The following is a 144,179-nucleotide window of genomic DNA, read 5'->3' on the forward strand; positions in this document are numbered from 1 at the left end:
GTTAAAGCCTCTGCCTTCAACTTGGGTCATTATCCCAGGGTCCTGGGATTGAGCCCCGTATCGGGCTCTCTGCTCATCAGGGAGCCTGCTTCTCCCCCTCTCTCTCTGCCTGTCTCTCAGCCTACTTGTGATCTCTGTCTGTCAAATAAATAATCTTAAAAAAAATACCTATTTTTGAGAATGTACATTGTGCCAGTGACAGATCTAAGTGCTATGTATACATTATCTTCATGCTCTTGACAACCCATTTTGATCCTATTTTAAAGATGAGAAAATGGGTACATAGAGGTGAAAAACGTTGCCCAAGGTCACAGTTGGCAGGAACAAATCCAAGAACTAAGGCAGTTTGCTGAACCAGTACTACCTTGCATGGATGTTGATTTCCAAGAATGGTTTAAAATAAAATCTGCTCCTGTAAATGGATCTATGGTAATATGTAATTATGCCCATGTCAAAGTAATACTTGATGTAGCTACAACCAATATTAAAATACAACATAATCTTTTTTTTTATTTCTTTTCAGTGTAACAATATTCACTGTTTTTGCACCACACCCAGTGCTCCATGCAATACATGCCCTCCCCGATACCCACTACCTGGTTCCCCCAACCTCCCACCCCCTGCCCCTTCAAAACCCTCAGGTTGTTTTTCAGGGTCCATAGTCTCTCATGGTTCACCTCCCCTTCCAATTTCCCTCCGCTCTCTTCTTCTCTCCATCTCCCCATGTCCTCCATGTTGTTATGCTCCACAAATAAGTCAAACCATATGATAATTGACCCTCTCTGCTTGACTTATTTCACTCAGCATAATCTCTTCCAGTCCTGTCCATGTTGCCACAAAAGTTGGGTATTCGTCCTTTCTGATGGAGGCATAATACTCCATAGTGTATATGGACCACATCTTCCTTATCCATTCGTCTGTTGAAGGGCATCTTGGTTCTTTTCACAGTTTGGTGACTGGGGCCATTGCTGCTATAAACATTGGGGTACAGATGGCCCTTCTTTTCACTACATCTGTATCTTTGGGGTAAATACCCAGTAGTGCAATGGCAGGGTCATAGGGAAGCTCTATTTTTAATTTCTTAAGGAATCTCCACACTGTTCTCCAAAGAGGTTGCACCAACTTGCATTCCCACCAACAGTGTAAGAGGGTTCCCCTTTCTCCACATCCTCTCCAACACATGTTGTTTCCTGTCTTGCTAATTTTGGCCATTCTAACTGGTATAAGGTGGTATCCCAATGTGGTTTTAATTTAAATCTCCTTGATGACTCGTGATGATGAACATCTTTTCATGTGTCTGATAGCCATTTGTATGTCTTCATTGGAGAAGTGTCTGTTCATATCTTCTGCCCATTTTTTGATATGATTATCTGTTTTATGCGTGTTGAGTTTGAGGAGTTCTTTATAGATCCTGGATATCAACCTTTTGTCTGTACTGTCATTTACGAATATCTTCTCCCATTCCGTGGGTTGCCTCTTTGTTTTCTTGATTGTTTCCTTTGCTGTGCAGAAGCTTTTGATCTTGATGAAGTCAATAATCATTTTTAAGAATCTGATACTATGCCAGTTACTAATACCTCTCTACTCCAGATTCACTCTTTTTGTTTGCTCTGCTAAAATAGACCTGGATCCTCTACATATTTTTTCTCTTTGCCAGCTGACACTGAAGCTCTCTCAGTAGAGGACAGTGGAGACAGAGCAGAAAGGAAAAAGTTGCGTTTCCTGGTTTACGCATTCTTACTAGGCAGGCTCCCACAGCACAGGCAGCTCCTCTGGTGCCGACAGTGCCCAGTGGCCAGCAGCTCCCAGCAGCCAGCAACTTTCCTGGGCACACGTCGTCTCATGTGCCACTTCAGAGCACTTCTGATGAGAAATCTCCCTGTGGACAGCTTCCCCGGCACACCACCGGGTACATTTCTAGCACGTGGCATAAATGTGGCACTCATGGTGACTTGTTTTTATGATGTTCAGTTAGCCACTGTATAATATATCATTAATTTTTGAGGTAGTGTTCAATGATCCATTAGTTATGTATAATACCCAGTGCTCATCACAACATGGGCCCTCCTCAATACCCATCACTCTGTTCACCATCCAGTAAGCCATGTCAATGCTCTCTGCAAGACCTGGATCTCAGCCTTAAGAGAATGGAGACTCTTCACTGAGTGTCTCACACTTATGAGTAGTGACTACTTCTTATATCTGTTATTCATGTATTCATTAGAGTTCTTGTCACTTCTTACTGGCCAATCCCTGATATAGTTCATATGTTACATTAAACTTTCTCTATTCAAATTACTGTGTTCTCTCCTAACTGAGCTCTGATGGCAAGAGTTGCTTATCTCAAATAAGAAATTTTATTGAAAGTACTCTTGTGAGGAGTAATTACCTATATGCATTTTATTAAACTAAAAAAACTAGGGGCACCTGGGTGGCTCAGTGGGTTAAAGCCTCTGCCTTCAGCTCAGGTCATGATCCCAGGGTCCTGGGATCGAGCCCCACATCAGGCTCTCTGCTCAGCTGGGAGCCTGCTCCCCCATCTCTCTCTCTGCCTGCCTCTCTGCCTATTTGTGATCTCTGTCTGTCAAATAAATAAATAAAATCTTAAAAAAAAAACTTACTAGGAAATACACGTAATAAAATGTTGTTTAGAAAGGTGCATTTTATTTATGATTATTAATTTAAATGCAATCATCAATCAAAAGTTAAATGCAATTATCAATCAATTCAAGTTAAAATCTGTAATATCTTTTTCTTGTGAAAAGGAAATATTTTTGTCTATTGTTTTGTTTCCTATTTGTTACAATATTTAATGGTGAGTAAATAAGGAAAGCACATAGCTACTGATCATGACTAAATATTAAAAAGCTTTTAAGTTAATAATTATTTAAACTTATTCAAAAAAAACCTAAATTCACCAAATTTTGTAGATGTATGCTGTAATCATCATCAGATTCTGCAAGTTAATATATATTTAAATTTGGGTGGGTTTTTTTTTTTTTACCATTAAACATAGCTTGAGCCCATATTTCACAAAGCCTTGGGAATGATTCAAGCCAAAAAGAAATATATATATATTAGTTGAATTTAATTCATTTTAGCCAGTTATGCCTAGGGAAATACATATTGGAATGTAGACAGTTCTCATGTGTTTGAAGTGAAAAATTAATGAGAAAGTAGCAAGTTTGTGGAACTTGGTAATAAAGCTATTGGTAACTTCTTAAATCCATAAAAGTTAAATCTAAGAAAAAGTTGGCAGAGAGCAACTGATTTTCAAACACTATGAATTCATCACAGGTCGAACCTCCTCAGTTACCATGACTGAAAGGCAAATGACCAGGAGTGCTTACTGAGGAGTTCACTGCCCATTGAAAACACATGACTCTTAAAACTTTTGTTTATGCATAGAAGTGTGACTTTAAGGACTGGAGAAATCTATTTTAACAAAAGCTAAACTCTTCTGAAACTTAAGACCACCCTGTGCTGTGACTTTCTCAGTTCTGATAATAAACGAGGCCTTATTTTGTCATTACTTAAAAGAAAGACCACCAAAGAAAATTCAAGGTGCAACTCCATGCAGTGATTCAATAAATAGTCCTTTTTGTGGAGTCAGCGTTTAATATTGCCTTCAAACTAGTGTTCAAAGCTGTTGTAACCACAAACACCATCTACATGGATTGCTCTGGCTCCCTGATGTTGAATTCAGATATTCACCCTTTGGACATTGTGGAGAAGTCAAGGATTAAAAGTGGAAATGCTGCAAGACTGATTCAACTCAAAGGTGCTGGAAAAGTAGCAGGTTTTGGTATACAATAGCATATGCAGTCAGATCAGAAATATATTCAGATCATTTCTGAAGGGCCTCTTGACTCCCACCCTTGGTACTTCTAGTCTTAGACAATTCACTTAACATTTATGATCCTTGGTTTCCTCATCTGTAAAGCAGAAATAATAATCCCAACTTCATGGAGTTCCTGTACGGAGTAAGTAATCTATGTAAAGTTTCCTACACGCAGGAAATGTTAGCTTCCTTTCATCCCTATTTCTGGGAACCTGTTTTTGCCAAACACCAGTCCAAATAGTCTGGCAAGAGTTAGGTAACAACAAAAAGGAGGAGGAAATGAAGATATGGAAGTCATGAAAATTAAGACTAAAAAATAGAGGAGGCAAGGTAAGAAAGTAGAGGGCAGTATAGTCAGTAAAATGCACTTGTTGCTATTCTGCTCAGATTTTTTTTTCCTTTTTATACTCTAAGCTTTCTGTCATTGCATTACTTGATATCCAATAATTTCCAAGGAAAAACAAACAGAATACATTTCACCAAAGCACAGTTTACCCAAGAAACCACAGGCTCCAGGTGTTTTGTTTTTATATATACAATATGTGCACCTTCAGGTTAATAGGCAAAGAAATTCCCAAGTGATGTGGAAGATTCCAATTACTAGAATGCTTTTATTCTGTTTTAAATTATATGGCATAAAACCAGTCACACTAACTTTCTGGCACACAGATGCACACGCACACACACACCCACACACACACACACTTTTCAACCTTAGTACTATCATTTGTATTATTTCATTTATTCCTTTTTTCACAAAGCATTTAAGCTTGAAAAGACACCACTAGTCCATCATCAATAGATCGTTTTAAGATAATACCAAAAAAAACCAAAACTTTTATTTTAAAGTCAAGTCTTATGATAATTATACTCAGAGAACAATGTGCTGTATACAGAAAAAAAGAAAGAAGAAAGAAAGAAGAAAGAAAAGAAAGAAAGAAAAGGAAAGGAAGGAAGAAAGGAGCCACTTGAATATGGAATTCTGAAAAGGGGTCACTTACTTGGTTTGGGTTACTTTGGACACCAGAATTTTGTCTATAAAGCTGCCTGGTGCAAGTGTCTATGTATAATATTTACATGGGTTTTTAAGTAGAAACTTTATGAGAATGACTAAAGAATTTATTTATTCATGACTAAATCCATATTCTATGATAAGAGTTATGTTTCTATTTGGCACTTCTATATAAACTAATGATATAATAGTCATCATTCTGATATTTATCTTTAGTTTCTCCACATTAAGGAATTGGTGGTAACCATATCCAAAGATGGGAGATAGTCTTTGTCCCCTCCAGATCATCTTTGTATGCCTTGTGTTCCCTCCAGATCATCTTTGTATGCCTTGTGTTCTTATCCAACAGAGTCTGGCCTTTTCTGATACCTCTCCTTTTTAGTTCTGGGCTCCTAGTGTGTTCATAGTCAGACCTGTTAACCTAGTCCAGTTTTCCTTTGTCTCTCAGACAACTGCTCTGAGATTTTACTCTCTCTGAGAGACCAGAATTCTACAGCTCTGCTTCTTATGACCTCTTGGGGATCTATTCTTTGCTGCTTTTTTTAAGATGCAAGACTCTGGCTGGAGAATTTCAAGCCCCTTTAGCTAGGTAAAATAAAATTATGACCTTCCCAGAGTCATAATTGAAAATGGGTCCTTCCATTACTCAACCCCCTGACATTTCATTTGCAATCCATTCTACACAACATTCTTTGACAGCAGTGTCAGTCCCTAACGGCCCAATGCTGTAATGGATGACATATGTAAGATCTTAAGCCCAATATTTTGGTAAATGCCTGTAAATTTTATTTTAGGCAGATTTTAATATGACACATTTTTACCATATTTATCAAAAATATATTTTACTTATGACTTCTTTTGATATATATTTTTAATGGCTATTAACATTCTATAAGAAGCATTAAACATGGGCTATATATACTTAAGCCATTTGAGAAATAAGAAAAAAAATTATGGGAAGTGAAAATTATTAAAATATCATGTAGGTCAGCTTTGCCCTCAAATTTCACTAACATGGCTGAAATCACATCTCAGACCAAATCCATGTGATTTACGTTCTATCAACAACAACTTACTCTATCTCTTGAAAGATCTGACTGATGAAAACATGTTTAGAGCCAATTAAGAGACTCCTTTAGAAACATTTGTTCTATGGGTATACAAAATTAAATCAACAAATATTTGAAAAATGCAACCATAAGAATTAAAAGATGACAAGCACTGAAAAGTAAGAATACATGAATGCTTTTCAAGTATTCACAAAATCATAGAGGAGTTAAAGGTTAAGAAACATGGGAGAATAACATGGTGACATAATAATTCATGGATATATTTTATTTTTATTAGAAAATGTGATATAAAGGAATAATTAGAATGTTATATGTGACTTTTCCTTTGGCTTATTATTTTGAAATAATTTCAAACCTACAAAAATGTTTAAAGTTAATTAAAGAACACATCCTTTACCAATGCTTTAGTGTTTTACAAAATTTGTTTCATCATTTTCTCTCTGAGAATGAATTTCCTAATAACAAGAATATTGGCTTATATAACCACAGAAAAGTAATCAAATTCAGTAAGTTTGACCTTGATAAAAATATTTTTAACTAATTCGATTTAAGCTATAGCCCATATGCCCATTTTTCCAACAAACTTGTAATATTTTTTTTCCCTTCAGTCCATTATCCAGTCTAGGATCAAGTATTGCACTTAGAAGTCATATTCCCTTAGTCTTTTTTAATCTGGAAAAGTAGCTCTGTCTTTATTTGTCGTTCACGACACTGACATTTTTGGAAAAGATATATATTAGAAACCACAATGGTGGTATCATTCTGATATTTCCAAATGCAGCAGCCTCACAAGCATCTTCCTTGACATCCCTGTTCTATTTTTGTGTCTCCCTTTTTCCACAGTGAAAACAGTGTCTCCCGCCATAAACACACTTACCCATTTGACTGATCCTATAAGAACAACAGCTTTCAAATTCCTACATTCATACAACAAGAAAAAAGAAAGCTAAAAGAGTTTACGATATAGAGTCAATGTACCATATTCAAACGATTTGCATTCGTTCTTTTTATTCCTTCAACGTGGTCATGTCATTGATTTGAAATACAACTGCAGTTGACTCATGAACAACACAGGGGTTCTACGATGCAGTCAAAAATCTTCAAGAAATTAAAAATAGAGCTTCCCTACAACCCTGCAATTGCACTCCTGGGTATTTACCCCAAAGATACAGATGTCGTGAAAAGAAGGGCCATCTGTACCCCAATGTTTATAGCAGCAATGGCCACAGTCGCCAAACTATGGAAAGAACCAAGATGCCCTTCAACGGATGAATGGATAAGGAAGATGTGGTCCATATACACTATGGAGTATTATGCCTCCATCAGAAAGGACGAATATCCAACTTTTGTACCAACATGGACGGGACTGGAAGAGATTATGCTGAGTGAAATCAGTCAAGCAGAGAGAGTCAATTATCATATGGTTTCACTCATTTGTGGAGCATAACCAATAGCATGGAGGACAAGGGGCGTTAGAGAGTAGTAGGGAATATGGGTAAATTGGAAGGGGAGGTGAACCATGAGAGACTATGGACTCTGAAAAACAGTCTGAGGGGTTTGAAGTGGCGGGGGGGTGGGAGGTTGGGGTACCAGGTGGTGGGTATTATAGAGGGCACAGCTTGCATGGAGCACTGGGTGTGGTGAAAAAATAATGAATAATGTTTTTCTGAAAATAAATAAATTGGGGAAAAAAAAAATTTAAAAAAAAAAAATCTGCATGTAGTTTTTGAGTCCCCCAAAGCTTAGCTACTAATTTCTTACTATTGACCAGAAGCTTTATGATAACATAGTCTATTAACACATATTTCATATGTGATATGTATGATATACTGTAATCTTACAATGAAGTTAGCTGGAGAAAATGTTATCAAGAAAATCATAGAAAAAATACATTCACAGTACTGTGCTGTATTTATCCAAAAAAGTCCACATATAAGTGGACCAATGCAGTTCACACATAAGTGGACCACTGCAGTTCACACCCACGCTGTGAAGAGGCAACTGTACTGGAAATATTGTTTGTAATCAGTTTGGTGGGATTGTTATTCTCTAACTTTGTTGATTTAATTTCATTTTTAAATATGTAGGATATTAATATGCTTTCAAATGCCGACACTGTACATAAAAGTACACCCAGACACCTGTCTTCGCGCCTCCATCTCTTTCATCCCATTCCTTCCTTACAGGTAACCACTTTCAGTGTTTCCTTATTTATCCTTTTATGTTTCTTTTTGAAAAGGTAAGTGGATATGTGTTTGTTTCCTTATACCCTGTGTTTCTTATATAATAGTTAACTTAATATATAATACATATATTTTAATAGTTATAATATGATATAATAGTTATAATAGTTAACGTATAGATTTTTTCTTATTTTGCTTTTTTCACTTAATAATGTATCCTAGAAATCACTTCTTATCAGTTTGTAGAGCTCTTCCTCTTCTTCTTCTTCTTTTTTTTTTTTTTAATAGCTGGGTAGTATTCCATTGTGTGCATGAAATTTTTTCAACAAATCTCCTGTATTTAAGCATTTATAATAATTTGCAATGACAAGTAATGCAATAAGAATAACAGTGTACATATGTACTTGTGTACAGTTGGAAGTGTACCTTTAGAGTAAATTCCTAGAAGCAGAATTTCTGGGCCAAAGATTAGAACATGTATAGTTTTGACCAAGTCCACTTTATCTGACATCAAGATCTAACCTTCTGATTTCTTAAGCTGTTTTTATGTGACTGCTATATCTCTTCCCATATGTTTACCTATAGCCTCTTTGAATCTTGTGTATTGGGCATGTCTCCTATAAATGTATAGACTTGCATTTTGCTTCATCAACCAATTCGAAAATCTTTTTCTTTTAATAGAGGATTTAGACCCATTTACAGCTCACAATGATGAATGTGTTTTGTACCAATTCTATTATGTGATGCTGTAATTACTTGGTTTACTATGGTGTACTTGCCATTTTACTTTCTCATTGTGTTATGAATCTCTGCTAGTTTTAAAATTTATGTTTAGTTTAGGAAGATTTATCTTTGTCCTATACCCAATTTTGGATTTCAACACCCAATTTTCATCAAAAGTTAATGGCTATAAATAATAAATAATTTGATTTAAGTAAAAATGTTTCTAAACACTAACAAATACTTTTATACGTTACAAACTCAGTTTTAACAGGGCATTAGACTGTACACCACTGTGGCAGAATATCTCAGCTGAGAAAGAATGAGGGTCAAGTCTTGCCCAGAAGATTTAAACCATGACACACATAGACCAAATTCTTCTTGATTCTATTGAGCTCAGTTTGCAAATAAATGATCTCGAAGGATAAGGGTTCGGGACACTTCACATAACCTGTTTGTATAGGTAGGGTTATGATGGCTACACCTCCTTATCCAAGCCTCTTCTTTGCTCCCACACTGTTATTTTGATACAGCTAAAAGTTCAACTCCCCAGCTCAGCTCCAGTCCCTCCTAATGAGGGAAGCGTAACACTATCCAGGCATCTCCCAGCACGGTGATCCAAATGTCGTTGCTCTGCACAGTCTGATTTATATCAGCTTGGTTAAAAATCACCCACATGTTGGAAACCCCCTGTGGAGAGGTGTGTACTGGCCCCAGGCCACAGCTCGCTTCTTCTTATTTTCTTCTCTCTGCCCCGAAATCTGTGGTTGGAGGGACCTGCTGTGTATTTGTGAAATTATCCTCATAGGGACTCAGAGAAGAACTCTGGCCTCCTTGAAATAATTTACACCTAATTTAGTAAAAGTAGCATAAATGATGGGCCTGCTTTCTACCATCAATAAGAAGCATCACTTGCAAGATTTTTCATGCAAGTTTTGAGCACATGCTGCAACGCTTTCTATCTTCTGGGGCTAGAAAAAAATCTCTTAGAGTAAGAGATTATTTTTGACAATATGGTTCTAAATCCTTGGGAGGGAAAAAAAAAAAAAAAGTCAGGGCAGATGGCCTGGGGCCAGTCAGGAAACCCTTAATCACCCAGAAAAACAAGGAACGGGAGAGGTCATTATTCTTAGTGGGCCAGACTGTAAAACAATGTTTTTAAGTCTTCAGATTTATAGCAAAGCACCTTGAAATATCTCAGGCAATTATGAAGAACAAAACTGCTCCAAAAGGCATTATGCAAAATTTTCCTGCTCTTTTTCCTTAAACAAACAAAACTGCCTAACAGTCTTCTAACCTCCAGAGCCTTCCCTATTATATCTATCACTGAATACTTTCACCATGCTAGATTTAGCACAATGACTAAATAAACCCTAAATACAATCACAATTTAATGGAAGGAGAAATTAACTGCGGACAAGATGTGCACACTTATTCCTTTTCAAGCATATAATGTATGTAATGGATGTAATATCTTCCACCTGCAAAAAGACAACAAGAGATTGACTAGACAGCCGTCAGGTGGGTGGGCTATACTAAGACCAGCAGTCATAAATCCTGAAATGAAAGGCAGTAGTAGAGATTTAACAGATAATGAAATTAATATTTTTGAGCTCTGCTATGTGCCAAGCTTTCTTCTAAATCCTTTCATTATAATCATTATATAATATACACATTAAATAATTTAATATTTATAACAAACTGTGAAACAAAAGCTTATTATCAATGTTTTTATAAATAAATTGCGACATTCATTGATTAAGAGACTTGCCCAACCTCACGCAGCTGGCATGTGGCAAAGTTAGAACTGATTTCTGAAGTCCATGTTCATTCTAGAGCTCCAAACTAGCAATGGGCAGGTCCATGTAGAAACAGGGCCTAAAACATGATACAACAAAATAACACAATAACCATTTCCCATACCAAAAATTAGTAATAGTGACTATCCCCATGTCACTCTTATTTATAGTACATATTCACCAACACACTCATAATACTGTTTTATCTCTATATGTAATGGAGAGAGAGTGAAAAGAAGAAAATCTATAATCTTGAATAGTCATCCTATGCTATCATAAACCTATCTCCAACTATAAAGAAATTATGATCAGACATGAAAGGAAGAAGAATAGTTACCTTCTAGAAATAGGATGAAGCCAAGAAAAATTGTTGAAATTTCTAGACATAGTTGGCTATTATTGCAATGAAAATAAAATTTGATCCTATTTGACGTGATATTAACATGCAGTTTAGAACAATTCTGGAACACAAGAGGTAGAAACTCTGTACCTTGTTTTTTTTTTTTCTTTTATTTATTTATTTTATAAACATATAATATATTTTTATCCCCAGGGGTACAGGTCTGTGAATCGCCAGGTTGCACCTTGTTTTTATTACCACCTAGAAGATAAAAAGGGAAAGATAGATTTGTAAAATCCATCTGTTTGCTTTTGATAGCAAACCACACACAATAAAGAATTGATACCTAAAATAAAAAGAAATGAATATAGAGCTTTTGCATCTAGCATAAAAATAGAGAATACAAATTCATAAGATCTTAAAATGCTTTACATGACAGGAAAAGTAACTATTAGCTGTTAAATTAGCTATTAGCTGTTAAACACAAAAGAGTCTTACAGTGAGCACAACCAGGCACAGATGTTAGAAAGCTCTGACACTGATTGGGAATGTGGTAAGATACAGGTCATAGATCAACAGTTTATCTTTCACATTCTTAGTGGTCCAAATAGTATTTCTGATTTTGGAATTTCTTTTGGGTCTTTTCATATGAAAGGCAACATACTTTCTTGAAGAAATAATACACACTGAGAAGTCGAGCAAACTGTGTCTTAGTCCAATTGAGTCACCTACTTAGGTGAACTACCTGGGCCACAGTTTCCTCATCTATAAAATATAAAGAAATACTAACTAGATTATTATTTATATTAGATTATTATATTATTAAATAAAACTAGATTCAAGATCATCTTCAAGTGTAAAGTTCTGATTTTGAGCTATATTTTGGTAATAAAGAATTTTTTGTTTGAAAGGGTGGCTTATAGTCCCGAGTTCCTTAAACTCTTCTCCCTGAAAAGAAATCAGTATAAGGGTTTATGGGAACAGGGATGGAAAATCACATTCAGAGACAACTCCAACAAATTATAGACATACGTTCCTTTGACTTTAATATTTACTAAGTTATGCCCTACTGATATGACTTTTAAAAGAATGATATATAATGTTTCTAGAACATAATTTTTTTTCACAACTAACATACAAAGGTGAATTATTGATGCTAAGATCAAGTTTCCTGGCTTTCAGCAAGAATCATTCCATTTGTGCTAATTAACCATTGGAAACCTGGTAAATGTTTGTCCAAATGAGTAAGTAGCTGCTGTTAAAAAGAAATAAAAGTTTAAATGCATTAGATAAAGCTACACATAAAAGTTGTAAGCTATAAATTATAGAACTGTAAAGTGATATGGTAATTAAGATTACATTAGTAATTTAAATATAAAGCTTATACATTTTTAGAAGAAATGCACACCAATCAATATGAGAAAGTATGCCTACAGATAAAATAGTGAAGATCTTTTTGTGGAAACAATAAAGATAGAAACTAGAAACTAAATTATCTTGGAAGAATTAAGACCAGATGTCTATGAATCAAGAAATCAATAAGTCAGTAGGGACTAAATTCATATTTTAGAGGAAAACTTCTCATTTTGGACCACACAGTAAATCCCTACTAAGAATTATTTACAATAAATACATATTTTAAAAGTTGATTCAGAAAGGTTAATAAAAATAGTCATATATACAATGTAATAAATGCACACAAATGGAATGGTATGGTAACCAGAATTCCAATATATCTCCCAAGACTTCCTTCCCCCTGATGTGCATGCCCTTGGACGGGAAATATGATCAATTTTACTCTCATGAATAAATTATGTTATATGACACAATCAGTCCTAAGGAGAGAAGTTATCTAGGTGGGCCTAAAATAACCACATGAGCCCTTTCAAAGCAGTTTTTTCCAACAGGTAGGAGAAGAGAAAGTCAGAGATCTGAAGCACTGAAAAGATTTAATCTAGCGTTCTGGCTTGAAAATGAAGGCGGCCATTTGGCAGCCTCTAGGATCTGTGAGCAGTTCCCAGCTGACACCTCAAAAGGAGAAAAGGACCTCCATCTTAGGAACACAAAGAAAAGAATCATGCCAACAAGAATACACTTGGAAGCAGCTTCTTCTCCAGAGCCTCCAGACAAGATCTAAGTCTTGTATCTTGATTTCATCCTTGAGAAGCCAGCAATAGTGTTCATATTACTGACATACAGAATGGTGAGTTAATAAATGGGTGGTGTTTTAAGCCACAGAGCTCATGTTAATCATTATGCAGCAACTGAAAACGTATACATAGAGAAAGGTATTTTAAGATCTATTTGAGATTGATGAGTGTCTGGGTGACTCAGTCAGTTAAGCATCTGCCTTCAGATCAGGTCATGATCCCAGGGTCCTGCCCCATATCAGGCTCCCTGCTTGGTGGGGAGCCTGTTTCTCCCTCTCCCTCTGCCTCTCCCCCTGCTTGTGTTCCTACTCTCTCACTCTCTCTCTCTGTCAAATAATTAAATAAAATCTTTTTAAAATGATCATTTAAGATTGAATTGAAGCCATAAGATATTAAATAAGACAAAAAAGGCAGCTTATTACAGAAATGATGCAATTCACAATGAATATATAAATCAAGTATGAACAAATAACCACAAAATAACCTGGCTCAGCACTCACAGTGAGAAAACTATAGTAAATAAAAGGATAAATATTTACAAACATACTAGCAGAAGTAAACTTTATTTCACTTATTTCAATCCATATTGGATAAAGTGAGCAAAAATTAAGTAAAGATAATAGGAAACCTGATAACATAATTAGTGGAATAGTTTTAATTTGAATTTGGGACTCCTGGGTGGTTCAATCAGTTAAACATCTGACTCTTGGTTTTGGATCAGATTGTGATCTCAGGGTCGTGAGCTCGAGCCCAGACTCAGGCTCTGCACTCAGCACAGAGTCTGCTTGTGATTCTCTCTCCCTTTCACTCTGACCTTCCCACTCATACTCTCTCTTGTGACCATGCTCTTTCTCTCTCAAATCAAAAACAAAAAAAACAAAAACAAAAAACAAACAAAAAAAATTTTTAAAGAAATATTTAAACTCGACTTCTCCAAAAAAGTCAATACAATTTGCTTTTTTTTTTTTTTAAAGATTTTATTTATTTATTTGACAGAGAGAAATCACAAGTAGGCAGAGAGGTAGGCAGAGAGAGAGAGAGGGAAGCAGGCTCCCTGCTGAGCAGAGAGCCCGATGCAGGACTCAATCCCAGGACTCTGAGATCATGACCTGAGCCGAAGGCAGCGGCTTAACCCACTGAGCCACCCAGGCGCCCCACAATTTGCTTTTAAGTGATAGTGAAGGTGGCTTCATTTTAACTTCTAGTTTTAATGATTTGTTACCAGAAAATTTTATCTGAGGTTGAATAATACATGACCAATTTTCTATCAGAGTTCAAGAATATTATTCCCATTGTAAGTGCACAAATGTTAATTGAAGTCAACAGTAGAGATAATCTACAAAGAATAGAAAATGAGAAAAGAATCTAGAGAGGCCCCTGAGGAGTCTCAGGATTTGAACAGAGGAAGAAATGAGTGATTGAGAAGGACTTTCCATAGAGGTAGAAGGAAAATTAGAACCTAAACTTTTTACACATAGGAAGGTTTTCATGAAGATCATATGGACACTACCAAGTGCTGCTGAAAGTTCAAAAAGCATAAAGAATAAAACAAGTTCTATTGGATGTGCTGACAACATTACTAATGATCTTAGCAGGGGACATTTCAATCGAGAATGTGAGGAAATGGATAAAGCAATTTTTTCCCATAAATTCGATAATAAAGAAAAGTAGCAGGAGGGGAAAGTGGTATTGCAGAGTTATTTTTAAATAGATGGAGAAGATCTAGGAATATTCAATTCTTCATGAGAAGGATCTGGCAACCACAGAGAGAAAAAGATACACGGAGAGGGAGAGGGAGATTCATGAGAGGGAAGGGGTAAATGAAGTGTTTCTTGTGTTGGAACACCATCTTCACTCAAAGGTCCCTCAGAGTCTAGATGTGAAAGAAATCAACAAGGCTTAAGATTGTAACTAGTACTTATGGCCAAAATTTTTTAAAAAATTTTTGAAAGTGGTAGATTCAGTTTCTTCTAAAGGTCATTCTGGAACATATAAGCAGGAGAGTTTTTTTGTGGCATATTCTTTAGTGGTATCCCTATCTCAACCATGGTATAATTAGAAAACTGAATTTTAGAAGTAGACAGACACATGTTTTTATTCTCCTACACCTTGTGCTAGATATTTGATGTTGGACAAACCTTTCTGAACCTCAAGTTTTTCATTTTTATAATGTGGATGGTAGGGGCCCCTGGCTGGCTCAGTTGATAGAGCTTATGACTCTTTATCTCAAGGTTGTGAGTTTGAGCTTCACACTGGGTGTAGAGATTACTTAAACATAAAGTCTTCAAAACTAAATAAGTAAAAATAAAATGTGGATGGTAATTTCTATCTCACAGTATTTTCAGATAGTTAAGGTGATCAACATAAGTTATATAAGACAGTGGCTGACATATGAAAGATGTGGAACAAATATTAAATAGAAACCACCAATCCCCCCAACTGTGCATACACATAAACTCATTAGCTATGTTCATACACACTAGTTTTGATAACTATGATTCAGCCAAATTGTATTTCTAAGTATAAATCTAACATGGAACTGATATAACAATGAGAGCCATGACATACATATATACTGAAGAGACAGAGATTAGCAAATAAAAAGCTACATACCTAGCTAGGAAGATAGATAGATTAGTAGCTACAGGTAATATTACTACAAATTCTCCTTATCTAGGCAATATTTTTAGAAGGTCTTCAAAAATAGTATTTCAGAGTTTTCTATAATATTTTGCCATTGTTTCATGTCTTAAGTTTCTATAAATTTTTTAAGATGTTTTGGTTTCGTAGACATAAAAGCAAATGAGGACTGAGTAATCAGATAGAATTAAGATTATTTAACAGTGAAAATTAGAAAAATATCTTCCAGGAAGCCAAAATTAGGGAGAAATTATGGAAAATGTTTTCAATTATAAGGATTTATGCATAAAATTAGATTTTAGTGATAAATTGGCCAATAATAATATCAGAGTGGGAAATACTATCATTATGCAATGATAAGTATGGTGAAGTGAGTCTATCTTCATAAGATTAATTACATGTTGAGGATAAGATTTATCACCTTCTTTCATTTTTTGTTTTGATTTTTTTCATCATTCTCTTTGATTAAGTATTTCCATAGCAGAAGCCAAAACTTTGTAACTCATATAAACAAGGCCATATAACAGATATTTAATAACTGTATGCTGACATATACAGGTATACGTGTGTATATGAAGGTAAATGTGAACAAATAGTAAAAAATTGAATTACAAATTCAGTAAGCAGAAAAAGAAGTGTTTATATGAAATGAGATTCAATGTAATACTCAAAAAGTCAATAGATGTAGGTCTGAACCTTGGCTTCCACACTTACTAACTGTATTAGTTAGGGTTTTCTAGAGAAACAGAACCAATAGGATGTGTGTATATACATAGAAAGAGACTTAAGGAGTTGGCTCATGTGATTGTGGAGGCCTGGTGAATCCAAAATCTGAATCTACAGGCCAGAGATTCAGGAAAGAGTTGCACTTAGAGTACAAAGGCAATCTGTTCTTCAACCATGAAGAGCCAGTGTCGCATATGGAGTCCAAAGGCAGACTTACCAGCAAAAATCCCTCTTGCTTGGAGGTTCTTTTTTTTTGTCAGTATTTTATTCTATTCAGTTCTTCAACTGATTGGATGAGGCACCCATATTACAGAGGACAATCTGCTTTACTCAGAATTCCCCAATTTAAATGGTAATCCCATCCAGAAACAACTTCATAGAAACATTTAGAATAATGTTTGAGCAAATATATGGACACCTTGGCTCAGCCAAGTTGATGTATTAAATTAACCATCATTTAGCTGTAGAAGCTTAAGCAAATAAATAGACCTCTCTGAACTACTGTCTGGGTAAAATTAGGTTAATGATATTTACCTCCTTCAGTTATAAGATTATGTACATATACTTAGCATATAGTAGACAATTAACAATAATTAGTGTACATCTACATGTTATATATATTCAACATCCCTCAATTGTAATGAAATAAATGAATAAAACTAAAAATGGAAACCAAAAAATAATGTTTTGAATATGTAAACTCACAAAGCTGATGAAGCACAACACAATAGAGAATATTTTATTCCTGTTTACTCTTTATGATTACAGGGGTTTTATGGTGTTCCTACAACTTGATTTAAGGTGTTCCTACAACTTGATTTAAGGCTCCATTGGTGAGATGCCCCAAACCACAGGTAGGTATGTGTTAATGATCACTGAATATGCCCTTTGCCATTCTGAAGCAATCATCTGCTGTCAAATTCTTGTGACATGTAAACCAGCAGAGTTTCACTATTTTTTAAAAAAAGTTTTAGTATATTGCCCAGCCAAAAACAAAGAAATATTAACGACCTTTCATTGGGAAGATTAAAATAGAATTTTTTAAGGATGGCTAAATGCAGCCAGTTAAAATAGAAGCTGTTCATAATCCATGACCTTTGCTCCAAATTTTACCAAAGCCTCTTTCTGAGGTTTGAGGAAGTTCAGCATTTCCCCCCAATTATTCTTCATTTTCGCCTCTCTCTGCAGTTTTGTGTTCCAGCTGGAATCTAACATACCCAAACGTCCCAGATGAAGCTGTTCTTATAAGATGTCCAGGCCAGTTTTCAAGACTTAAGACGTTCGGATAGTTCAGATAAGGTTTGGGATCAGTAGCCAAGCACTTGGATACTTCCCTAAACTGAACCTTCTAAGTTTTGCCGGATATTAGCTCCTATAATTGGAAATAAATATTACCTCTAATAAGCTCTCCATGTCTTAGATATATTGGCTCTCACACAACGTTAAGATGTCACACACTTGACAGTTTGCATGTTTTTGTGGAGATTTTTATGTAATATTTTAGTAAATTACAGTCAGCAGAGGAAATAAAGAAGTATTTGCTGAGCCATTTATATTTTTGCCAATTACAAATATTATTTTATACTTAAAGATGTACAAGTTTTAGGCTTAGAAATGGGGATCACCTAATTCTATGGCAGATGAGGCATATGGTACACAACTAGGATTCACTATTTTTCCCCCAACATAACCAGCATGAATAATAGGTAAATATTTCAGAATCTAGACAGAAAACCAAGTGCAGAAAATTCATTTTTATTTAAAAGAAAGAAAAACAGGGATAATGGCTCAAAATAGCTACTTTGCTGAATACAACTCTCCCCTCCTACTGGAGATCCCAATAAAATGATAGTAAAAAAATAAACCTTTGACAGTGAAGACAAAAGGAAAGGGATAAGAGCAGGTAGGAGACTGTAAGAAATCTATACAAATCAGAGATAAGATGTAAGGGTGTTGCTATGGTTAAAGATGAGCAAGAAAGGGCAGTCCAGAATGTACAAGAGGGAATTACAGGAGGAAGAAAGCTGACCTTCCACCCAAATACAAAATGGTTGGAGGTATAGGATCAGTTCAGCCAGTGGTAAGAGTGAGGAGGAAGGCCAAAAATAGGGGCCCTGTGAGTGTTGTGATCTGTAGCAATCATCAATTACATTATCAATGACGTCATTTCCTTTCAATGCATACCACACCCTGGATCATTCCTGTGGGTGTCGTTTCTCCAACTAGAACGCCTTATTCAACAGTCAGCATCTAGGTATCATTCTCCACCTCTGAGGAAAATCTCTGTCCCTAGCATAGGAGGAAGAAAAAGAAATGCAGTAGACCCAAATCAAGGCAGGAATTACAGAAAGTAAATCATCTAGAGGAACATTTCATAGCTCAACAGTTGAGTAGCATTATCAGATGATTTCTTTTCTAAAGAAAAGAAATAGTCCTGCTTCTGGTAACGTCACTCTAACATTTTTTGTAACTCATAAGAGTTCGCTGAGAAACCTACTGGGTCTTGTTTTGAATGACCTAGAGCGGTGTAACACGGTGAGAGACACACGAGATAGGTTCTTGTGCTGAAGAAGTCAATCAGTGAATTATACTCATCCAGACATCTTTGGGCCTGAGTGTCCTCATCTTTAAAATGGGGAAGGGGGGATTGGTAAGTGAATTATGTCTCTAAGCATTTTATGCTTTAACAATCAATTGTGCTGAGAATGATGAAAAACTAACATGTTTTTAAAATAAAGAGAAAAAAATTGTTAGAAACAAGGCTATTGAGCTATTAAAGGTTACTGAGCATGACTGTAAGACTCATTCAGAAATCTGACAAGACTTAAAGAGGGCTTAGAGGGGGAAAAAATTCCACAGAGGCATAAATAACCAAAGAACTTTTATTTTTATTTTTATTTATTTATTTGAGAGAGACAGGGAGAGGGAGAGCACAGAGGGAGAAAGAGACTCCCTGCTGAGCAGAGAGCAAGATGTGGGACTTGATCCCAGGACCCTGAGATCATGACCTGAGCTTAAGGCAGATGCTTAGCCAACTGAGCCACCCAGGCACCCCAATAACCAAAGAACTTAAATAGTTATTAAGTTCCCAGCATGGGCATGTATTTTGTTAAGGGTGGTAATATAGCAAAAACAAGGTATATTCCCTACATTCCTGGTGCATATGAATAAATGTAAAAGGAAGAAGAAGAAGGAGGAGGAGGAGAGGAAAATAAAAAGAATAGATACAAATGATCTGTGATCAGGGCTGTGATAGGTTAGTGTGGGATGCTATGGAAGCATACAGGAAGGGTATCTAATCCAGGCATAAAGTGTCAGGAGAGTTCTTCCAGAGAAAATTTTGTAGAAAGTGAGCCAGTAAGAGTTACTTCATCAAACAGTAGAAAACACTATCAGAAAAAAAGTTAAAATGGATTAAGCAATTTCTTGCATATTATCTTTGTATGACAGCCATAAAATGAATAGTTAAACATTTTAATGGCCAATTCCATGAATTTAAGTTAAGAAAAACTTAATAAAACCTTTACTTCACATTTACTACAAAGAAGTGTTATCTTGTAGCAATTCAAAATTTCCTACTGTGTGATATAGACAAAGTTTGTTTCCCCACAAAATTCATATGTTGAAACTTATTCCACAATGTGAACTTATTTGGAAGGGAGTCTTTGGGAGCTATTAGGTCATGAGGTGGAAGACCTCATGAATGGGATCAATGCATTTATAAAAGAGACCCCAGAGGGGCACCTGGGTGGCTCAGTTGGTGAAGCATCTGCCTTTGGCTCAGGTCTTGATCCCAGGGTCCGGGGACGAAGACCCCCCCCCCCAGGATCCCAGCAGGGAGTCTCTATTCCCTCCACCTCTCCCTCCACCACTCATGTTATCTCTCTTGCATGCTTTGCTTTCTGTCTCTCTCTCTTTCAAATAAGTAAATAAATAAATGATCTTAAAAAAAAAAAAAAAAGAAGAGACTCCAGAGAGCCCTTTCCCCTTCCACCACATGCGGATACAGTGAGAAGAGGTTTCACCAGACATGGATCTGCTAGCCTTGATCTTCCCAGCCTTTAGAACTATAAGAAATAAATTACTATTTCTTATAAGCCACTCAGTCTATAATGCTTTGTTATAGCAGCTTACACTGCCTAAGGCACATTGCAATATTCTGGAGAGTAAATTTTTCAAAGGAGGAAGATAACTATAGGGTGGAGAGGTGAAGAGGCAGAGAGAAAAATGTCAGAAATCAAATTCTTCTTGCTCTGTTAAAAATCAGATAAAAGAGTTTTTCGATAAGACAAAACATTTCATTATAAGAAATAGCAATAGCTAAAAAGAGCTGTTGAAGAAAAGACAAACTAAATTTAAAAAGGCCCAAATCTGAAAGCCAGGACTGTATTATGTCAAGATATATACAAATAAACCCTGACATTTATAAAGCAAAATTGGTGGAATTAAAGGAAGACCAACATAAAAATGTGTAAGTCTTGCAAAAAAAAAACTTTTCAAGGGGCACCTGAGTGGCTCAGTGGGTTAAGCCTCTGCCTTCACCTCAGGTCATGATCTCAGGGTCCTGGAATCAAACCCCACATCAGGCTGTCTGCTTGGTGGGGAGCCTGCTTCCCCCTCTCTCTGTGCCGTCTGCTCTGCCTACCTGAGCTCTCTGTCTCTGTCAAGTAAATAAATAAATACATAAAATCTTTTCAAAGAGGTCAGAGACCATACCTGTTCTTTGCCACAGCAAGAGGCTTTAAAGGTAGAAGAACATCTGTCAAAAAAGAGCACAAAAGCTGCAAACAGGTCTGCACAGGGGTTTATTAAACAGAAGAGAGAAATAGATGAAACAAGAAACACTGGCTAGGGCTTAAAGAGATCTTTAACAGCCATGGAGAATTCCCATAGACCTATCAAAAAGCATTGACAAAAAAAAGATCAAAGGTAAAGTAAAACATACTAGACAAAAAAAAAAGATCAAAGGTAAAGTAAAACATACTAGAAAACTCAAGAGTTAATTCAATGCATGGTAGAATAATTAATACTGAGTTTAGAAGAAATGCATATGCAATATTTCTGGAAATCTTTTCACTTTGATGGTAAGAGAGGAATTGTCAATAAACGAACATAGGCAATATGTGAAAAAACCACATTTTATAAATAAAATATTTTAGAAGATAAATTGAGTAATAAATGTGAAAACATTTGGCAATGTATTAAGTACAACACAGATGTAGAACATTGTCATTAGAACACAGGCTGTTTGAATCTTAGGTATTTATAATCTATAAGTAAAAACTTATCATGTGCTGTGTGACAGTGGATGGTGGATAGAAAAGAAAAAAAGACTGTAGCTTGTAAACCTCAGCGCAATGACCAATTATCAAATTACAGTCAAACAACACAGCACATCTGCCATCACTCAGAAAGCCAAGCTTCATCAGATTGATAACTATAAGATACTGCTGCTGGTGGTAAGACACTTACTTGTTTATTAAAATAAGCCTTTCTTTCGGGGCACCTGGGTGGTTCAGTGGGTTGAGCCTCTGCCTTCGGTTCGGGTCATTATCTTGGGATCCTGGGATTGAGCCCTGTGTCGGGCTCCCTGCTCCGTGGGGAACGTGCTTCCCCCTCTCTCTCTGCCTGCCTCTCTGCCTACTTGTGATCTTTATCTATCTATCTATCTATCTGCCAAATAAATAAATAAAACCTTATAAAATAAACATTTCTTTCAAGATTTTTTTTTGATAGTGTAAAATCATCTTTAAGTTAAAGTCCAATCAATAGAAACTTTCTTAGGTAAAGCATTGTCATGATATCTTTGTCTTTCTTCCTCATTCCACTTTTCTTAGCCTCTCCATATCAGACTATTTCCCTCATATCCAAGAATAAAGACAGAAAGAGGGGGATGTGGAGTCATGCCATTTGATTCACCCAGCTCTATTTATTAAGTTGTTAATTATGCCAAGCACTAGTCTTGCTGCAAGAGAAAGCAGTGAACAAGAAAGTCACGTCCCCTTTGTTATATACTGCACACCTTTGTAGGAGAAATAATAAAGAAAGACGGAAAGGTAGGTAGGTAAGTAGATAGAAATGAGAAGGATTTTAGAGGTAAATGCTATTCAAAGAAAATAACCGGTGACTATTTCAAACCAGGTAGGGAAAGTCTGTGAAGAAGAGACAAATCTAACATGTAAGAAGGAGCCAGCCATGTAAAAATTAGGAAGAAATCAGTTCAGATAGAAAGAAAGGAGTTAGTGCAAAGGCCCTGAGGTGGGAGCAAATGTAGCACTTTTGAGAAGTGCACAGTGGGACTGGAGTGTTCCTGGGATAATAGTGGATAAGCAGGAAGATGGGATGCTTATAAGCATGTGGTTGCAGAAAGATCTTGTAGGATTTTGTAAGCCAGAAAAAGGCATTTGGATTTTACTCTAAGAGTGATGGAAAGTCTTGCTGGGTATTTATCAAGCAGGTGGTAGGATTAGATTTAAGTTTGAAAAAAAATGACGCAGCTTCTCTGTGGGACAGAAGAGGAGGCCAGAAGACAAAGAAAGAACTGCTATCAGCAATCAGGTGAGAGATGGTAAGAGATAGGCTACTGGTAGAGCAGACAGAGAAAGGGAACAGATTGAGTTCTTTAAAAAGTACTTATTGTGAAATATATCATTTAGTGTAAAATGTTAAATTGAGATACCCCAGAAAGGAAATAGTCTAGAATATGTTCCCACATCATTCACCCTAAGATTTTTTGGACACAGAGCATCTTGCAGCACTAAGGCTTAAACAGAGAACTAATAAAAACCAAAGAAACTATTCCTTACCATCTAACTGACATATGGAACAATAGACCACATTTCCAATGTTCTCACAGTGGCAGGAATTATCTGATTCTGAAGATGTAATGTTTTAGATTGTCCTCCTGCATCCAGTTTGGTTGCCTCAGAATCAGACAGGTTGAATCATCAAAATCAGTAAGTGTAACAAAAGGGAGGCTAATGTACATTCATGAGTACCTGCTTTTGCCAGAACCTGTACTCTGTATTTTTCCATGTATGCCTAACAACAGCTTTGGGAGGTATTATTACCCCCACCTACTAAGTGAAACATAGGGAAGTTAAATAACCTACCCAGATTCATCACTATTAACAGAGCCAGGATTTTAAGCTCTGTTTAAATCCAGAGGCCAAGTCCTTTCCAACACTATTACCCTTTGTCTTCTTTTAGCAGAAAGTCTGCTATTTGTTTTTTTAGAGCTTTTATTTATTTATTTAAGAAAGAGAGAGAACGAGTGGTTGGGAGGGGCAGAGGGAAAGAGAGAGAAGCAGACTCCTTGCTGAGAAGGAAACCTGTGTGGAGCTCTATCCTAAGACCCAGAGACCATGACCTGAGCTGAAGGCAGATGCTTTAATTAACTAAAGCACCCAGATGCCCCAAAAGTCTGCAATTTCTATTAAACATACCTAATAGTTTATGTCCATGATTCCAAAGTACTCAGTCAAAAAAAAAAAAAAGGAATAATCTAAATACTGTATTTAAATGTCAATTTCTTTTTTTTTTAAAGATTCTATTTATTTATTTGACAGACAGAGATCACAATTAGGCAGAGAAGTGGGCAGAGGGAGAGAAAGAAGAGGAAACAGGCTCCCTGCAGAACAGAGAGCCCAATGTGGGCCTTGATCCCAGGATCCTGGGATCATGACCCGAGCTGAAGGCAGAGGCTTTAACCCACTGAGCCACCCAGGTGCCCCTATGTCAATTTCTTTTTTTTTTTCTTTTTTTTAAAATTTTTTATTTTTTCAGCATAACAGTATTCATTATTTTTGCACCACACCCAGTGTTCCATGTAATCAGTGCCCTCACCAATACCCACCACCTGGATTCCCCAACCTCCCACCCCCAACCCCTTCAATACCCTCAGATTGTTTTTCAGAGTCAATTTCTTAATGATAAACCACATCAACCTAGTGAATATTTTATCAAACTATATTTTAATTACTATTTTTTTTTAATTTTTCTTAGGTTTCAGTATGACTAGATAGCCAGTGTCTTAATAGGGTGCCTGGGTGGTTCAGTTGGTTAGGCAACTGCCTTTAACTTGGGTCATGATCCTGGAGTCCCAGGATTGAGTCCCATATCAGGCTCCCTGCTCAGTGGGGACTCTGCTTCTCCCTCTGACCCTCTCCCCTCTCACACTCTCTCTCTCTCATTCTCTCAAATAAATAAACAAAATCTCTTTAAAAAAAAAAAAAAGTTCTCACAATAAATGTTAGCACATTTATAAAAGGTTGGAACAACATTTTTCCATCCTTTCCAGCCATAAAATCAATTAACTCATAAAATCTTCACCTTTTCTCCCAAATCCTCATCACTCTCCTTCCTTCATGAGCTCCCAAGCCGCGAAGCTAAAGGAAGCAGGATTTAAAGTCACTTTCAGGGACGCCTGGGTGGCTCAGTTGGTTGGACGACTGCCTTCGGCTCAGGGCGTGATCCTGGAGTCCCGGGATCGAGTCCCACATCAGGCTCCCAGCTCCATGGGGAGTCTGCTTCGCTCTCTGACCTTCTCCTCGCTCATGCTCTCTCTCACTGTCTCTCTCTCTCAAATAAATAAATAAAAAATCTTTAAAAAAAAAAAAAAAGAAAAGGAAAAAAAAAAAAAAGATTACAAAAAAAAAAAAATAAAGTCACTTTCAGAGATAAGCCTATAGTAGTGGCCTTCTATGGGACATCCAGATGGACAACAAACACGTGAAAAGATGCTTAGCATCTCTCATCATCAGGGAAATACAAATCAAAACTACAATGAGATACTACCTCACACCTATCAGAATGACTAAAATCAACAATAACAGAAACAATAGGTATTGGCAAGGATGTGGAGAAAGGGAAACGCACTTACACAGTTGGTGGGAATGCAAACTGGTGCAGTCACTCTGAAAAACAGTATGGAATTTCTTCAAAAAGTTAAAAATAGAACTACACTAGGATCCAACAACTTTACTACTAGATATTTACCCCAAAGATACAATACTAATTCAAAGGGTTAAGTGTACCCTGATGTTTATAGTAGCATTATCAACAATAGCCAAATTATGGGAAGAGCCCAAATGTCCATCAAGTGATGAATGGAAAAAGAAGAAGTGGTATATATACAATAGAATATTACTCAGTCATAAAAAAATGAAATCTTGCCATTTGCAATGACGTGGATAGAGCTAAAGAGTATTATACTAAGCAAAATAGTCAGAGAAAGACAAATACCTTATGATCTCACTCAGATGTGGAATTTAAGAAATGAAACAAATGAACAATGGGGTTAAAAAAAAAAAAGGGGGAGGCAAACCAAGAAACAGGCTTAACTTCAGAGAATGAACTGATGGTTACCAGACGGGAGGTGGATGGGAGGATGGGTCAAATAGATGATAGGGATTAAAGAACACACTAGTTGTGATGAGCACCTGGTGATGTGTGGAATTGTTGAGTCACTAAACTGTATACCTGAAACTAATATTACACTCTATGTTAACTGAAATTTAAATAAAAACTTAAAAAAAAGAAAAGTGGCCCCAATGAACCTAAAATATTTGCTCTTCAAAACTGTTTCTTTGATAAACTATCACAACTGAGCCAGGAAGAAATTGAAAACCTAAACAGACCCATAACCAGTAAGGACATTTAAACAGTCATCAAAAATCTCAAAAAAAAAAAAAAAAAACAAGAGCCCAGGGCCAGACAGCTCCCGAGGGGAGTTCTACCAAACATTTAAAGAAGAATTCATTCCTATCCTCCTGAAAATGTTCCAGAAAATAGAAATGGAAGGAAAACATCCAAACTCATTTTATGAGGCCAGCATCACCTTGATCCCAAAACCAGACAAGGATCCCAATTATTCACCACGACCATGTAGGATTTATTCTAGGGCTGCAAGGTTAGTTCAACATCCACAAATCAATCAATGTAATACAATACCTCAAAAAGAAAGAACAAGAACCATATGATCCTCTCGATAAATGCTGAAAAAGGATTTGACAAAGTACAGCATCACTTTCCTGATCAAAACTCTTCAGAGGGATAGAGGGCACATATCTCAATATCATCAAAGCCATCTATGAAAAACTCACTGCAAATATCATTCTCAATGGAGAAAAACTGAGAGCTTATCCACTCTCACAGGAGTGTGTCAGGAACACAGCAGGGATGTCCATTATCACCACTGCTCTTCAACATAGTAGTAGAAGTCCTAGCCTCAGCAGTCAGACAAAAAAGGAAATTAAGGGCATCCAAATAGGCAAAGAAGAAGTCAAACTATCACTCTTTGCAGATGATATGATACTATATGTGGAAAACCCAAAAGACTCCACTCCAAAACTGCTAGAACTCATACAGAAATTCAGTCAAGTGTCAAAATATAAAATCAATGCACAGAAATCAGTTGCATTTCCTTACACCAACAATAAGACAGAAAAAAGAGAAATTAAGGAGTCAATCCCATTTACAATTGCACCCAAAACCATAAGATACCTAGGAATAAATCTAACCAAACAGCCCAAGGATCTACACTCAGAAAACTATAAAGTACTCATGAAAGAAATTGAAGAAGACACAAAGAAATGAAAAAATGTTCCATGCTCATGAATTGGAAGAACAAACATTGTGAAAATGCCTATGCTACCTAAAGCAATCTCCACATTTAGTGCAATCCCTATAAAAATCCCATCCATTTTTTCCAAAGAAATGGAACAAATAATCCTAAAATTAATATGGAACCAGAAAAGACCTCAAATAGCCAGAGGAATGTTGAAAAAGAAAACCAAAGTTGGCAGCATCCTAATTCCAGACTTCAAACTATTACAAAGCTGTCATCATCAAGACAGTATGGTACTGGCACAAAAACAGACACATAGATCAATGGAACAGAATAGAGAGTCAAGAAATAGACCCTCAACTCTATGGTCAACTAATCTTTGACAAAGCCGGAAAGAATGTCCAATGGAAAAAGACAACCTCTTCAACAAATGGTGTTGGGAAAATTGGACAGCCACATGCAGAAAAATGAAGCTGAACCATTTCCTTATACCGCACATGACTCAAAATGAATGAAGGACCTCAATGTGAGAAAGGAATCCATCAAAATCCTTGAGGAGAACACAGGCAGCAACCTCTTCCAACTTGGCCACAGCAACTTCTTCCTAGGAACATCTCCAAAGGCAAGGGAAGCAAGGGCAAAAATGAACTATTGGGACTTCATCAAGATCAGAAGCTTTTGCACAGCAAAGGAAACAGGTAACAAAAACAAAAGACAACTGACAGAATGGGAGAAGATATTTACAAATGACATATCAGAAAAAGGGCTAGTATCCAAAATCTATAAAGAGCTTATCAAACTCAACATCCAAAGAACAAATAGTCCAATCAAGAAATGGGCAGAGGATATGAACAGACATTTCTGCAAAGAAGACATCCAGATGGCCAACAGACACATGAAAAAGTGCTCCACATCCCTCGGCATCAGGGAAATACAAATCAAAACCACAATGAGATACCTCCTCACACCAGTCAGAGTGGCTAAAATTAACAAGTCAAGAAATGACAGATGCTGTTGATGCAGAGAAAGGGAACCCTCCTCCACTGTTGGTGGGAATGCAAGCTGGTGCAACCACTCTGGAAAACAGCATGGAGGTTCCTCAAAAAGTTGAAAATAGAACTACCCTATGACCCAGCAATCGCACTACTGGGTATTTACCTAAAGATACAAATGTAGTGATCCAAAGGGGCACGTGCACCTGAATGTTTATAGCAGCAATGTCCACAATGGCGAAACTATGGAAAGAACCTAAATGTCCATCAACAGATGAATGGATAAAGAAGATGTGAGATATATATATAGATATAGATATCATATATATATATAGATATCTATATCTATATATATATATGAATACTATGCAGCCATCAAAAGACATGAAATCTTGCCATTTGCAATGATGTGGATGGAACTAGAGGGTATTACCTTAGCAAAATAAGCCAATCAGAGAAAGGCAACTATCATATGATCTCCCTGATATGAGGAAGTGGAGATGCAACGTGGGGTCTTGAGGGTAGGTAAAGGATAAATGAAACAAGATGGGATCAGGAGGGAGACAAACCATAAGAGACTCTTAATCTCACAAAACAAACTGAGGGTTGCCGGGGGAGGAGGGGAGGGAAAGGGTGGTTGGGTTATGGACATTGGGGAGTGTATGTGCTATAGTGAGTACTGTGAAGTGTATAAACCTGGCTATTCACAGATCTATACACCTGGGGCTAATAATACATTATATGTTTATAAAAAATTAGAAAAAATATTCAAAAAAATTGTTGCTCTGTCCCCCTTTAATATGATGTCATGTCAACTTCAGCTCAGACTTCCAAACTTTGACAAATTATGTACAGAGTGAAGATTCTCACTTAGGGTAAACATTGCTGTGGCTCTTGTCTGCATAAAGAACATAAAGTAATAAACAGAAGATAGTGAAAGGTAACTGCCTCTTTTTTTTTTCTTTTCATATTTGAAAGAGCCAACAGAGCTCCTGTGTGCAGAGACACTAGGCAAATATTTACTTTTAAGAAAAAGCTGATGGAATCTTGTTAAAAATGTTTGTTCAGATTCAAATGTCTTGTTATGCTCCATTTTCTTAATCTGTAAATATTTGAACCACATTTGTCTTCACTACCTGAATCATTTCCAAAACTTTTGCCTCTAAATTTCTTCTTTACAAAACTTCTACCCAGTCAAACTGGGAGGCCAAAAGTTGAAGCTATTTTTCAAAGAAAATGTTTAAAAAATAAACTCTTGATTTTATGCCCTCCCCTTCTCCAAACAAAAAGAAACAAAGAAAAATGACCTTTCCTCCTAGATTTAAAAAAAGAAAATAAAACTGTAAAAGATACTTGATAAGATTTGAATATAGGCAAGTACTGCTAATTTTATCAGGTGTGATAATGGTATTAGGATTAGAAAAGAAAATGTCTTCATTGTTTAGAAGTATGATAAAATATTGTTAGATAAGGGTTTAGCATGCCCCTAAATAACTTTTAAATAATTCAGAAAAAAAGTCTTAATAAAGTTAAAGAAAACATGGCAAAAGTTTTTACTGTTGGAGCTAGAGATCTAGTACACCGTCTTAATTGGAAGTAGTTGCTGGCTACAGCAAGAGTCAATCATGAGGTGACCACATAGAATAGTCTGTGACTCCCTAAAATCAGGAGCAATAACAGTAAAATCAGCACAGTATTGTACAATTGTTTAAATGTTTCTGTATCTTTTAAATTTTCATATTAAGCATTCGAATAAATAAACTGAAATGCATAATTTTAAATAGTCACCTTTGGGGAAAATGTCTAGAGTGAATGCTTCATAATGAAAGTGGAGAAGGCAACATCTCCTAATCTTAGTTGTTTGCCAACCCAGTCAATGTCTTGTCTAGATGATGGGGAGCTAAAAAGAAAATGAAAAATGATTTAGTCCAAAAACAACAAAGAGTTAGAAAACTTTTGTTTCTTGTAGCCAAGTGGCAAATCCGGTCAGTAATACTCCATACACGGGAAACCTGCCTCATCAAATCATGGTAAGGTCAATTCAGAAGTTAATTTGCACATCCATCTTGAAATGTGAACATATTCATGTTAAAAAAAATACTGTCTTCTCAGTGCTTCTCAGTGTACTTATGAATCAGCATGGGATCTTGTGAAAACACAGATTATGGTCAGTGGTTCCATCAGGATCTGATAGTCTTCATTTCTAAAAACCTCCACTGATGCCATTGCTGCTGGTCCATAGATCCACTTTGAGTCACAAGGGTCTACCATCCAGACCAAATATAGGCCCGGTGAATGTCAAAATACAAAGATCTATTCTTCCACCATGTTTTATATGTATTATACAGTCTTTCCCATGCAGAGACTTACAGATTCTCTGTACATCTATATATTTAGAATCTTGGAACCGATACGCACAGATTGCTGAGATTTTCCTTTTTATGCAAATGTCCATCAAAATAGAGTTGTATTCCATCTGGTCCTCTCCTTTGATTAACTATATGCTATGAAAATATAAGTATAAAGCAAAAATTCATCTTTAATATAACTATATATAATGTTTTAAATAGAAGATAAAAGAATTTGTATTATTCTGATTATTTGGTGAAATTCTTCTAAAAGATTCAATACTTTTTTTAACGGTTTTATTTATTTATTTGGCAGACAGAGATCACAAGTAGGCAGAGAGGCAAGCAGGGGGTGGGGGGAAGCAGGCTCCCTATTGAGCAGAGAGCCCAATGCAGGGCTCGACCCCAGGACCCTGAGATCATGACCTCAGCCAAAGGCAAAGGCTTAACCCGCTGAGCCACCCAGACATCCCAAGATTCAACACTTTTAAGGGAAGTCTTTAACATTCACTCTTACAGTTTGGAATTGTATTAAATTTTATCATTGACTATAATAGTAAATGATATGTATATTTTTATTATTACCTTCAGTTATTTGTCAATATTATATTTATGATTTAATTTTTTCAGTAGAATTAGAATTTCAGATGTCACCTTTAAAATTAAGTATAAGTAATTAAATATATGTATATATTATATATATCATATACAATATTGTGAGTAAATTGGTAGCATACGATATACGGCTTTTCATTCTTGACATGACTTAAAGTCTTGGTGGCTATGGTAGATTGTATTTTCCAAAAATTGAAACACCTATACAAACATCTATATGTTCTATTTATAATGTGGCTGGCACTCTTCCCAGTAAAAGGTGGTAACTACATTCCCTCCCCTTAGATCTGCATGGGTGCTTGTGACTGACAAGACCAATGTAACACAGCAGAAGTGATGCTACCTGACTTTTAAGGCTAGGCCTCTAGAATCCAGCCACCATTTTGTGGTAAAGTAAAGGCCATGTGGAGACTTAAAAAAAAAAAAAAAAAAGTGGCTGTGAAAACCAACAGCCCCAGCTAGAGTTCCAGTCAACATACATATCAACCACTAGACATGTAAATGAACAAGTTTTCAGTGCTTCTAGCTTCCAAACTCTGCATCTTCTAGCTGAGACCCCAAACATCATGGCGCAGACACAAACATCTGTGCCCTGTCTGAATTCCTAATCTAAGGAATCTCTGTGAAATAATACATGTTTATTTTCCTTTAACTCACTAAGTTCTTGGGTAATGTACTTATACAACAGTAGGTGATTAACATACATTTTGGTATCTGGAACTGAGTACTGCCATAACAAAAAGCTAAAAATGCAGGAGTGGCTTAGGGATTGAATGAAGAGCAAACACTGGATGAATTTTGAGAAGCCCATCTGTGAAAACTCTAAAGGGTCTTGAACAGATTGAACTGAAGTATTAAAAGAACCTTGTAGTCTTCTACAAGTGATGTGGGAAACAAAGGCAGAAGGAAATGTAGATAAATTAAATATCTTTATAACCTTCTGCCCACCGACAAATACTTGAGATGGGCAGTTTTTAACCTTCCTCCTGGATCCAGAGTCTTCTTTGGCATATGAAAGTCCTTCTGGAAGTTCCCTTATACTTACTTCTCCCAACCCCAAGGTATATAATCATTTACTCCTCAAATCCCCAAGGCAGCAGCCAGCAGCCAACAGCAGCTCTTTTTGTCCATGGGTCCTGTGGACAGAAACTACCTTTTTTGGCACCAAAGACAATAAACTACCTTTTTGACACCAAAGACATCTAAAGAATTCTTTCTTGGCTGTGGGCTCTGAATCCCACCCACCTCACCAACATTCAAAAAACTACATCACAAAGCTGTTGGTAAGGGCAAAAAAGAAATGAAAGAAATACTATTGGAAAAAGAAAAAAGGATCTTGGTTATGATGCAGCAGTTTACCAACATTTTTGATTGTGATAAGGTGAGAACATAAAAACTGTACTTCATGAACTGGGTGAGAGAGTCAAGAGATTTCTAGGCACTATTAAAAGCGCCATATGGATGCTTCTTCAGCTTATAGTAAAATGCAACAGAAGAGAGAAGCAAAGGAAGGACTGTTGAAAAGCCAGGAATCCTGGCCTCTCCAGACTATACACAATGCTAAAATCAAGAAGTTGCCTCCAAGTAGACCCAATCCAAGGCCCAATTAGGAAACATGGTATAAAGATAAAACTAAAGGTGTGACTGGAAAATTCTTTGTTGAGACCTCAGGAAGAAAAAAGGCAGTGCCTCCAAGAACTTTTGTCAGTAAAAATGCCCTCAAGGGGTTTGAGTGGTATCCTCTCATATAAATAACTGGGCTCCTCTTGGGATGTCCTGGGTGGCTCAGTCCATTGAGCATCCCATTCTTGTTTTCAGCTCAGGTCACGATCCTGGGGTCATAGGATTAAGCCCTGCTGCATGCTCAGCTTGTTTGAGAAGCTTTCCCTGTCCCTCTCCCTCCCCATCTGCTCCTCTCACTCCCTCAGACCTCTCCCTTGCGTGTGCATACTGCCTCTTTCTAAAATAAATAAATAAAACCTTGAAAAAAAATGGGGCTCCTGAGGTACTGTCCCTCAGGAATTTCAGCAGAAGCCCACAGTAGATCAGGACTTATCCTAAAGGGTTTGTCTCTAGAGTGAACCCAAAAAATATTCACGAAAGGCCCACAAAGCTTTAAGAGATAATTGTGTTAGTATAAATGTCACCATTTATACTAACAGGAACAGTACCAAATGAAAAAGCCATTAGAACCAAAAATATAAAGTAGGCCAAGAAAACTACTCACTTGGAAACACAAACTAATTTTTATGGCAGATGGGAGAGGATGATTTAGAGATTGGAATGAACAGACACAAAGGCCATCAAGAATCAATCCCAGGAAGCAGCAGGAATGAAAGTGGCAGCATATGCCTCAATGGATTTCAGAATTGTTATGAACTAGTGATTGCCATGTGCCTCCCATTTCCTCCTTTTCTGAATGGAAAGCGGTTATCCTACTCCTGTCTCACTATACCTGTTAGGTGGACATCGGGGACAGATAGTTTTTTCTCCAGGTGTTCAGGCTGGTAGGAATTAGAGGTGCTTTACTTCGGGAAGGCTATATAAAAAGCTTCATCTCTACCTGAGCCTGATTTACATTATGAGATCCTGGTTCTCAAGCTGATGTTATAATGAGAAGAAACATTAGGGTTCTTGGGAGACAGTAAGTATATATATATTTTTTTAATTTGGGAGCAATATCAATCAATAGGCATCAGAGAGCAGACTATGAACCCTATTGATCCTCACCTCCCTGTGTTCAGATCCCTGTGTAGTGCCCTCCCACAGTGAATCAAAGCTAACTTATGTGACTAAAAGAATACAGCAAAAGTAGCTGCATGTATATGGACCACATCTTCCTTATCCATTCATCCGTTGAAGGGCATCTTGGTTCTTTCCACCGTTTGGCGACCGTGGCCATTGCTGCTATAAACATTGGGGTACAGATGGCCCTTCTTTTCATTACATCAGAAAGGACAAATACCCAACTTTTGTAGCAACATGGATGGGACTGGAAGAGATTATGCTGAGTGAAATAAGTCAAGCAGAGAGAGTCAATTATATGCTTTCACTTATTTGTGGAGCATAACAAAAAGCATGGAGGACCTGGGGAGTTGGAGAGAAGGGGGTTGGGGTAAATTGGAAGGGGAGATGAATCATGAGAGACTATGGACTCTGAAAAACAATCTGAGGGGTTTCAAGTGATGGGGGGTGGGAGGTCGGAGTACCAGGTGGTGGGTATTATAGAGGGCACAGATTGCATGGAGCTCTGGGTGTGGTGAAGAAATAATGATACTGTTATGCTGAAAATAAATAAATTTTTTTTAAAAAAGTAGCTGCGTGTGATTTCCAAGGCTAAGTTATAAAACACACTGCAGCTTCAGCCTTAGCCTCTTGGATTGATCCCAGGGAATACAGCCATCATATGTTAAAGACAATCAAGCAGCCCTGTGGAAACACCCATATGAAGGGAAACTGACTCTATCTTGTCAAATGCTTTTTCTGCATCAATTGAGAGGACTATGTGGTTCTTCTCTCTTATTGATTTGTTCTATCACATTGATTGATTTGCAAATGTTGAACCACACTTGCATCCCAGGAATAAATCCCACCTGGTCATGGTGAATACTTTTTAATGTACTGTTGGATCCTATTAGCTAGGATCTTGCTGAGAATCTTAGCATCCGGAGAAAGGGGAACCTTCCTCCACTGTTGGTGGGATTGCAAGCTGGTGCAACCACTCCGGAAAACAGCATGGAGGTTCCTCAAAAAGTTGAAAATAGAGCTACCCTATGACCCAGCAATTGCAGTACTGGGTATTTACCCTAAAGATACAAATGTAGTGATCCAAAGGGGCACGTGCACCTGAATGTTTATAGCAGCAATGTCCACAATAGCCAAACTATGGAAAGAACCTAGATGTTCATCAACAGATGAATGGATAAAGAAGAGGTGGTATATATATATACAATTGAATACTATGCAGTCATCAAAAGAAATGAAATCTTGCCATTTGCAATGATGTGGATGGAACTAGAGGGTATTAGGCTTAGCGAAATAAGTCAATCAGTGAAAGACAACTATCATATGATCTCCCTGATATGAGGAAGTGGAGATGCAATGTGGGGGACTTGGGGGTAGGAAAAGAATAAGTGAAACAAGATGGGAATGAGAGGGAGATAAATCGTAAAAGACTCTTAATCTCACAAAACAAACAGGGTTGCTGGGGGTAGGTGAGAGGGAGAGGGTGGTAGGGTTATGGACATTGGGGAAGGTATGTGCTATGGTGAGTGCTGTGAAGTGTGTAAACCTGGCAATTGATAGACACAGATCTGTACCCTTGGGGCTAATAATACATTATATGTTAATTAAAAATTTAAAATAAAAAAAAGAGAGAATCTTAGCATCCATATTCATCAGGGATATGGGCCTGAAATTCTCCGTTTTGGTGGGGTCTTGGCCTGGTTTGGGGATCAGGTAATGCTGGCTTCATAAAAAGAGTCTGGAAGTTTTCCTTCTGTTTCTATTTTTTTGAAACAGCTTCAGGAGAATAAGGTATTATTTCTTCTTTAAATGTTTGGTAGAATTCTCCAGGGAATCCACCAGGTCCTGGGCTCTTGTTTTTGGGGAGGTTTTTGATCACTGCTTCAATCTCCTTATTAGATATTGGTCTATTCAGGTTGTCAGTTTATTCCTGATTCAGTTTTGGAAGTTAATAGGTATCCAGGAATGCATCCATTTCTTCTAGGTTGCTTAATTTATTGGCATATAACTGCTGATAATAATTTCTGATGATTGCTTCTATTTCCTTGGTGTTAGTCATGATCTCTCCTTTTTCCTTCATAATTTTATTAATTTGGGTCCTCTCTCTTTTCTTTTGGATTAGTTTGGCCAAAGGTTTATCAATCTTATTGATTCTTTCAAAAAACCAACTTCTAGTTTCACTGATATATTCTACTGTATCTCAAGTTTCAACCTCATTGATCTGTGCTCTAATCTTGATTATTTCCCTCCTTGTATGTGGGGTTGGCTTAATTTGTTGTTTATTCTCCAGTTCTTTAAGGTGTAAAGAGAGCTGGTGTATTCTGGATTTTTCAGCTTTTTTGAGAGTCTTGGATGGCTATGTATTTACCAAACATTCTAAAGCAAGGTGGTCTTTAACTTCCAAGTGTTTGAATTCCTTCCAAACTTTTTCTTATGGTTGAGTTCCAGTTTCAAAGCATCGTGATCTGAAAATATGCAGTGAATAATCTCAATCTTTTCGTATCAGTTGAGCCCTGATTTGTGACCCAAATGTGGTCTATTCTGGAGAAGATTCCATGTGCACTCAAGAAGAATGAGTATTCTGTTGTTTTAGGGTGGAATGTATATAACTATGAGGTCCATCTGGTCATTCAATGCTCTTGTCCCTTTATGGATTTTCTGCTTGGATGATCTGTCTATTACCAAGAGTGGTGTTAAGATCCCCTACTATTAATGTATTCATATCAATATGGCTCTTTATCTTGATTAACAGTTGTCTGTGAGTAATCTATACTTTTAATGCCATTCTGATCAAAATTCCACCAGTATTTTTCAAAGAGCTAGACAAATAACCCTAAAATTTGTATGGAATCAGAAGAGACCCCGAATTGCTAAGGAAATGTTGAACAACAAAAATAAAATGGGGGGCATCACGTTACCTGATTTCAAGCTTTACTACAAAGCTGTGATCACCAAGACAGCATGGTACTGGCATAAAAACAGACACATAGACCAGTGGAACAGAGTAGAGGGCCCAGATATGGACCCTCAACTCTATGGTCAGGTAATCTTCGACAAAACAGGAAAAAATATACAGTGGAAAAAAGACAGTCTCTTCAATAAATGGTGCTGGGGAAACTGGACAGCTATATGTAGAAGAATGAAACTCGACCATTCTCTTACACCACACACCTTAGACCTCAACGTGAGACAGGAATTCATCAGAATCCTAGAGGAGAACATAGGCAGTAACCTCTTTGATATAAGCCTCGGCAACTTCTTTCAAGATATGTCTCCAAAGGCAAAGGAAACAAAAGCGAAAATGAACTTTTGGGACTTCATCAAGATCAAAAGCTCCTGCACAACAAAGGAAACAGTCAAGAAAACAAAGAGGCAACCCACGGAATGGGAGGAGATATTTGCAAATGACAGTACAGACAAAAGGTTGATATCCAGGATCTATAAAGAACTTCTCAAACTCAACACACACAAAACAGATAATCATATCAAAAAATGGGCAGAAGATATGAACAGACACTTCTCCAATGAAGACATACAAATGGCTATCAGACACATGAAAAAATGTTCATCATCACGGAGCCATCACGGAGATCCAAATCAAACCCACATTAAGATACCACCTTACACCAGTTAGAATGTCTAAAATTAAGAAGACAGGAAACAACAAGTGTTGGAGAGAATGTGGAGAAAGGGGAACCCTCTTATACTGTTGGTGGGAATGTAAGTTGGTGTGGCCACTTTGGAAAACAGTGTGGAGATTCCTCAAAAAATTAAAAATAGAGATACCCTATGACTCTGCAATTGCACTACTGGGTATTTACCCCCAAAGATACAGATGTAGTGAAAAGAAGGGCCATCTGTACCCCCAATGTTCATAGCAACAATGGCCACAGTCACTAAACTGTGGAAAGAGCCAAGATGCCCTTCAACAGATGAATGGATAAAGAAGATATGGTCCATATATACAATGGAGTATTATGCCTCCATCAGAAAGGATGAATACCCAACTTTTGTATCAACATGGATGGGACTGAAAGAGATTATGCTGAGTGAAATAAGTCAAACAGAGAGAGTCAATTATCATATGGTTTCACTTACTTGTGGAGCATAAGGAATAACACGGAAGACATTGGGAGATGGAGAGGAATTGAGAGAACTTGGAGGGGGATATGATCCATCAGAGACTGTGGACCTGAGAAACAAACTGAGGGTTTTGGAGGGGATTGGGGGGTTGGGTGAGCCTGGTGGTGAGCACTGGGTGTGGTGCATAAACAGTGAATTTTGGAACACTGAAAAGAAATAATAAAATAAAATAAAATGGTGGGGGGCAGGGCCTGAGACTTCTAGGCAATAGGCACACCAATTTACAAGTCACATGAGGGAGCTAAGTTAGAAGAGGATCCTCCAGCATCCATCAAGCCTTTCGATTAACTTCAGTCTTAGCTGACAGATGACTACATCTTCATGAAATGACACAGAGCCGGAACTGCCCAGCCATGCTAGTCCCAAGTTTCTGACCCACAGAAATCATAAGAGATAAATAATGCTAAATTTCTTTAGCCTGTAAGTTTAGGGGCTGATTTGTTACACACTGTTGCATAACTAATACAGGGGACTCATGATTCCTTTATATAAAATAACATATGTACCATTTTTATACCATTGTTATAGAGCATGGCTTTACATAGCAGGATGTTATTTTGATATATCACCTAATTATTTTTCTTTTCTCATTTTTTTAAACACTCCTTTTCCCCAGACTCTCCACCAATAAAAGAAGTCCGAGAGTCCAAGTTTCCTTGCATCAGGGAAGGAAAGGTCAGGTATCATGCAGAATTTAAAAATCATTGCTGACATTTCTTGGCTGGGTTTCAAAATAGATTAAACGTAAGTCCATAACAAGTCAATAATCTGAAAGTAAGAACATTTGCCTTGCAAGAGGCAAAATTTGTTACTAGAGAAATGGATTATTTTTTTCCTGAAAATCTCAAAATTGGGATTTACTTATCGAACACCATACCAGAACAACTAGAAGCTAGAGTTTTTCTCTCAATGATAGGAGGATGTGGCTGAACAGCAGTTCCTACCAGATGGACTCTGAGAAGGAGGAAAGGGAGAGAGAGAGAAGGAATATGATACAAGTTGAGACATGTTTAAGGTGCTGAAGGGGGCTGGTGATGTTTGCTTTCAAACCTAGCTACAACTCTTCTCGGGAAAAAGGAATACACGAAATTAGTAAAATAAAATCATTTACCCTTATGATTTTTAATTTTTTCCATTATCTAAAACCTACCTATTACACAAAGAATTCTGAACAAAAATATAATTGATATATTATAGCTATTTAAGAAGAGACCAACAAATCCACAGAAAAAATGTTAAAGTTATATATAGAGAAAGCAAATATAAACCATAAGGTTCTGGCATTGACACAACACAATTGTGTAACTAGTCCTAAAAATTTTTTTTTTATTTCTTAAAATATTTTATTATGATCACATGAGCACACACGCAGAATGAGGGCACTCTGCCCTGTGCCAAGTTCAGTTGGTAGGGCACTAGGAAGCAAACACAACAGATGTTTTTATTTTGTTTTTCCTCTTTTTTTATGATTTACTTGTTTATTTTAGCAGGGGAGGGGCAGAAGAGAGGAAGATAATCCTCAAGCAGAATCCCTGCTAAGAGTGGAGCCCAATGCAGGGCTCAATCCTAAAACCCTGAAAATATGACCTGAGCCAAAATCAAGAGTCAGACACTTAACTGACTGAGTCACCAGGTGTACCTCTCAAAAAGATGTTTAGAAAGGTTATTCTTTGTTTTCTGGATTTCAAATCCATCCTCGTTATATATCCTTAGAAATATGCTATGTTGGGATGCCTGGGTGGCTCAGTCGGTTAAGCAGCTACCTTCGGCTCAAGTCATGATCCCAGCATTTTGGGATCAAGTCCTACATTGGGCTCCTTGCTCGGCAGGGAGCCTGCTTCTCCCTCTGCCTCTGCCTGTCACTCTGCCTGCCTGTGCTCTCTCTCTCTCTCTCTCTGACAAATAAATGAATAAGATCTTGAAAGAAAGAAAGAAAGAAGAAGAAGGAAGGAAGGAAGGAAGGAAGGAAGAAGGAGAAGGAGGAGAAGGAGAAGGAGAAGAAGAAGAAGAAGAAGAAGAAGAAGAAGAAGAAGAAGAAAAGGAAGGAAGGGAGGGAGGGAGGGAGGGAGAAAGAAAAAAATGTGCAATGTTGGGGCACCTGGGTGGCTCAGTTGATTAAGCATCTGACTTCAGCTCAGGTCATGATCTCATGGTCCTGGGATTGAGCCCCATGTCAGGCTCCCTACTCAGCACAGAGTCTGCTTGTCCCTCTCCCACTACCCCTCCTCCCACTTGTGCTTTCTCTCTCTTTCAAGTAAATAAATAAAGTCTTTTTTTTTTTTAAGCACAATTTTGATTCAGCATTTCTTATACCATCACTAGCACTTCATATCCATCCAACAGGCCTCAAAGGTCACTCTCTTAACCAAAGTATTCCTTTAACCCAATGGGTGAGCAGAGTTCTGTGGCAGCCATCTTCTCTATACTAAAGATGGTGGTGAAGGGTGCTACAGTAGAGCTGGTGTCCCTGATCTCAATAGGAATGATGGGATCCCAACATGAAACATACCAGGAATGGAGCTTTCATATAAAAAATAAGGTGAGAGCCATTACCACAATAAATCAGTGTTAGAATGGGAATAAGTGACCTGAAGAAATCTGTAGTGGTGGCAAGCTAATCATTGCATCTCCAGAAATGAAATGGATGAACAGTCTGGCAAGGTTCTGCTTGACATATACAGATGAAAATATTCTAGGTCTGCTGGGAAGAAACCTAGCTTAGATTGCCCAGCTGGAGATTCCTGGTTTTGCTTCATTCCCAGATTTAGACATTTGACAGATTTATAACCCCCTGACATAAAGATAAGCTAAGTCAATTTGAGAAAGGACCTTGCAATGTGAGTGCAGGTATTTATACCATGAATTTTCTACAGAGCCGCCCCCAGCTACCTGTGGCCATTTACCAGGTTGACTTTGTAAAGTCAAAGACTCATGAATAAGATCATGCAAGTGCTTTTTTTCATGACTTGCAGTTTTTCAGTAATAATTGCATTCCTTTATTTACCATAAACATTGTAAGTAATTCTGTATTTTATTGTTAGTTTTAGATTTCTAAAGCCATTTTATCCCAAAGTAATTTTCTCATTATAAAAGCAGGCTGTGTTATTTATGAACTGGAAACTCACATTTGGTCTAGTTGTATGTATTATTCAGGATATAATCAGTAGTGTTAACGTGTCATTTTGGTCACATTGTAACACTTTTTAGACATTTAATTTATTGCCTTAACAATTACCATTACAGATAGAAACAGTTTTATTATTAAAATTAATATAAAAATATAACTTTTATATGCAAATCTGAAACTGCATAGTTCCTAGTTTCCCCCACTGCAAAAAAGAATTTTATTTTTGTAAGATAATACCTGATAGTACAAATAATCTGAGGAACCCAACTATCATATTATAAACAATATACTAAAAAATATCTACCATGTATTATACTAGATGAATTAGCAGGCATATTCTATACAACTATATAGCATGTATACGCATATTTTAGATTTTTTTCATTTAATCTAAAGACATTGAAACTTTATCATTCCTTTAAAGGTATTTGATGACATGTAAATTTATTCCCATGCATTCTCATATAAGTTGATGCCAGCTTTGACCATCACACACAGAAACTGCAATCTCAAAACTGCACAGTCCCTGGGATCTTAGAACTCAGAAGGAATCCAATTAATGTTAGTTTCATTCTCCTTTCTCCACCTACTTCAAAAATAAATGTTTGCAAATGCATTTAAAAAACTTAGAAGTTGGGGGCACCTGGGTGGCTCAGTGGGTTAAGCCATTGCCTTCGGCTCAGGTCATGATCTCAGCGTCCTGGGATCGAGTCCCACATCGGGCTCTCTGCTCAGCAGGGAGCCTGCTTCCCTCTCTCTCTCTTTCTCTCTCTCTCTCTGCCTGCCTCTCTGCCTACTTGTGATCTCTCTCTGTCAAATAAATAAATAAAATATTAAAAAAAAAACTTAGAAGTTGGTATTGTAATATTTTCAGTAGTCTGAATAAATTCAATAAGTCCTTCTAAAATCCCAAAGAGGGGCTTCTTGAAATTGGTTTTAGTCATTTATGTATCACTAGGTGGTTCCTTTCTTAAAAATATTTTCTCCACCTACCCACAGATACCTGTATGTTTTCTATTCACTATTTGGCTTTTTCATTTCTTTTCCTCTATAAAGAGGGAACTCATCTTAGTAATTAATAAAATAGGCATTGTGCCTATTTTAACCAGAAGCCACAAGTTTGCTGATGCTTCTCCTGCTGAGAGGTGACCTCAGCCCCTTCTTCTCAAGTTCTGATGGGATCTGTGATTGCTTTTACCAATAGAGTATATTGGACATGATACTATGTGAGTCCCTAGGCTAGTTCATAAGAGAACATGCAACATCCCCTGTGGACTCAGGAAACACTAGTTCTTAGAGCACTGAATTGTTTTCTTGTAGAAATCCAATTATCCGGAGACCATCATGCTGGAGAACCCTTATATAGGGATGCTAATTGACAATCCCAGATGACCCTGATCTGCAGCCATCCCAGATCAGACACCAGACAGGTGACTGAAGCCATCTTGAGAGAGATACTCCCAGTCCCTGTGTCCCAACTCTGCCACCTGAGTCACCCCCAGCTATCTGAGTCATTCTAGCTGAGGTCCCAAACATATGGAATAGAGCAGAGCTGTTCTGTGGCTTTGTGAATTCTTGACTCAGGATCTGTGGGCATTTGTAGAAGTTTGTTACACAACAATCACCAGCCAGAAGAAACTGTATTAGTCATTTACATCTTATTCATGCATTTAACGTTCATCAAGGGCTTAATGAGGCAAGACATTTATTAGCTTTGTTTCAGGTTGGATGAATTTCTCTGATTCTTTCTGAAGATCGGGTTTTGCTAAAAGTTGGGCTGTGGAGGCACTGGGCAAGATGTTAAGTACATTAGGAGCTGGGCACAAGTAAGCGGAGGGGCAATGCAAAGGACAGAGGAAGAAAATGAGAACAAGAAAGAATGGAGGGGGAAAAAAACAATGTCATATTTTTTTCCTTAACCCAAGGTGACTGAAAAAACTGGCATCTGGCCCAGAAAGCCAACATGAAATGGCAGAAATACCTTGACTTCATCCAAGGAGTCATTCAGTTATGAAGGACAACAAGGCTTCATTCAGTAGTCATTTCTAGATAGGAAAATAGATGCTTTATCAATTTAGCACACTGGTCATAATGGCTAAGGACTGGGCTTGAAGTAGCATAAACTTAGGAAATAAAATTTTTAAAATACTGATATTTCACTGCCTTTTTATAAATACATGTGAATGATTGGATGTAGTCAAAGATGCCTCCTACATGTGTAGGGACAGTTACTTCCGAATAGCTTTAGAAGCCTCTGTAGGGAAAGTCTGTGAAAGGCATTTCTAAGGAAAATGGGCTAAATGAAGGAAGACAGGAAAGCCTCAAAACTGTAAAAATAAGGCTCCATAAAAATGTATTGTATGCTGACCTCATCCAAACAAAAAGGAAAATCTTTATGTGACCATTCAATGCTCTTTATATATCATGAGCCTTTCATTTTTAAGTTAAAGCTATTAGATACAGCTCTCTATTTTACATCAAAGTGATCCTTAAATAACCATGCTTTTCCAATGTTAGCAACTTAACTTTTACACATTCTCTCCCTTTCTTTGTTCATCACAACTTGTAGAAAACAGTTGTACACTTGTATCTTCTGACCCTACTCCCTTTCACCCCTCATTGCAGAGGGCTTCCTTCGCAGTTTCCCTGCACTGGATGGAAACTGTACTCATCTGGTCTCCTCTCAATTGCCAAATCCAATGATGTTTTAGTCTTCCTCTGATTTAGCATTTAACTCTGTGGCCTGTTCATCTTCTTATTATATAATGATGTATATATATATATATATCATTTTATATGTAATATTTATTCAAAATGATATATGCTCATTGCAAAAAAAAAAAAAGCTGGAAACTATACTGAAGAGTAGAACCAAGCCCTCTCCTCACTATCCCACTTTTGGGAGAACTAATTTTCCCAGCTGAGGTGTGTAGGACCAGACATTTTTGTATGCACATTGAGTATACAATGAGATTTCAAACCCAAACTGAACAAGAGGATCTGACATGAAAAGTAAACTATACTCTCAATCCTCAGTGATAGCCACTTATACAAGTGTACTTCTTTTGGTGTTTATATCCATTATGTTTGTATTCATTCACTTATTTATCAATTTAAACTACAACTTACTACTCCCCCCCATCGTGAAGAATGAGGAATTTTGCTGATTTTTAAAACACTCTCACTTCCTTATTTCCACCTGTCACACACTTCAAACACTAAAAGCCATATTTTTAGGTATTCAGCTTTTCTATGCCTTCAAATAAAATACAACCTCCTATTTCTTGACTAATTCATTTTAGGCATTACATCATACTTCATAAGACCCAATTTTACATCACTTATCTTCACTAATAACTAAAAATAATTATTTCCTTTGTCTATAGGTAAATTTTTTAAAAATAGCATTCACAATCATTATTTAAATGTAGCTCCCTGCAGAATCAAGTGGTGTGATTGGCCAATGATCCCCTGTCATTAAGTTTTTGCAATTGGAAAGAGCACATACCCAACAGGGAAAGGGGGAGAGCACATTGCTTTTATTTGTTTGTTTATTTTTATGATGCTATACTTTCTCCTTATCATTAAGGTCACTTAAATATTTAATCACATGTTTTATTACAGGAAATTCTTTCTCATCTAAGACATATTTTCCTGGAGCTGTCTTATTCCCCATTCTATTTTATACTCTAGATTTAATACATAAACATCATCCTGGAATTATTTTCCTTTTTGAAAAGTCTTCTGCTATTTCGTTTAATATCCTATTATATTTTGTTCTAAAAATAATAATAATGTAGCTAACCATCTTCTGAATTCTCTGAGGAGAGCAAATTAACATTTAAAACTTTCCGCCCTTGGATTGACTTGCAAAAGACATCTCATTTTCAACAAAATCCCAGGGGACAAAAATCTTGCATGTAGTGTTTGAGTAGGTTTCTTTTCATGTAGAAATAGCAGTAAAAATTGGTTGTCTCAAATAACAGGCATTACTGAGTAGATGCAACTTTAGTATTTGAAAAGGATTAATAACTTAGAAAGAATGACATTTTACTTATTACTAGTACTTGTAATAACAAGATTTTTAGTTCATTGGACAAATATTTATCCAGAACTCAGTATGTTCTTAGCATTTCTTCATGCTCAGGCGATACAGCAGTTCCTCAAGAAGAGTATATTCTAGATGACAGGGCAGAGACAAAAGATAAGGAACATACAAAAATTAAAGATAGAATGAAAAGTCAATTGTTGATGATGTTAGAAAGGTATGATAAGAGAGTGCTAGGGGATGGAAGATGGGACAGAATTTGAGCAGGGCACAGCTTGTGGGGGGCATCTCTGAAAATGTAACTATTTTTACCTTTTACAGTGTTTTTTCTTCTTCTTTTTTAAAAGATTTTATTTATTTATTTGACAGAAAGAGAGCACAAACAGAGCAGAGCAGCAGGCAGAGGAAGAGAGAGAAGCAGGCTCTCTGCTAAGCAGGAGAGCCGATGCGAGGCTCGATCCCAGGACCCTGGAATCATGACCTGAGCTGAAGGCAGCCGCTTAACCAACTGAGCCACCAGGGCGTCCCTTTGTTTTATATTTTTAAATTGTTTCATTTCAAAATAATCACAAAGTTACAGAAAAGCTGGAGATATAATACACGACTTTATTTCTTTTTTTTAATATATTTTTTATTTTCAGCATAACAGTATTCATTATTTTTGCACCACACCCAGTGCTCCATGTAATCCGTGCCCTCTATAATACCCACCACCTGGTACCCCGACCTCCCACCCCCCGCCCCTTCAAAATCCTCAGATTGTTTTCAGACTCCATAGTCTCTCATGGTTCACCTCCCCTTCCAATTTCCCTCAACTCCTTTTCCTCTCCATCTCCCCTTGTCCTCCATGTTACTTGTTATGCTCCACAAATAAGTGAAACCATATGATAATTGACTCTCTCTGCTTGACTTATTTCACTCAGCATAATCTCTTCCAGTCCCATCCATGTTGCTACAAAAGCTGGGTATTCATCCTTTCTGATGGAGGCATAATACTCCATAGTGTATATGGACCACATCTTCCTTATCCATTCGTTCGTTGAAGGGCATGTTGGTTCTTTCCACAGTTTGGAGACCGTGGCCATTGATGCTATAAACATTGGGGTACAGATGGCCCTTCTTTTCACGACATCTGTATCTTTGGGGTAAATACCCAGTGGTGCAATTGCAGGGTCCTAGGGAAGCTCTATTTTTAATTTCTTGGGGAATCTCCACACTGTTCTCCAAAGTGGCCACACCAACTTGCATTCCCACCAACAGTGTAAGAGGGTTGCCCTTTCTCCACACCCTCTCCAACACCCGTTGTTTCCTGTCTTGCTAATTTGGGCCATTCTAACTGGTGTAAGGTGGTATCTTAATGTGGGTTTGATTTGAATCTCCATGATGGCTAGTGATGATGAACATTTTTTCATGTGTCTGATAGCCATTTGTATGTCTTCATTGGAGAAGTGTCTGTTCATATCTTCTGCCCATTTTTGATATGATTGTCTGCTTTGTGTGTGTTGAGTTTGAGGATTCTTTATAGATCCTGGATAGCAACCTTTTGTCTGTACTGTCATTTGCAAATATCTTCTCCCATTCCGTGGATTGCCTCTTTGTTTTGTTGACTGTTTTCTTTGCTGTGCAGAAGATTTTGATCTTGGTGAAGTCCCAAAAGTTCATTTTCGCTTTTGTTTCCTTTGCCTTTGGAGACATATCTTGAAAGAAGTTGCTGTGGCTTATATCAAAGAGGTTACTGCCTATGTTCTCCTCTAGGATTCTGATGGATTCCTGTCTCACGTTGAGGTCTTTTATCCATTTTGAGCTTATCTTTGTGTATGGTGTAAGAGAATGGTCGAGTTTCATTCTTCTACATATAGCTGTCCAGTTTTCCCAGCACCATTTATTGAAGAGACTGTCTTTTTTCCACTGTATATTTTTTCCTGTTTTGTCAAAGATTAATTGACCATAGAGTCAAGGGTCCATATCTGGGCTCTCTACTCTGTTCCACTGGTCTATATGTCTGTTTTTATGCCAGTACCATGCTGTCTTGGTGATCACAGCTTTGTAGTAAAGCTTGAAATCAGGTAACGTGATGCCCCCCATTTTACTTTTGTTGTTCAACATTTCCTTAGCAATTCAGGGTCTCTTCTGATTCCATAAAAATTTTAGGATTATTTGCTGCAGCTCTTTGAAGAATACCGGTGGAATTTTGATCGGAATAGCATTAAAAGTTTAGATTGCTCTAGGCAGTATGGACATTTTCTCAAGTGCACATGGAACCTTCTCAAGAATAGACCACATACTGGGTCACAAATCAGGACTCAACCAATACCAAAAGACTGAGATTATTCCCTGCACATTCTCAGATCACAATGCTTTGAAACTGGAGCTCAATCACAAGGAAAGTTCCGAAGGAACTCAAACACCTGGAAGCTAAAGACCACCTTGCTTAAGAATGCTTGGATCAACCAGGAGATCAAGGAAGAACTGAAACAATTCATGGAAACCAATGAGAATGAAGACACTTCGATCCAACACCTATGGGATACAGCAAAGGCAGTCCTAAGGGGGAAATACATAGCCATCCAAGCCTCCCTCAAAAAAATTGAAAAATCCAGAACACAGCAGCTGTCTCTACACCTTAAAGAACTGGAGAATCAACAACAAATCAAACCAACTACACACATAAGAAGGGAAATAATCAAGATTAGAGTTGAGATCGATGAGGTAGAAACCAGAGATACAGTAGAACGTATCAATGAAACTAGAAGCTGGTTTTTTGAAAGAATCAATAAGATCGATAAACCATTGGCAACACTAATCCAAAAGAAAAGAGAGAAAGCTCAAATACATAAAATTATGAATGAAAAGGGAGAGATCACAATGAACACCAAGGAAGTAGAAACAATCATCAGAAGTTATTATCAACAGTTATATGCCAATCAGCTAAGCAACCTAGATGAAATGGATGCATTCCTAGAAAACTATAAACTCCCAAAATTGAATCAGGAAGAAATTGACAACCTGAATAGACCAATGTCTAGTAACGAGATAGAAGCGGTGATCAAAAACTCCCAAAAAACAAGAGCCCAGGACCTGATGGATTCCCTGGGGAATTCTACCAAACTTTCAAAGAAGAAATAACACCTATTCTCCTGAAGCTGTTTCAAAAAATTGAAGCAGAAGGAAAACTTCCTGACTCTTTCTATGAAGCCAGCATTACCCTGATCCCCAAACCAGGCAAAGACCCTACCAAAAAGGAGAATTTCAGACCAATATCACTGATGAATATGGATGCTAAGATTCTTAACAAGATCCTAGCAAACAGGATCCAACAGCACATTAAAAAGATTATCCACCATGACCAGGTGGGATTCATCCCTGGGCTACAAGGATGGTTCAACATTCGCAAATCAAGCAATGTGATAGAACAAATAAGAGAAGAGAGAAGAACCACATGGTCCTCTCAATTGATGCAGAAAAAGGATTTGACAAAATCCAGCATCCGTTCCTGATTAAAACGCTTCAAAGTATAGGGATAGAGGGAACATTCCTGAACCTCATCAAATCTATCTATGAAAGACCCACAGCAAATATCATCCTCAATGGGAAAAAGCTTGCGTCCTTCCCGTTGAGATCAGGAACACAAGGATGCCCACTCTCACCACTCTTGTTCAACATAGTATTAGAAGTCCTAGCAACAGCAATCAGACAACAAAGGGAAATAAAAGATATCCAAATTGGTAATGAAGAAGTCAAACTCTCTCTCTTTGCAGATGACATGATTCTTTATATGGAAAACCCAAAAGACTCCACCCCCAAACTACTAGAACTCATACAGCAATTCAGCAATGTGGCAGGATACAAAGTCAATGTACAGAAATCAGTGGCTTTCTTATACACTAATAATGAAAATACAGAAAGGGAAATTAGAGAATCAATTCCATTTACTATAGCACCAAGAACCATAAGATACCTAGGAATAAACCTAACCAAAGAGGTAAAGGATCTGTACTTGAGGAACTACAGAACACTCATGAAAGAAATTGAAGAAAACACAAAAAGATGGAAGACCATTCCATGCTCTTGGATCAGAAGAAGATTTTATTTCTAAATGCTTTGAAAGTAAGTTGCTGTCCATCATTTCTGAATATCATAGTATATATTATAGTATATTATTTATATATAATAAATATATATTTTATGTATAATATATAATATAGTATATATATATATAGTATATATTTCCTAAAGACAGGGAAAATCTTCTACATAAACATAATACAATAGATTAAATGTTTTGTTTCATGGTCTCACGTTTTCCCTTCCTCGAGTTCCTCTGTTATTTTGTTGGATAAATAGTAAGCAAGACCGTCAAAGAGGATTGTCTAGTAAAATTTTCTGTCTTGCCTAGCTAAAAATGTCCTTAGTTTACCTGGACTCTTGATTGGTAGTTTGCCTGGGCATTTAGTTTTAGGTTGCAAACAAAGGAGCATAGCTCCCCTGGATGGATCCTCTAAGACTTCGAAATTTTCTCCTACATGTTCTTATTTTTCTTTTAGCCTGGTATCTAAATTTCCTCAGGTTTTTCAGAATTTCTTTTTAATTTTTCTCAATTTAAGACATTGTATTTAAAATTTCTAATAAGTCCTTCTTGTTCTTTAGTAACTATGAAGACATAAAATTATGTTCTCTGTTCAGAATTAAACCTGTTTCAGGATTGTTTCTTTGGTTCATACTGAAAGAGAGAGAGAGAGTATGTGAGTGAGTGTGTGTGTGTGTGTATGTGTGTGTGTGGTGTGTGATTATTTTCCCTCTAATATATTTATCTATTTAAAAATCATGTGGTACATAAACAATGAATCTTGGAACACTGAAAAAAATTAAATTAAAAATTTTTTTTAAATGAGAATAACAATTTTTTTAAGAATTAAATAAATAAATAAAAATCAAGTAAGTCTAGCTTACTTGGGACATTCTCTGTCCTGGGCTCCTTCTACCAACATATATTCTGTCCCTTACCAGGACTCCCTTCACTGAGAAGTGTGGACCATGAGCTCTGAGCCCACAAACAACTTTCCTTTAAACGGCATGAGTAGAGAGCAGAGAGCTTATTCTGGGAATCCCAAACCAATTTTTTTTTTGGCAAGTAGCACTAGAATAAGTGGTAGCTTGAACAGATGTTCAAACAAGAAGCAACACCCCTGATCTCTAACCCCTACCCACTCCCGAAACTGGACCTTTTATCTCCAAGTTGGGAGCATTTCCGAGGCACTGCCATCAGGGAGCATGGTTTCTATCTCCATGGCAGCCTCTGTGCATGTGTGTGTACAACTGGGCTGTGCTCCTGCTCCTGTATTTCTTAATATACCATATATCTTCCATATTTTCAGAAATTCATCAAGATTAATGGCTTACATTTGAGAACTGCTATAAATTTATTACCCCTAGTACTTTGAGATTTTATTTCAATGGGATTTATAGAAGGAAAAGAGATATATGTCTCTCCAATCTGTCACCTTGAACCAGAAGCCTCAGTTTCTCAATGTCAAAGCCCTCCCCCTCAGCCTGCTTTCTGCCACTTTGACATGTGTTCCATTAGTGCTTCTTTCCTTCTACCTTTTTCTGAATGTTGATGTTCCATCCTTGTCTATGTCCTTTCTTTCTCCTTCCACTTCCACCTTAAACCAGTGAAGCTATTATACATGACTAGTTCTGATCTCTCTTCTGGGCTCCAATTGTTTGTTTGTTTGTTTTTGTTTGTTTGTTTAAAGATTTTATTCATTTATTTGACAGAGAGATAGGAGAGCACAAGTAAGCAGAGTAACAGGTGTAGGGAGAAGCAGGCTTTCTGCTGAGCAAGGAGCCCAATGTGGGGCTCAATCCCAGGACCCCGGGATCATAACCTGAGCTGAAGGCAGATGCCCAACTGACTGAGCCACCCAGGCACTCCTGAGAGCCAGTTTTGTATTCTCTACTCACTATTGTCATTCAGACCATATTTAATTTTTTCATCCAGTGTCAAGAAATGACATATGCTCTTTTATTATTAATAAATTATTTTTATTATTTTAAATAATTTTTAATTTTTAGAATTATTTTTATAACTTTAATTATTAAACCATTAATAGTCTTATTAATTAACTAATCAATTAATTAATGCTTAAGTGATCTGGACTAGTTTTAAGGTAAACTTTCTACTATACCATTCTAATACCTAATGATTTTTCACAAATAACTGGGACTAATTAATGAATATTGATGAATAATTAATTAATTAATTAATTGCTAACTTTAGTGTGATCAACCCTGGAACTCCTCCTTACTGAAATTTTTATAACTTATTTGCTAATAACCCAATATATTTAAATTTCATTTATCTCTCCCCACCAAAAAAATGGGCACAATAAAACTTAGAGGAACGAAAAGCCACATCAGTTTCCAGTTTCCAATGACAACATGGCAGTATACTTCTATTTCTAATTTCAGTTACTATAATCAAACTTCTGTTATATCAAGTTTTTGAAGCTAAAACACTCAAAGCAGAAGTTTTCTCTTACCTAATTGGCTACCAGTGCAAGTACAGATTCAATCCATCTGTTCCTAAGTGTATATGTGTATCTCTGCCAGTCTTCCCTTTGTCTTCCCTTTAAATTACCCTTTTAAGATTGATTTCCCACGGAAGAAAAGCTCACTCTTCTAGTCTGAGCACTTCAACTATAACTTCTGGTGCTGGACATAGAACCTATCCAATTCTGCCAGAATGAGGAAAAGTTTCAACACTATGGATTCTTCAGATATTTAAAAGCAAAAGAAAATAAAACAAGATTCTTTGCCCATATGGTACAATTAATCAGCACCAAATAAAATGGTGCAGTATAGACAATGACCTCTTTCATTTCAGCTCTAATCGTTAACTTGTCCAGCCAATCTGCCCTCCCATTCAAGGATTCCAAGAATGGTTACTCACATAATCTTCCAAAGAAACCATAAAACTTATTTTTAATTTAAGAAATTGTAGGCCAAGGGAATTTTCACAGATTTGGGATCACAGGTCAATATTTCTCTGGATATTCCAAATAAAAACACTTCATATGAATAATAATAGTAATCACAATAATAAAAGCTAACATGTATTAAGTGCTAGGCCATACTCTAAACTCATTACATAGCATATTTCATTTAATTTTTGCAGTAACTTTTCAGGTAGGTATTATTATTAGCCCATAAAAAACTGAGGCTAGGAAACCTAAATGTCTTGGCCAAGTCATTTCTCCAGTTCATGAGTGGTAGAGCTGGGACTTGAACCCAGGCAATCTGATATCAAAGCATACATGTTTAACTACTAGGAAATGTTATCAAATGGATTTTAGCTTGTATGTCAGCTTGATGGATAATGACAGTATGGAGCAGGATGTTGAAAAAAGTCAGTCACCAGAGTCAGTATGACAGACTACTAACACTGACCAATGATGTCAACCATGAGCACATTAGAGCTGAGGATCATATTTATTCTCTATACTTGCCCTCTTAAGTAAAGTGAAAGAAAAGGGGAGGGAGGACAGAGACAGAGAGATTATTTACCTGTGTATCTATAGTCAAGTCTCAGAAAAAGCATAGTTTAGGTTAGAGAAATTCACAGAATGTACCAAACGCCGACAACAATTTGTATTTCTTCATGTTAGGCTTATAACAAAAAACTACTAGTGATTCAAATATTTGTTCTACTTTATTTTCCTTCCACCACACAGTGGTGGAGTATTTTTTTTTAAGTGAAGAAAGTAGTATGAAGAAGAAAAGAGAGGCAGGGTGCTTAGAAAATCATCACTTGGGTGATTGAGTCAACTGTGTTCATTTTCAAGGAAACTGCAGAAAAAGTAGAGAAGACCTTAGTTTTCTTGTGAGAGGGTTCAGATAGTGGGAACTTGCACAGGTAAAATTAAGGTAGGATCACATTTCTGTGATACTCACCCATGTTCCATTTTTCTTCTGGTATTTCTCACTTTTCTTTCCTGTAATCTGAGCAGACAGTCCTCCCTGTCTTCCTTGACTTTGGGTTTGATTTAAGGCAAGTTTTTCCTAGTCTCTAATAAAAAGAGATTTAAAACTGAAGGTAATCTAATGTTTATCCAGACTAGAAAAAATGTTTTCTAGAAGGGGAGATAAAGAGAAAAGGAAGGTCTAATGAGAGCAAAAATCTCCCTAGATCCCAGAGATTAGATTTTATGCCCTGCTTCCCAGAGAAGAGCGCAAGGAAGGTAGAAAAGACCTGAGATATTTTTATGAAACACCAAAACAAAAGGTACCTAGTTCCCAGAAAAAGCTTCCAGGAACCACAAACTATCTTCCTTCCTCTGAGAGTTATTTATGGATACACCAATCAGTAATCTCTCGCTCTCTCTCCCCTAATTTCTCTTGGCAGACAAGTACCCAGGACAAGTACCTATGACACCTCCAGTTTAAGAGACCACAAACAGCCTCACAGAGATGCCAATGTCTCAGCCTGGCAAAGAGACATAGGAAGATTCCCTGCTTCTAGGAGTAATACAGAAGCAGGAAAGAGAACCCTCAGAGCCAAAGCAGGTATGCCTAGGGAGCTCTGGACATCTTGGCAGCAAATCACATGGAATGATAACTTAGGACCAATTAGGAGAGTGCATATCTCACTTGCTATCTCCATGGAAATATGATAGAGAGACCACATGGATCCCCTCTCCCAACGTCTTGACACGGCATTTCCTCTCTAAAATCTTAAATATATTCTTAGATATATACTCTAAAGAAATGTGAAGGATAGGGCAATCCCAAGTTAATAGAAATAATTATTCTACCCCACTATAATAGAAAGAGAGCTCAAAATAGATAGTAAGCTGTATTATATAAAACTTTGAATGTTATATTCTTTACACTCAGTTTTGTAGTTTTGTAGATGAAGATTCATCCCCACTATATCGATTTATACAATCTAAGAAATGATTAGGTAGAAGGGTGTTAATAATAGTAATCTATGGGAAGATAATTTCTTACCTTATAGATGCAAAGAAGGAAACACAAAATTAAATTTGAATATTAATTAATATAAGAAGGCAACATTAACTTATCAAGTGGGAAATCATATTCATGATGAAGTGGAGTCCCTATCATTCAAGAACATTTACATCTAGTGAAAGGCTTCAGTGAAAAATTAGTGAAAACAAAAGAGCCTTCAGTTTGTTTAATCCTGCCTTTGTGTTCTGTGTGCTATATTCTATACCACGTCAAATACTTAAGAGCTAATACAAACATTTTCTAAACCTAACCTAACATGAGAGAAAGTTTATTTCCTGAATATAACTGGATAAGTCTATTTAGAGGAATCCTAAATCAGGTCACAAGTGTCTACTTAAGGAATCAAAGTAATAAATTATTGAATAAGATCCCTGTGACATGTACAAATAAACATGCTCTGGGTGCCAACATGCTCACACAGAAGAACTTAACAAGCTCTCTCTACAGTGCCAAGGCAGGGAGAAGAGGGACTCAACTGTCAAACATATTTTCAACCAACCAAATTCATGCAGATGATTCCAAACAGTCAGGCCAAAAAAAACAGCCATCCTTGCCTAGTTGGAAGGGATTGGTTAGAGCCGGAAAACTGTTAAATACTATTTGGTTGCCAGAAAAAGACCAGAAAAAAAGTGAATTTGTTAAGCTTTGAAAGCAGAGACTCTTTTTTTTTTTTTTAAACATCTGTTAGGCCCAGAGAGTACAAGGCCAGGTTGCAACAGTGATATGCATAGAAATAACTTCTTTTTTTTAAATTGAAGTATGGTTGACACACAATGTCACATTAGTTTCAGGTGTACAACATAGTAACTCTACAAGTTTACAGATTACGCTGTGCTTGCCACGAGTGTAGCTACCGCCTGTCACCCCTACATGCTATCAAAGTATCCCTGACTATATTCCCTGTGCTGTGCCTTTCATCCCCGTGACTTACTCATTCCACAACTGGAAGCCTATAACTCCCTCTCCCCTTCACCCATTTTGTCTAATGCACTCCTCTGCCCCTGGCAACCATCAGTTTGTTCTCTGTATGTATAGGTCTGATTCTGCTTCTTATTGATTTGTTTATCCATTTGTTTTTTAGATTCCACATATAACTGAAGTCATATGGTATTTGTCCTTCTCTGTATGACTTATTTCACTTAGCATAATACCCTCTAGGTCTATCCATGTTGTCACAAATGACAAGATCTCATCTCTTTTATGGCTGCATAATATGCCAATGTGTGTGTGTGTGTGTGTCTGTACACAGACACACATATATATATATATATTTAGATAGATGATAAATAATATAGATGTATAAATATATAAATTTATATAGATATATAGAGTTAGAGACAGACATCTTCTTCATCTATTCATCTATTGATGGATGCTTGGGTTGCTTCTATGTCTTGGCTATTGTAAATAATGCTGCGGTAAATATAGGGGATGCATACAATTTTCCAAAGTACTGCTTTCACTTTTTTTGGTAAGTACTCAGTAGTGGAATTACTGGGTCATATGGTATGTCTATTTTTAATTTTCTGGGGAACCCCTCAATACTTTTTATTTTCTGGAGTGCCTGCACCAACATACATTCCCACCAATAGTGTACCAGGGTCCCCTTTTCTCCACATCCTCATTGACCTATGAATAAATTCAACCAAGGAGGTGAAAGACCTGTACTCTGAAAACTATATGACACTGATGAAAGAAATTGAAGATGATACAAACAAATGGAAAGATACTCCATGCTCATGGATTGGAATAATTAATATTTTTAAAATATTCATAGTACTCAAAACAATCTGCTGATTCAGTGTTAATCCCTATCAAAATACCAATGGCATTTATCAGTGATCAAAAATAATACTAAAATTTGTATAGAACCACAAAAGATACCAAATAGCCAAAGCAATCTTGAGAAGAACAAAGTTGGAATATCACTATTCCAGGTTTTAGAATACACTACAAAACTATAATAGTCAAAAGTATGGTACAGGAATAAAAACAGACACATAAATCAATAGAACAGCATAGAAAGCCCAGGAATAAAACCACAGTTATATGGTCAATTAATCTATGACAAAGGGGGCAACAATGGACACTGGGGAAAAGACAGTCTCTTCAATAAATGGTGTTGGGGATACTAGACAGCTGCAGGCAAAAAAGTGAAACTGGACCATTTTCTTACACCATACACAAAAATAAACTCAAAATGGATTAAAAACTTAAATGTGAAACCTGAAACCAGGAAAATCCTAGAAGAGAAGATAGGCAATAATTTCTTTTACTTTGGCCATAGCAACATGTTTCTAGGTACGTCTCCTAAGGCAAGAAAAACAAGTAAAAATAAATTATTGGGACTACATCAAACTAAAAAGCATCTGTACAGCAAAAGAAACCATCAACGAAATGAAAAGACAACCTATTGAATGGGAGAAGATATTTGCAAATGACCTAGTGATAAGGGGTTAATATTCAAGATATATAAAAAAATTTATACAACTCAACACACACACACACACACACACACACAAAAAAAAAAAAACAATTAAAAAATGGGCAGAGGACTGGGGCACCTGGGTGGCACAGTTGGTTAAATAACCAACTCTTAGTTTCACCTCAGGTTGTGATCTCAGGATAACGAAATGAAGTCTTGCATCAGGCTCTGCACTGCTTAGGTTTCTCTTTCCCTCTGCTCCTCCCCCACATGCATATTCATGCTCTCCCTAAAATAAATAAATAAATACATACATAAATCTTTAAAAAATAAATCAGCAGAGGACCTGAATAGATATTTTTCCAGGAAGGAGATACAGATGGCCAAAAGGCACATGAAAAGATACACAACAGGGGTGCCTGGGTGGCTCAGTGGGTTAAGCCTCTGCCTTCAGCTCAGGTCATTATCTCAGGGTCCTGGGATAGAGTCCCGCATCAGGCTCTCTGCTTGGCGGGGAGCCTGCTTCCTCTTCTCTCTCTCTCTGCTTGCCTCTCGGCCTACTTGTGATCTCTCTCTGTCAAATAAATAAATAAAATATGTTTTAAAAAAAGAAAAGATATGCAACATCATTAATCAACAGTGAAATGCAAACCAAAATCACAACAAGATACCAACCTTACACCCGTCAGAATGGATAGAATCAAAAAGACAAGAAATAACAAGTGCTAGCAAGGATGTGGAGAAAAGGGAATCCTGTTGGTTATCATCCTTATGGTTAGTCTACATCATGACTTCTGTGGGCCATAGGGACTTTTTCCTTTGTGGTCTTCTTCCTCTGTAAGAAAAATTCATATATATATATATATATAAATCATATATATATATATATACACACACACACACACACATACATATACATACATACACACACACAATGGCTGCATTGGAATAAAGACAAATATAATCCAGGCTGGTACCATTAACATTCATCATTACATTCATTTTCTTTCTTTTTTTAAAGGAAATTAAAATTTAAAAAATTCTTAGGTCCCTGAAAGTATTGTGAGCATCAGGCACTGTGCCTACTGGCTAACATATAAGTCAGCCCCACCTATGGCAGATAGTTTTAGTTAAACTCCAATAGCTATTTACTCTTTCTTCTAGAATAATGAAACCCCAGTTTTTAACCAGGAATCACGGACATCCAAAATAAAGACTACAGTTCCCAGGCTCCCTTGCAGCTATATATGGCCAAGGGAATGTGAATAGAAGCAAAGTGAATAACTTCCGGGTTGTATTCCCTTTCCTTATAGCTGGAATTCAGCAGTGGTAGGAATAAGTCATTCTGATCATGTGAATGCGGATGATAGCCTAGAGATATTAGAACCATAAGATAGTAAGAACCTGGATCTCTAACATCTCATGGAGCCCTGATGATCTCCCAGAGCAATGTCACCATATCAGCCCAGGCTCTGTATGAATGGGGAATAAATTTCTATTTAGTGTAAGTCCCTCTTATTTTGGTGTTGGTTACATGCACCCAAACCTTTATCCCAAATAACAGAATTGCCTTTCATGGTAAGAAAACTGAGGCATACATACAATTTTCTCAGTATGATTTAGGAGAAACTAAAATGAGGCAAAGGTAAACCCTGATCTATCCATATTTAAAACCCTATGCTCTGTTCTGTGCCTTCCCACATTGTCTTCTCTCTTCAGAGAAACAAAAACATGAAGAACAAAGCAATTATAAGAGAAAGAAGAGCATAAGCTTTATGAAGCAATAAATGTCATCAAAAGAGAATCCAAACAAAAAACAAATGGAAAGAAAAAATGAAACAGATTCAATGTGGATATTTGCCAGCACCACATGACTTGACATTTTGAATTATGACTACTTACAGGAAGTATTAGAAACTTTCCAAGAAAGGGATAGTTCACATAAATGATGGATCTAGTACATTTTGCTTATTTGTTAGCTTTGACTATAAGTTTATATAATATTTTTTGGCCCTAATAATTTCTGATTTTTACAGACACAAAATATTATGCTGAGGTGAGAGCCCACAAAACATATCTGGTAAAAGCATATTAGTGAGAAATATTTCCAAATACAGATCCAGTTGTTTCCTTCTAACCCTCAGGATATAGGTTCATTCCTCCAGAGCAGTTTTCTGCCTTACCAATATATCCCTCGGGGTGAACAAGGACATCTTTTTTTAAAATTTCTGTTCTTTAAATATGCTAAACAGTTTAGTTACTAATTGAATTGCACTTTATAAAGATTAAGATATTTTGTATACACGCTTGAATCTCAGATCGTTTCCTTTACAGTAGCCATATTTTATAAAAGCCCTATTTTATTTAAAAGGGAGTCTTTCAGTTAGTCTGGGGTTTTCTTCTACTCCTTGTTCATTAGAGTAAACAAAATGAAAGGGCACAGAAATCACCTGCTCCCTGGGAAATCCAAGCTTCTCCCTCACAAGTATAATCATGGAATATACAGCATCTCACTATATTTACTGTACCTTCCAATAATAAATAATAAATGTTTTAATAATAATAAATGTTTTAAATATATAATTTAATAATTATAAATATTAATTTATAATTATTCCAATAATAAATGTTTTTAAACCCCCAACCTTTTTTTTTTAATCATTTTGGATATAGTAATAGGAGTATCACCAGAGACTTACCTTGCGATTATGTACTTTTATCTCCTAAGGTCAAAGCCGACCCGAAAGACAGAAAGCCACTAAGTGAATTCATATCATTGCCCATCCTGTCACAAAGACTCTGTTAGCCAGAGCCAGATCAAAGAATGTGAGACAAAGATACTATTGAAGTATCCCCCAAAGTGGCATTAATGGACAATAATTTGTCATGGTATGGGGAAAAATATAAGAACTTTATATTTTATCTACACAACAAGAAAGTAAGCTTTATAACACAGAACAACACCACTTCCTTCATTCAGTCTGTATGTCAGAGCCCTCTGCCACATGCAGTGAGGAAGGTATCTGGAAAAGAGAGAAGCCATTTGAAAACATGTCAGGGGTAACAGTGATATACTGCCTCATGGGCTTGTTTCCAGTGGGTTCTACTATGTTGTACTTTTTGTGGATCCAACTAAACGGGTTAACCAATTAATGGGTTTAAAATGAAATTACCCTTACAAAATGTCAAGTGGATTAAAAAGTTTCTACAAATAATCCACAGATCAAAAAATGCTAGTAATTTAAACACAAAGCAAACCCCTAGAAAAATGGCAAAACTAATGTCTTAACTCCTAGTTCACATTTTTGCCAACCATATTATACACTTAAAAAGTCATCTACTCATGTATTATACACTTAAAAAGTCATCTACTCATGAATGGGAATAGACAGGCCACACTGCTGGCCGTCTGAGACTGTATCTCAGTCTGAAAACTTCAAAATTAATCAAGAATACTATTTGCAATACGAATTTACCTTCACTATTTTTAACAATGAACAGCCACAACTTTTATCAATGAGAGCACATTGTACCATAAGATAGTAACTCATGATTATAAGAAGCAAGTGGTTTTAATAGAAGCATGTAAAATACAGCATAGTCATTTTTTTCCAGTGGTGTTTAAAACCATGCTACACTCAAGCCAGCAATTTAAAACATTTTACCAAATGGAGTGATAAATATTTAGGAATCACTTCTGTGTTTCCTTAGTTAATAATTCAAGACACATCCCATTGGAGAAACTCTCTTCATAGTAAAAAATATCTGCTCTAATTTATAAAAGTCAGTGTACTGACAAACTACAAAACATTCCTTTATCAACAAGTAGATTTAGACAATACATTAAAAATTGCTGAAGATTTGGCAAAACAAGCATTAGATCAAATTATCAAGTATGTGAGGTTTGCTATAAGTTGGATGAACACAGTGATGTCCCCACATGTCTCTGTTTATGGCATCTGTCAGATTTCATTGAGGTGAAATGCACAAAGAACTGCTTTATTCATCAGTTTTCAAAGAAGAGATGAAACAAAGAAGGTAGGTTCTCAACAGTATAAAAATTCTTTACTAAAATAATGCTTTACACAACTATGTAATATAACCATTGCTACAACCACCGCCTTGACAAGACTATAAGAAATGGATTCAAAGTTAAGCTTACAGAGATCGCACCCTACAAGGGACGGCTTCCTGCATCACTCAGAGGCCAAGCAGGTAGGAAAGAAGTCAAAGCCAGAGATGCCCTTCAGGCCATAGGATGTCAATAGTATGACAAGTTTTATAGTGTTGAGACCTTAAAAAACAGTAGAATATTTAGAATATTCTGAATTGGGTGGAAAAAGATCAGGAAAATCTCTTGTACCTCAAAGTTGTGCTGGTTAGCTCATGGCAAAGTTCTTAAAGAGAACTGTTGAGCTTGGAGGTAGAATACATTTCTTTTAATTGTGCAAAATTTGCCAAGCTTTGTAGTGCAGTTATAATGACTGCCCATAGTATCCTCCCAAGAAGAATTTTTTTAAAAATATAAACACATCTAAGTCCTCTATTGGATTTAAATTCAGATGTTTCAACAATGAGTGTGAATGGCTACTTTTCCAAAGCAAGTCTTGCAATGGAGATGGCATTTTGAAAAAGAAATTTGAAACTGTTTCTACTCTTAAAGGATTTTGTTGCAAAATAAATAAATAAATAAATGTGTCTATTTTTTAAATTTCCCTAGATCTTTCCTTTACCCTTATGCTTATCAGACTGAAAATGGTATTGTCCATTCTATTTAAAGTCCTTCCAAACCAAATTTTCAGCAAGTTTCTCTTTTAAGATTTACTTTTATTTTAGAGAGAGAAAGAGAGAGTGAGCAAGGGAAGGGGCAAAGGGAGAGGGAAAGAGATCCTCAAGCAGAATACCTGCTGAATATGGAACCTGAAGATAATCAATCCCAGGACCCTGGGATCATGACCTGATCCAAAATCAAGAGTCATATGCTTAACTGAATGAGCCATGCAGGTGCCCCAATAAGTTCTAATTCCTGTTAAAAATGTTAAAATAGGGGCTCCTGGGTGGCTCAGTTGGTTAAGCATCTGCCTTCAGCTTAGGTCATGATCCCAAGGTCCAGATCAAGACCCCTGTGGGGCTCCCTGCTCGGTGGAGAGCCTGCCTCTCCCTCCCCCTCTGTTGCTCCCCCTGCTTGTGTTCTCTCTCCATCAAATAAATAATATTTTTAGAATGTTAAAATATAACACTTCATTAGTTTGCAAGAACTTAACTGAGGTCACAGAATACAGAAATACACCAAATTTCATTAAAAGATTATATAATTGGAGAATGCTATGTAAAACACAAGTATCCTATTTAGATAGCACAGCCAAACATACTTCCTCCACGTGGAGCCATGTACCATCACGAAGTATCTTTTTCTACTCTAACAGCCATTAAATCTACCAGATTTAGCAGGCATTAAAAGCATCAGAAGTAACTTCAACTTGGAAGCCGACTATGGAAGAATCACTTCATTGCAAAGGGTTAAACCAATTTCAAATGGTAATGAAAAAGTTGATAGTAACCTTCAGGAAACCCAAACCTGTGCAGTCTCTTTAACTGTCAATGCCCAAATGCTTGTGAGGCTCTCAGGGCTTGCTTTGGTTTATTGGAAATCATTAAAATGGTGCATTTTCCCCAGCTGATATTAATAAGACCACACCATTCTTGCTGCCTGCAGCGCCTCTGTGTAATTCGCGGCTGCCCCCAATTATCTGTGGGCGATCTGCAGGCCTGTGGAGGGGGTTCCACACCGGCAGACGCTTAATGAACAGACCGGCTTATAAACACAGGCTAATCTCTCCCACATGAGCACCTGAGGAGGATCACAAGTGACAGCTGTTTAAATTTTCAGGGAAATTAATGACCCCTAAAGAGGCAGCGCTTATCAGGCTCGGAGCAGGTTTGATAGAGGAGAGTCACCACGGGGCAAAATGTTTATAATCGTCCATAAGTGCCTCATTCAATGGCTTCATCTTGAGAACTTTTATTGACACAGTCCCCTCTATTAATGCTTGTGTTGGCAGAGCGACTTGGTTCAATCTGTTCCTGATATTGGTCTCCTACGGCCGCTAATGAGCATCTCCCTATTCTCAGATCACAAACCATTTAAAATGATCAGGACTGTAGTTGGCATCCTGACCACTTAGGGAAAATCCCATCAGACACATACATTGTTTGGTCCACAAGGCATTTGTAATGCATCAGCTCAGCCCCAGAGCTGGCCTCACAGAGGGAATGGGAATAGACAGGCCACACTGCTGGCCGTCTGGGGTATAGAACAGGAACAGGTAATTAAGTGCAGATTGGCCAAGGGGCCAGAAGTGACAGATCTGCAGAGAAACAGCACATGGCAAAACTCACCACCCTCTTCTCCCACTCACACCCCCTCCTCTGCTCTGGTGTTTTATGGCTTTTATGTGTCATTATAAGAGGACACACTACCTTGTTCTTGGTTGTCTTTACATTCTACATATCCCAGGATCACTTAACAGGAAGTGTTTTCATTTCCAAGGGGCTTTGCAGAGTCTAGTGTCATGTGAAAGGAGATATAATAGAGACACAGAGAGAGACAGATGAGGAATAGACATGCTAGCAAGCAAATAGTATTAGAAAGGGAAGTCTTGAGCTAAACAAAAATAGAGGCTAGCAGTGTAAGGTGACAAAACAGAAGAATATTGTAAACGTCTTCTCGGGTATTTGTTTCAGGAGATAGAAGAGACTTGATAATATTAGAGAAGATGAGGTTAAGTTTCTCTTTAAAATCTATAAAACACTAGTTTTATTTTTGAATTTTTTTATTTTTTTAAAGATTTTATATATTTGAGAGAGAGAGAGAGCATGAGTGGGGTGGGGAGGGAGCCGGAGAAGCAGATTCCCCACTGAGCAGGGAGCCCAATGAAGGACTCTGATCCTAGGATCCTGAGATTATGCCCCGAGCCAAAAGCAGATGCTTAACCAACTGAGCCACCCTGTGCCCCTATGCTATATTTTTTATAAACAGCTTTCTTACATGGTTAAATAGCCAAATGTTCGCAGAGATATGTAAATATATTCAAATTCAGGCTCCATGGCAGAAAGTGGAGATTATCCTGCTTGGGTAAGATGCTCATATGTCTCTCTAGATGATTTCAGTGGGAGTCTCCTATATTTAGCTGAGATTTAAACATGCCAGAATTCTGGAATACCAAAGCATGACAGTGCCATTCAGAAGGGGCAACCTGCTCTCTACAGTATATTTCTCTTCCCATGACTCTTCAAGGAGAATGGCACATTTGCCCGTTTTTTTTTTTTCCATGAAGCAACCACTGAAGCCCAGGTTAAGCCCCTATTGCAGAACTATTTTAGTCCTTTGTGAGTTTTTGTTAATTGTCATATAGCATATACCTAAGGATAAATATTTAAAAATAAATAAATGACTATTATACACTTTGTCCATTGAAAATATACATTTTTAAAGTATGAATTCAGATCTAAAAAATAAAAAGTATGCTGGCGGTGAATAAGCTCATATACGCAAACAATTTCTTCAGCATTACTTTATTTTACTGAACATTATTTATTCTTTTTCTATCTCTAGTGAAAGTATGTCCCAGATGTATTATTCAATTACTGTAATATCTACATTCCTAAAATAGGCAACAAACTCCATTTGATAAACATTTTATGTAGGAGTAATTATAATTCATCTCTATTTGTTATCATGGAAAGAAAAGTAAGAAAATTAATGTGAGCTTAGAAGATAATGTTAGCAGATAATATGACTAATTTGGTGAAATATTAATGTTTATAAAATGCTCACTGACTATATACCAAATCATATCCTTAAATAATTGAGATTGCGATTAGCCAGATTTATATAGTTCTTTGCTTAAAATTCTATCTTTTGAAATAAAGTATTTTCTAATAATTGACAAAATAAATCCTAGTAAGTCATGTCAAAATTACAAATTTATTTTATCCATTATTCAAAAGCCAGTACATGATTAATAAAAACACACACCTTCCCACTCTTCCTCCCTTGTCTCATGGTTAAAAATAATTAACTTTTTTGATTTATTTTATTATATAAATGCTGGTTTTGAATTTGATTTTCATAGAAGTCTAAATGAACTAAGAGTTTCAGAGATCATTATTCATCATGTTCTTAAACTTGTTCAATGCTCCAAAGTGACACTACCCAAGGAAATGTCTTTCTCATTGAAAAGTCGAAAGCATAACAGACTCTTGAGAACCAATCATGAGAACAATCAGAAAAACCTTTAATAAGATCTGCTTTGTTTAAAATTTATGTTTTAGGAAAACATTTGGCTACACAAATGTTTTTTGTCAAAACCATTCTTTATCTACAGTGTTCACTGATATAAGGAGAGGGTAGAAATGAACTTTTTCAAACAGAGAGCAAGAGAGTCTGCTGGTATATCAAGCCCATATATCTGGCCATGGTATATGGTATATCTAGTCTTGGTCTTCCTGAAAAAAAAAAAAAAAAAAGCCTCCAATTACATTTGCTGGGAGAAAAACTCTGGCTAGTGCAGTAGTCAGCTTCACCTCTCTCCTCTGAGAACAAAAGCAATGACAGAAACATAGAAGACAAAGAAGGATAACATAGCACTCTTGGTCAAGGAGGGAAAGGCAAACTTCCCAGATTCAAACTCTGGCTCTCCTATTTTCAAACAAGTTGCTTCTCTCTGTGTCCTTTTTACTCATTTGTAATTGGGAATTATAAATGTGGTAGGCCAATATTTTATCTAATCACCAACATTCTGATTCTCCTATCAGGCATCAGGTATGACTGTACATCTCTGCCTCTTGTTGTTAAACACGGCCACGTGACTTACTTTGCCCAGGTGTATGACTTCTGACAGAAGCATTTAAAAACCAAAACGTGATTCTCCATGATCTAAAATTTTGCAAATCATGCATTTGTGTGAATTTTGTAAGATGGGCATTAGGAGTGACAGGTGGCAGCTGTGTATGTAGGAGCTCAGACCATCTAGCAAGCAATGTTGTAAAGATGACTGGTTCTTCTGGGAAAGCTATGACAGTAGTTGTACTCTCTGGTTCTTAGCATCTTCAAGGCCATGAGATCTCCGCTAGAACAGCCAATGTTGTACTGCTGGTAGTTTCCCTTTGTTGTAGTGTTTCCTGATGCAATAATTGTAGAAGAATGTGGTAAGATGGGCATCTGACCTGGATAACTGAGTAACTACTATGAGGCCTCGCACCTGTTAACCATAATTGTACATGAAGCATAAGCAAGAAACAAACCTTCGCTGAGGTCATCTTAAGCCACTGGATTTAGGGTTTATCTGTTACCACAGCATTGCTTAGCTTATCCTAACTGACAGATCTATACCTACCTGCCTCATAGTATTTTTGTAAGGACAAAATAAGTATAAACCACTTAGAATAATACCAAGAACATTATAAATGCTTCATTTATTCATTATTCAACAAATATTTATTGAGCTCCTACTATGTACCAAATCCTATGCCAGATAGAAGGAATTTAATGTGAGTAAAAACAGAAAGTTCCCGTTCATGTGATATGGACCATGTAGTGGGAAAGGCCATCATTAATCAAATGATGAAACAAGTATAAAATTGCAACTCTGCAAACTAGAATCCCTAAAGGGCAGATGCCGCAAGAAAGCATATGAGATAATTGGCCAAGACAGGAAGGTCAGCAAAGGCCTCCTTGAGGATGTGCTAATTTACCTTAGATCTGGAGGTCACAGAGTAACATTAATTAGGGAAGAAAGAGCCTTCCTTGAAGAAACTATCTTGTACACAGAGACCAGTTGTAACAAGCATGGCACCTACAAGAGACTAAAATTCTCCAGCTGGAGTGCTTACAAAAGGCAAAAAAATAAAAAAAGTAAAATTAGGATAGAGAGTTAGGTAGGGGCAAGACTTTGTCGGCTTGGGATGATTTGGGTCTTTATCTAAAAAGTAATGGGGAACTATTGAATATTTTAACTTGGAGAGCATTACACACTAAAAAGATCATTCAGGCTGAAGAGTAGAGAACTAGTCATAAGGGAGCATGGTGGATGCAGAGATTAACCAGCTAAGAGGCTACTTATTGCTAGAGCACTTGGGACACATAATGATACCTTGTAACAGGATGGTTGTAATGACGGTGGTGGAAATGGAGAAAAAATGGTAGACTGGTTGGCCCTTAAAATATGCATCTATCCACCTAATCTAGTGTAAGGAGGATATATATATATATCCAACAGAATTTCTAGAAGGGTCAAATCACCAAGATGGAATACTCCATAGCTAGAAACACTACAACAAAGGGAAACTACCAGCAGTACAACATTGGTTGTTCTAACAGAGATCTCATGGCTTTGAAGATGCTAAGAACCAGAGAGTACAACTACTGTCATAGCTTTCCCAGAAGAACCAGTCATCTTTACAACATTGCTTGCTAGATGGTCTGAGCTCCTACATACACAGCTGCCACCTGTCACTCCTAATGCCCATCTTACAAAATTCACACAAATGCATGTATTTCACAGAACCTAAGTCTCATGAGAAACCTTAGCTACAAAGAAAAATAAATGTTATCTTCAGATTTTCAGCTTTGAAAGTATAAGGAAGGTATATTTGATAGAGTAGAGTAGATGTTGAGTGAATTGGACTGAAGTACCTGCCACAAAGAAGTGAAATGAACTAGAATTTTGATGGATTAAGATTTAAAATTTGATGATGAGCAATAAAGCTAGAAAAGGTATCAAAAGCTCCTAAGTTTTTTGCTTCCCAACTTTGGGGATGATAAATGCTACTTATTGAACTTGGCTTAAAAGTAATGAACATGAACTGAAAATGAAGTACCTTCATGAAGTCAAATAGACAGTTGGATATGCAAGGGAAGGTCTTGCTGGAAATATAAATTTATGAGTCATCTGGTGATAATTGAAGTCATGCTGTATTAGTTTTCTATTGCTGCATCACAAATTACTACAATTTAGCAGCTTGAAACAACACCCATCCATTATGTCAGTTTCCATGAGTCAGGAGTCCAGCCAGGGATAAACTGGGTCCTGTGCTCAGGGTTTCACAAGGCTGCAATCAAAGTGTCAGCCAGGACTGCAATCTAATCTGAGGTTAAGGGTCCTCTTCCAGACTCACTGGCTGTTGGCAGAATTCAGTTCTTTGTAATCATACGACTGAGGCCCTCAGCTCTTAGAGGCCACCCACCATTCCCTACCATGTGACCCTCTTCAGAGTATGGCAGTTTGCTTCTATATGTTCAATAAGAGAGTTTCCGATCTCCCTTGTTTCAAAACTCTCTCAGTTTGAATCTCTAGACCCTCTTTTAAAAGGCTCACTCAATTTGGTCACGCCCAACCAGGATAATAACCCTTTAGATTGTTAACAAAAAAGTTGTGTTGTTAGGTATCTAAATTATATCTGCAAAATTCTTTCATCCCTGCCATTCAACATAACTTAATCATAGGAGTGAAATCCTCCTGTCATGTTCACAAGTGTCACCTACACTAAGGAGTGAGGATTACAGAGCATGCGTGTATGAAGGCGTGGGACCTTGGAGGACAATTGGACTTCTGTTTATCACATATGTCTAAACAAGAAGATATCCTATAGACAAGACCATAGTGTCTAAAAAAAAAGAGCCATGAAGATTTCCAGTATTTAATGACAGAAGTATTGGGGATTGAGATAGAGAAGTAGAAGCTCTGTTATTTTTATTATCACAGTTTTACAGTTCAATATGCTCAGCCATAATATACCCAAGTATTTGAAATAATTGATCTATTGTAGACTTCGCAGCTTAATAAAGAAGTGTTATGGGACCTGACAAGTTTATCAGTATTTTAGACTCAATACAGTAAAGGTTCTAGGTAGAGCAGATGTCAGAAATGATCTGGTAAAACTTCCATATTTTACCAATGATGGTAGAGATAATAGTGACTTTGCCAAAGTCATTCAGCCAGTGAATGGCTGAACCACAGACCTCCGGACTCTGAAATCCATATTGGGTTTTTTTTTGATTAACTATTAAGTCTGTTTCATGAGATTAAGGTTGGTCATGATGCTTTAGGCAAAAAATTACCATCAACAAAATTAATAAAATTTAAGAGACATAATTCTATCCCTTCTTTTATCCATATCTTAGGATACAGCAAGAAATCCTTAGTATGCTCTATTTTCTAGAGACAATCCTCATAAAATCCCCTCTTCAAGTGGCATGCAAGGGGTCATATAAATATACAATGTTAAACCATTTTGTGGAGTTGTTAACATACTCTAAATTGACAATTTGAAAAGATTGAAGATCCTTTTCTTTACTGCTCCAGGAACTTTCTCTCAATAATTTGTTTTATATTCCCTTCCAAGGGGCCATAAACATCAGTTGATGTTATATTGTTTGATTCTATCACAAGCATATTGTCTCCATTTCTGCTGAAAACATTTGAACTATGCTATAAATTCCTTCCTGTTGCAAGGATATTGTTTCTATTGCTGGTCAAAACACTTGAATAATGTTTTGAATTATCTATATTCATCTTTCCCTACAAGTCCTTTGTGTAAACTGGCACTCAGTAGTTATTTACATTGCTCATTCGTGAAGAATCAGAATGCTTCTTGGCTTGGGAACAGAGAGAGTAGATTTGCACCCAGCCCCTATTACATATCAACTGTGTAATTTTTGAGAAATTGTTTCACTGAATCTCTGTTTTATCTACTAAATACATATAGGAATACCTACCATCTTATTTTTTTGATAACTTGATGAGGTAACACATGAGGTAAATGTACCTCATACAGTATAGCATAGATTCTCGGTGTGTTGGCCACTTTTCTCCCATTACTTCTTAGCTCCTTCATGGGCATCTATACCCTTTAGTCATCCTTGCAGCATTGTTTTTTTAAGTGACGGAGCAATGTTGTCTTTGTTTGCATTATATATGCTTTGATTTCCATATAAATTACTCCATTTTTTCATTGAAGAAGAATGAGCTCTCTTATTCAGTGTGAATTTGTTATCAGCTTTTATTAAAATTCTGTACATCTGAGGAACATTATACATTCCCATCAATAACTATTGTTCCCTTATTGAGATTCTCATCTGAGAGTGGGACTTGGCGTGGGAAAATATGCTCCCTAGAAAAGCATATGAGAAACTCCAAAAAGATTCTGAAAGCACCTTGTGTAATTTGAAAAGTCCTCCTAGGGATTTGGAGATCTACCCCTAAGTATAGGGCTGCTTCCTCTCCTTTTCCTCTTCCTCACTGAGATCCCTAAATACTATTAGTAAATGTTCTGATGTATGTATTACTGAGAGTAAAATAAACTCCAGAGTACTTTTTCTTCTTTGTGGCAAATCATCACTCACCAACCATCCTTTGTTTCTTTTAAAATTGGCCTAAGCTGCTTTTCTTTTTCTATATTCAATCTTACAATGGTCTGACCTCATTTACTTTTTGAGCCAGAAAGATTTATTTTTCTAATTCTTTAATCAATGTCTTTAGTTTAAGCTTAATGTTCATTTTATGCACTTTGTATTCAAAATGTTCATCTTCAGTCAGACTTGTTGTGACAATAACTGTAATGATGACATTCTATTTTTCAGCCCTTTGGTATCACTTACTAATGTAATGCACTTGCTGGCAAACAAAGAACATGTTCAGTTGTTCTTCAGTAATTCTGATTCTTATTTGCAAACTGAGTTAACACACACTGGCTACAGCACAGCCCTGAGATACAGCAGCTTCAGTGAGATAACCCTTTACTTTACTTCTAAAGAAATGTGTGTGAAATATTTAACCGGCCTCTTGTCAATTACAACGCTTTAGCCACCAACTCAAATTTTTTTTGAGTTTTACAAAATGGAATTTAATGGTCCATGAGAAGCTCAGAAATTTGAAAGAGTCAAAGGTACTGAAACTGTGCAATCTCCAGCGACTAGCTCTACTCCATGCTCCTTGCCCTGCCCCTTCCCTATCCACCCATCTTTCATCTCTGCTCATGGTTGAATGGCTTTATTGTTTTTAAGATTTTATTTATTTATTTGACAGACAGAGATCACAAGTAGGCAGACAGGCAGGCAGAGAGAGAGGAGGAAGCAGGCTCCCTGGCTGAGCAGAGAGCCTGGTGCAGGGCTCCATCCCAGGACCCTGGGACTGAGCCACCAGGTGTCCCTTTGAGTGGCTTTAGTCTCTTCTACTGGAATCAGTACCATCTTACTCTCTGATTGACCTCCCACCAGCTTCATGGCCCAGATGCAAAGAATCTTCACATGAAGCTCCATACAGAAGAATTCCCAGGAGCCCTCTGTTTAGCTCAGCGTGGGTCCCTTACCCTCCTTTGCACTAAATCATTTTACACTGGGGAATACAGCAATACAATTGTTCATGTGCTCACCAATGTGGGGACAAGGTAGAGTACCACAGGAACAAAAGTTCTACCAGAATCACTTGGTTAGAAGTGGGGAGAATCCATTCTCAGAGGAAGAAGAAACTACATTGGGAGACAACACTGCAGATCTTAAACATCATGGATGTGAAATTATATGGCATGAGGCCTTCAGCTTCTCCTGCCAAGAAGAACTAGAGAGACAAGAATACTTGGCTAAAATATACTGTTTTTATTTGCATCTTATTTCTTCATGGAAACAATTTCTACTTTGTTATACTCAAGATACAAGTGTAGGTGTTTTCCAAATCAAAACAGAGTTTCATTCAAAGTTATGCTAAATTAAGGTGAATTTCCCTCAAAGAAATGACGAGCGGTCAAATATTCTCTCATCAACAAGGTAACCAGAACCTATTCACAAACAGCAGTGTGCTTTGAAGGAAGCCTATGCTTTAGTCTGGAGACAAGATCCAAGGGAGGCCTGGAGAGTTCCTTAAGTATTAGGAGTTCTGAACCAGCAACACTAGGCAAATAACACACTGCAGATTAAAATTAGTTTCTCCATCAGTGTTATGAGCAAAAATATGATCTGTTTTGAGGATTAGATGATTAGACACAGCCAGGCTTCATGTGATTCTTTCCACACACTAACCTTATAAGACACTGAGAATAAGATTAATAAAATAACAGCTTTTGCGCTATGAACTAACACGGAGCAACCTAAATCTGGCTATTCAGTGTGGTCCACAGACTGGCAGCACCGACATTACCTGCGAGTTTGATAGAAATGGAGAATCCCGGGCCCTAAAGACAGGATTCCCAAAAACAAATACGTTTGGGAAGCACTGTCCTGGAGTAAAACTATGAGCACCAACTCAAAGGGAGGCTAGGTTATCACGTCAAGCAATCTAGACTACATGCAAGTACTGGAGAACAGATTTGGCCAGCCTGACAGGGAAATAATCAGAAGAATGGCATTTTCTAAGTGGGAGTGCAAGTCTTAAAAGTCAGAGTTCTAAACAGAAACAAATCCCCAAAAGAATAACAATGGTCATGATTACTAAGACAGTTATTTTTATGGGGACACACCTCCAGACTGAAATGGGGAACCCTCGTTAGTAACAGTATCTTTGAGTGGGAAGCTCGATTCCTGGATGTCCCTATGGACACATTCTCACATTCTCACATGTGAGGCACATCTGAGTTTGTTGTCCGTATGTCTGTCTGAGGTTTCTGCCGCCTTCCTTTAGTGTCTCCCATCCACACCTCCTCGACGTTCTCCATAACTGCCTTCTCATGGCAACTTTCTTTTTGACCTCTCCTGACAGAATGAAGTACAGCCAAGACTGGGTGCCTAAACAATAGGGCTTCAGTTTAGACTTTATTACACTCAGGGAAAGAGGATAGGTGTTTTCCAAATCAAAACACAGTCCAACTGATTACAGTTCAAACCAAAGTTATGATAAATGAAGATAAATTTCCCTTAGGGACTAGTAGAAAATCATCTTTAAAATATCATGCTCTCTTATCTGAATTTTTATTTTAATCTGGTTTTTTCACCCTTGGAGATCAAGAAAATGAAAAATGACCAAGTCTTTCTATTGTATCCCCTCTCTATAAATGCACTCATTTCAAATTTGTGTCTCTGTTCAAATCTAAACTGGGGTCCAAATACACTAGCATTAAAAGATATTGCTAATTACAATTTCAAAATAGAGTTTTCATCATTCATTTAAAAATACATATATATTTACTAAATTTCCTTAGATGTCTTTAGTTAAAAAAAAAAAAGAAAGAAAGAAACCTACATTTACTGAAAGGAAGGAAAAAATCATCCCTAGTTATAAATATTTCATAGCAAACATTAACAAATATTCAATTACCATGAAGATTCTATTGAAAGGTCAACAGGTTTAGATATCTAGACCTGCCCCACTTGCTAACTAATCCCTGGATCACACAGGTGTTGCTATGGCTATAGGCAAAAGATATAATATAAGATAATGTACATTAGTTAGTACATAGGACTCATGGTACTCCATAACATTGGCAGAAGTTTCCCTCCATCAACACCCAAGAAAATGAAATTTGGCCACTACAAGACAAGTCTGGGCTCTTGCCAATCTGTCATATTAAATTGTGACTGACCTATGGTATCAAGATCTAATAGAAGGGAACACACACATGTAAGTACAGATAGAATGATTTTATAAGCTTTCAACCTTGTCACTGCCCTCTAAAGTAAGTCTCAGAGCTAAGCGAACTGTGTCTATCAGGATAGCCTACAGTGAAAGGAGAAACTGAAAAGATATAATGCCCATAGACCTTCTAGTATACAGTAACTTCTCATCAGCCATGGTTGGGAGAAAGAGCCATAGTCTAATGGCAGAGAATGAGGATCTGGTCCTGAATTCTTTTATCAAACTGGCAAGCAATGCACCTCACAGATGGGGGCTTTGCCACTTCTCTTGCACCTTTATGCAGTAACAGCTGAGCTGATGCATCCTGCACCTGCCCCAGCTTCTGGAGAAGTTTCCCAAGAAGGCCAGGGAATAGTAAATTATAGCTGACTAGCTAAAAGAAAAGGAAGATGTTTATAATCTCTTTAATGGTAGGAAAATAATATCCCATTGAAACTTCCTCTTTAACACATAGTTTTTTCTTCAATGCCCATTAGCTTATAAAGCAAAATAATAAGTAATAGTCTTCTTGAGCATGGAGACAAACCATGTTTGTTATTTTTTGCTTGCTTTTTGGTTGTTCTAATATTTTTGCTCTACAAGCTCATTCAAGAAAAATTGGAACTATCAATGTGCTAAAACAAAACCATATTATCCCACCACCTAGAAATAAATACATTGTATTGGACAACTTTGTAAACTTTTTATCTATGCATAGATTTTTAATAGATCATAATATACATAATGTATTGTAATATGGTTTTTAATATTTGATAGTATACATCTACAATATCATATTAATGGCTGACTGATATGCCGTTGAATAGCATATACTTTATTTGTTCATGTATAGATAGACATTTAGATCACTTTCAATAACTTACTATCAATAATTTACAATAACATTGTAATGAACTTGTACATACAGTTTTGCATCCTCTGTCTTGGGGTTGGAATTGCTGAATGAATGGGAACTGATATTTCAAAGCTTTTGAGATGTCCTAGTGCTAGCATATACTTTATTTTTTCATGTATAGATAGACATTTAGATCACTTTCAATAACTTACTATCAATAATTTACAATAACATTGTAGTGAACTTGTTGTACATACAGTTTTGCATCCTCTGTCTTGGGGGTGGAATTGCTGAATGAATGGGAACTGATATTTCAAAGCTTTTGAGATGTTCTAGTGCAAGTTGGTTTTGAAGTAAGCCTTTCCTTATCACTATATTTAAGTTGCTTTTCACTGCCCAAGACATGGATTTCTCTTAACCAGTGATGACCAGGGTGGGCAGAAGTTGTAAAAAGTTTTCTAGTACATTTGGAGGGTCTCATATAAAAGGCTATACACCTTCATAGATATGTTACTCACCATTTTTGAATCTTTCTAATACTCTTAAAATGGTTAGGGAAAATCCAAGTAATCTGCCCTAACTTTGGAGATGGTATGAAGGGTAAGTCTTGTGCAGTACCAGCTAAATAATTTACAAGATACACATGGGGGCCCTTGTTAAAAAAATGATTGTGAATGTCAAGATGTCAACAGCAGAGCATTAAACCAAGCCTGAGGTACTGTTGAATATGGTGCCCTGTGCAAGTGCAAAGTCTGAGGTGCAGGGCAAGGTCCTGGTTTCATGCTCACCCAGAAGGTATCTGCCATGATCACTTGGTCATACACCATATACCACTAGTTTTCAGATCTATTGGTTTATTGCTCAGACGTCCTTATTCATGTTGAAGAGTAGGCAGAATCCTTTATGCCCCAGCTGATACAACCATCTGTTTCTTTTCATTAATTATGTCCAACCACATTATCCTTATACTTCATATGGGGTGGGGGGAATATCACTCTAATTCTATAAGCAAATAATGTATTCATCTGTCAGTGAACAGTTCAAATTCACAGCAAATACATTCAACCTAGAAAAGAGGAAGCTTCCATAAAAATAACATTGAAACACAAACCTCATTCTCAAATGCTATTTCTCCACACCCTGCAAGTTTGTGTATGTTCATAAGTACATGTTTTAAATCAACAAACACAGTATACTAAAAAAAATATTTTTTGTAATTTAAAAAAATCCTGGTCTGTGTGTTCACATAGAATTAAAGAAATCAACACAAAACTAAAGGGAAATCAGGCAATGGTCTGAAATTTGGCAACCAAGAGACATTTCTATACAATGCCTTCTTTTTCTATTGCTTTGGGTTGGTTTCCATGGAAATGTATATTTGCTGCAAGCCAAGGTTTTCTGTGGTCTCAGCTACAAGAAAAAAGTGGAAATAAATGTAGATTGATAGTCAGAAGAAATATTGATTTTAAATAGGGGAGAGGCACATTCAAGCCTTAGAAAGTGAATGAATTCTGAGGGATCATTAAGTCCAGAACACTGCGAGTAAGGCAATTTCTGAATATGCATACAATAAGCCTAAGACAGAAACTATATTTATGCTAGCAACAATATGCTGACACAGACATCATGTGTAATCTAGGTCTTTGGTTATTTATTCATTAAACAGATCTTTATTGAGCACCTACTGCATACCAGACACCATGTTACGTGCCAGAGTTATAGAGTTTAGGTTAATTCATTTCTGTGGCTGGCAAAAAGGTTGAAGAATGGCAACTTATTTAGCATTCAGCTAGCAATCATAGGGCATCTTCTCCATATTGGACTCCAGGGAATAAACAAATAGAAAAAAGAAATAAGGTTGTTCCTATGGGATATAAAATGGAATGGTGGAGGGGGATGTTAAGCCTCCCTAATAATTACAATTTAATGCAATATAATGAGGCTCCAAGTTTCCCAAGGGACATGCCACGCTGTCAAATACAGAATATAAAAGTACTCTATATTGGGTTTTAATTATGGGAAGCCAAAAAAAGATATAACTGAATCACGTGACAAAGGAATCTAAGAGGAAATGACAGAACGAAAGGGGCACACAAGTAATTCAGAGGGAAAAGAAAAGAAAAGAGAGAATATAAGGAAACAATGCTAGGAGAAGGGCAAGAAGAAGAAAAGGAATAAGGAGAAAGGGACCATGATATAAACTATCATGAGGACCAAAGAGATAGAGGGGCCAAACGCCTCCAGAAAGGAAGAGATGGAGAAAGAGGTCTGTGAAATATCATTTGAACAAAAACAGCACAGCAGGCTTATTCTATAATTTCCTGGGTCCATTGTGTCATTGGTAGAATTAAGCCCAATCCACAGGAAAGGACATCTGTGGAAACGCTCTCCCGTTCTTGGAAGGCAATGGTCCCATATGGAGTAAGTACGATGACGGCACATAGAACAGGCAGCGTGTAGGACAGACATTCTAAAGATCGCATTCCTTCCAACTGCCAACTCTTCTACCTTTGCTTTATCTCAGGAAAGTAATCTGTCCAGAGAGGGCTTTAGAATAAAATTAATGTCAAATGTTTCCTATTAGGATTTTCTTTTCACTAACAGAAGCACATTTGAAACATAACCTTCATTATTTAAAAATCAATGGCCAATATTCAACACTTTTACGATAAGTGCTGTTGTAGCTATCCCAGAAGTAAAGAAGCACTTGTCTATGGACCAAGTAGTTACCAAGGAGATTGAATCAATAAATATATCATTTGTTAATGATGCCAAGATTTCTTATGGAATAGGATATTGGCAGGCAGCTCATTTTGGATTGTTACTTGGGTTTGCATTTAAAACCACGTTAGCAGACAGATCTTCACAATCCCTGTCTAAACACTCCCTACTCTCAATGTTTCAAAAATACGTGTTTGTATCATTATCTTAAAATCAGTGCTTTACTGGGGAGACCTATTCCTTGTTAGAAAAATCAGGACAAGCCAATGATGAGTCAGTCTTATTAGTATATGTTAGACCAGGTTGAAGATTTAAACACTCAAGAGTAATGTTTTATCACTATATGTTGCTTAGCAGTAAACTCATAACTAGGTATAAACTCCAGAAATTAAAATATGGTGGTGAGGTTTTCAAAGTTTTCTGACATGGTATTTTAAAATAACTTAACACTGTTGTTCTCTGCATGAGAAGAAGGTAAACACTAAGGCCAGAGAATATTCTGGTAATGACAGGCTAGCACACAATGTGGTTATCTTTCCAATTTCTGCCAGCCACACATAACCAGTCTGCTGCCACACTGCCACCATCACTGCCCTTTGCTAGTTCTAGTTTGTCTTTGGTTTATAGCGGATTAGCTTCCCATAAGACATATCCATGTGGTCACTGTTTTCACTGAAATAAAGTTCTGTTCTGTGACAAACCAAATTCTGTAATTTATAACACACTTCAAGAGCCCTGGAGGAGTCTAACACATTTGGACTCAGAAAGCAATTTCGAATTGTTCCATCTTGGGAGAGCAGAAAATGTGAACATTGGGGTGTGTATCTGATCTTTGACCAAAGCAAACATGATCTTTTGGGACATTCAAAAAGCAGCCCTCAGAGCCTCAGGCCTAAAGGTTGCAGAAAAAGAATCTCCCAGAGCATCTTTTGTCTAAATACAGAACTCAAACAAAAAGTGTGCCATCCCACGTAGACACATGGATGTTTCCCCCACAATGGCTTTCCTAGACGGCAGGTCCTCGTGACATCAGGTACTGCGACAGCATATTTGAAGTGCTCAGCCTTCAAGTCCTTTGCTGACTCTGTGCTCACATCTGTTTTTGAAACACCGTGAAGCCATTTTTGTTCCCAGCTGCACACCAGTTATTTAATGGATGTCCAGTTGTGCGAACTTGCTATAGAAAACCATCCTTTGTTTCTCCTCCTGGAACTCAAAGTACTTTAAAGTCCTACTAGTATTATTGCCACTGGATCCAAAAGCACAAACGTTTTAAACATGAGGATGGTGAGTGAGCTGGAGGGTGGAGGTCAGGGAGAGGCTCCTTTTTGAATAGTTTTAACTACACACGTCAAGATTCTCGGAGGTCGCAGCACTTAAATTTTGGAAGGAAATGCTGTTGTGTTCTTCTCCTTCATGATGATGATTTGAAGCATTAACTGTAGAGATCTTTCACCCTGGAAAATGTCCCTAAGGGCTTCTCAAAGAAAAACAGCTTACAAAAGCCAGGAGTTCGTTTTTTGTTTTTTTTTGTTTTTTTGGGGGGGGGGTTGTTTTTTTTTTTCAGCATATCTCTACCCATAATGCAGAAAGTTCTCACGTTTGGTTTGCAAATTGCATTTGCTGAATTTCTGTGGCAGCCTGTCAGACAAAGAAAGAAGGGGTTTTGTAAACTGAGATTAACTAAATAGTGTGGTCTAATCCTGCCCAGTTTGTGTTTATGCATGCTTCACTGTAGGATTTACAGCCTTAGCTCATGGAAAGAGAATAAATGTAGTGAACACAAAGAATCCAGGCTTTGTGTTACTGAAATCAGAATCAGGTTCAGGTGGGAATCCATCAGCAGATTTATCTGAAAACAAGACACGGAAATAGAGAACAGTAGAAAAATCAAACTTTCTCTTAGCTTTCATGAAGACCCATTAAAAATTTCCTCAAAAAAGAGGAATATCCTTGCATATATGATCACAGTAAGAACAGAGACACTGACAAATTTCTTTTGACAGAAAGCAGTCTCAGCCTTGTTCTTTCCCTACAATGGTTTCCTCCTTTTCTGACCCTAAGTTCCTGCCACCAGAAGCACCACTCCTGTGTCAGAGGTCTATTTTTTTCCTCTGCCATGCATCTGGAAGATTCTTGTACTTATAACCCATCAGGCTTGTCAATGAAGAGATGGCAGTAATTGACAGAGGGCAGTGACTGTGTCCTGAAAGGTTAAGAGTAGAATGTGAGCTATGTCTAAAATGTTCCCACCTAGTCTATTCTGCCTTATTAAGTTGTTTCAAAGACTGCATTCATTCTTCTCCACTCCAGATCAAGTTGACTGATAAGGAGCTTTTATTATTTCTTCTCACCTGGATAAGAAAGGGTCTACTTGTTAAGAGAGGCCCTTTTGTTAGACTGGTATATGTCCTTTGTGTTCATGTTTTCTTTGGTCCTTCATTGCCTCCTGGATTTTATGAGCTTTCACCTTGGGACAGCTGAGGGCAGCTGCGGAGTAGGACTGGGATACCTCTAATCACACAAAAGTGATATGATACGACATTCAGAGGGAAGAAGTCCAAGTAAAAAAAACCCGAGAATCTGTGGTTTTATCCACATCCCTATCTCATAAATGAACTTCTCAGTAATATAATAAGGCTGATTTATGTGGAAGGAAACAAACAGAAGCAGGTCTGCTTTGTTTAATATAGTGAAAATAGTAGATAAAAGAAAATCTGAGGAACTTACAGAAATCTTATGGATTGGGCATTAGAAATTGTACTGTTAACCTTCCATAACGGGAAATATTATGTAGCCTTTAAAATGTGTGGTAAACAAAGACATGCAACACTATGGAAAAATGTTCCTATTTCATGATTAAGTAAAAAAATATAAATTAGGAAACAGTTTGCCAACTCTGAATGAAATATAGCAGACTGAGAAATTCATTTATGTTTGTTCCAAAGTGAAATCCCATTCAACTTACAATGAAGCTTTTTTCTAAGACATAAATCCGAAAAGACAAAGCAAAACAACTAAGTAGAGATGTCCACAAATGCTGGAACTTGTAAGTGGACATTGGAGCAATACCTGGCCAGGTAGAACAGTGGGGGTAGAAATTCAAGTGACTACAGAGAACGGTGGCCAGGATCATCCAATTTTAAGGCGTGTCAAATTAAATAGATGTGATGTTAACAGATATTGATTGAATGATAGATGCACAATTCAACATAGTTTATATGGTAAACGTCAAAATTTTTGGCTAGTATATTCCATAAAATAATTTGAAAAATTATGTATCCTCTCACATTTTTAAGTTGACATTTAACATTTTTATTGCAAGTTTCAAAGTAAATAATAGAAAAAACAAAGAAAAAAGTAGATAATAGAATATTATAAATATTTACATTATTTTTTAAAATTTTGCTCCAATTTTGAGTATATGCAGTGGAATTTTAATATTTTATAATACTTCAATACTTTTTATTAATAAAGTATTATAATACTTTAATACTTTATAATATATAGATATAGATAATTTTATAGCCACAGCCATCCATTTTAAAGCTGCATTAACAAGGTCTTTCTTAATAATTGTTCTTTTCTCCATTGAACTTATATTTCTATTATGCCTCCTTCACAGCTATTGTAATGAATGTAATACTTTTAGGCTTGAAAATCTTTTACTGATCTTCTGTCATACTTCTTGGCAACAAATATATATTAAACATTTTAAATTTTAAAATTAATTATCTGTTACCACAAAACAGCTCTAAGTAATCAAAATATCTTCTAGTTGAGTTTTAAGTCAAATATTATTACTACATAATTAATTAGCCAAAATATAAAATTTGAAATTGTTATAAAATTTGATCATTATTAAACATAAAAAAGTAAAATTTTATTATAAATGCAGTTCTAAGATAGATAAATGAGAGATTGGTTTTGGTGCAATTAAAGGAGGCTTCTTGATTACACCTTAAGCAATGAACCAAATATTGGTAATATTTGGAACTGATGTGAGCGGTAAATCACTCCTTTGCCAAGAGAAAATCAAGTGATTTTTAAAAGAGGAGGTAGATGGGGCACTCAGATGGCTCAGTCAGTTAAGCGTGCCTTTGGCTCAGGTGGTGAGCCCCAGGCCCTGGGATTGAGACCCGCCTAGGGCTCCCTGATCAGCTGGGAGTCTGCTTCTCCATCTGCTCTACCCTTCCCCCTACCTCATTCTTGTTCTCCCTCTCTTTCTCTCAACTAAATAAATCCCAAGAAAGAAAGAAAGAAGAAAAGGAGAAGAGAGGAGAGGAGAAAAGATAGGGGGAAAAAAAGAAGGGGGAAAGGAGAACCACCACACCATTGTCATTTCATGTGGGTTTTAAAGGCCAATCAGTTTTAGGAAATTGTATTCAGAGAAGCTGAAAACTCAGAAATTGATTTCTTTAAAGCTAGCCTTGCCTATTTACCCCATGCAAAGCCCATGATTCTTCAGGCTACTGGCAATTAGTCTGAAAACCACTGGTTTAAATAATCAGATAATTTATCCCACTGGGCAAAAAGAGCAAAGACAAACTTTGTCTAGGTTGGTTAATTCAGCAACCTAATAATGTCATCAAAGATTCAAGTTATTTCTAACTTTCTGCTCTCAAGTTAGCATCCCCCCCACAACCCTCCAGTCCCCCCACCCCTGGCTGCAAGATGAGAACTATACTTACAGGCCACACAGAGAGAATGTTCCAAAAAGAAAGCCATCTCTTCCTGTGTGTTTCTCTTAGCAAAGGGAACCCCTTCCTTGAGGTTTCAAACAACCCCCTTTAGTATCTCCTTGGTCAGGGTTCCATTCCATGTCTAAGCCAATCACCAGCAGGGGAAACAACCATGACTGGCATAGATGACTCAAGATTTGCTAGTGGGGCTGATAGTGTCAGTCCCTCCCTCCAAAACACATGGCCATGGAAGTGGGGGAGGCATCTGAACGTACTTGAGATTCTGAAGGAAGAATAAAGACAGTTGGGGATGTACACTGGACAAAAAATCAACAGTGTCTCCAGAAATATACATTTCTAAGGCTTAGAAGGAAAAACACCAGGTTTACATCTGTGAGTGGCTTTTACATTCTTCCTTGTGCTTATTTCTCTTAAATTTTTTCTTAAAATTAGTAATAAGAAACAAAAGATGATAAAAAAAATTTGCCAAAATACTTGATACATGAGATCATCATGACAATATTTGAATATAAGCAAAACATCAATTTATGTGTGACCATTTTTACAGGGCAAAAGAAGATGATATTTATATTCTTTTCCCCTCCCTTCATCATGATTTAAATAAATTTTTACTAACCATTCAAAGAAACTTGTTTCTATTAAAAATAAGAACATGAACTTTTAAGGGAGAAAGAGACTTTTCCAGAAGCCTAATGAGGTTGTGTGTAGCTTTAATAAATTATGAGATAATTAGTTTTCACTAAGTGAACAGGTAAATTAAGGTCACTGCCCTATGCCTGTGATCAAACACTTTCCAGTAAGTTTTTGCAGACCTGGTACAAAGTATACATCTATCTTTTACAAGGAAAACAAACAGCTTTGTTAATATTGATTCACAGAGCTGGAAACAACTGTGAAAAGTCACACAGTCCACACCCCAATCAACATTCAGGTCTAAATAAGTCCAGAGAAATAACAAATAAGTGAATTTTTAAAGTTGTCTGGAGTGTATTCCAAAGTTTGGTTGTCCATCCTAGGTTCTCAAATCTGTACAATCTGTTAATTCTGTTAATGTATCTGTGAATCAGTGAATAGTAGGGCTTGAAATGCATAAGGTAAGGTCTCAGGGAGTGTGCAAGAGTAGCTGGGACTCCTGGGTGGCTCAGTGGGTTAAGCCGCTGCCTTTGGCTCAGGTCATGATCTCAGGGTCCTGGGATCGAGTCCCGCATCAGGCTCTCTGCTCAGCAGGGAGCCTGCTTCCTCCTCTCTCTCTGCCTGCCTCTCTGCCTACATGTGATCTCTCTTTGTCAAATAAATAAATAAAATCTTTAAAAAAAAAAAAAAGAGTAACCAATTGTACATAGAAATAATTGTCATACAAACGATCAGTGATCTGTACCATCAGCGAAATGGCAAGAAGCACAAAGGAGAGAGTTACCACTCGATATAAAGAGCTAGGGAAGGTTTGTGTCCTAATGTTTCCACTGCCTGGGAAAAAAGTCCTTAATATTAGGCATCAAAGCAAACAGACAATAAAAAAAGAAAAAAACCATAAAAACAAACAAACAAACAAACAAAAAATCCAGCTATCCTTTACAAAGTGCATACTCTTTGCCAAGCACCATAATTTAGGTACATAAACTCATTTGATCCCCCACCCCTACCCCAAACCCTGAGGTGATGAAACTGACGCAAAGAAAAGGTTAGGGGTGCCTGGGTGGCTCAGTCGGTTAAGCATCTGACTCTTGATTTCAGCTCAGGTCATGATCTCATCAGGGTCCTGAGATCCAGCCCTGCACCAGGCTCTCTCACTCAGCACAGAATCCGCTTGTCCTTCTCCCTGTGTTCCTTCCCCCACCCTCTCTTTCTCTCTCTCTCAAATACATAAATAAAATCTTGAAATAAAGAAAGAAGGAAGGAAGGAAAGAAAGAAAGAAGGAAGGAAGGAAGGAAGGAAGAAAGGTAAGAAGAGGTTAAATGACTCCTAAGATCATGCAGCAGGTCTGCATCAGAATTGAGATTGGAACCCAGGCACTGTTCATGTCTCTTAAATGCTACAACACACGGCCTCAACCATGCTAGGATATTAGATATACACAGGCAGTGTGGTATACTAAGCAAAAGTATGACTAGGTGCACCAGGTTTTGGCACCAGGCTGTGTCACTTATGACCTTGAGCTATTCTCCTAATCTCTCCAAGAATGTAGTTTTCCTCCTCGATAAAATAGAACAATAAAAACTACTTGAGGAAAACCTTCTAAGGTTTAGAGACTATGGCCTCCAATGAACTAATGCAAAAGCCTGACCCAGAGAAGACACCAATGAGCAACTCTGCAAAAAGCACTTGAAATAATATAGTCCTGAGTGGATGAGCACTATAGAAATACAGATGGGATTCAATAGGATGTCAGCTATCACACAAGCTCTTCCAGATGCGGGAACCTCTAACAAAAGTGATTTAAAAGATAAAGTGCTTACTGGGTATTTATCCCAAAGATACAAATGTAGTGAAAAGGGCCATATGCACCCCAATGTTCATAGCAGCAATGGCCACAGTCGCCAAACTATGGAAAGAGCCAAGATGCCCTTCAACAGACGATTGGATAAAGAAGATGTGGTCCATATATACAATGGAATATTATGCCTCCATCAGAAAGGATGAATACCCAATTTTTGTATCAACATGAATGGCACTGGAGGACATTATGCTGAGTGACATAAGTCAAGCAGAGAAAGTCAGTTATCATAAAGGTTTCACTTACTTGTGAGCATAAGGAATAACATGGAGAACATTAGGAGAAGGAAAGAAAAAGTGAATTGGGGTAAATCGGAGAGGGAGACGAAGCATGAGAGACTGTGGACTGGGGCGCCTGGGTGGCTCAGTGGGTTAGGCCACTGCCTTCGGCTCAGGTCATGATCTCAGGGTCCTGGGATCAAATCCCGCATCGGGCTCTCTGCTCAGCAGGGATCCTGCTTCCCTCTCTCTCTGCCTGCCTCTCCATCTACTTGTGATTTCTCTCTGTCAAATAAATACATAAAATCTTTAAAAAAAAAAAAAAAAGAGAGACTGTGGACTCTGAGAAACAAACTCAGAGAGAGTTGGCGGAGAGGGGGGATGGAGGGATGGGTGAGTCTGGTGGTGGGTATTAAGGAGGGCACATATTGCATGGAGCACTGGGTGTGGTACATGAACAATGAATCTTGGAACACTGAAAAAAATAAAATTAAGTTGTCAAAAAAATAAAATAAAATAAAAAGTGTTGTGCAATCAGTAAAAGCATAATTCAGTTGTCTATATCCCATTAACGATAATCATAAAAGGTATCCATGAATACCAAACAGTAAAAATAAATAATGAATCTTTCGAGAGGCCAGTGAGAATTTCAGATTATTGTATTATAAAGTACTCTACATGAACTTATCTTGTAAGTCTATCTAGTATGCCACCCTACCAGAACTACCCCAATCCTGCCCAGTCACAAAACGAAAACCAAAGAGTCAATGATGAGAACCACAGGCAAACTAAAATCATTTTCACATTATGAGCCATACAAAGAATAGAAACCTCAGGACCTGATGCAGATACCTGGGGCCTCCTTTTTCTTAGCTCAGGGAAACGATTAAGTAATCATTTTTTGATTTTCTGGAAAATTTTATCTGGAAACATTTGAATAACTAAAGCCAGAGAATGTTCATGGATTTATTTTTTTAAAGAAATACACTTTGCCTACAAAATTGACAAAGGTTATCTAGTGGTTTCACCATCATCTCCTTTAGGGATCTGTGGTATCCTTAATTATACTGATAAAGGAAAATTAAAAAGAAAACACAAATATGTCTTTGTGAGCGTATATGGACATCAAATCAAACACAATGAAAAGTCTATATTATAAATGTTCCATTGCAGGGACATTCTACTTAAGCTCCACTCAGACTTTTTGTATTCAAAACCAGTAATTTCTGATTTCTTCTTTTCCTGGTAAATATCATAGCAGCAAGCGTTGACATTCTTCATTGTTCCAATGACTTTCAAATTACATTCAAAATTAAGGACATCTTTCTCAAAAAACTTCATTGCCTATTTGATGTGCTTCCCAAAGTCTTTGAATGGGAAATCTTGGCAGAGAGACATTTTTCATGGTTATTTCTCCAATTTTCTTTTCCTACAAAATTACACACACACACACACACACACACACACACACACACACTGCAAAGCTCTGAGAAAGAGTCATCGGTCCTCACCAGAGCTGCAGACTGATCTAGCTGAGTGGCCATGGGTTTTGCCTGCTGGTCAGTTTTACCACGTATGAGGCACTCCAAATCAGTCATCCTCAAGTAACCTACTTCTTTACACGTTTATTCCTCTTATGTTGTGTTCCTTCCTCTGCCATGGCCACCTCATTCTGTACTAAGAAGTTCCTTTCTTTGAAGGATTAAAGAGCCTATCTTTACGACCTAAGTTAATTTAAGAACTGCCCATGCCCTAATGTTTCCATCGCACTTATCCCATTGTATTGTAAGAGTATTGGTGGGCATCCCCAGTACATTATGAGCTTCTTAAAGGACCAAGTCTTACATGTTTATATGTTCAGTGTCTAGCAAAGTGCCTTGAGCTTGGTAAAATTCTCAAACTCTGCTTGTTCAGTGAGTGAATGAAGGCCAGGAATGACACACATGGGCAGACCACGAAGCTCCAGAATGTCCGTTCTTGCTTCCTGACATCATTTCTTAAATGACAGGCAGTCTTCCTCTCTACTCCCTTTCCTTCTCCGCCTCATAGAGGCTTCTTCCTTGGCAAAGTCTCCCTTTTCAGGCCTCTCTCATTTCAAGAGGTTAACTTACATCTCAGGAAAAAATCCAATCCCCACGTTCCTTCCCACACTCCTGTAAGATGTCTGTAATTGTAAAGATAAAGCAGCCGACCGAATCTCAAAAACATGAAGTCATTTGTTTATGTGATGAAAAAGCCACAATAAAGCCAGTAATAGACTAACAGAACCAGAGCTGCTGTGCATACAAATCCAAAGCCACTCACACCACTTCCTAGTACAATGTGTCCCTAGGTGAACATTTATGGTTTTGTTCAGTCAATCCTTAAATGTGCATCTGTGGCCTTGCAGAAAAAAAATACCTGAGTGAATGAGATGGAATTGGCCAACTCTGTGTGACTTTCTCTTTTTGGTAGAGAAAATGCCAAGAGAGAAAATCATCTGATAAATAATATATTATAATCATCAAAAATAAAACTACTATATTCTGAGAAATATCTGGTTTTCTGGGACTATATCAATTTCCATAGGCACACTTAATATTCCAAGAGGCTTTATTTATTTCTCCATTCTGGTAAAATTGGGAGACTTCCAAGTTCTTAGTTTTCTTTAACTAATAAGCTTTGAACATTAATTGAGAGGCACACATTTTTCCTGGAAATTTACTTCTGTTTTAGTAGTGAATGTGCCTCTGACAGGCTACCAACCTCTAAGTACTCAACAAACTGCCTCAACCGTTAAGTGTCTTGTGCTTAGTTGGCCTAATACTAATGAGAAAGCAACTTTAGTTAATAAGATTTGCAATTAGTGAGTACTTACCATATGTAAAACATGCCCTGAGCACCTTCCATATGAAACCTAATTAAATCTGCACCACTGCCTATCATTATACAAAAGGTAATTGGGATCCATAGAAGGTAAGGGTGAGCAAACCAGCCTGCGTCCACCTGATTGCATTCAACTAAGCTGAACTCTGTCTGATCCCACAGTATTTCTTAACCCCTTCACCAAATCACCTTTTCAATCTTTAGGCTCTCAAAAGCTCTCAAAACAAGTAAGTAAGTAAAATGTCAGGGTTTACAACTCCTATGACTTTCTTTCCTTAATCACACAGAAATAGAGAAGTGGTTGACTTTACGCTTTTATTTTCCACATTTCAAGTTAATGAGAGAGAACAGCTGCCTGATTCAAATATAAGAGCTAGAGTTATTTAATGCCTTTCCTCAACTATAAAACGTAGCATTGATTCCATGAAACCCCTTGGTGAGAAGATCAATTAAGTTGAAGTTGTCAGACTCATTTTGAAATTGTTGGTAAGATAACACATGTGTTTGGAAATCAAGGAAATATGGTAAAAACTACCTATAACTTCATAAGGCCTCAGTTCATAAACCACCTCTGTGCTCCTTGAAGGCAAGAACTTTGTTTTTTGTTTTTTTGGTTTTTTTTTAAAGATTTTATTTATGTATTTGACATAGATCCCAAGTAGGCAGAGAGAGAGAGGAGAAAGCAGGCTCCCCGCTGAGCAGAGAGCCCAATGCGGGGCTCGATCCCAGGACCCTGAGATCATGACCTGAGCCGAAGACAGAGGCTCAACCCACTGAGCCAACCAGGTGCCCCAAGAAATTTGTTTTAATCATTGTGAACTCTAAATATATCATTGCTAGATAAGCACATGAATGGGTAAACATTTTCTAGATTAAATTTTATCCAAAATCAAATCATTTGAACAGAATTTAACATGAACAGAAATTTAAACTAGTATCACAATAGAAGCAGTTGCTCCACATTGTTACCAATTATAATTTGGGAAATGCCAAACTTTTTTATTTTATCCATACTAGTGGGTGTGAAATGATTTTTCATCATGGTTTTAAATTAAATTTTCTAATTACTAACAATTTTAAGCCCCTTTTATATGTTTATTGGTCATTTTTATATCTTCTTTTGTGAAGCGCTTGTTCAAGGCTTTTGCCCATTTTTATTGAGTAGACTTCTCATTTCAATTTATAGGAAATCTTCATCTATACTGCATGTGAGTCCATTGTCAGATACATGAATTGTGAATACTTTCTGCTGGTCTGTGGCTTACTTCTTCATTTTTTCTTTTCTTTTTTTTCTTTTTTTTTTTTTGGTGGTGGTATCTTGAGTTAAACAGACTGTTAATTTTGAAGAAGTGTATCTTACAAAACTTTTTCTTTCATAATTTGTGCTTTTTGTGTCATAAGAAATCTTTGATTATCTCAAGGCTGCAAAGACATTCTCCTATGTTTTCTTCTAGGTGATTCATGGTTCTAACTTTTACATGTATTCTATGACCCATCTCTTATTCATTTTTATTTATAATATGGTCATCCTGGTGGAACTGGGGCTTAGAGTCAGAGAATAATTTAAGATATAGAAATGAAAAATTTTGATTTCTAGCATATCTGTTATGATAGACGAAGATAAATATTTTCTACAGAAGATTTCACAGTACTTCATGGGGGTCACCCCCCCCCAGAACTGTGCCACAGGGTGTGTTCTCATGCCACCTCATCAGGGAGTGAGGGAGAGGCCCAGCTCTCTAACATCTGTACTCACAGATTGCCACTGGAATGGCCATCACTCCTTTCTCCTTGATCCCTGATTAGCTACTATCCCTGTGTCCTGCTTTGAGGCAAGGGAGTCCTTTCTGAGGCTCCCTGTAGCTCTACTTTCCCTTACCTACTATGCCTCTTCTCAGTTCTCCACAGAAACTCTACCAAAGAGCCAGGAACAATTCTCTCCCACTCTTAGAACCCACAAGTCCCACAGAAATCCTCCCGCAACACCTACTGGGCCTATAAGCTTTCTCGGCTATTTTCCAATTCAGTGGTTTAGAAAGGGTATGAATTCTCACCTGGAGGAAGCACTGAGAATAAGATACATAGAGAAAGAAAGGTCAGAGAGATGAATGACTGAAACCCCGGGAAACAGGCAGCCTGAAGTCTGTATCCCATCTCTACGATATTGGTTGTGTGACTTGCCATTGAGCTTCCGGGTCTCACCTTCAACATGAGAAACAATAAATGAGATAATGTACATATTGTTATGTAACACAGTGTATCAGTTCAAAAATTTCTAACTATTATCAGTATTATACTTGACTTCAAAGTGAGAACATTGTCACCTAAGCTCCTAAAAGCTTCAGTGACTAATATTTATTACGCTGTGGTGAATTCCAGCCAGATACTGAATAGTTACATACTAGATACATAGAATGCTCTCCTTGCCTTCAAGTACTTCATTCAAAGAGGAAATCTAGACTATTTAAATTACAATTTTTGAGATGTGTAGAAAGAACTAGAAATCAAAAGACCTGGGTTCTTGCCCCAGTTTGTGCCACATGTTTGCTGTGGTTCATAAGCTAATTACTTGACGGCTCTGAATCTCCTATTCCTCCTTTTTAAGGCAGAGAGAATGTTTTCTATTATGCCTACTTCAAAGACTATTATAAAGCCAAATGAGATGTGTTAGGGCACAAGTAAATATATGAGGTTATAAGTGATTTTTAAAAACAAAGTCACATCTCATTGTGTCCTCATTTTACAGATGGCAAAACAGGGCCCTAGAGAGGTTTCATGATTATCTAACAAGATCCCAGTCAGAGCCAGGATTTGCACTGACAACTACAGATATCTCTCTCCCAGCTTATTGGCATCAGTCCCCACCCACCCCACCATCTCCCTCTCTTCTCTCTGTCACTGTCTCCCTCTCATTAAAATACAAAGCACTATGTAAAGACTAAGAATTAATCTAGAGTTCTTGTTTAAAACCCGGAGATGCTAGAGTAGGAAAGTAATGAGTGTTTAGGGGCAAGGAAGGTTTCACAGAGATGAGAGCACAGAGCAGGTGGTCTGTAGCCCACAGGACCTCATTTCAATTCCCTGCCCAGTGCCATTGTTTATGAGCATGGCAATAAACTTCCCCAGCACTTAGCACTCCCTGGGACCTCTTTAAAGGGCTCCCTACTCTCCTACTCTCCTACGTTACCCAAGAAGGCTAATTAATGAGCCTATCTCAGATCTTTTACTCATAGATCTCAGAGAGCTGCATACTTTGTGGACCTATCCCTTGTTTCCTATTTTTCATGAGGTGGCTCGTTTGCGTCAACACGACACCCTGACTCCTCTGCCTACTCATGAAAACTCTTACCCCAGCTGGCTCAGGCGTTGTTTACAGGAGAAAGTTTTTACTCTCAGTACTTTTGACTTGGAGCCCTATTTGGAAAGACTCAGCTCATAAAGTCTTACAGTTCCTTTGTTGGCCTTATCATGACCTGATCATTTTGTTAACAAAGCACCCTGTTAATGTTTTGACCATAAGAACTAATGTGCTTGGGGCTGATGGTGTTGCCAAAGTGGTGCTTGCTCCTAAAAAGGGAAAGTTTTAATTCTATTTTCAAAATAAGTCATCTTACCCCTGCTATATTAGGAAACGTCATAAATCAGTTCAAGAAGTCTGCAGTGGGGGGGGGGGTAGTGTTGGGAGGGGGAGGGGTGTGTGAATTCCTTTGTTGTTAAGGCTTCCTAGTGTCACCAACCTCACCTCCCTGTTGGGGGGTAGGTAAAGTGTCACTTGTACAGAGTACAACAGCCCCAGTTAAAAATGTGTTTGAAATTGGGCTTTTTAATTACAGAATACACAAAGTCATTCTCAATAGGTGCAGCTGGGCTGATACCTAGTGACTAGGCAGAAACTATAAACAACAAAGGAGATCAGAGGGTCTACAGACACAGGCAATGATTTGGTTCATGTCATCAAGACAGCCCCAGAGCCTTCAGAGTCCTAATAATGACTCTTATAAGAGTGAATTTTTAAAGCTGTCTGCCTACCTGTACCAGGAGTGAAGGTGGAGATCTCACCGCAGGAGGAAAAGTATTGCCACATTATAGGTGCTCAAGGGAAAGAGCCTAAATCCTCAGCAGGGAGCCATAGTACTGGTTGGAGTGGGGGCTCAAGCCAGGAGAGACTCTCATCTTCCCACAGGGGAAGATGACAAGAAGTGATTCAAAAGGAATTGCTGGAGGCTTCAACAATTAAACCCCATTAGCCCACATGCAGGCAAAACAATTCTGTGCCAGATCCCCTTGAGTGGTAGGAAGGACCCCAATTTTCTTAAAGAAAAGACCACCAGAAAGTGGAGGGAAATAAGAAGAAAGGCTGCCCGAGCAAGTCTCTTGAGCATAGATAAGCTTCCTTACCCTTCGACTCTTTGGTCATCTCAGGATACTCCTGCCCTTCTAAAGAACCCTTTTTCCTCCCTGCCCCACCTCAAACTCTTCCCCAAACCTGAAAAATCACACTTTTCCTCTCTTTTGTAGAAACTTTCTCAACCTCAGTCTGCTTTGATGAATGCATGAGTTCTAGAGTTTATGGCAGGATGTAATACTTCATTCTATAAAGTTACAAACATTTTCATGTTTTATGTACATTATTTATGAGTCCATTGTCTCTTCTCTTATCTCTACCAGTTTTTAAATTCACTGATAGTAGGAACTGTCTACAATTTCTTCTAAATTTCCCTCCTTACCCCAAGGAGTTCACTCTTAAAGTATCTGTTTTCTGACAGGATGACTTGGTACATTTTTAGCAGATCATATTGCTTGCCTCAGAGTGTTGACAAGAAGTCATTAAAATAAAGGAATCAGTGAAGAAAAGACATGTAGTAAGCACTTTGGCTCAGGAAGCCATCTCAGTGCCTCAGTTCTGCAAACAGGCCTAATCCCAGGATGCTCTCAACTCACAGGACACCGATGTCAATCCCAGTCTTGGGGAACACTCCATTCCCATCCCCAGGGCCAAGATGGCTGACAATCTTTTCTATTAACCACATAATCACAAACCCATGGGAACAACGGTGCCCTTCTCTTTTAGGTCAGAGTTCACATTGGTCAATTTACATTCCTATTCCTGAACCTTTTAAAGTTAAGTCTCCTTGCTTCATGGTCCAACCCACAAAACACTTTCATAGGTAGGAGTCCGTATTAAGGTGAAAATAGCTGGTAATGAACCAAGCACAACCCCACATGCCTAAAATTGACATAAATTTCTCCCTTACTGGAAGGAGCCACACAGAAGTTGAGCAACAAACACTTAGAAAGTTTACCGTCAGAAGAATTCAAAAGTAGGGACAGAAATGAGACTATAGGTCATCATGTACACTACCAAATACTAAGGTTTGGGATTATGAATGTTTTGAACAAAAAGGAGATAAAGAATTTGCGCAACACATTTCTACCAGTTTGGTAATTAAGCCATAAGGAAATTTTAGCCAGACACAAAATCTAAATTCAAATTAGTAGTTCCAAGCTATAACTGGAGTTGAAAACATTCCAATCATTAACCTTACAGAAAAGATTTGAAAAATAATCTAGGGCAAGATTCCAGAAACATCAAGCACTAAACGAGTTTCGTGTTTTGAGTCAGAGGTAATCACTAAAATATTTCTTTAAAAAAAACTCATCTTTCTAAATGTGTGTCCTATTTATGGAACAATGAGCAGTTTAAATCTTGAGAAAATTGTGTTCTTATAAACACTTATTACGTAAATAATAAAACATAAAGTAAAATATAATTTGTTTAAAATTTCCCAAACAAAAGATTTTACTGCTTAGGGAATGCTCTTTGCGCTTTAAACTATTAAATTAAGTTTTATAATTAGTTGGGCTTTGTCATTAAAGCCATTTTCTATTACATGAAAAGACAATAGGACAGAGCTTTAGCGGTCAGATTAAGACAAGCAATTCCCATGACTCGTAAACCATAGAACTTTGTAGACAAGTAACCGAAGCATCTGCACCTGTCTTAGGCTTGGACTGCTGCACGCATATACAATTTCTGAAGAAAAATAGTCAACTATTCATTTTACAATTGTATTGGAAGCATATGTATCATTCCTACTTCTTTATGTTGTAACTCTGGCCTAAATTTGTTATGTTCTCTAAAGTAATCAATCCAAGGACTTAACTAGTTTTAAGAAATATTTTGTTTATAACTAATATTAAATTCTCCTTGCTGAATGCTTCCTTGGTAAACTATCCAATGAGTGAAAGCAATACCAGGTTCACCCAGTTAATGGCAACAAATCCTGTGTTTTGGATTTTAAGGAAAAAAGTATTTACTAATTGTGCATAATACCTAGCTCTCTGGAAGAAATTCCAATTTGAAAAGTATAAAATATACTCACATATATTTTAAATTTCTGATTCATATTCACAATAGGTAATCTGTGCAGATTATCTAAAATGACCAAATTGACTATTCCTGAAAATAAGATTTCATAGGCCAATGATCAAGAAATATAATCACTTGAGTTTTTCTATAAAGTTGTAGCTTTCCTATTTTGTTCATTCCAAATTATCTTTAGTCATTTTACCAGACAGTATAGTCTTTTTTGAAAAAAGCAGGTTTAAAGTTTTATCAGTGATTCAAGCATATGGATTCTTATTTATTACAGAGTTTACGAAAATGCTGTTGCCCAGAAAATGGTTTTGACAAAGTTCTATAATCCACAGAAATAGTCTATAACTGAAAAGAAACTCAAGAAAAGCATGAATCTCCATTTGTTAATTTTTTAAAAAATTTCTTCCTTAATTATTAGGGCTTTGTAAATTAAAATGTGTTTTTCAAGCATTTGCAATTCACAATAATATTTCAGAAAAGGAGAAATTTTAAACCCTTTCCCACTTGCTTGAGTCTTAAATAAATATCTTCAAAAATGTATGTGTTTTGCTTTCATTTGTGAATTGTCTTACAGTTATTCTTTGTGATGTGTGAAATTTCATCTTCCAGCTATGTCATCTAAAGATTCCTATTCTGGTATTAGTTCGTAATTTTTTTTAGAACTGTCATGTTGAGTTTCTTTTTATACTCTTTGGAGAAATAAGAGATTAAAATCCAGCCTGTAAGACTGAATAGCCCCACAAATTCAGAAGAAATCAGGCAAATGTGTTGTCGTGGAAGCCAACAAGAATGTGTTTCTAAAAAAGAAGACAGGATCAACGTTGCCACATGCCACTGATTCAGTATAGTAAGAGTACTCTGATTCAAATTAGTTTAAGCAAAGCTCATGTGTATACCCATTCCCTTACTTAAATCACAATAAAGAAATAAAAATGAGATCTGAACGCACATAAACAAAGAGGATGAAAGCGGACAACAGCAGGTGAATGCTACCAACAAAATGTTGAAAGATGAAAAGTAAAAGGAGAAGGAGCAAGTGACTTTGCTGAGAGGAGAGAGCTCCAAGCCTTTGCAGGGAGGAAGCCCACAAGAACACAATTCAAAGCCACAGCACAGTTCCTACTGCAGATCCCTAAAAGGAAGCAAGTATTGGAGATGTGCCTCTGAAGGGTGGGGGGCCTGATAACAAAGGAACTGGGTGACAATTTTTACAAGGAAAAGATAACATGGCCTAAATCACTTTCCAATTCCGCACACCCTGAGGTTACCCCTCCCACACCCTGGTAGAGAACATAAGTAAAAAGAATTCCCCGTAGAGTTCAGAACAGAAGTTTGGTAGGTTTGCCAAGCAGAGCTGAAATTGGGGCTGAGATTCCAAACTAAAAATCTAGACTATTATGTAAAAATGTTTCTATAAACAGTGGGACCCCCAGAGAATTCTCCCACTAGATCCCAGAAAGAGGCTGATCAGGTTTATGTTCTCCAAGCAGGAGAAAGGAGGAAACTGCCTGGGGCCAAGAGAAAAGATCTATGGACACCAAAGAAATAGCGATTTCCTGATTTTTTCTATCTGGTGACCCTAAGAACACATGTAGCACACATACTTAAGTTTCTAGTCAATTTCTCTTTCAATTGAGTTTGAATCAAAAACCATTAGCATGGAAGTCGAAGCCTAAAAGGAATAAACAGAAGAAAGGTAACAGGAGAAAAAGATATATTGCATAAAGAAAAGAACAATCCCAGCTCTGTTTCCCTAGAAGCAGACTGTCAGATGGAGTTTACTTGGAAGTGTCCTTAAATGGCACAAAAGCAGGAAGGGGCATGGGGAGAAGTCAAACCGCAGGGGCTGTCCCTTGGTAGGCTCAGTGTCTCTGCGGCTAGAACCTCTCAGAGTTGACCCAGTGGAGCCAACATGGCCCAGAATACACGTCCCACACGGAACACTCACTGGGTGTGGGTCATCCCAGAAAGGAGGGGATCTTCGGTCAAGGCAGTGCTCTGAAACTGAGACGATACACAATTCTCTGCCCATAGCACCTCTAGTAGTGGGGGCACCACGCTTTTCCTTTAAGGGGGACCTGGGTGGTGCCTCCCAGCATTCATCACAAAAACTTCAGAGAGACTATAATAAATGTCTTCAGAGAGCTAAAAGAAAGTTTTGTTATCTGGTGAAACACAAAATAATGCTATCTAGGTTTGGTTTGCTTTGGAGTTTTTTGTGTGTTTTTGGACATGGAGTAATCTGAGGACATAAAAGAACTCTTGAAATTTAGATTTTAAAGCAAAAATTAAACAATAATTCCACAGAAGGGGTGGAAGGTAAAAGTGGAAAAGATAATCCAGAAAATGAAACAAAGAGAAAAATTGGGGAAATAGCTTTAGTAAAAGGAATGTGAAAAATGGGAGAAACCATTCAGGTTTAATATCTGAATAATGGGAGTTCTAGAAAGGACAGAAAACATGAAGCAAAAAAATAATCAAGTAGTTAATATACAAAAAAAAAACAGGAAAATCACAAAAAGCATGCGTTTCCAAATTGAAAAGTCCCATTAACTCTCCAATAAAATAAATGAGAGGAGAAATGACATCATGTTTTGTGAAATTTCAAAACTCCAGAAATAAAGCAAAGATTCTAAAAGCTGTCAGAGGGAAAAGTAGATCCCATATGCAAGATTGGGAATTCAAATAGCATCGGACTTCATAAAAACAAAGTGGAAGATAAAAACTAATGGAACTACGTCTTTAGAAATCCAAGGAAAAATAATTCCCATCCAAAGTGCCAAGCCAAACTTTAATGGAATATGAAGGTAGAAAAAGATGTTTTCCTCTCATTCAACTTTCCTTGGGAACAGTTTGAGAATGAACTCCAGAAAAGGGGGAGAATAAACCAGGAAAGGCATGTGATTGAGGAAAGAGAAGCAAAGACAGGAGAGGATAAAGAACATCCAGGTTGATAGTGAAGGGAAGACCCAGGACAAGAATTGAGTAGTAGGCATAAGAAACACCTATGGTAGGGTTTCTGGGTTGCTCAGTGGGTTAAGTGTCTTTCTTCAGCTCAGGTCATGATCTCAGGGTCCTGGGATTGAGCCAGTGTTGGGCTCCCTGCTCAGCAGGGAGTCTGCTTCTCCCTCTCCCTCTGGCCCTCACCCCAACTATGTGCTCTCTCTCTCTCAAATAAATAAAATTTAAAAAAAAAAAAAAAAGCACCTGTGATGTGAGGGATTAGGGACATTATATGTGACCGCATTGAGAGGCGTTGTGTAGCTCTTTGAGATCTGAGGGATGAATCAGTACTAAGTATATATAAATAAGCTAATGATGGGGTGCCTGGGCAGCTTAGTCTATTAAGCACCTGACCTACTCAGACCCTGATCTCAGGGTCCTAAGACCAAGCACCACATTGGGATCCACACTCAGCACAGTCTGCTTAAGTTTCTCTCTCCCTCTGCCCCTCCCCACCCCACCACCTCCCACTCACATGTTCACTCTCTCTCTTTCAAATGAAAAAAAATCTTTAAAAAAATAAAAAATAAAAAAATAAAAATCAGTTAATGAAAAAATCATGCAATTTTTCATTTAGGAAAACAATTTCATTAGAAAAAAGAGAGAGCAAATCACCCTGCTAAGCTCAGCTGTATACAGCATTTATTTAATCATAATCAAGTTAACATGGAACATAGGTTAAATTAAAATGATGACTGAACTGTATTTAGAGCATGAGGAAATAATATGGCAAGTAGTATGGGGATGGTGGCTAGGGCTGGATTCCTTTCTCCTATAAGTGGAATCAATAGAATGTATCTGAGGCTTACTCCACACATATAAGAAAGAACAGTATAAACATGTTATTGAGACATTTGGAGAGATAGGCCAGAAGAAATAGCTAAACAAACTGGAAGTGTCTTTGTTTGTGCTGCAAGAGTTGAGATGACAAGTGGTAAGCAGAATACTGTTGTTTTTCATTATATATTTTATACTATTTGACTCTACAGTATATATATTGGCATTAAATTTAGCAAAAAATAAAATATTAATTTAAAATTTCTGTTTTTATAATAATTTGAAAAGTTTGATTTTATAATGCCACCATTCAATCCATAAGCAATGAACCACACTTAAGCATATCCTATCATACCTGGGAAAAAAGAAATTCAGTGAACGGATGGTGTTTACAGCTAGGGTTGGCTTTAATGATTTAATTTCCCTTGGCTCTGATGAAGTACAATGGTTTTGCTGGAATTGACCTATTTTACCCTTCATCTCAGCTAACTTTTCTTCAGCCACCCTTAAACAAGAAGAAACAGCTGTTGGGAGTCTAAGTAAATGTAACTTTAATTTTGATTTCTTTCCAAATTCTACATTTAATCTGGGTGAGTGAATGCAATGTTGATGGATCATCACATTCTCATGTTATAATTTATGTTCATGTCAGGCAAGCGAACACTGTTCATATATCAATGTGTCAGGTATTGTCACCTTAATAAAGTAAACAATTAAAAAGAAGAATTGTAACAACCATTTTAATGGGCTTCTCGTTCATCTATTTCGTAGGAAAAAACTAAAACTGATTTGTGAAAATAAACTACCCATACTTCACCCCGTCTTTCTTTTTAAAGTGATCCATCAACTAGACCATAACAAGTGTTTAATAAATCTATTTTATTCCCCTTATTTTAATAGGAAAATTAGAGAATGGATCCAAGTAGAGAAAAGGCCATTGTCTGGGTTCTTGTGATCTCTTCTCCACAGGTCACAGATTTTCAAAGTTCTTAAAATTGCACATTATTAAAAATGAACTGGGTTCCTTTTTCCAAATAAGATAACCCACCACCTCCCTCAAGTGGTCAGTTGGATTAGTTTTCTCTTTCTAAAGCTGAGTTGGTTTTCTTCCAAGAACTGTAGAGCCATGTATAATGGCTGGCCTAGATGGATTTTTTTTCTTGAATAAATTATTTGGTCTTTGGAGTGAAGGAGTGAAGGAAGCAGATTAGATTGAATTGTGCTGATATTTTAACTTCACTAGGCCAAGATAAAAAGATGCTTATCCTGGGCTAGCAATTGTTCATGATGCTTGCCAGCTCAAGGTTGCTCTCCCTCCAGACCTCTCCTTTTCTGCCTCCGGGCTTAACCAAACCTCATCATTTCTAGTTATTTAAGGCCTTGTACCATTTTTTTTTTTTATTCACTCAAGTAGAGGTGCTAATTCCTGCTTCCTGAACTGGGCCTTTCAGTGATTATACAACATCTAGCAAAACTTATTTAGTAATGTTATTTCCTAACTAAAACTAAATACTTCTTAAATGTTTCCTCAGTTAATCTGATTGGGAAAGGGGAAGGAAAGGAGACCAAGACTGTCTTTCTGATTAGCAATAAGGAGCAAATTTTCATGAATACCTATAGTCAAATCATTTCGGGGCATTTAGTACCAAAACTTCAATTCAAGAGACACATATAAAAGTCATGTCTCTAAGTCATTAGGCCAATTTCAGTTCTAACAATCCCCCAGAATAAAATATGCCAACAAGATGTCTGTGGGGTATTTACTTGAATAAAAATATATGAGTCGATGTTACCACTTAGCTACCATCCGAAAATATGAACATTGCTGTTCTTGTTTTCAGATGGTAACTAAGTGAAATTCTATTTTTATTATGTTCACTCCTCAGGTTTCTGGAAGGATTGAAAGGATCTGTGAAAGCAGTCAGTCTGGGAGTCAGGTATAAGAGTAGACACAACTGAATACAGTTTTGTTGCCTTTATTGTCTATATAATGCTTATCCAAAGTTTTCTAATTGATTTGCATAAACTAGCAATCAGCTAAATCTAATTTTTTGAGGGCATTTCTAAGCTTTTTCTCTTTGGGCCCCAATTACGAAATAAACAAACTCCTATGACAAAAATGGTAAGCCTCTCTGGTAATTTGGCTCCTCAACTGACTTCTCCATTGAGCCAAAACTCAGGAATGAAAAAATGCCCACACGTGCACATGAAATTTACCAAACCTATGTTAACAACAACAACAAAAAAGTACGTAAGAGTAGAATAGAGAGGATTCTAAAGACTCTAATCCCAAAATAGACCAAGCCATACCAAGGTCTCATGCTTCTCTACCTTGGTCTACTTCTAAAAAAAAAAAAAAGAAAAAAAATTTGCATCAATTATTCTTGAGTGGGAGACATAGGTTCATTCTTGCCACAAAGAGTTTGAGACAGTAAAGTTGACAGACACAGGAAAAGTAGTCAATGATATAAAATATTGATATATTGGTGTGTGTTCCTACTGACTGAGGGTATGTGTGAATATCACAATTGTATAGTTTGAAACCAGCCCGAGAAAGCTGCGTCATCCTTGCACATAACAGACTCCTTTTGAGACCACGTTCTGCAAGGAATCACTGCTCTGTGCTCCCATCACTACCACCAAGAGATGTGGTTGGGACTCACAGGGGCTTTATTCAGCTCATTCACTCTGTTTCTCACTCTCACATTTCTCAATTCACTCTTGTTCTCTCATCCTTCTGAAAACCCAAGAAACACAATTATAGCATGAAAGTTGCAGGGTGGCTCTACCTTTCACCCACAAAGAACTAAAAGGGCAGAGGGCGCCTGGGTGGCTCAGTGGGTTGAGCTGCTGCCTTCGGCTCGGGTCATGATCTCGGGGTCCTGGGATCGAGTCCCGCGTCGGGCTCTCTGCTCAGCGGGCAGCCTGCTTCCTCCTCTCTCTCTGCCTGCCTCTCTGCCTACTTGTGACCTCTCTCTGTCAAATAAATTAAAAAAAAAAAATCTAAAAAAAAAAAAAAAGAACTAAAAGGGCAGGACTGTATATAAGATACACCATGAATTCTTACAATGTTCTCACTACTCGTATACTTGGCCAACTACCAACAGGTGAGGATATACACTGAAGAGGAGGAAATGTCTTCAGCTGGATGAAACCTTAACTGAAAAGTTTTGACTCCTACTCAAGAGGTTTGTGATAATCAAAGGGACTGAATATTGTTCCTATTTTATAAGAAGGAAACTTCATTTAAATTAACTTTCAGGGAACCAGTATCTTGGTTTTTTTGTGTGTGTAAAATGCTATATAGGAAAGTGTGGTTGGGGATAGTATTGCTTTAGGGGCTTGGGGTTGAGTCAAACACCAGCATTTTCCTCATTATATGGGTAGAATGCCATAATGAAGTTTCCATATTTTGGTAAATTGAAGGTCATCCAGCCAAACAGATGTCAGGAAGTACAGATTCAAAATTCACACCCTAAAATGTCTAAGGGCTTTTTTGTGGCCTTCCTGAGGTTTAACCAGCAAAGATTCTAGATCTGTGTGAAAAGAGACCATTTCTTTGTTCTTTGTGATTCAGACTCTTCTGGGTTTGGAGTCCCAGTTTAGTAAAGAACTGAGTGTTGTGGCCTATTGCCTCAAACAGGACCCACCAACGCCATTCCTGAGGGTGGCCTATGAAAAACAAGCGACAGTGGGAGTGAGTACTGAAAGAGAGGCAGGAAAATGCATTACCTAGGCCAGTGCTCCAAATTTAATCTCCTGATTCTGGGGTGGTTGTGGGGATCTGAGATCTGCATGTTCCCAACTACCCAGGACCACATTTTGAGTGGTGAGTTGTGCATCAGGGCTTCTTACACTCTCTATTGATAAAGAATATTTCCCCCACTCACCCAATCCCAGGTAGAACTTCGCTCTGATTTTTCTCTGGTATTCTCCTGGGCCAAAGAAAGAGTCCACAGTGACACACTAATCCCTTAAGCAGCATACCAAGGACAAGATGCACAGCCAGAATTCTGCTGGGCTCCAGGCGGGTGTTTGAGAAAGAAGACAGAATGAACTTCTCGCTTCATTCCTTGAGGCCACACAATCTCCCTAACACATTGGGGAATGCTGGCTTCCTTCGGTTTTCCTGAAAACAGCCACTGATGCTAGCTTTGAATTTAGAGTCAGATTAAAAACCCACCCACAACCTATTCTTCAAGTCATGAATTTGACTTTCCATATGCTTCTCATCTGTGGGGTCTGGTCACCAATTGACTCCTCATAGTGTGTTTGCCCCTGATGCCTTGCAGTCTCTGCAGATGAAATTTGAGAATTCTCTGGTAACTGTAGCAGGACAACTCCTCAGACCAATGACTTTCCAAATAACCTCCTCAATTCTCTCATGTTCAGAGAATGGGAAAGAATTCCAGAGAGCTATGTGAGGGTGAACAAGGGGCCAGAACTGTCATTTATATCTATGACTGGAAAGAAAGGTGGAAATGGATAGAATGTTATTCAATGCTTTCTTTTTCCCCACTGTCCTAACCTCTTCTCAAGAATGTTTTGCCAAGACAAATAATATGTTTTACCCAAAGCATCTCCCATTTAAACTTCTTTACCATAAACAGGCACTTTGAACTTAATAAGAGCTGGAGAATCTTTTACTAGACTGTGATCTCCTTGAAGGCAGGAATTCTGTTACTTCATTTACTGCTGTATCTTTAGCACCCAGAATAATGCCTGGCACATATTAGGTGCCCATTAAATACCTATTGGTATTTGGGCAACCATAAGATTAGTGAAGGTAAACTCATTCATTTCCACCGGTCTCTTGTCGAGCAGCTCCAGCTCCTGTCATCACTGCCCCTCCGCCACTGCCGCCCCCGCAAGGCTTTGCCACTGCCAAAGCCACCTGCAGCGACTTGTCACACCTGATTCTCTCCACTTTGTTCCCCACCAGCTGCAACCATTGACACCATGTCGAGTGACCGAGACTGCAGCCAGGATCGAGGGTTTGGTGTACCTCGGTTTGGGGGAAGTAGGGCAGGGCCCCTATCTGGAAAGAAATTTGGAAACCCTGGGGAGAAACTAGTTAAAAAGAAGAGGAATCTCAATGAGCTGCCCAAATTTGAGAAGAATTTTTATCAAGAACACCCTGATTTGGCTAGGTGAACAGCACAAGAGGTGGAGACATACAGAAGGAATAAGGAAATTACAGTTAGAAGTCACAACTGCCCAAAGCCAGTTCTGAATTTTTATGAAGCAAACTTCCCTGCAAATGTCATGGATGTGATTGCAAGAATTTTACTGAACCCACTGCTATTCAGGCTCAGGGATGGCCTGTTGCTCTAAGTGGATTGGATATGGTTGGAATAGCACAGACTGGGTCTGGGAAAACATTGTCTTACTTGGTGCCTGCTATTATCCACATCAACCATCAGCCATTCCTAGAGAGAGGTGATGGGTCTATCTGCTTGGTGCTGGCACCAACTCGGGAACTGGCCCAACAAGTACAGCAAGTAGCTGCCGAAAACTACAGAGTGTGTCGATTAAAGTCCACTTGCATCTATGGTGGTGCTCCCAAGGGACCACAGATTCGTGATTTGGAGAGAGGTGGGAAATTTGTATTGCAACACCTGGAAGACTGATTGACGTTTTAGAGTGTGGGAAAACCAATCTGAGAAGAACTACCTACCTTGTCCTTGATGAAGCAGATAGAATGCTTGATATGGGCTTTGAACCCCAAATAAGGAAGACTGTGGATCAGATAAGACCTGATAGGCAAACCCTAATGTGGAGTACAACTTGGCCAAAAGAAGTAAGACAGCATGCTAAAGATTTCCTGAAAGACTACATTCATATAAACATTAGTGTACTAGAACTGAGTGCAAACCACAACATTCTTCAGATTGTGGATGTATGTCATGATGTAGAAAAGGATGAAAAACTTATTCATCTAATGGAAGAGATCATGAGTGAGAAGGAGAATAAAACCATTGTTTTTGGTGAAACCAAAAGAAGATGTGATGAGCTTACTAGAAAAATGAGGAGAGATGGGTGGCCCACCATGGGTATCCATGGTGACAAGAGTCAACAGGAGCATGATTGGGTTCTAAATGAATTCAAACATGGAAAAGCTCCTATTCTGATTGCTACAGATGTGGCCTCCAGAGGGCTAGATGTGGAAGATATTTAATTTGTCATCAATTATGACTACCCTAACTCCTCAGAGGATTATATTCATCGAATTGGAAGAACTGCTCACAGTACCAAAACGGGCACAGCATACACTTTCTTTACACCTAATAACATAAAGCAAGTGAGAGACCTTATCTCTGTGCTTCGGGAAGCTAATCAAGCAATTAATCCCAAGTTGCTTCAGTTGGTCAAATACAGAGGTTCAGGTCATTCCAGGGGTAGAGGAGGCATGAAGGATGACCGTCGGGACAGATACTCTGCGGGCAAAAGGGGTGGATTTAATACTTTTAGAGACAGGGAAAATTATGACAGAGGTTACTCTAGTCTGCTTAAAAGAGATTTGGGGGCAAAAACTCAGAATGTCAGCACTGTTTGCAGTGCTGCAAATTATACCAATGGGAGCTTTGGAAGTAATTTTGTGTCTGCTGGTAAACAGACCAGTTTCAGGACTGGTAATCCAACAGGGACTTACCAGAATGGTTACGATAGCACTCAGCAATATAGGAGTGATGTTCCAAATATGCACAATGGTATGAACCAACAGGCATATGCATATCCTGCTACTGAAGCCGCGCCTCTGATTGGTTATCCAATGCCATCAGGATATTCTCAATAAGACTTTAAAGTATATGTAAATGTTTGTTTTTCATAACTGCTCTTTATATTGTGTGTTATCAGACAAGATAGTTATTTAAGAAACCTGGGAGGTTGGGGTACCAGGTAGTGGGTATTATAGAGGGCACAGCTTGCATGGAGCACTGGGTGTGGTGAAAAAATAACGAATACTGTTTTTCTGAAAATAAATAAATTGGGGAAAAAAAAAAAAGAAACCTGGGAAATGCAGAAATGACTGCAGTACAGCAGTAATTATGGTGCACTTTTTCGCTATTTAAGTTGGATATTTTTCTACATTCCTGAAACAATTTTTAGGGTTTTTTTGTACTAGAAAATGCAGGCAGTGTTTTCACAAAAGTAAATGTACAGTGATTTGAAATACAATAAAGGAAGGCAATGCATGGTCTTCCAATAAAAAATATTTGAAGACTGAAAATAAAAAGATTAGTGAAGGTATTAATTAGTGAGAACTCACGGTGTATCATAAATACATCTATATACTACACACATGCTTATCAGATCCAATTCCCCTCCTGCTAGCTTCTCTGACTCTACTCACATTTTATCAACTACCTTCTCTTCTCCACAGATTTATTTCCACCTTAGTATCCTCAGCTCTCCTGTATCCTTACTTTGTTCTGCATTTTCCCTGATCTTGCATATATCAGAGACCAATCTGCAGCACAAGTTTAGAAAAAGTGTACAGTTATGGTACCACTATCCTTTCTAAGGATATCATGTCAAGCCACTGAAGGATCCTTTGTCTCCAGCAGGACAAACTAATTTAAAGACTGACTGAAGCAAAACCAACAAACACCTACTGATTCAGTCTACCCATTCCCCATGTTGATGAAACCACAGGAAATCAAGCTTTGTCTCAGAAGTTACTGCTTTATATTCATGATGCCCACAATTACTTGTCTATTTCATTAACACAGGATTTTTCCAAATTACATCCTTTCCCAAAATCTGACAGACACCCAATTATACCCCAGCTCAGAACCACTTCTGTAAGTGTCATAAGGAAGTCCTTGTTATAGGTGAAGAACATGGTACTTCCATGATGTATCAGAGCAGAGAAATTATTGGGAATCACTCATTCTAAAAACGGGCTCCTGGGGTACTCACAGGCTGCCCATTCCCCGCTCTGACTACATACAAAGGGCAGATAGCATCCCATGTTTTGGTCTCTCCCTTTCACTCCACAGGCAAAATATACCTCTCCTGTGTGTGTTCCCTTCCTGCAGAGCTCTTTCTAAGAGCAAAATAATCCAATCTATTAGTCCATGAACAAAAAAGTATGTGACTCCTCAATCTATTTGCACATTGCCAATGACACTAACTAGAAGTAAGGGCACTAAAGGTGGGACACTTAGGCCCTGTGGAATGGATGGGGGTAGGGGGACTGTATTGCTGTTTTCACTATCTTCAATAGCACTAGGTAGTGCTGAGTAGCGTTTCTTTCTATCCCAAGTGTAAGGAGCTTCTGAACATGGGAAAAGCTCATCCTGACATGCCCGATAGGCTTTTTACTGGAGCAGAACTTCCTTGTTCAGATGCAGGGTGAGTCAAAAGACTGTCCATCCTCTCTGCTAGCTCTGGTGCTAACAGTTCAGGCAACTCAATTATTTTGAATCTGACAACCAGACAAAAGATAAGTCTTTAGTTTCATGCTTTGGTTCCATTATTTCCTATTTCCCTCTGCAGTCTGGAAATAGTGAGAAAATCCCACCAGCCAGTGGGGAAACTTGTTGAACTGAAGTAGTGGGTGGAGTTTTCATTACCCCATAGCAAATTCCAAATACTTCTCAGGAGAAATCACATTCTAACCAGCATCAAGCCGACTTGTGTTGTTCTTTAAATTTTCCACAGTACTAACAAGGGTATGAGAATTTTCATAAGCCTGGAGTATGTTCTAGCTGAAGTGGTCACACCACAATTTAGCAACAGCATCCAAAAAAAAAAAAAAAAAGGCCCTATGAGTAATTTCTATTGAACAGATCAGTGGATCAAACTATATTTGCTACGTGCTGACATATAGGTTGAATCAAAAGCTATGAATATGAATGTGGAAGGTGCTAATAATTCAGAACCACAAAGATTCCTGACCCATAAAAAGTAATTTTTGAGAAGTCTTGTTTTTAAAATATGTAAATATTTTAAGATGAATATATATAAAGATAAAGGTAAGATGGAATTATCTTTTTTTTTTATGGAGCTAAATTTTAACATCACATAACATACTTTCATCTGACATCATGGTTTCAAGGAGTAAGAACGAGGAGCACCTGGGTAACTATGTAGGTTAAGTGTCCAACCCTTGGTTTCAGCTCAGGTCATCATCTCATGGGTTGTGGGATCAGCTTGGAACTTGGCAGGGAGCCTGCTTGGGGATTCTCTCCTTCTGCACCTCCACCCTATGCATGCACGCACGCTCCCTCTCTCTCTCGTTCTCTCTCTCACAAATAAATGAAACTTAAAAAAAAAAAAAAAAGAGTATGGGGCGCCTGGGAGGCTCAGTGGGTTAAAGCCTCTGCCTTCGGCTCAGGTCATGATCCCAGAGTCCTAGGATCAGCCCCACATCCGGTTCTCTGCTAGGCAGGGAGCCTGGTTCCCTTCCTCTCTCTCTCTTCCTGCCTCTCTGCCTACTTATGAGCTCTCTGTGTCAATCTCTGTCAAATAAATAAATAAATAAATAAATAAAACCTTTAAAAAAAAGTAAGAAAGATACAAAATGATTGAAGTTAAAAGATACAAAATGACTTAAGTAAGGAAAATGACTATTTCTGATTGGTTTGATTTCCAAGCTTAATCAGTATTTCTGTACCACTCATCACTCAGTTACCCCCAATACCACCGCCCATTCATCGTATCCAGTGAAACCCTGGAAAAGACATTTCCTATTTGAAAAGTTCTAAGGAAAGGGAAAAACTTGACACTTCTTTTCAGTTTTAGAATACAGATTGTTTTCTTTAAAGATGAGCGGTGAGCTTCAAGAAATACTCTGGGAATTTTTTTTCTCCAAAAATCAAACAAAATAGCCATACTAGAATGTCCCAATCAAGTTTTTGATGGGAAGTTTTCCTTTTAAATATTTATTTATTTGAAAGAGAGAGAGCGTGTGCACATGTATGCATGCACAAGCAGGGAGGGGGAGGAGCAGAGAGAGAAGGAGAGAGAATCCTCAAGCAGACTCCCGGCTGAGTGCAGAGCCAAACATCAATCTCCATCCCAGGACCCCAAGATCATAACTTGAGCCAGAATCAAGAGTCGGCTCCTTAACCAACTGAGCCACCCAGGCACCCCTGAAAGGAAGATTTTCAACTCCAACTTCCTCCCTTTTACAAAAGACTTAAGAAAGCTGAGGGGATGTAGCAAACATTGCAAAAAAAAAAAAAATAGATAACTTGTTAATAAGAAAAATATATCAGTTTAGTGATTTCTTTATCCAGAAAAAATGCATAATAGAGTGGCTTGAAGAAGTTATCGCAAAGATACCATACATAGGTAGCAGCTGTGAGTAGGGAAGAGATGGGAGCACAAGGGACAAAAATAGTACCAACAGTAGGTAAAAGGCTTTCAATAAGAGAGAGAGACAGCAATTAGAGAGGAAGTTTCCTACTTCATAATGCTGACCAGGGCTAGAATAATTTTGGAGGACATATTTTTTGAGTCTTCATGTGATCTTGAGCAATGTGTGAAGAAAGACTCACATAACTTCTAGAGACTCTGCACACCTGATGAAATGAGGCCATGGCCCATCCCCAACTAAAGATTCTGCACAGGGATTCTGCTACACAGTGGGAAAGACAGATGTCCAGCCAGATTGATGTTTCTCTGCTCTCATAACTTCTTGGACTAACACTCAAGTAACAGACCAAGGTGACATCTTATTCTAAATATCTCTCTTCTTTGATGTGACACCCCAGAAACCCCCTGCAATGACAGACTTTTGGCTCCTCAGCTAAACTTAATGATGCAGAAATAATTCAGGACATGGAAACTGAGAAAGAAAGTGCTGTACTAAGCAAAAAAAAAAAAAAAAAAAAAAAAAAAAAAAAATTTAAATGTTTAAGTAAAATACACTTTTTCTTTATTTTAATCAAATAATTCAATCACACCAAAAATATAATCATTTGCTTGTATTCTCATTAAGCACTGAAGAAAAAATATTTAACCTTAAGAAAAAAAGCAAAGTTAATCTTTAAAGACACAGTTTCTTAAGCTCTGACTTGAAAAACTGTAACATGAAAGCATTTCCCCATAATGGTATTGTCACATCATATACTCTTGTGACAAACTCTCCTCTTACTATTCCTTCTCCAGTCCTCACAGTAAAGATACTATAATGGAAATTTTAGAAAAAAAATTCTGTTGGTTTCAATTTTTCTTAAATCAGCTACAATTCAACAACCTGAAATACTTAAAAATAAATTGGAACTTAATGTTTGGTAACTCAGTCATAGCATGTGCTCACCCAGTCAACATGAGACCAAGTTGTGATGAAATGAAACCATCCCGCTAGAATATCCACCCCCCACTCCCCAGGACTCTCAGGATGCGATGTCATATCTATCACTCACCAGGGGTTACTTCCTTCTTGTTACCACAAACACTCCCATTGTCAGAGGTCTGAGTGATACTTAAGTCAAAAAAAGGACTAAACCTTGCTTTTGCTCCCAAAATGCAATAAAAATACATACAGTCACCTTCAATAATTATCTCTTTACACCTTTATCCTTCCCCAGAACAATTTTTGGTGGGTTTAAGTAGGTAAAATAGTTTTGACTTCCTCTCTTTCCACAGTAATGATTCACCTTACCTCCAAAGAAAGCAGTGCTGATAGCATCAGAAAAGGAGGTAAAAGTTCAAATAGTATACCTGAGTGCTTTCTCAGTTCACTCATTAAAAATTAACTAGGATATGAGAAAAAAAAATACAATCCCTGGAGCATCTCAATTAGTTGTTCTAAGGGAGGACCCAAAGTTGCTGGCATTTTATCAAAGATTTTGGGATGATTTTACCATGGCATGTGAGCAAGGCAGTTTTTACTTTATTTTTTCACTCACTTTCACTTATTAAGTTAAGTTTTTTGCTACGTTCAGCAAAATTAAAGCTGGAAAAAATCTTGGAGATCATCTAGTTTGTGCTTCTCAAGCTTTGATAAGCATGTAAAGCACCCGGGGATCTTGTAAAATCTGTAGATTCTGTGTCTGGAAGGGTGAGGGGAAGACCTGAGCTAATTCAGTCCTATCAAGCTCTCAGCTGACTTTGATGTGGCTGATCTAAAGACCAGACTTTGAGCAGCAAGGAAGTTCTTCCCCCTTAGCTGTGAGAAAATAAGAAACTGAGATCCAGAGACACTCTTTTTTAAGGTAAGAGAACCAGCAAATGACCAAAATGGCACCAGAATCTACATAATGACTTCTAGTCCAGCAGCTACTACATGGAAGAAAACTTTATTTCTTTAAAAAAAATTAATAAAAATATTTGAATTTTCTGTAGAAAACTGGGAGCAGCGGGGGTGGGGGACTAAAGTTTGTTATAATGGGATTTTGGCAATTTAGAATATAAAAACTGATTTATGGTGTGTGGTTATTGTAAAGAAATTAGGGAGATTGCTATAATTAACCAGTAAGAGTTGATTTTGTGTTTTTTGCTTGTGTGTTTGTATGCAGGAGGCCTAAATATATGGTAGGAGAATAAAACAAACTGAGAGAGAAATAAACAGACCATGTACAATAGCACAAGAAAGCACCAAGAGGGAGAAAAGGAAACAATAACAGAAAATAAAAGAGACCAGGCTGACAAAAGAAAAATAGGAATAAAAGCAGAGAGCTAGAAAATTAAACACAGATTCTAGAATAAAAGGAAAACATAGCAGCATAGAAGGAAAAAAAAAAAACAAAAGGAAGGAAAGAAAGAAAACCCAATGGGATAGAAGGATTCCTGGAAAAAGACCATATAAAATAAATCATAGGAGAATAGCAATCATGGGAAGATAGGACACTTAAGAGAAACACAAATATATATAGAAAAATATCTGTCTTATTTGGTATTAAAAACCAGAAAAGAGATTATATTTCATTTTTTAAATATTTTTTCATTATATTTCCAAAATAACAAATACCAGTTTCTCTATAGCCAATTGGAACCTGAAAGATGGCCATGGTCTTAGCAAGAACTCTGGAAGAAGAAATCCTGCAGGTAGAAGAAGTTGAAGAGAGGACAAGGTTTAACTAAATCCCAAAGCATTCCATTCTCCTTACCCAGAAACTTCCTAGCCAGGTGACCATATGTTTTACCATACAGTTCAGGATACAGTCTCCCTGAAAGACATAGTTCCAGCTTAACAGAATGCTCCAGGCAGTCAAGACCAACAGTACCGGCCTTCTCTGGAAAACATCTCCCCTTGACATGTATCTATGGAAATAAACACACCCTCCTTGCCTAGTACTGCCTATTCCGTCAGTCTTTCAGACACGGGCAACTCTGAACCCAGTTACTGTAGGAAGTATTCAGGTTGTGGTTCTCGGGAAGTCCATTTACTTATTTTCACCGGCCATTTCCATTCCCTGGCTGTGGCTCATTTCTAGACAAAAACAAAACTTGGAATCTCAAGGAAGAAAATTAAAATTGTTGAAGCTTGCTTGTGTATAAATCAGACATTGCTAATTCAAATGCCTACAAGGACAGGGAAAGTCCTGTCCATGAGTAAAGCTGACCTACATTAAGAACACCTGCCGGGGCACCTGGGTGGGTCAGTGGGTTAAGCCTCTGCCTTCGGCTCAGGTCATGATCTCAGGGTCCTGGAATCGAGCCCCGCATCGGGCTGTCTGCTCAGCGGGGAGCCTGCTTCCTCCTCTCTCTGCCTGCCTCTCTGCCTGCTTGTGATCTCTGTCAGTCAAATAAATAAATAAATAAAATCTTTAAAAAAAAAAAAAGAAGAAGAAGAAGAAGAACACCTGCCTCCATCTGAACATGGCTCCATGCATCTGGCTCCAGTGGGTTCTGCCATGCGGAAATGCAGGCCCACCGCTGCCCCAGGTACCTGTTTTACAAGAGCTACAAGAAATGCTGATTCCTTAGCGATTCGGGGTCTCTTCTGGTTCCATACAAATTTTAGGATTATTTGCTCCAGCTCTTTGAAGAATGCCGGTGGAATTTTGATCGGAATGGCATTAAAAGTATAGATTGCTGTAGGCAGTATAGACATTTTAACAATGTTTATTCTTCCGATCCAAGAGCATGGAATGGTCTTCCATCTTTTTGTGTCTTCTTCAATTTCTTTCATGAATGTTCTATAGTTCCTCAAGAACAGATCCTTTACCTCTTTAGTTAGGTTTATTCCAAGGTATCTTATGGTTCTTGGTGCTATAGTAAATGGAATCGATTCTCTAATTTCCCTTTCTGTATTTTCATTGTTAGTGTATAAGAAAAACAAAAATAAAGCTGGCGGCATCACCTTACCTGATTTCAAGCTTTATTACAAAGCTGTGATCACCAAGACAGCATGGTACTGGCATAAAAACAGACACATAGACCAGTGGAACAGAGTAGAGAGCCCTGATATGGACCCTCAACTCTATGGTCAATTAATCTTTGACAAAACAGGAAAAAATATACAGTGGAAAAAAGACAGTCTCTTCAATAAATGGTGCTGGGAAAACTGGACAGCTATATGTAGAAGAATGAAACTCGACCATTCTCTTACACCGTACACAAAGATCAACTCAAAATGGATAAAAGACCTCAATGTGAGACAGGAATCCATCAGAATCTTAGAGGAGAACATAGGCAGTAATCTCTTTGATATCAGCCACAGCAACTTCTTTCAAGATACGTCTCCAAAGGCAAAGGAAACAAAAGCGAAAATAAACTTCTGGGACTTCATCAAAATCAAAAGCTTCTGCACAGCAAAGGAAACAGTCAAAAAAACAAAGAGGCAACCCACGGAATGGGAGAAGATATTTGCAAATGACAGTACAGACAAAAGGTTAATATCCAGGATCTATAATGAACTCCTCAAACTCAACCCACACGAAACAGACAAACACATCAAAAAATGGGCAGAAGATATGAACAGACACTTCTCCAATCAAGACATACAAATGGCTATCAGACACATGAAAAAATGCTCATCATCATTAGCCCTCAGGGAGATTCAAATTAAAACCACATTGAGATATCACCTTACACCAGTTAGAATGGCCAAAATTAACAAAACAGGAAACAACATGTGTTGGAGAGGATGTGGAGAAAGGGGAACCCTCTTACACTGTTGGTGGGAATGCAAGTTGGTGCAGCCTCTTTGGAGAACAGTGTGGAGATTCCTCAAGAAATTAAAAATAGAGCTTCCCTATGACCCTGCAATTGCACTCCTGGGTATTTACCCCAAAGATACAGATGTTGTGAAAAGAAGGGCCATCTGTACCCCAATGTTTATAGCAGCAATGGCCACAGTCGCCAAACTATGGAAAGAACAAAGATGCCCTTCAACGGACGAATGGATAAGGAAGATGTGGTCCATATACACTATGGAGTATTATGCCTCCATCAGAAAGGATGAACACCCAACTTTTGTAGCAACATGGACGGGACTGGAAGAGATTATGCTGAGTGAAATAAGTCAAGCAGAGAGAGTCAATTATCATATGGTTTCACTCATTTGTGGAGCATAACCAATAGCATGGAGGACAAGGGGCGTTAGAGAGGAGTAGGGAATTTGGGTACATTGGAAGGGGAGGTGAACCATGAGAGACTATGGACTCTGAAAAACAGTCTGAGGGGTTTGAAGTGGTGGGGGGTGGGAGGTTGGGGTACCAGGTGGTGGGTATTATAGAGGGCACGGCTTGCATGGAGCAATGGGTGTGGTGAAAAAATAATGAATACTGTTTTTCTGAAAATAAATAAATTGGAAAAAAAAAAAAAAAGAAATGTTGATTCCTATGGGTAATCTCCTGATTTCTAAATGTTGATAACTCATTCAACTTTGTTTTGCTGTTGTTTGGAAAGAATGTTTGCAATCTTGTTTTAGACCCTGCCTTTTTTTTTTTTTTTTTTAAAGAAGATGGGGGTTGCCTGGGTGGCTCAGTGGGTTAAAGCCTCTGCCTTCGGCTCAGGTCATGATCTCAGGGTCCTGGGATCAAGCCCCGCATCAGGCTCTCTGCTCCGCAGGGAGCCTGCTTCCCCGTCTCTCTCTGCCTACTTGCGATCTCTCTCTGTGTGTGTCAAATAAATAAATAAATAAAATCTTAAAAAAAAAAAATTTTAAAGAAGATGGAACGTTATCTGCGGGGATCAAAAGATAAAGGGGTGATAAAGTGAAATAAGTCAAGCAGAGAGAGTCAATTATCATATGGTTTCACTTATTTGTGGAGCATAACAAATAGCATGGAGGACAAGGGGTGTTAGAGAGGAGTAGGGAATTTGGGTAAATTGGAAGGGGAGGTGAACCATGAGAGACTATGGACTCTGAAAAACAGTCTGAGGGGTTTGAAGTGGCGGGGGGGTGGGAGGTTGGGATACCAGGTGGTGGGTATTATAGAGGGCACGGCTTGCATGGAGCACTGGGTATGGTGAAAAAATAATGAATACTGTTTTTCTGAAAATAAATAAATTGGAAAAAAAAAAAAGAAAAGATAAAGGGGTAAACATGATGGTAGGAGACAAGTGGACTCACCACCAGTAGATCTCCCCCCCGGAAGCAAGCATGTTCACACTATTAGAAGACATCTTTGCCTCCTAGGAAAGTGGTACAATGGCAATTCTCACATGAAGGCTTGCATGATGAGAAGCATACTGCAGACAATAAGGTAAGCTCCCTGCTAGCACTCGTTCTTGTATCTTTACACACTGGGAGCCTTTTCTTTCCTTTCACCTATCTGTCATTCATGTCATTTACAAGACTAAGTTTGGTTCTTGGATTTTTACTTGAAATCCCCTGGGTGACCCTTTCTCCCAGGAGTCAAAGCCTGATGGAGAAGCCACAGAAAAGCACTTACGACCCTGGCACAGGTTCTAACTGTGCAGATTGCTGGGAGGGGCAAGACTGCCTGTGGAGGGGGAAGATTTCCACGGCCTCGGTATTCAGCATTAATCTTCACTGATCAAGGGATATGTTTCTTCACACGATAATCTGCTCCTTGAGTTTCCTGAATGCGCTGCTGTGGCTGACCATCATAAGGCCCGTGTCAGTCTTCCAAAACACATCTGAAACCATCCAGGACACATTCCAGCTGTAAATGGGAGGCACTGACCCAAGTCCAAACAAAAACAAAAATCATCCAAAACCTCCTTTCTTTCCAACATCACAGGCCTCTGAATGATATGTTTAGATTCTCCCAGGCTGGAGTTCTTCCAGACGGGCTGTAACCAAAGTTACAGTGAATATCTCTGCTGATTGATTATAAATCAGTAAACCTACCTGGAAACACGTGTCAGAGGTAGGAGGAAGAAGTCCGGCCTATAAGCATATGACAACAAAGAAATGAATTTTTGTGCTGATCACTTGCATAAATTTAAGAAACAAAGTTAATGATTAAAAACAAGAAACATTAATGATGTTTGAACACAAACAGATACACACATGAATATCGCCTTTTCAAAATTCACTGATTCCTATATTTCATTTTTTATTTAGGCTATCCATGGAAGAACAAATTAGTGGTTTAAGACTAAAATAACAAATTTACCAGGTGGTGGCTGCCAAGGTATACCATACATAGATAAAAACTCCATCTTTAGACTCACCTTGGTTTATAACTCTGTTTCAAAATTTCCCTTGAAGGTAACTGCCTATGTCAGTTTCCTGACAGATAATTTTCAACCAGTTACTTCTGTTATGGTTCCCCTAAAAGAAATCTGTTGTTTGGAGATGGAGATGTTGTTGTAATTATCATTTGTCATTAACACCTTTTATAGTTCTTAGTAGAAGGACAGCAAGCAGGGGTGTCTGTTGTGTTCAGGATTAAGCATGTCTGGTCATGTCTGTGGGGGGTGGTAGCAGAAGGGTCAGGAGAAAAGGAAGTGGTTCTGCCAAGAGTCCATGTGACTAATGAGCCTTCTGGAAAAAGTTTATGTGGAGGGAATTGAGAAGAAATGGAGCTCGGCGGCCCCATGAACAGCAGGTAGAACAGTACTCAGGCGCCCAGCCTGTCCATTGCTGAGATGGTTGTTATTTCTTAGCTTCCATCACTACTCTGGTTTCTGTCTAGCCCCCTGTGGCATGGAGCATGATTTCTACAAAGATGATGGCTCTTCTTTCAGGTGAAGAAGCTGTTTCACACACACCACACACATAATTCTGAGACACATCAAGTGAGATATGAAGGTGTGAAAAATACATTTTCCCCAATGAAGAACAGCACGCCACTGGAACATTCAGAGTCCAGTGGGCCTCGGTAATAACCAAACTCTTCCCCAAGAATGAATAATAGCTTTTTGTTCATTGAATTGTATATCCCAAAAGATATGTTGAAGTCATAATCCCCGGTACCTGTGAATGTGACCTTATTTGGAAATAGGGTTTTGTAGATGTAATTCAGATGTAAATTATGGTGAGGTCCTGGATCCAGTATGACTACTGTCCTTATTGGAGAGGAAAGACACAGAGACGAACACATGGGAACAACGCCACATGTCAGTAGATGTGGAGATCGGGATGATAGAGCTTCAAGCCAAGACGCTGATGGCCACAACCTGACACTAGGAAGAGGCAGGGAGCCCCCCGCTCCACCCTTCCAGGTTTCAGAAGAAGCACAGTCCTGCCTACATTTGGACTTCTAGCCTCCAGAATTGTAAGATGATGAATTTCCATTATTTTAAGCCATCCAGTTTGTAGTTCTTTGTTATGGCAGTCCTAGGTAACTAATACACAAATCAAAACCAATAAAAGCTGGTTCCTCCCTCATATAATAGCTGAAGGTGGGTCTTTCTAATTGACAGGATCTAAGAACTTTCCATCTTGTGGCTCTGCCATCTGCTGGGGTAGATGCCAACAAACTACATCCCTGTGCCTTTCCCCCCACACACACACATTGTTACATTAGTTTCAGGTGATTTAACAAGTTTATACATTATGCTATGTTTACCACAAGTGTAGATACCATCTGTCCTGTTACAATATCATTGACTGCATTCCCATGCCTCTCTTTTAAAATAAATTGTAAAGGGAACACAGGAATTTAGGCATTTACCCACTGTTTATGCCTGCTTTTATACAACAGCTGAACGGAGTACTTGGAACAAAGGACCACATGACCCTCAAGACCTACCATATTTACAGTCTTGCTCTTTTCAGAAGAAATTTACAGATATCTGCCCCCAGAGCATCATCATCATTTGCATCTGACCAGCAGATAGGAGAAGAGAATATGGAGGGGGCAAAGCTGTCCTTCCCAGCAATGGCACATTTCATACCCAAATAGCTAGCATTGTCTAGAAATTAATTACACAGTTCAAACAAATTGCAAGAATGGCTGAAAACGTAATAGAGTTATATATCCAAGAGGAAAAGAAAATGTATATTTGGGGGAACAACTGGCAGAGTCTGCCCCTGGGCTTCGATGAAAGATGTCACCTACATCAGTGCAGTAGCAGCAGCCATGAAGGGCCACCTGTATGAGGTTTCATGGAGTCCAGAAGTTTTAATGAGGACATCACCAAAGGAAGTCAAAGCCAGTACAGGCACTGAGGGAAGAGACAGAAAGATGCCCCATTGTAGCCAAGAATGCTGTTTTCCAGAGCATACAGGCCACACTCCCTGGGGACTTCCAGTAGTAACTAATAAGAGAAAGCAGCCTTTCTGCTGAGAATCCACATTAGCAGGTGGGGGATAAAGCCAGAGAAATTGTTTTCTTCCTGTAACTGTGGCTCTGTATTTGCTCCAAGCTTGATATGGCCTTGACACCTGGTTTCTACCAAATATATAAATAAGTAAAACACATTTACAAGTTTCGAAAGTTACCATACCATTTGGGAAAACTCATCTCTGTTTTACCCACTGTTTTCTCAATTTTGCTTATATACTAAGGATCTAGAGTATAAAAGTAGTGCTAAAGAACCTACGATGTAATCCACTTGGGCACTAAACATCAACAATTGTTAAGATCACTAAAAAACAGACAATGAGATATCATGTGCCTTCTAATCATAGAGTCTAACTCTGATTTTCCTGGAATCTTCCCCCAACTTTCCCACATCCTCTTAATCCATGGAGTTCCTTGCTTCAAGAAAAGGGCAACACACAGCCAAGAATGGCAATCATCAGTCTGCTTACAGTTTTACAATACAAGATTTTATACCCATAGCAAGCCTGAATGCTAAGGCTTTTAATTTAGCAGAAGTCAGGCTTTCTGGAGGAAGAAAGGGGCTTTGCTGAAACTTCCCAAGGCTGAGTATTTTGCATATAAAGCCAAACGCAAGGACTCAGAGCAATAGTTAAATGTCCTAGAGTAGAAAAGAAAGAAGATAGGGCCACAGTCATTTCTTAGAGGACAGGAATTAGAAAGGAAAAAACATTTCTGTGCTAGAGTAAGTAGCAAGAGCAAGAGCAAGAGAGGGGCAAGGTAACAGCCATGAGGGGTCTACTTCCCTCCTCTCCATCCAGGGTTCCAATCTCAGGGACAGAGAGGTCAGCCAGTAAGAGAAGCACCCAGAGAGGTTTAGGAGGATCTGAGGAGCCATTGTCAATGCTATGCTTTCCTGGGCAGAGACAGAGCCCATCATAAATCTTCCTGAGAAGTTCTGCATTTAGAATGACATAGCATCCAAAATGGCAGCCGGAGGAGCTATGGAATACAGTCTCCACAGCTAAGGAAGGTACCTCAGTGTGAGCTGAAGGACGAGCTCCCCAGAGGTTCACACACTCCAGTGAGGTGTGGAGCTCAAAACCAAAAGTCCTCATGGGCTCTAGTGGGTAATGCCGAGGTATTCAGAACCTGAGTCCAAAAGGGACCTGCAACACTGATGAGGGACAGAGTCTCAGAATCAAAGTCTCAGAATCAAAGGGACACAAGCTTCAGTTATAGCAATTAGCAGGATGCTGAAAGGACAAGTCATGGACCGGGACCAGGCAAGCCAGGCACTGCATGGTGAGATCCACAGGACCAAGAGGACAACAAATAAATCACAGCCAAGCCCCCACGCTACTGCCCTGATTAGACCTCCCACCTTGCTCCCAGATGCCACTGACAAAAATGGGAAGAAATCCCTCTGGACACCCTTTTTCAAAAAGTGATCAACCCTGGAAATGAAATGAAGTCACCTACATCTTAGATATCTTAGATAACTAAGATATTTAATTTTTCAAAAAAAAATCATTGGATCGAATTGAGGCTACTGGGGTGGAAGAAATTAAGTTATCCTTTCTAGGCAGAGAGGAGGTCTGAAGAGTAAAACTGAGACCAATTAAAAAAAAATCACATATCTGCCTTCCTAAATAGTGTATAAATTTCAATCTGCTATAATAGATAAAAATTTCCATACTTGGGTTAAAGCTGCCACCTGTCAAAAAGCCACTTCACCTACTCCTTAAACTTCTACTACACATATGCACACATGCGCAAGCTTTGCTGCCCTTTCATACTGATATCTGACACTATCTGGACACTGACATGATCATAAAAATTGCTAAGACAATGAAATATGACACTTACAGAAATTCTTAATCTCCCAAGTTTTTGAATTCCATGTGTGAGATAATAATATATCACCAAAGTTGAAAGCTCATTTGACAAATGGAAAGATCTGGTTTTACTTAAAATTCCAAAATTTGATTACAAAATGAGGGGACTTTTAAGAAGAGGTGAATATCAAGAGAAAAGTTTAATTGCCAGGAACCTACGAGTGGTATACACTCCTCCCTCGTGCTAGTTAGTGGTACCAATGTGGAATCAGCGTGCTAGGCATCTGCCAGGCTGCCTCAAAGACATGAGATCGCATATGGGAGCTCCAGTGTCACTGAAGCCAGAATGACTCACTGACAGTAGCCCAGCCTGAGTATGTCACTGGAAAAGGATTTCTGGTCGCACATCGGGTCTTTTCAGCCCCACCCACACACATGGTTTACAATCATCATTCAGCACATCATTTAAAAATACAACGTGCAAAACATGCACCGTGGAATACAATGCTGAAAAAGTTAAATTAGACATTAATAAGACTGAGGTGGTGAGTGGATGCAGACTGACAATTTGAGTGGTCTTTTCCCACTCTATTATCTGTGATGTGGTTGTGTGCAGATTTGGTTTAACAAGTTTATAAACAAATCAATCTGCCCTTAGCAACCAAGAGATTAACCCAGCTAAATAAAGAAAGCACAACCACTAAGAATGTTTCCTAGTTTTTTTTTTAATTTAATTTTTTTTCAGTGTTCCAAAACTCATTGTTTATGCACCACACCCCGTGTCCCATGCAATATATGCCCTCCATAATACCCACTACCAGGCTCAACCCACCCTCTCTAAAACCCTCAGTTTCTCAGAGTCCACAGTCTTTCATGGTTTGTCTCCCCCTTTGTTTTCCTCCAACTCACTTCTATACATCTCCCAATGTCTTCTGTGTTATTCCTTATGCCCCACAAGTAAGTGAAACCATATGATAATTGACTCTCTCTGCTTGACTTATTTCACTCAGCATAATCTCTTCCAGTCCCATCCATGTTGATACAAAAGATGGGTATTCATCCTTTCTGATGGAGACATAATACTCCATTGTATATATGGACCACATCTTCCTTATCCATTCGTCCATTGAAGGGCATCTTGTCTCCTTCCACAGTTTGGCAACTGTGGCCATTGCTGCTATGAACATTGGGGTACAGATGGCCCTTCTTCACTACATCTGTATCTTTGGGGGTAAATACCCAGTAGTGCAATTGCAGAGTCATAGGGTATCTCTATTTTTAATTTTTTGAGGAATCTCCACACTTTTTTCCAAAGTGGCTATACCAACTTGCATTCCCAACAACAGTGTAAGAGGGTCCCCCTTCCCCCACATCCTTTCCAACACATGTTGTTTACTGGCTTATTGATTTTGGCCATTCTAGCTGGTATAAGGTGGTATCTCAATGCAGTTTTGATTTGAAAATCTCTGATTGCTAATGATGATGAACATTTTTTCATGTGTTTGTTAGCCATTTGCATCTCTTTTTGGAGCAGTATTTGTTCATGTGTTCTGCCCATTTTTTGACATGATTATCTGTTTTGTACATGTTAAGTTTGAGGAGTTCTTTATAGATCTTGGATATCAGCCCTTTGTCAGTAGTGTCATTTGTGAATATCTTCTCCCATTCTGTGGGTCTTTGTTTTGTTGACTGTTTCCTCTGCTGTGCAGAAGCTTTTGATCTTGATAAAGTCCCAAAGTTCACTTTTGCTTTTGTTTCCTTTGCCTTTGGAGACATGTCTTGACAGAAGTTGCTGTGGCCAATGTTGAAAAGGTTACTGCCTATGTTCTCCTCTAAGATTTTGATAGATTCCTGCCTCTCGTTCAGGTCTTCTATTCATTTCGAGTTTATCTTTGTGTATGGTGTAAGAGAATGGTCGAGTTTCATTCTTCCACACATAGTTGTCCAATTTTCCCAGCACCATTTATTGAAAAGACTGTCTTTTTTCTACTGTATATTTTTTCTTGTTTTGTCAAAGATTATTGGACCATAGAGTTGAGGGTGCATATCTGGGCTCTCTACTCGGTTCCACTGGTCTATGAGTCTGTTTTTGTAGAGGTACTATACTGTCTTGATGATCACATTTTTGTAGTAAAGCTTGAAATCAGGCAACAAGATGTCCCCAGTTTTGTTTTTCTTTTCCAACATGCCCTTAGCAATTCAGGGTCTCTTCTGGTTCCATACAAATTTTAGGATTGTTTGTTCCAGCTCTTTGAAAAATGCCAGTGGAATTTTGATTGGGATGGAAAACTTCTAGACTCTTTTTATGAAGCCAACATTACCTTGATCTCCAAATCAGGCAAAGACCCCACCAAAAAAGATAATTTCAGACCAATATCCCTGATGAATATGGATGCCAAGATTCTCAACAAGACCCTAGCTAAGAGGAACAAATAGCACATTAAAAAAATTATCCACCATGACCAGGTTGTATTTATCAATGGGATGCAAGGGTTGTTCAACATTCACAAATCAATCAACATGATAGAACAAATCAATAAGAGAAGAGAGAAGAATCACATGGTCCTCTCAATTGATACAGAAAAAGCATTTGACAAGATACAGCATCCGTTCCTGATTAAAACAATTCAAATATAGGGATAGAGGAAACATTCCTCAGCTTCATAAAATCTATCTATGAAAAACCCACTGCAAATATCATCCTCAATGGGGAAAAGCTGACAGCCTTCCCTTTGAGGTCAGGAACAAGGATGCCCACTCTTACTGTTCTTGTTCAACATAGTACTAGAAGTCTTAGCAACAGCAATTGGTATTCAAATTGGCAATGAAGAAGTCAAACTCTCTCTCTTCACAGATGACATGGTAATTTATATGGAAAACTCAAAAGACTCTACCCCCAAACTACTAGAACTCATACAGCAATTCAGTAATGTGGCAGGATACAAAAATCAATCTACAGAAATCAGTTTCGTTCTTATACACTAACAATGAAAAAATAGAAAGGGAAATTAGAGAATCAATTCCATTTACTATAGCACCAGGAACCATAAGATACCTGGGAATAAATCTAACCAAAGAGGTAAAGGATCTGTATTCGAAGAACTACAGAACACTCATGAAAGAAATTGAAGAAGACACAAAAAGATAGAAGAGGATTCCATGCTCATGGATCAGAAGAATAAACATTGTTAAAATGTCTATACTGCAAAAAAAAAAAAAAAAAATGTCTATACTGCCTAGAACCATCTATACTTCTCATGCCATCCCGATCAAAATTCCCTAGCATTTTTTAAAGAAAGACTGAAGTGACAGTATCCTGTTAGTTACATTTCTATATTATAAATAATAGTAAAATGTATAATTTTAATCTTACATTGAGTGTCAGTACATAATCAAAATGTGGAGTTACTCTTACAGGAGTTCTGGAACTAAATAAAATACCTCAGACGAAACCATCAGACATCATTTCAGTTTATTTCAATGTCAAGAGTTTCGCCAATTGGTTCCCACAAATGAGCAACATTTGGACTAAAACACACTTTAGGGAAATGTTTAAATGTTTTATGTTTTATATGTAAATTTGTTTTATTATTCTTAAATAAAGAGTTATTGGCCCTTTTAAAATAGAGTCCCAATAGAGTGTCTGAATCTCATAAATGTTACAGCCTTAATGAAAAAAAATTCACAAACTCTCATCTGATATTTCCAAAATATAAAACCATTGAACAGTTGAATGAATTCCCAATGTTTCCAATTAATATGCTTGCAAATCTTTAATAGATACCTGTACTTTTAGCAACATCTAAAATTGTGAACATTCTCTAGCATCTTTCCCTCCATTTTCCAGGCGAAGTATCTGAGGATCTGAGAAATTCACTCACATTCTTTGGATCACAACTGGGTTTAGACTCCAGGTCTCTGAAAACTGGTGGAGGGACCTTGTACCTTCTTCCACAGCTTCCTCAGGTACAATTTCTACACTGGCTTCCACTATTTGAACTACAAGAGCAGCGACCAAGGAAGGGCAGCAAATGAATGCATTCAGACAACAAATCAAGACTGAGATTGAAACAGCATCTAAATCAACACAACACCATTTTGTCTCCTGAGACTACTGTGTAGAACCCAACGTTTTGGGGGCCAAGATCGGCAAGAATATACGGAAGCAACTCTGGCTCCAGCACTGCTCCACACTTGAGCCTGAGAAATAGTTGTTCTCATTTCTTTTGTAAAGTATTCAACCCTGGAAAAACAGTTAATACCACTCTCTATTCATTGTAATCTCTTAATTCCCATTGTCTTCTTCAAGCCTGAGGCATGTGTGTTTCAGTAATCCTTCCATTTAGTCACCATAATCTGCAATCTCCTCCTAATGCTAGTAATCCTTGGATTCTACTCGAAGTGGAGGGCAAAAACTTCCCAAGTTAATGTCTTGTCTTTTTTTCAAACACATTATCAAGTTAAAGACAATTCTCTTTGGCCATCAGAGGGTGAAGTGCATTTGTGTCCATTGTCCTCTTCCTTGTTACACATTTTCTTTAAATGGTTTCAACAACTGTAAGCATGTTGATTGATTTTTTTTCCAGCCACTTGATGAAATGCATTAATTCAAAATGAGCCAGCACAGCACAACCTAATTTGCATTTCAGGAAGTCATAAAGTTTCATTCAGCTAGCAGTTTTAAACTTTTCTGTGTGTAGACACACATTTTGCTACCACCCTTGCCTCACCCGTCCCCCCAGAAAAGAGAGAGAAAACAAAACCAGAACACATGGTGTCTACAACAGGAAGGGGGAAAAAAGATGCTTTAATGAGAAAGGATTATAACAATGAATAAAAGAGTAGGTGAAGAAAGAAGATGGTAGACAAAAGTGGTCTTTTTTTTTTTTTCAAGAAACTGAAGGAGGGTATTAAGAATGTGGGAAACAAGGGGTGCCTGGGTGGCTCAGTCCTTAAGCATCTGCTTCCAGCTCAGGTCATGATCCTAGGGTCCTGGGATCGAGCCCCGTGTTGGGCTCCTTGCTCAGCAGGAACCCTGCTTCTCCCTCTCCCACTCCCCCTGCTTGTGTTCCATCTCTCACTCTGTCTTTCTCTGTCAAATAAATAAATAAAATCTTTAAAAAAAAAAAAAGAGTAAAACTGAGGTGAGAGAGAGAGTGAGCAGCTTCCATGGCTCGTCTAACCTACCTTAATCATCTACACTTGGCTCTACCCTGCCCTCTTAGTCTAAGGTAATAATTATAACAAGAAAGTTGGCAGTTTCGTGTCAGATGTGAAAGAAAGTAAATAATGAAGTCCCTTGAGAAAAAGAAAGAAAGTAAAAAATAAAGGACAGGGAGGGAGGAAGGGAGGGAGGGAGGAAGGAAGGAAGGGGAGGATGCTAAAGCCAAATAACTAAAGAATCAAGAATGTTTGGTTCTTATTTTAAACCCCCAACTTACTTGCCAAGGGACCTTAGGCAAGTCACATGACAACTGAAATCTCATAAATAAGATGGAAAATTACATAGTTCTTTCTCAAAGGCTTCTGAAGTATTTTAATTAGTCATTTAAAAGTACCAGGGCATGGGATGCCTGGGTGGCTCACTCGGTTAAGCGTCAAACTCTTGGTTTCCACTCAGGTCCTGATCTCAGGATCATGAGATCCAGTTCTCCAACCAGCTCTGAGCTTAGGGCAGAGAATTCTTCAGAACCTCTCCCTCTGCCCCCCACCTCCACCTCATGTTCTCTCTTTCTCTCAAATAAATAAATCTTTGAAAAAAAAATAAATCTTTGAAAAAAAAAAATAGTGAAGCACCTGTAACACAGGTGATAAGGCACACTTCAGGGGATGATTATAAGCATAGTATTAAAGATTTTATTTATTTATTTGACAGAAAGAGATCACAGTAGGCAGAGAGGCAGGCAGAGAGAGGGGAAGGGAAGCAGGCCCCTGCTGAGCAGAGAGCCCGATGTGGGACTCGATCCCAGGACCCTGAGATCATGACCCGAGCCGAAGGCAGCGGCTTAACCCACTGAGCCACCCAGGTGCCCTATAAGCATAGTATTAAATGATGCAGGTACAAGGCCTCATAAAATGTCTGACCCAATGTGGATGCCCAGTGAGATTATCCCAATAAAGTTACAGAAGAAGAAGAAAAGAAAGAAAAAATATTCCTTAGCAAAGTAATTCTCTTAGATGATGACGAACTCTGTAATTACGTGGTAGGTACCAGAGTGCTAAAGCTACACCGGCTGGGCCCAGCAAAGGAAACAGGATCAGAGGCTGATCGGCCAAGCCTTTCAGGACACAGCACCCTGCTCCATTGCAAATCCTCTGCTGACCTGAAGCACTCCATACATTCACCATAGATGAAAGCCTACATAAATGCTAAGAAAGAGGAAAATAACCCTAATGTATAGACGAATGCCATGAGGGAAAATAAGTAATATTTCAAAGTTCAGTGGGCAGAAAATGACAACTAACAATTGTGATGAATTCAAGTGCCACCTTGGAAAATCAGCTAACTGTTTTGTAATACAGATCCTGGCTCTGGCAACAGCCACATCACTCAAAGTGCCCAAAGGGGAAAACGGAGTGACACCCTAAGGGAGCTAAAGTGGAAACTAATCTTTGTGAGGTACCAGTTGTTTGGGCCAGATTCCAAAAGCTGAACTTCCCTTCCTAGAAGATTGCTGGTGACCAAGTGAGAACCCTAAACTATCAGAGCATCTGTGAGTCAGGAAAAGAGCAAAAATTCAGAAATAACAACATGCAGCACACTTAATGACCATCAAACACTCATGGGTTGGTTGGTTGGTTGGTTGGTTGGTTGGTTTTTTCAGCCAAGGTGAGGTATCTGCTTCTGTTTATTTGTGAAGCCGTGAGGAAGTGCAGTGAGCACAAATAAATCCAAGATTTTAAGCTTGTTTTCTGGGCTTTATACATAATAGAGAAACTTTATATTAATAAGTGTTACTTGAGCACCTACTATTAGCCAGATTCTATGCTGGCCCCCACAGAACCAGCAGTGAACAAAATGGAGTCCACACTCCCATCTGTATGGTTTGGGATACAGAGATTAGTAAGTTGTGCAAGGGTTATGAAGAGAATATAAACAAAACACCTGATGAGAAACAAGAGTCTTACTTGGGAAGCGAGGGCTGAGTTTTTCTACACCGTAGAAAGATGTATGCGAGTAAAAACTACAAAATTATAACCACGAACCCATCACAGCCCTTTTTACCACTTCAGAAGAAATAGCTAGAGACATTTCTGAATCACGTAAGTCCCTTGTCTGAGTCACAGCTGGCGTTTCGGGTGGGAGAAGTCTCCAACCTTACCATCCAGAATGCCACAAAACATTTGATATCCATGGTCTCCACCTCCCAAATCTAGCATTACCTCCTCACCACCATTACTGTGATCGTCCAGAGTTTCCCCATCCACTTTTTTTTTTTCCCCTCCATCCACTTTCAAACCCTCCTTAGGGAAGCAACCCCACTCTCCCCAGAGAAGCACTCCCTTTGATGCCCTTCTACACTTGCACTTAAGCCATACCCGCATTAGCCCTTTTTCTACAATTGCACTTAAGCAATACCTGCATCAGGGAGCTAATGCCGTGGAAAGAACAGCGTACCTTCGGTTTGGTAAAGACTTTCATTCCAGCTCTACCGTTTATCATTAGGCAAGTTAGTGAAGCACCTGTAACACAGGTGATATAAGGCACACTTCAGGGGATGATTATAAGCATAGTATTAAATGATGCAGGTGCAAGGCCTCATAAAATGTCTGACCCAATGTGGATGCCCAGTGAGATTATCCCAATAAAGTTACAGAAGAAGAAGAAAAGAAAGAAAAAATATTCCTTAGCAAAGTAATTCTCTTAGATGATGACGAACTCTGTAATTACGTGGTAGGTACCAGAGCGCTAAAGCTACACCGGCTGGGCCCAGCAAAGGAAACAGGATCAGAGGCTGCTCGGCCAAGCTTTTCAGGACACAGCACCCTGCTCCATTGCAAATCCTCCATCTGGCTCTTCAGAAATGCGGGCCCTAACTTCTAGAAGCTTAGCACTCACCAAAACTCTGTGTTGCCCGTTCCGGTTGTATATATTAAAGTCAGAAGTGCTACCAGACATCAGCTACTTGTTTCCATCTTTGCCATAATAATTATTGTGTGGTCTGTCAAACACAGGCATAACCCCATCTCTCAGGTAAATCTGGGTGTAGCTCACATCATCAGCCCGTAGGTAATATTATCCTCCCGTGACCGCTCAGGGAACTGACAAAGTTAACCAAATCAAACGCTATGATAACAATTGTAGTAGTAGCTACAGTAGGTATTTTCCATGTTAATCATCATATTTATTAAAGAGTGTGTTAATAATAGAAGTGTAGTATTACACTTATCATTAATAGTCACATTTATTATTAATACATTGGTTACTGATTAATAATTAATCTCATTTAATGGTGATTCATTATGTATCAATCACTCCACTAAGTGACCTAAACACACTTTCTCTTTTACTCTATTTTTTTAAAAGCTGCAATAAATACTATTATTATCCCTATTTTACCAGGGAGCAAACAAGCTTAAATATCTTGCTCCCAATCATACAGTTAATAAATGATGAAGACAGAATTTCAATCCACATCTGTTTAGTTTCAAACACACTAAGCTATATTGTCTTTCCTGATATGCTTCCAAGTGATGCTCAAATACAGTGGACAACAGAGTCTTTCAATACAGGGGCTTTCACGGAAAATAAAATGCTTTGGGAAAGAATGCATGTAATTAAATAGATCACGTAAACTTCCCCTGCATTTAATTAAGGGCTAAAGGTAAAAAATGGGTGGACAGTCTGGGCCTTGTAGGCAGCCACGTTGCCTTTGCCCAGTGAGGCAATGTTGGTCAGGACCATGTGGCCTGGCCAGTCAGTCACTGGCCATAGACCAGGCCAACGAACAGACCAGCTGGGTAATATGAGGAACAGTAATAAATGATATTTGCAGAGAGTAAGAACTAAATGAGTACATCACTACGTACAGTTTAATTTCACCTCTCTCTAAATTTTATTATACAGAGCATCATACATTCTCGGGATTTTTTTTTAAAAACCACCTCCCCAACCTTCCATTTATAGTCACGGTGAAATTCTGGGTTATATTTTTAACCTGTTTCAACTGTAGAGTCCTCAACACCCCTTGACTTCCTGGGTGATTCCACTTCACCTACGTCCCTACCTCTAAAGCATCCTACACAGTTGGGACTGTGGGAGAGTTCAGAGGACAAGAGATGGCTGCAGGGACCACGCCCTCCAGTAGCACTGTATCTTATGACAGTAGACCACTCAATATGATCTCTCTAGTAAATGGACAAACAACCAGCATAGACACGAGATGCTGTTTACTAGTTGTTGAAATGCAATGCTTTTCCTTGGAAATTTCATGTTGGCTCTAGGAATATTAACACTTTCAATTTGCCTAAAATATATACAATCTTGCAAACATAGCCCTAGAATTAATTCCAAAATGATATGCTTTCAAAGCAACAGCTCAATACTAAACTAACCAAGATTCATAAGGATTTTAAATGGCATGATACTGTGAGCATATTTATTAATTTGGTGCAGGTCACAGCTAAAAAGAAAAAAAAAACTTAATTTAATAACAGGGCACCGATAGGAAGATAAAAAGAGAGAATAACTGCTGGACAAATAAACCAGAAAAACAGCCCTGAAACCCTACCCTTTTTTTCATTTTGTGCTTACTCACACATTTCTCCCTGAATTCCTATCTCTTAAACCTTAAATTCCCTTTTGTATGTTTTAAATTCTACCTGCTCGTCAAGGCCCAATTCAGTTCTTACCTCTTTAGGGACACCTTCTTTCCCCCATCAGCTGGCCCCCATAAATCTTTCCTTCATTTGAGTGCCTGCAATTGAAAATATAGCTATTATCTTACAGTTTAACTTTCAAATATTCTCTAAGTGATTAATGTCTGCTCATTTTAACCCCTAAATAGCATACAAGGATTTGAAGTTATGGCTAATAGTTGTTATTAATATAAACAATGATAACGAACCAGCACTTATTACTTAACAGAGGACTTACCATGTACTGAGCACTTATAACACGTTACTGAGTCACCACCACAACTCTATGAGACAAATATTATTATATCCTCCTTCAACACATGAGGAAACAAAATTCTAGTCAGAAAATCATTTTTCCAGAAGACAGAGCCACCATTCGAATCCACCACCTAATCCGGCTCTGTCTTTTCCCTCTGGAGCAAAGAGGCCAATGTGTTACACAAACTCTAGCTCATGATGAGGACACTGTCTTTACTACAGCTGGATGACTACTGCTGGGAAAGGTGGAAAATTCCCAAATGCTGGATTATGGATGAGGATGAATTCATAAGAACAATGGGCAACTGTTATAATTCCTTCCTTAATTTGGAAAAATGCCCAAAGTCTAAATTACCCCAAAGGTCACTGGAAGATGCACATTGTGTATCCAAACTTAGTCATTGACACAGAAGAAAGCAACCATTTGTTCTTTTGGTGAATGATAGGTTCTTCAGGATTCAGTGAAAGGACCATATTCAGACATCCTCATGAAATAAAATGTACAGTATAATAAAAAACAAATCATGTGGGCTATCTGCCATTGAAATACTAAGACCACAGAGATGGTAGGTTAATATAAACCCTCACTCAGAATGAAGATTTGCTTTTACAAAATCAGAAGGTTTTGACCTAGAATCTATAAGGATTGAACAAAAAACATGATAGCATTTTAGAGCATAGTTAGAAAGGATTTTGAATAAATTTTTAGAGGACCACACTTAGCTAACTAAAAGGAAGAAATGGAGAGCTAGAGATGCCCAACTATACCAAACACAAAATGGAAACCAAAAGAGAGTAATAAACAAAAAAGTTAAAGTGACAAGGCTGTAATCTAACCTGAAATTGACTAAGGGTGCTGACCATGAAAGCCTTTCCTGACCTTCCCTCCCACCCACCCCCCACCTCCCTTCACATTCCTGGGTAGCCCCTTCTTCTGGGAACAAAATGCCTGGCAGCAGGAAAAGCAGCACAGCCAGGTTTATGACAAGGATAGATTGCATTTTCTCCACTGGGTGCCTGGTGCTAAATGGAATGTTGGCTGTAAATATCCCGACGCCCCTCCCTTTTCCTCTCTTAAGGCTTCTTCCCAACATGCTAGCCCAGCATTCTCTTTCTCTCTTGTCCAATTTGACTCCTGCACCTTATCTTCTACCATTTTCTGGTTCTCTCTTCGGTTTTCCACTTCCCTCCTCTGTCCTGTGGACCGTGGGGAAGTGAATGACAGTCTAAGAAGATTCAGAATCCCAGTACTCCCAGCACTCAGACATTCAATTTCCAAAGTATTAATTCACGCTTAGTGTAAGTGGAGTGTTCAGTTTGTTCGAAAGTCTGTTGATTCATACCAGAAGGTAATTTCTTTTGACTTTTTTAAGCTTATTGGTTCCCATTTCTCTTTTCCAGAAGGCCTTTAGTAATGGTGTTTATGTGATCTTACACTAGTTTTGAATCACTTCTATTTTCTTTCTATAGCCATCCTAAAGCCTAGGACCATAAACATACAATACTTTTTCTGGCAGTCTTTGATAATTATCACGGAGGTCTATATTTTTTGCCATAGAAAAATGTCTTTAAATTAAGTGGAAAATTATTCTAAGGCATAACTATATAAAAATTATCATATATTGAAGAATACAATTATATAGAAAAATCAGAAAGTCTATTTTGAAATGTTGAAAGTCTCTAATTGCTGCAAACTTAACTGATTTTTTTCTTCCTTTTCTATGTTTCTTTAAAAAAGAAAAAGAAAAACTGAAAAAAAATATATACATGCATAGCTTGATTGACCAAAACAATCAAACAAAAGAGAAGGCAAAAACTGTGAGCCTTTACTACCTTCCTGACAAGGAAAAGTGTCTGAGAATTGGATGGGCACATGGGAAAAGGAGTAGAGGAATGTAGACACCTATCTGCCAGTGAAATAAGGAGTTGGTGACAAAGCTTGAGTAGAAATTAGGGATGTTATCGTTGTCTGGAAAGCTCGGAGAGAAGTAAATTTATTATTGAGAAAAGCTTTTTAGTCCTAACAGCCACTCCAGTCATAGGAACTGCTTTTTTGCAACCTCATTAGTTGGTTCTAAATAATTTAGATAATCCAAAAAGGAGAGAAGGGAAAGTCCAGGACAGGGCTGAAACTGCTCTTCACAAGGAGTAGTATGGAGCTTGTCTCAGCGAAAAAATGAATTGATGACGAACCTCCAATTTGGATGTTAGCCCCTTGGAAGTGATAATAACCCCATCAAATTCCCAAGAGGAAACAGCCATAGAAATAAAAGGAAAACACCACTACAATGTTTAAAGCTGAAGAGCACAAAAACACTGGGCAGAGCCTTACAAAATGGAACAATAGTCCAAGTAAAACCTGAACGGCAGGAGCGCCAGACCGTGAAATGGAGAAACAATGCGTGCCGAAGTGGGATTTAAGACTCAAAAGCCGCTATTAATTCAAGTAAGATCAAAACAGAAATCAATCTATTCATGTGACTTCCAAAAGATCATTAAAAACTAATTACTTTCTGTCTACCTCAATCGCTTTGTTGCTTTAGCTGGTAAATTGTTCTTCCTCACTCTGGGTCTAGATGGCTGTGGAATAAAGCAGTGTGTTCCAACTCAGATCACAGCGAGTCAAGTGGCCCCTTCACAGAGCCCAGACTCCAAAGTACTTCTAAGCATTATCACAGACTCTCCACTTATCAGCACAAAGCTTATGTATGCAACTGGATTGACACTTAATTACATAAAGCAATGTCATGCGTTATTCCAGTTTCAAAAAAAAAAATCAAATTCTTCTTTGCTAGGGCTACAGTCATTGGTTTGAAAAGTTGGTAAACCCATTCTCTTGGGCAGAAAGAGACTCCCTGACAGTAACAGAGCTCGTTCTTATTTCTTTTCCAAATCTGATGCAATTATCAAAAAGTCAAAAAAAAGAGAAGAAAACTGGCTACTCAAGCAAATTTATTCTGTCAAGTGGTAGTTTCTTCAAGATGGGTATTATTGCTAAAAACAAAACAAAACTTCTAAAATTATTTATTTTCATTGGCCTTGATAAATAATCTCATTTCTCATTCAACCTAAATTTGTTGACTTACTTTCCTTCAAAATAAAACTCCTGATCTTCCTGCCATTATATGTATATATTTTCTAGAAGATTCCATATATAAATTATTTCTGAGGAAGTGAAGTGGCTTCCAGTGTCCCACAATTATATTTGTAAAAGAATAAATATCGAGAGTCAGAAAAAAAATCATTTTTCAGAAACTTATTTGCACATGAACTTAGTAAATGACCCAGAATAAATGCGGTGAAATATGATCTTAGATATTAAGACTTGCTCTTTCCTGAATGCTTGTTTATTGTGCTTTTGTGATCATATACAATATATGCATTTCAGTGCCTGAATTAATATTTACTTTTAAAGAGAATGACTTATATTTCCTTAGTACTTACAATTTTCAAATTTTATTCCATAATACTTTCTCATTTGAAAGTCACAAAATTTCTATGAAACAGATCTTTCATTTGGGAAGATATTTCTTCCCACTTTATAGTAAAGAAACATGTATGGGAATCACCATGGTCATATAATTTCTAAGAAATAGAGACTAGACTAGAACAGTCTCTTTGCTCCCAGCACTGTTAACATAGCTACTGAGGAAAAGAGGAATTAATATCGAAGGTCTTCTACACACCAGGCCTCACTCATGTTTTATGAACATTTCATTTTGTCTTTACGACAGCTCTATGAGATGGATATTATCTTTCCCACTGATGTGTATACCAAAATTCAACAATTATGAATGCTTTCATCAAATTTACTCAGCTAAAATATGGCAGAGCTAGAGTTCCAATGTGGGTTTTCTAACTACACAATCCATGTTCCTTCTCTTTCTTTATGCCATTTCTACTTACAAATTGGAAGTTACAGGCTTTGTTGCATAAAATTCAAGTTTAGTCAACTGGAAAATTCCACTCATTTAAAAATAAAATAGATGATATTGATGTTCAGAAATTATAACTTAATACAATCACAATCAAAGCCAAATGCCAACATGCAATCAGTATTGATTGCATTTAATCAATCAGTATTGATTTCCTTTAAAGAAATGTCTCTCAAGAACATGGCATAGTTGGGCTAAAAAGTGTGCCCTTACTCCGTACAGCAATGCAAGCATGATTTGCTTAACAATCATCCCTCCCCTCCTTTCTCCAATATACTATTTCTTCTCACTATGTATCACCTACCTATTTTTCCCCCCAGGGATGAGGAGTTGATGAGATATAGAAATCTCCTCAACACAAAAAGGTCAGGAACCCCCACCAATAAAAAAGCAGATTTATTGCTAGAGGGTACAGTCTAACTCTCTTGAGGAGAATAATGCAAGGAAGCATTAAAAAAAAACACAAACTTCTAACCACGTAATTGTATGTCTTAACTCTGAAAATTTAGGGCTGTAGGACAAGTGGTCCGCTAGGAGAAAGTGGGAGCTTTTTTCCTGGTAGGGTATAACAGAGAAAGGAATACTCAAGTTGACAGGAAAATTAAGACAGAAAGAGTCTTAATTTCCTTAATCTTAAGGCAATGCTAAGAGAAAGAAAAAACTAATTAATTAATGAGACTGGGTTTCACTCATCCTTAGTATAAAAGAAATTTATCTTATTAAGAAGATCAAAGATAAAGGGTAAAACCCCAGAGTTGCTGGAGACCAAAGGTTGTTGAGCTGCCCTGAATATACACCATAAACATACCTTTTACAAAATAATGATTTAAGTTAGTTAACTATGCATCCCAAACTGAATAGAACTTCTAATTTAGTTTCTTTACCTCTTCTCCTGAACTTTTCTGCTCATATCACCTTCATTGCCCTGCCAGCTTGGCAAGCATAGAGTGAAGAAATTTCTCCCCATGCCAAATGCATCTTAAGTTTTGCAACAGCACAAAAAAACAAAAGAAAAAAAAAAACAAAACAAACAAACAAGAACAAAAAAAAAAAACCTAGAGATTTATGCCTGCACAACATCTTTAGACCTGCTACTTTCATGCAATCTCTACTAAGTTAGCAAAATCATTCTCACTGATTTACTGTGTGTGAAAACATGACTACTTTTGACTACTTAACTTACTTGACTGATTACATTGATTAGAAGCACAATTAACTAAGTATAATCGCTTTTTATTTGCTTTGCTTTTAATTACATTTGATAATTCAAATTAGACAAAGTAGTCAACTTTTTTTATACTGCTATTTAATTAGGATGATTAGACAATAGTCCAAAACTCCAGATTCAATTTCAATTACTTATCCATTGAGAAAAACTCTTTTATATAAATACATAGTTTATCCTAAGTACATTTTCTTTAAAGCAAAGGGTATCTATCTTTAGGAAAAAAAAAACTATTCCTATAATTTAATACATACAAACTCTGGGTAGAGATTAATAGAGTCATTATATGCTTTAATACAGCTACTACCTCTGTAAGATAGCAAGATTTTTTTTTTCAATTTTATTGATGAGGAAACATGCAGAGTTTAAGAAAATTAGAATTTTCTGATTCTTGAATCTGGAATTGGAGGTGGCATTATTTAAGTGCATTACCACTTGGTTTAAAAAAAAATAAAAGGCAGAATTTCCTACAGTTATTTTCTAAACCAAAATAACTAATTTCATGGTAGACATCACAAAAACTGGAGTAGCATATACTTTTGTCTTGCTGGTACAAAAGTTAAAATTAACTTGGCAAGAAAAGCAATTCCTCTACTCTTAACCTGAGAGGTAAGAAAGAAATGCTACAGCTTTTATTTTTAGGTGGAAAATTTAGTATAACTAGATGAACCCATAGCTGAAATGGACAATTTTCTAGAAAAAAAATATGTGGCTCACCAAAACTGGCTCAAAGAAAAGCTTGAAAGATTCACACAAAGGAATAACCACTGAAGAAATTAAACTAATTATCAAAATGTTATACTTCAAAAGGCACCCAATCTAAGTTTTCACTTGGAAATTTTATCACACCCTTAGAAAATAGATAATTCCCCTATTATATAAACTTTTCAGAGCAAAGAAAAAGATGGGAAGTCATATGACCCACTCTGCTGAGCAAATATAGCACCGATACCAAAACAAAACAAAGTGTAAGAAACTGGGGCCCAATCACATTTACAAATTAAGACACATACATATTAAATAAAACATTAGCAAATAAAATTTATAGATGTATTTTTTAAAAAATTAAATATCAAGATCAAATTTTATTTATCCCAGGAATGCAAGGATGGTTCAATAGTAGAAACTCCATCAATTCTGTATTAAAAGACAAAAGACAAAAGCTAAATAATGTAGACATTGGATGAAATTTAACACCTGATTTTTTTTAATCTTAGCAAACTAGGAATAGAAGGAAAATTTTACCTTAATAATTAGAGTGTCAGTAGCTGAATTATGTAAGTACCATACTTAATGGATGAAATATTAGAAGCAGTATATAAGTAAGGAATAATAAAAGATACTGATATTATCATTATCTATTCAGTTCTTACTCCCAAACTTACCTATCCAAGAAAAAAAAAAGAGATATAAGGATCAAAAAGGAAGAGACAAAATTATCATTATTTAAATATGATATTACCATCTACTCCCAAAAATCTGAGAAAATCACCTTATAAGTTTTTATAGTTCATTACAAAGTTTATCAAGGTGGTCAAATGGAAACTGCAGAATAATATATATATAAAATATGATGTATATTTAAAATACATATTTTTTAAAAGTGCTGTAGATAGCATAGGGCCATAAAAAATATCTCACATAAGTAAAGATAAAATGGTCTGGAAAGATACACATCAAATTAAACATTGTTGGTACTTCTCAAAAAAGGATCAGGATCGATGCTGATGATCAAAGGAGAGTATAGCTTTATCTATAACACAGATATATTATATATAACACAGATATATTATCTATAACACAGATATATTGCAGGTTCAGCTCCAGACCCCTGCAGTAAAGCCAATACCACAGTAAAGTGAGTCAAATGAATTTTTTAGTTTCCTAGTGCTTATAAAAGTTACGTTTACACTATACTGTAGTCTATAGGGTATACAACAGCATCATGTCTAAAAAAAAAAAAAAAACCACTGTACATAACTTAATTTAAAAACACTTCACTGCTAAAAAATGTTAACCGTCATCTGAGCTTCCAGTAAATTGTAGTCTTTTGACCACAGTCCACCATAATAAATCATAATAATAATGAAAAAGTTTGAAATATTGTGAGAATTGCCAAAACGTGACATGGAAACACAAAGTGTGCAAACACTTTTGGAAAAATGGCAGCAACAGACTTGCTCACTGTGGGTTTGCCACAAACCTTCAATCTATAAAAAACTCAGTATCTGTGAAGCACAATAAAGTGAAGTCTAATAAGATGAGGTATGCCTGTATTGTTTTTATGGCCTAAATATATTTATTAGTTACACTATTAAATATTAATAAATGAAATTGAAAATATGCAAGAAAGAGTTTTAACTATTTCTATATTTCATACTATTCATACTATTTCTTAAAGTTTGCATTATTATTAACTCAAGGATAGCATCAGGAAAATAAAGGAGCATAACATATAAGCTCATAAAAGCTAAGTTTGCTGCTAAGTATGCTTTATTGTTGAGTTAATGTCTATGAGAACTGGTTTACTGACATTTTAAAATTTTGATAAATACAAATCAAGAATATTAAGGTCAAGGACTGAAAATGTTTATATATGTATTCATAGACATGTCTAAATATGTGATTTTCCCACAACTTTACCAGTGTTAAAACATAAAAATAATAAACTGGCCATAAGTTCAGGTCAATGAAATAGTTTATTGTGAAAAAACATTGAAAGTTATTATTCAAGATTATGACAATTAAATTTTTTAATACTATTTTTCAGAAGAGACCACTCTATCATTGAATTTCTCTTTCTCTCTCATAGATATTAAACATCTGGTAACCAGTTTCCTTTATGTACTTGTGAGAGGCTTTAAAAGTTCAGAATAATGGATATCTGTTCCCAAATCAAATAGTCACCTTAAAAAATGATACTGAACTTTTCAAGAATTCCATGTAGACTGACAACTCACTTCTTTATGGACAGTACACCTAATCGTCAAGGGCAATCTTGGTGTGAGCTTCAGATGATAAATATACTCTGAATTCAGTGTTGAGAGAAAAGAGCATATGTTCATTCTAAAAGGAAAGATATAAAAAGTACACAAAACTGCCCTATCAAACTCATTATACCCCATTAATATTGTATAACAAATTTGATTCCTTATAGTAAAAACTAGCCTTTGGAGAAATATAATTTACTCTCAGGTGTTCAGATTGTTAAGATCCAGAAGATTTTTATTTATATCAACTGATATTAACCTAATCATAACATACATTTTTGTATTTCACTATCAATATAAAAATCATGCTCATTTTTATTCACATCTTCTCTATTTGAAAAAGATCGTGGGGTACCTGGGTGGCTCAGTCAGTTGAGCAACCAACTCTTATTAATTTCGGTTCAGGTCATGAGATCAAGGCTGGCGTCAGACTCTGTGCTCAGTGGGGGAGTCTGTTTGAGATTCGCTCGTTCTCCCTCTGCCCCTTCCCATGTGCACTCTCTTCTCTCTCAAATGAATAAATACATCTTTAAAAAAAAAAAGAAAAGAATTTTTACTTTTTGTCTACTCACACATGAGAAGGAAGAGTATCAACAATTCTATGCACTCTAGAAATCTTTCTCAATCAATTCTGAGGCATGTGAATGAAACTGAGTTGTAGAACATTTTTTTGTTGTTATTAATTTCTTAATGAAAAGGCCATTCTTTTTCATTGGATATTGAAGCTCAATGGGCAAAACTTATTTCAGAGGTGCTCAACTTCCCTTAGACGATGAGATTATAACTTTAGGTCATTACTGACTTCAGAAGCTTTTCAGCCTCACAACTCTTCAGAGCACTGTCTATGTGTACTCTATGTAAAACATGTACTGATTTTCTGGAATTCTTTCCAGGAACGTCTTCAGAACCTGAACCTCTGGGGGAAATACTAGACAGATGGGCAATCCACTATATGTTTCATAAGTGCCCTAGGGTCATCTCTAACCAGCAGGAAAATCTGAGGATCCTGGAGGTGCAGAGGATATAACACAGTGAGATCCTGGGCGGCAACCGCTCCTTACCTCCCTGCAATGCAGCAGAAAGAACTTTGAAGGAAAGGGCAGGCACAGCTGTATGGAAATACTGGTGGGAACAGCAAAGGAAGGCACCCTGAAGGTCCAAGTTTACAGCTCCACATTCACCTCTAAAGGAATTTAGAGTTCACTTGTATTCTTAGTTTTTGAACTTGCTTTTATCCTTTACACTAAAGAACACATTCTGGGCAATAAGCATTCAGACATTTAACTGTGAAAGAAAGATTTAATAGATGATCAAATTTAGCATCCTGGCTAAAGCATATCAGCACTTAGAAGAAGTAACTAAAAAACTGCAAGAGGATAACATAGTTTTCTAAGTAAATTTTGGTGGCTCTCAAAAATCTTGTACATTCTCAATTTTCATCCGAACTTAATTATTTTGTGGGTTCAATTTCTGTTTCCAGCAAAACACAACTTCCTAGTACTGCGGAAGAAAAGACTTATAAAATGGGCTTCGTGGAGCTCAAATAGCTCTTAAAAACAATATCTTGATGAGTTAAGTGTAAATGAGCCAAAACATATGGATTAAATGTCCCTTTAAATACACATGGCTTTAAAAATTAAGGGAAAAAAGGTTTTGGCAAAATGTGTTTCATATTTGGTTGAAAGAAAACATTTGAAAGGAATAGTTTGAGGGACTGAACTAACCCAAAACATACCTGAGCTCTTCCAACCTCATAGAGTACAACCAATTCTAAAACATATGGCTTTTATACTATAATTCCCCTACCACACCCACCCTGAGTTCTGAGCTCTTAGTTTTTCTTCCTATGTTGGAAGTCATTAAAAACAGTCATGGTGTCAGTATTGTGTTGAAGAGACCATAACCTACTACTGCGATCAGTTTAAGTCAAATAGAATAGATGGCTTATTGATCATCACTCCACACAAATAAAAATAGATTTTGTTTCAAACTTGTATATTTCTCACTAGCAACCCCCATCAGACAGTGAGACTACATCACAGATAGACATTGAGATAGATACAAGACCTGGCCAGAATATGAAATGACAGGATACCCATGTTGTGACTCCCTACTTAACCAAAGTCTAGTAAGAGACAAAAGGTCAACTGGAGAACACCAAAGCACAACCTGAACAATGTCAGATAATCCTGACCTGCTTAGAACAGTTCAAAATGTACTTATTCAATGCAGATGACCAGGAGCAAAAGCAAATGGCCAGTCCACCAACTGGCAGGTTCTAAGGTACTACCCGTGCCTTATGTTTGTCTTCAAAGTTACCACCCCCCCAAACATACACACACAGATGGTAGTGTTATCATTAAGCTCTACAAGCAATGAGATTTACTTCTAACGTGTGATCAGGGACAAAATTAATACAAATTTTAAGTGTTACATAGATAAATCATTAGCTTTATGAATTTGTGAAATTATCTGTATTGCTATGTTTTCCACATGAACCCAAGGAATCTCACCATCTCTACTGAAGCGGGTAGAATGGTAACTTACTGTTGCTCTCTCCCAGATTACATTTGAAAAACAAGCAGTAACATAAATAAATGATGCTAGTTATGGTGCCACCAAATTGTCCTAATAAGCATGTACTCTAGTTATTATGCCACTAAGGTATTATTGTATTTCTTCAAAGACTGATGGTTTTTCTGGTTTTCCCCCCAGTTTCACTGAGATATATAAAAGACATATAGCACTGCATAAGATTAAGGTATATAGCATAGTGATTTTAACTTACATATATTGTGAAATGATGACCACAATAAGTTTAGTTAACATCCATCATCTCAAAGAGATGCAAAAAAAGAAAAAAAAAAGTTCTTTCCTTGTGGTAAGAACCGTTAGGATTTACTCTTAACAACTCTCATGTATCCCCTGCCACAGTGTTAATTATAGTCATCACCATACATTACATTCCTAATACTTTCCTTATTCATTTAAGTGGGAGTTCATACCTTTTGACCACTTTCCTCCATTTCCTTCACCCCTCACTTGTGACAACCACAAATCTGATTACCTTTTGTATGACTTTGGGTTTTTGTTTTGTTATTTTTAGATTCCACACTGAGATCATACAGCATTTGTCTTTCTCTGCCTGACTTATTTCATTGAGCATAATGTCCTCAAGGTCAATCCATGTTTCCCAAATGGCAGCATTTTTTACAGTTCCATTTATAGCTGAATATTATTCCATTACATGGATATAAGCATAGATATCACACTGTTTTCATTTGTCTATCCAGGGACACTTAGGTTGTTTTCATGTCATGGCTTTTGTCCATAATGCCGCTCTAAATGGGACACAGGTATGTCTTCAACATAGCGTTTTCATATCCTTCAGACATACTCCCAGAGGTGAAACTGCGGGATAATATGGCACCTCCAGCAACTTCCTGAGAAACCTCCATACAGTTTTCCACAGGGGCTGTATCAGTGTGCATTCCTACCAAGAGATGCTAGGGTTCCCTTTCTTCTACATCCTCCCCAGCATTTGTTGCCACTTGTCAAAGACTGAGGTTTTGTCTTAAACTCTCCAGACCGAATCTACCTTCCTAAGACCATTACTGAGGACATTTTTTTTTTTAAAGGGAAATGATGACTCAGCGTTTAAAAACTTGTCATAAGAAGAGTTATGAAATGAATCAATTTGTTGGAGAAACCATGTCTAAAGAAACACATAGCACATTGCTATACTGCCTCACACCGATGTGGTAGTGGGGTGGGTGGGAGGGGAGGTGAACTGCTCTCAGTGAAAGGAAAGCCTCTTTAACATGTGACTGAAATGGACTGACAGGGCAATTGAAGAGATAAACGGTGGATGAAGGTCAGTCTGGCCTCATTCCCGAGCTCTAATTTCCTTTTAAAGGCGTGGTGTAACTGCAGCTTTATGTGTTGAGTTGAGGATTTACTTGAAATATACTTAGACATACTGCTTCTACACAAGGGAATTGATGCAAGTTCTTAAAATTCCTGCAGTTCTCTCCTTGCGGAGCACTCTAGAGCTAAATCCCATAATGCACCACCTTGCCAATACTGCTAAGCCCTAGATCAGTTATCTCCTCTGTGGACTGGGGTCTGTGGGGGTGGAAGTTTAAAACCTAAGAGCTATCCAGACTGCGACAAGGTCAAAATTTGCTGTAACAGCAATTCTCTTGTCCAGGACAAAATAATTCCTTTATATTTTATGCCTGTCTGTTGTCGTCCGTCAGGGAAGCTATTATTATCCTTTCTGTGGTAGATTTTTAAAAATATATTCTGCTCTGTCTGTCCGCAGACTTGAACTATTTTTCAAAAATGTCTCTGTCCATGTCTGCCAAAGGAATAAATAGAAATATCTATGAAGATCAATGTACACAGACTTCATCTCAAGATACAACACTTCTCACTGCATGCTAAAGAACTACAGCAATTTTCCTGAAGGCTAAGAGATAATGACCAAAAGTGTTCAGATGACGTCTCTCAAACAATCATAGAGAATATTCTGATGGTGGTTTCCTCTTGTGGAGGAATAAAGGTTCATATTTACCTCAGATTTGAGCATTCGTTCAGAGAGTCATTTGTCACTGCTAATGTTTTCCCATGGAGTTGGACTGCATGTGGGGAGAAAAATCTCTCTACTCTCCCAGAGGAAATCTTAAGAGTTGGCTTCTGTGTGGTTAGCCGGGAGATTGTGGTAAATATTGAGAACCACCATCTCATAATCATATGCTTCAAGCTTTAAATCATGACTCTGTCAAAAATTCAAAGTTGGAAAATTGTGGACCACTTTGGACAATCAGAGATGTTGCTATAGCCTAACAATACTAAAACAAACAAAATGTACAAGGAGCTTCTTCATTTTATCCAAGATTTATCTGGCAGAAACAGCATCACCTTCTCTTCTCTGAACACTCTAGAGCATACACTGTAGAGTCAGAAGTCCCAAGTCCACATTCTGGTTTGGCTACCCGCTGACACATTATTTAACCTCTCTGAAATTCAGTTGGCCCTTAGATTTAAAAAATCAAATAAGAGTGGTAAGGATTAAAGGGTATTACATATACAAAAGGATTTGTATACAATGAGTTTCTTTGTGTCAGCAACATCTTCTAAATTATTGCACTCAGAATACCTAAAGCACCACATTAAATAATAGCACAAACTCCCCAAGACTCAAGACCCCCACTGTGGTTTCCTTCATATCTTTCTCTCTCATACCTTCATGGGATATATTTCCTCACATCCACAAAATTTGAACAGAACTTATTGAAGATCAAAATGCTAAATAGTTATAATTAAACCTCTAATATACTGACCTGAAGTGATTCACCTACCAGTCATCAATGTAACACCATGCCCAGGCCAAAATAAAAATTCTAGAAGGACTGAAGCACCCTGATGCTGAGCCTTCCATTAGAATGAGAGACTATGGACTCTGAAAAACAGTCTGAGGGGTTTGAAGTGGCGGGGGGGTGGGAGGTTGGGGTACCAGGTGGTGGGTATTATAGAGGGCACGGCTTGCATGGAGCACTGGGTGTGGTGAAAAAATAATGAATACTGTTTTTCTGAAAATAAATAAATTGGGAAAAAAAAAAAGAATATTAGACTCAGATATCCCTAGACAACATCTCTGTGTGCCAGTTGTCTCCACATACTACTGATGAGTTCTGTGAACATGGAAATGCAAGGTCAAAGTCTCTCCATGCTCTCAGGACATGGGACAATGAGACAGAAGCCAAAGATCAGCTGTGTAAAAACAAACACACTGAGAATTACATAGTACAAGTTAAGGATAGCAAATTGGGGACCAGAGTAAGTGAGTGATCAAGATATTCTGAATAAAACTTTATATAATGCTACTTGAAAGAAGAACAGAAAATAGCTTTAAAACCAGTATTGGGTATCCTCTCTATGCCAGGCAACACGTCAGGTATTAGTTTGTAATTTTAACAACAGGGGATGGACTGACTGACATATTTTCAGCAAAGTAGCAAAATAAAAGAACCAACATTAAGTTGTTTTGCCTCTGCACCAGATGCTGTTTAAACACTTCACGTGCAACAACCCATTTGATCCTGATCACAGCACTAAGAAATAGGTGTCCCCCACTTTGTAAGTTAGGAAGCAGAGCTACTCAGAGGCTAAATAACTTGTCTGAAGTTGCACACCTTATAAGGAGTAGAAGCAAAGGGTACAATGTCAGAGGTAGGAGGACTCTCTCAGTTTACTGTCAAGGAATATTAGAGCTGGTAGAAGCTGCAAATCCAGTGAATTTCACTTCCTTGTTTTACAGATGAAGAAATGGAGACCAGAAAGACCCTGCACGTGGCCCAACATCACATTGCTGGTTGGTAGTAAATCTGGGATGAGATCTAAGTGTTCTCTTCTCTTTTACAACTCAGTCTAAGCACTGGGAAATAGCGGCTCCAGACCACGGAAAAGGCCATCCCCATTTAAAAGCCATGGGTGTTGGGTTTTTTTTTAACTGTCAAATGCATTTTCTTTTCTGCCATGTTCTTATACACTCAGAGCCACCAGGTCTGTGGTCTTCTCACATAATGGTAATGACCTCTAACTTCCAAGACAAGTTCATCACATTCTTATAGAGGATATTTAATGAGTGCTAGCATATTAACTGCTAAACCAAACTTGTGGCAAAGAAACAGAATGAGTTTATGATAGAAATCATTTGAAACTACAAACATTTATTGAGAATCACTCTATGCAGAAGAGGGCAATAGGTGGTGTGGGGATTACAAAAATGTACAAGACAAGATTCCTTTTTGGCATCCATAGGGAGAAACAAATACGTTCAAAAATGACCAATCTCTAGTCAAAACACAGGAAATGGTCCAGGGACAAAGAAATAAATGGAGAGGACTCAGACTGAGAAGAGAAAGTAAGTCTATGGGGAAAGAAATTAATAAAGCTGAGTGAAGTTCAGCCCATATGAAAGAAATGAGACTAAATTATTCAATAATAGGTCCTCCTAACTGGAGTTTCCAGATTTACTATATTCTTAACTGTCAGTGATACTATCTATATCATTTTTCTACTAATTTGGAAGGAGCGAAGAAAAAAGGGAAAAAAGATAAATACTTTTAGCCCAGAAACTGGGGCCGAAACTGACATTTGTTAAGCTCTTATCTTAATTGAGCCCAAGTGATTAATTTGGGGAAAAAGCAGCCAGTTTTATTTCAACAATATTCAATAGCACTTGTTCACCAAAAAAGAGGTCTAATTTGCTATATGAGTAAACAGAACATATCCATACATTAATATGTCATTAACCATTATAAAAGACAGAAATAAATTATTCCT

General features: G+C 37.6%; 1 protein-coding gene across 1 annotated transcript; it reads left to right on the forward strand.

Moving 5' to 3' along the window:
• Window positions 1-21,838: 21,838 nt before the first annotated feature.
• Window positions 21,839-103,938, forward strand: LOC122900126 (probable ATP-dependent RNA helicase DDX5). Its single transcript, XM_044238610.1, is given in 6 exon segments — window positions 21,839-21,940; window positions 71,636-71,800; window positions 100,720-100,839; window positions 101,919-102,420; window positions 102,423-102,737; window positions 102,740-103,938. Coding segments are annotated over 6 exon segments (2,403 nt in total).
• Window positions 103,939-144,179: the final 40,241 nt, after the last annotated feature.

Source organism: Neovison vison, chromosome 1 (assembly GCF_020171115.1).
Source record: "Neovison vison isolate M4711 chromosome 1, ASM_NN_V1, whole genome shotgun sequence".
In the NCBI taxonomy this organism is placed as follows: domain Eukaryota; kingdom Metazoa; phylum Chordata; class Mammalia; order Carnivora; family Mustelidae; genus Neogale; species Neogale vison.